At 42.2% G+C, this 144,179-nt stretch overlaps 2 protein-coding genes across 3 annotated transcripts in view; both read right to left on the bottom strand.

Moving 5' to 3' along the window:
• Positions 1–7,038, bottom strand: part of NRN1 (neuritin 1) — an 8,744-nt gene extending 1,706 nt beyond the window's left edge. The window contains exons 1-2 of the mRNA XM_062568070.1: positions 6,810–7,038; positions 2,574–2,718 (exon numbers count right to left, since the gene is read on the bottom strand). Of these exons, the coding sequence (XP_062424054.1) occupies positions 2,574–2,718; positions 6,810–6,864 (200 nt within the window). The 5' untranslated portion in view covers positions 6,865–7,038. The remainder of the gene's footprint in view (positions 1–2,573; positions 2,719–6,809) is intronic.
• Positions 7,039–47,392: 40,354 nt separating this feature from the next.
• F13A1 (coagulation factor XIII A chain) lies at positions 47,393–115,021 on the bottom strand. 2 transcript variants are annotated; one of them, XM_062568069.1, is made up of 15 exons: positions 115,002–115,021; positions 108,236–108,384; positions 102,105–102,293; positions 91,257–91,508; positions 84,254–84,372; positions 78,576–78,683; positions 75,782–75,956; positions 72,051–72,189; positions 65,914–66,017; positions 63,354–63,442; positions 62,257–62,410; positions 61,387–61,674; positions 56,715–56,875; positions 53,572–53,708; positions 47,393–49,475 (listed from the first exon to the last, which is right to left on the bottom strand). In XM_062568069.1, exons 2-15 carry the CDS (start codon positions 108,381–108,383, stop codon positions 49,331–49,333), a joined length of 2,208 nt encoding a protein of 735 aa, XP_062424053.1. In that variant the 5' UTR covers position 108,384; positions 115,002–115,021; the 3' UTR covers positions 47,393–49,330. The 2 variants fall into 2 exon arrangements, with proteins under 2 accessions (XP_062424053.1, XP_062424052.1); XM_062568068.1 differs by lacking the exon at positions 115,002–115,021 and adding an exon at positions 109,383–109,462.
• Between the last annotated feature and the right edge of the window lie 29,158 nt (positions 115,022–144,179).

The raw sequence follows: 144,179 nt of genomic DNA, 5'->3' as shown, positions 1-144,179 counted from the left end.
CAGTGTCATTAGCAAAACCGCCGGCGGAGCCCCGTGGCAGGGCCGGGCCTGGCCCGCAGGGGCAGGAGGAGAGGAGCGGGTGGCGAGGAAGAGGAGGAGGAGGAAAAGGAAAGAACAGCTTCTCGCCTGGGCCCTCCTGGTGCATCGGCCCATTGTGCGGATCTGGGGCAGCTGATCCTTCCCCAGAATAATTTCCATTTCTTTCCGCTCTTTTTTTTTTTTTTTTTTTTTTTAATTCTCCTCCTAACGTGGATCTGACAAGGGGTTGAAACCGGGGCAGGACCTATCTCGCTGCCCTTCGTAATGGGACGGGACAGAAAGACATTTCCTAATCTGGGCTATCTAAAATCATCCCGGGCTCTGGGGTTAGGGATCTGCTCTCTCCCCATCCATACCCCCACCCCCTATCTGCCCGACAGGAGCTTGCGAATTTGGATCTTGATTTTCTTTTTCCTGTTTTTCTCTTCCCTCCTTCTTTTCCTTTTCTTTCTTTTCTTTCTTTTTCTTTCTCTCTCTGTTTTTTTTAAGTATTGCTACGGCCTCTAATTTGTGAGCACTCTAAGATGGTTGTAGACTCTAATGTTTGCTACATTTGTAATAAATAATGAGATACTGAGAAGCCAGGAGTCTGAGAGTGTGCCTCTCCTGCAATATTTCTGCTGTAATTGCATCTCCCAAAGGAAAATTAAATCTTCCCCCATCTTCTTTCAATATACACCCCAGCAGCGGGTGAAGGCAACCAGGGCCATGGGCAGTGGGCAGCAAAAAGGTCTTGCTTGGAAAAGAGGTGCTTTTCCAAGGTCTTGCTTGGAAAAGAGGACCTCGGGACCACCTCTGGTCCAGCATGCCAGGGCCAAAGGTTATCACGTTGGGACTTCATAGTCCCTGCATGTTTATTTATTCCTCATTTGTTCCTCCTGCAGAACACGAAGTAAACCTCAGTCTAGCATTTAAAGTGAGGAGCTAGCCTTAGTAGGAGCTGCAAAAGACGCTTTTGGCTCAGAAATCTCTAGGAAGGAAGAGAACAGAGAAGAGTTCCAGTCTCCCCTTTCCTCTCCCCTTTCCTTTCCTTTCCTTTCCTTTCCTTTCCTTTCCTTTCCTTTCCTTTCCTTTCCTTTCCTTTCCTTTCCTTTCCTTTCCTTTCCTTTCCTTTCCTTTCCTTTCCTTTCCTTTCCTTTCCTTTCCTTTCCTTTCCTTTCCTTTCCTTTCCATCTCCTTCCTTTTCACACGTTTTGTTTTCTGTCTTTGACGGAGCAAAAATAGAAAAACTGTTTCAAATATGTTTATGTCGAATGACCTTATCTCGTTTCTAAATATGACTTTATTCTTTTTTTCCTCTTTCGGCGAGGTGAGTTTGTGGTGGAAAACAGCAAACGGGAGAAAGGGAGACAACCATGTTCAGACGGATTTCTTTGGAACGGAACGAAAATGCCTGTTTCTGCCTGCTTGCGCCCAAAGGAGACCCCGACGCGGGGCCGGCGGAGGCCGAAGCTGGCGGCTCCCCGTCTCTGCCGACAGCTGCCCCAGCTTTCCCTCCAGCAGTAAAAACAGCAGCCCCGAGTTCTGGGGAAAAGAAAATCACCTCAAATTTAGGGCTCATCCAGCAGCCCCAGGGTCCTCCAGTTTCTCAGAGGAATTGAAGAGGGGGACCAGCTGCTGATTTTGCAAGGCGAATTCTTCGTCTTTTTTAATTTTAATTTTATTTAATTTTATTATATTTCATTTCGTTTCATTTAATTTCATTTGTTAATTTTTCTTGTTGTCCTCTTTCCCCTTCCTCCTCTGCTGCCAGGAGCGGAGCCATGGCTTTACTGCAACGTTTGCTGGGCGAAAGTCTGGCGAAAAGGGCTTTCCCGGGGCCAGGAAGCGGGGATCCGTACGGAAAGGGCGGCCCCGGCAGAGGGACATTTGGGGAGATGGGGGTGGAGTGAGGTGGCGCTGAGTATATAGACATCGGCTGGGCGTCCCTGCGCCGCCGGACGATCACTACTGCGGCCGCGATTCTTTTCTTTTCAGTGTAAGTTTGTTTTCCAGGGAACGGGCTCTCGAACCTCGAGGAGGTCCCGGACGGGGTGAGCCGGCCCGCCCGGCCCGGGACAGCCCTGCGGTGCCCCGCAGGACGGGGCGCCCCCCGGTCTGGTCTCCATCCCCCGAGCATCCCCAGCAACATGGGACCAAACAGCCGCAATAAGAGTAGTAACAACCCCCAAGCAGCCGCTACCGAGATCCCAGGTGCAAAGCAGGAGAGAGGAAGGACTGAAAAGGGAGAGCTAGAGAGAGAGAGAGAGAGAGAGAGGGAGGGAGGGAATTCACCGAGGGGAAAAGAAAAAAAAAAAGGCACTGAAAAACTCCCTCTAGACTTCACTGTTGCCCGGATTTGGCCTTTCCCCATAGCAGGGCGTTTGGAGGGAGCTCGGAGCAGAGAAACCAACCCCTAAGCAGCAAACCCTGCGTTATTTACTTTCCTTCCCTGCCCACCGCCGTCACCCACCTTGCTCCCTCCCGGCCCCGGGTGGTGACCACCTCCCCCACACACACTCCCCCACCCCAAGAAGGAAAAAGGCAAGACCTACGCGCAGATCGTTTGGAGATTTCTCTTGTCGTCCAGGTCCTGCGGGTAGTTGGCCATGTTATCGCCCAGCCGCAGCAAACAGTCCGAGAAGCCCCTAAAGACCGCATCGCACCGCCCCGCCGCTCTCACCACCTGCACCAGGTGCGCTGCGGGGCAGGGCACAGGGCACAGGTCAGCGCCGCCGCCGCCGCCGCGATGTCGGGGGCGGTGGGGCCCTATGCTTTTTTTGTTTGTTTGTTTGTTTTTTCCTCCTCCCTACGGTTTTCTGTACCTCTGGATTAAAGATTTTTTTTTTTTTTTTTTTTTTTTTTTTTTTTTTTTAGGAAGGAAGAGGAGGAGGGGAGGGTATTTCGAAATGCGGTGCCTGCTTCTCTCTGCACTTGCTCCTTTGTTAGAAAATTCCACCTCGAAGCAGCAGGCACGTTTCAGAGTACAAGCGCGCACACACACTCACGCACACGCACGCTGCTTTTTTTTTTTTTTTTTTTTTTTTTTTTCAGAGGTCGTTTGGCAAATGTCGTGCAAGATGCCGGGGCTGGGGAGGGGGGGGAGACCCAAAACACTACAAAAAAGGCGCGATATAGAAAAGCAAAGCAGCATCTCCCAAAGCCACGCAAGCAGGTAGCACCGCACGGCTTCTTCGGCTGGGGGCAGCGGGGTGGGAAGGGACGAGGAAGGTGGCAAGGACAGAGCAAAGGAGTGAATCGGGCCCCTTTCAAACCTGCTGCCTCTGGGACCCTGCGGGACTGTGCTAGGAAACGGCGCTCGATTGACAACAATAATAATAAAAACAACAACAAAAACCCGCAAATGCCGGGGGGCAGTGGAGAGAGGACGGCGTGCGTGAGACGGCTGCTGCAGGGTGCAGGGAGTGGGGGGAGGGGGGCCGCGCCGTGGGGCCGGCTGTGCCCCCCCCTGCTGTGGCCGCCCACGAGGCCCCCCGGCCCCCTGAACTCTTCCAGGGTATGCATGCACGGAAATACAGCCATCCACTCAGCAACTCCCCCCACCCCGACACACCCGCCCTAACGGCCCTGCTGCAGGGGACAGGGAATTAGGGGTGGGGGTCACTGATGCCGGGCTTGACCCCGGCGGTCCCTGCGGCTGTCGGGGAGGGGGCTGCCCTCCTCCCCCAGGGTGTCCCCGTCCGCCCACAGCGCCGGGTGGATTGTGGGGTCGGGCACCATTCCCGGGGTAAATGGCTGACTCCAAAAGACGCTGTTTCAGCCCAGATCCCCCTCTTTCCATTTAATTCATTGCAAACATGACTTACTGGCCACTCCCCTCTACACACGCACCAGCACCAGCCGTCACATCAAAACCCCAGCAGGCTACAGACGTTGGCTACGATAGCAAAAAAACCCCAGACAAATAAATAGAGAAGAATTGAGGACCATCCCGAGGGTGAAACCATGTCCTATAAAATCAGCGAGATCCCATTCTGGCAGCTAAAAGGGAAAGGGGGAGGAGAAGTATTACGAATTCCTCTCCAAAATGCTACGAGCTGCGTTGAAAACATGAGATCCGAAGCGGAGCTCTGTCCGGGTCCCGGGTCGGAAAAGTGCTAGAGGGCCACATTTGGGATCACCGGGGGTCCGAGCATCCCCCTCCTCCCTGCGGGGCGGCCTGACCCTGGGTGCCCGCCCCGCTCCCTCGCCGCAGGATACCCTCTCCAAGGCCACCCCCAAACCCTGGGGAAAAAAAAAAAAAAAAAAAAAAAAAAAAAAAAAAAAAAAGCGGAGAGACGAGGGTCTTGCCCGCTTAAACGAGAACGGGATTTCTCTTGAACCAGGTCGCTTGTGCCTTGTCGTGCCTCTGTCCTTCCTCCTCCCGCCCTCCCCGCCGCCTCTCCCTTCAAATATAAAAACAAGCAGCAATTTGCAATGCAGAAGGACCGCAGGAGCCATCCCTAGCTGAGCTTGTCCCTTCCTGAAACCGGCTTCTGTCCTCTAAGTTTGCATGCCCTTTAACTACGCCTGGTCCCCTCGTCCTCTCTCCGATCACCTTCCACTTAGGCTCACCACCAGCTCCCTCCCCTCTGTCACCTTCCAAAATGTCACTGATTTCGGAAAGCTCCCAATCCCCACTGCCCAAATATATATATATATATATATATATATATATATGTGTATACATATGAATGTATTAAAGCCGCGGTACCGGTGCAGAGGAGCAAACAAACACATTTTGGGAACAAGCCGAACACCCATTTCACACGAGCCGCTACTGGGGCCGGGGCAAAACGCAGCCCCTTTGCAAAACCCGCACCGACAACCAGAAGGGGCAGCTGACTTCGGAAGTGGTGGTGGTGGGGGGAAGTTTACCCGAAATACTGAAGGAGGAGCAGAGGAAAGTGAAGCCCTCCGAAAGCTTAAAATCCGTCCTCTCTTGGGGCACCGCAAAGCGACCGCACCGTCACCATCTCCGCGGTGGGCAGCAATATTTGGGGGTAACTTTCCAAATGACTGCTCATGCTCACACCAGCCTGGGGACGGCGATTCCCAGCGACTCTAGATGCCTTTGAAATTTCACCATGAATAAAATCCTCCCTCGGTCGAATCAAATAAACACGAATGAGGTAATATCCTCCTCCTCCAAATGAACAAACAAACAAAAATGCAAGGGCTAAAATTAACGGTAACATCCAAATAATGCCTTCCTCTTCCTTTCTTTGACAGCACAAAAAAATGGCCTTCCGAAGAGTTCAGCATCATTTAAAATGGAATGATAATATGAATAGAGGGGTTTGCATCGTATATCCACATTTTCCAGAGGTCAATATTTCATCGTAATATTTCGTATGTTTTTTTTCTTTTACTGATGAGGGATTGTTCAAAGCATTTTGCCTCCTTCCTTCCTCTCTTTCTTGTTCTCCCTCCCTCCTCTCTCTCTCTCTCTCTCTCTTTTTTTCTCCTTTGGTACCCACAAAACGCTGCAGAGATTGTCTGGCGAAGAGGGCGACCCAGCGAAAGGATCTCTAAATAGCAATGCTGAGCATTTTTTTTTTTTTTTTTGTAGCAGAATTCCTTTGCAGGAAAATATTTTCAAGGGTCTCTTCACACCTGCCAATTTGGATAATAAAAGACGTGCTTTAATTGCCCTTTCATCGAACCCCAGTTTTGGATCATGATCAAGAATATATGCAATATGTGATCTTTAAAATTTGCCTGCACAGGACGAAGGTGGTCATTAACTTGGAGACTGCTTAATATCTATAACTCAAAAAAAAAAAAATACTTCAGCAAGAAATGTTGAATAAAATGAGCGTAAGAGCAAGCCAATAAAAAGAACTAGAAAAAAAACTAGACATTGAACAGAAACAGCAACGAACACACAAAAACACATAACAGAGTGGAGGGAAACCTGCACTATTTTAAGTAACTTAACATATTTAGGCATTTTGGAACATATATAGACAAATTTGGACGTTTTTGACAGTGATTCTCTTTGCACAAAATTAACGATCAGGCAGTGGGATTTCGCGATTCTTTTTGGGTTTTATTTGCTCAATCTCCGCATTCGGGCTTTTTTTTTTTTTTTTTTTTTTTTTTTTTTTTTAAGTTTGTGCTGGGTTTTGTTTGTTTTTAGGCTGCTGCTCGGCAAAAAGGAGAACCTCCAAGTTACTAAACGGAACCCTTCGCTTGTCCCTGATCTTCTGCAAAAAAAAAACTTTCCACTAGATCTCTCACTAGCCATTTTGTGCCAGTTCGTATGTCTCTGTCCCTTGGGGCCGCGGGAGGAGGGGATTTCTTAGCACTGGAGTCCCTAAATTGTCACTGGTATGGGATGCACTGTATATCCAAAAAACCAAATATAAATTCAATCATTCATGGGGACGGAATAGAGAGAACAGGGAGAAAGGGAAAAGAGGAAGAAGGGAAAATGGAACTGTGAATAAGCATGCATTAGTTTAGGAAAACGAATAACAAAAGTGATTCAAGAGGAATAAGGAATTATTTCTCTTTCTTTCAGAACCGCCTGAATTGGCATCTTGAAAAATAACGAAAATGCGAAAATGACAGCAAAAAGGAAAAAAAAAAAAAAAAAAAAAAAAAAAAAAAGCAGAGAGCGAACAGAGAGCGCACAGAGCAGAGAGCCAGCGAGCGAGAGTACATTCCTCAGCCCCATCGCCACAAATTACGGCAGTAATTTGAGGTTATTTAGACATTCCCTTTCTGCATGCATCAATTGGGGTTTGGTGCATAAAACTTGATACATAATTTGGCAGTCCACTTACCTATCTGTACAGCAAGGATCAGAGAAATATATCTGCCGTTCAACTTAAGTCCCATCCTACATTTAGTAAAACCATTTGCGGCTGCAGATCTTTAAATAGTTACTTTGGAGAACGTGGGGGAAAGCTGAAAAATAGGCATTGCCAACAAGTTCCGAGCAGCGGAGGACTTTGCAGACAAGGGGGGAGACAGAGAAGAAGGAGAGAAAGAGGGAGAAATAGAGAGAGGGAGAGGAGGGATAGCTGGGAATGGTTCACTCCATTAGGAGGGGGCGGAGGAAGTACAGCCTCACGCCCACGACTAGCCCTGACGTGGGGGGATGACACTGACTGTTTTTTTTTTTTTTTTTTTTTTTAATGCACCTTGGAAGAGAAACGCCATTTATAGGCATCGCAGCCTGCATTCATCCAGCTCCCGCTTTCCCTGTGCCCCACCGGCCCCGCTAATGGCCGTGAAACCTCCGCGCCGCCACGGGGTCCCCCCCGACCTGCCCCGCAGCCGGGACCGTCCCCTCGAGGCGGCGGGCAGGAGCGCGCACACACGCGCGTGCACACGCGCGCGTGCACACGCGCGCACACACACACGGGAGCCGCCCCCCGAGGGTGGGGATAGCACCGCAGAAATCCCCCTCCCGCCCCCGGGCCGCCCCGTCGGGGCTGGCCCGGCCCCCGCGCTGCAGAGGAGGGGGGAAAGGGGTGCCCTCCCCCCGCCCCTCCCCCACCATGACGTCACCCCCAGGCTAGGGGGAGACGGCGGAGGCTGGGCTCTCCCGGCCCCGCAGCCTGTGCCGGCTCCCCGACAGCGCGGGGCCGCCGCCCCCTGGAGCCCCTCTGCTCGTGATGCGGGGCTGGGGCACCCGGGGGCCCTCGCTCGCCCGCCACTCCCACAGCTGGTCCGCTACTGCTGGGCCTCAGGGAGCCCTCGGGTGCTGGGGCCCGCAGAGGGGCTGGCCTGGGCATGGGGTGCCACTGCTGCACATCCTCCTGGGATGAAGCACCAAGGGGGACTGCAGATTGCACATGTGGTGAGGTGGGATGAAGGTGCTGGAGGCAAGAGGGGCCATCAGCCAAACCTACGTGTGGTGCTGCCCATGCCCAGGAATTTGGGGTTCACGTGTAGTCTGACATCCTGCCAGGGTGCTCCTCAAGGCCACCTTACTTGGAGAGCAGCATAGGAGGAGGCTAAGGTCCCCCACGTGGCCTATTCACAGGCCAGCCAAAAATGCCGTTCTCCCCTTCTTCCCCTTGGCTCTTCTGTCACGCAGTTATTACCCCCTAGTACAGCTCTGACCTTCACCAAGCCATCTATAACAGCACGAAAGGGAAGCTGCCTGGAGCAGGAACTACCATGCACTTTCGCTCCTCAACATCCTGTGCCCACCTAAGCAGCTGTGTGCTGGCAGCACTGCAGTACCCTGGCCCAGCTGTGCTACTAGTTGCATCCTCTTCTACAAACTGCCTGTGACAATCCTGAAGCCTGAAAAGGAGAGGGGCAGCAGCGACCAGCGTGGATCCCCATAACCACTATGGGCTACAAGTGCCTGAAGATTGACATGCCAGGAGAGGGCTTGCACAGGATTAATGAATCAGAGCAGCTAGAAGGAGGTAAACCGGAGGGCAAGATGAAAAACTTCCTTGCTGAGAGCACCATTCACAAAATAAAGCTAGTAAATGCCATTGCCTCTTTATGTCAACATAATGCGTGCAGTGACAGCCTGCACATACATCCACTTAAACCAACCATGAAACCCCAACCTCTTTCTTCAACTGGAAAGCAGGGATAATGTTGAGTACTTACTCTAATAGTCAGCTGGAGACCTAGAGATGAAAAACGCTGGCTCGGCTCAGCTCCTCTACCTCTTCCACCACCTTTCTCAGCTTCACTTTTTCTCCATGTTTATATATCTCCACTGTGAATGGTGAACTGGATTAGAAGATAGATCTGACTGAAAACCAACCCGAGGAATTAAAAATAAGATTTGTTTTCAATGTGCTTGGTTCCCTGAGCCAGCTCATCGTGTATAGACACATTAGCAAGTGCAGCATAAGCATGGCCAGTGGATGCCTCTTCCCATGGCAGCTTGCACTTCAATTCAGTCCAAGCAACCATGAAGATGCAGCCCAGAGTAGAGATGGTGAATTGTTTTTCACATATTCTTAAAGATATTGGTGGCAGAAAGGCAGCTAAAACTAAGCCTTTGGGTTCTGTGCTGACGTTATTTTCAGCAGAAGAAAATATGCAAATTTAAGCTGGAGTTAAGGTGAAACACTTTTACCTAGCTCCATGCTGTTGTGGCAATGGGTGCTTTTGCAATGCAGCAGAGATGGAGGCAAGTGTCTAAAGGTGGAGCTCTGTCCTCGTTCCTGGGGGGAGCAATTAGACAACTCAACAGTTGTTGCATGTCTCACAGTTGGTGTATTATCAGCACATATGAGGAAGAGGATGAATGGAGTATAGGTTGAGGTACAAAAAAGAAACATTGAACCTACTAGCTCTCGGCAGCTCAGTCACTTGTGGCTACATTTGCTGGTAAGAAAGAACAGGCATGCTTATAGAAGCAGTAGGGGTGGAGGCTCATTTTATACCTCTGCCCTACTGATGATTGTATTGGTTCATTTATGTATTTTTATCTGTTACTTTTTTCTAAGGGTAGACAAGTTCTTTGGAATGAACTTTAGGGCAGTTCCGATGCAGAGTCATAAAGGGTTTAATATCTGTCTTAATCTCGTAAGAACAGACATTTCTGGGGAATTTCTGGCCACCTCACCCCCCCCCCCCAAAAAAAACCAAAAACAAACAAACAAACAAAAAAAACAACTAACAGCTAGAGGCATCAATTATGGTGGCACAACAGTCAAAATGGGCTTAGGGCAAATTTCTTTAAGTGTTCTTGATCCTTTGGGAAGTCCAGTTCTGTCTGAAATTGAAGCTTGGCTGCAGTCTTAGAAATTTGCCTACTCCAGGAGTAGACCTGTCTCTCTACAGATTCTGAAAAAAAAAAACCAGTGGTTTCAAAAATATCAGAGCTCTCAGCATTGCTGGGGACCTGGGAGCAGGATGAAAATTAACAAACTATTTTTTTTTCAAAATGGTGTTTGAAGATGTGTGACTATCAGCCCCTCTCTAAAAGACATCTTTATATATTTTAGAAGAGGAGCTTCTGACAGTGTCTCAGTTCTGTTAGGACAATTTGCTAATCAGCACGATTTTGCCCTTTTTCTCAAGGAAAAGGTTCAGCACCGGTCCTGTTCTTACTGCGGTCTCATACTCGCGTGTTAAGGCTGACAGCAGTGTCATCCCGCCTGTGTGCGTGCGATCGCTGCTGTGGCTGGGGCACATGGGCAGAGCCCACGACTGCTGTCCAGATATAGTGCCACCAGATATAGCTAAACTGCCTGGCTCAGCACGGCGAAGCACGTAGCCAGAGCAGAGGTGAACGCCGTGTGGGCTGCACCATGTGCCTGCATAGCTGGGTAAGTATTTGGGTGGTTAGGCTTGTGCTGTCACAGCCAGGCAGATAGCAGCATGCTGGACAGCTAATTTAAAGGTAGCTCAGCTCTCTCTAAACCATCTACCACAAGGGGACCCACTGTGTTTAGTAGATGTGTTTCTCATCTAGCTTCAGGCTGACTGTCATGGCTGAATCTCAAAAGAGGCAGCATGCTCCAGGTAGCAGAGGACCTGCAAAGAAATCTGCTTTTCCTTGCAAGCTGGCTGCATCTCTGCGTTTTTCTTTTCTCCTTACATCTTTTATTTTTTTTTTTTTTTATGCGAACTGTCTCTTCACACAGAGTTCACACTATTGGCTCCTGAATTCAGGGCTGTGGGCAGGTAATACAGAAACAAACTGAATCTCTGGTGCTTTCTGTCAGATGCTGGTCTATTCTAAGCATTCGTTTAGGTTTGGGGAGGGGATGTTAAGTGATCACAACGATATTTAAAATGCTCTCCTACGGGTGTGTGAGAACTGCATTTGTTCTTTGTTTATCCTGCAGTATCACCCCCACCAGAGAAGCGAAAATTTTATTTTAGTTTCTCTCACCACTGGTTTGAGATCCAGCCCTAGTGAAACTGAAATGAAACAGGAGCCAGTAACTCTGTCCCCATAATTTCCCTGTCTGACAGGTCCCCCAAGAAGGGAAACAGAGTGACAGCTTTACAACAGCACAGAGGTTTCTTTCATACTCATGCTGTGGCTCCTATTCCTCAGCTGCTACTTTTCCTAGAGAAAGGTAGTCAGCCAGAAAATGCATGCAAATATCAAATTAGCTGATAAACAGATAGCTCTCCATGGTACAATCCTCCAAGCTTTTATTTAAGTAAAAAAAATTAACAAGGATACACAGACTGTGTGACAGGCAGGGTTTGGGAAGTACTCTTTGACCAGTCTCTGAAAGCTTCTTTGGGTGACCTTGATCTTTAGATATCTGGCTTCATATTGGCTAATGTGTCTGACTCTAGTCAAACAGGAAGGACTCAGATCAGTGTTATGCGTCTGAGACCAGAATTTGCCCCACATCTGCCTAGAAATTAGTACTAAAATACTGTCTGTGGTTCACCATAAAAATCATTGTTATTTGATGTCAGCAAAAAAGTATTTCTAAAAATATAAACTTTTGCAATGATTTGAAATAAAAAACTGGGAAAGTGAATAGAGAGCTATGTGGATTTGAGTGCTTGATACCAAATCTTTAAAAATGGTAAGTGCTGGGTAAGGTATTTGTAAACTATCTGGCATAGAAAATAGTGATATGATCCAAATGTAAAAGATGATCAGAAAAAGACAATATTCAATCTCAGCTTCTGGGATTTTCAGAGGCAAGAAAAAAAAAGAGAAATGGCAAACTTCCGTAGGTCCTTTTGAAAATCTCAACCTATGTATTTGTCCTCCATAATTTTCTTTTTCAAAAAGCAGCGTTAAAAAAACCCAGAATGTCACTTGACCATGATCAGCTCACGCCAGCCGATCCAGTAAGGAAAGCACTATTACAGAAATAGTAACATTTGAGTTTAGCTGCACTCTTCAGTGATATATTTTTAGGAGGATGCCTGTGTGTGCACTTGAAATTCTGCATCTTATTCTGCATGACCCCTTTATATTGGATTGTGGCAGTAGCTTTGCGACTGAGCCCAGGCAAGCTCAGGGGAGGTATGTGAGTCTGCAGTGCTCGATCCAGATGGAGTTCACACCCACTACAATTATGTTTGTAACACGTGATTTGCTTAAGGTGCCTGTGGATGTTTCAAACTGTAGGATGGTTTCAGTAAAGCAGTCCCAAAAGGAAGCAGTATCAATCCATAGCATCTTTGCTGCTGAAATTTTCCTGTAAGAAACGTAAATCTTCCTCATAAGGGCAGTCTATATACTTTTCATTATAGGCAGGAGGGAAGTAGGTGGACCTGGGAAATAGCTGTGAAAAGGCTGATATCGTTGGATATCTTGGCATCTAAGCTTGTGAAATGCAGATGGCATAAGGAATTGGAAATTTTGTGATGAGGTGATGAGCTGTATGCATCATACCAGAGCTGTTAATCACTTTCTAACATTCTTAATAGGTTCCTTGGTCTGGATATCAATCTTGAGTGTAGGAAAGTAAACTTGAATGCACTCTGTTGTTATTAGAATAATTTTACTTTCTCTGATTACAAACACAAGTAACCAAGTTCAGAATCTTGGTTTAGAAGTAAGCTCTGAATCTGGAATGTCAATGCTATTACCGGAGCATAAACTGGATTCACAGCCTTCGCCTTCAGTGTGTATCAATACATAGTTCCAAAAGCCGATGGCATACAGATATTTCCTGCTTACATAGAAGTCATCACCACAACTTCTTTTGACCACAGTGAGATGGGACATCCCTCAGTGGGGTAGTACTCTGTTTTGTGTATTTCTTCTATAGATTTATAGAGTATCCACTGCCACAGTGGCTATTAACCTTCAGGTAAAGTAGGACTTCAATAACTGAAAATACCACTCAGAGTTTTCTTTATAACAATCAATATGATTCCTTCCAGAAAAATATAAATATATATTTAAAAAACTAGTCATATCAGATTGCCAGCTATTGCAAAAGACCCTGTTTGTATTCCTCTACATTTCAATTTTATCTTCATCGGTCCTTAGCCAACAAAACCAAAGTTTCAGGGGAACTTCAAGGCTGAGGTAGAGGGAAAATGATGTGTTAATTAGTTGTGATGAGTCTGGTGAGTCTGATGAAAACATTGGCAGGACAGAATTACATGTGCATTGCAAGAACTTCAAGTGAGATTTCACTTGCCTAGGAAGGATGAAATCTGGGTGGAGATATGTACATAAGAGTGAAAGTTTTCCCTAAGATACCATCAGATGTTTTGATAAAAGTGAGTAAAGAATTTGCAACTTGAGCTACTCTTAATCAGCTTTGGGGCTTGATGACAAAGAAAACAAGGGTGGATCTGTAAATGAACTTGATTTGCGCAGATGCTGAACATGTGCAACTTCCTTGCCTCTTCCCTTTCCTCTTCCACCATTAATGTTAGGAATGTGTTTATGACACTGAGTGTTGGGAAAGGCCAGAGCAAAGTCCCGTGGAACTCAGGGGAAAGCCTTTTCTGATTGTAAGCTGGGAATTGGTTTCACACAGATGTGACTTGAGCAGAAGCGGGCATTCATTAAATTTTTTCCTTCTTCAGAACCTGCATTTGGGCCAAATGTCCTCTATGTGCCATAATTGGTGCAATTAACTCAAATATCATTGTCTCATGTCAGCTGCAATGCAGATGACTGCAGCTAGAAAGATCAAGAGCAGTACCACGACCTCCTCTTCTTAGATGAATGGAGCAACTGAATTGCTGGGCAGACTCCTCAAGGACCTGTCTTGTTCCTCACCACAACCTAGCAGTGCAATAAAGAAGCTGGAAATAGATATAGATAGCTGTGGACTAAGAGATGTTTTGTGCCTCACATATCCATCTGCATGAGCTAACATACATCCAGGATCGAAAACCTCCTTTGTGATCATCAAAGGTCTTTACCTAGCAACATTGAGAAGTTGTGTCTCTTTCTCACGTTGCTCTTTACCTGTGCCATTCCTGCCTTAGGCTTTTGAAAGGAACCATTTGCTCCACTCCACCCTAGTAATTTGGAATTGAACCCTGTGGGCCCTCAGCAAGCTACATCCACCTGAAGAGCAGGAAGCAGCCATTAAAGATAGATAAGAAAGGGGCAGGTCATTGTAATTTGTCTGTCCTGTCACTAGAGTGAGACACACTTTCGAGCATCCTGGGCTCTTGTTTTGGGAGGCGCTGAGCAGCCCTATAGGGTGCTACCGCTGGGGCTGAGGGAGTACCATGCACCCTGGTAGTGCTTGGCATCTTCAGCAAGCTGACCCTGGGGTTTGGAAAGTCTCCAGGCTACTCCATTATACTACAATTGCATAATTTTTTGCCATGGACTAGTTAAAGGACAAAGGGTATGGAGAGGGGATGAAAAAAATCCATTGCTGTGAACTCCTGATAGCTATGACTACTGACCCCTACTTCCTGGGCATATGGGTGTCTGATCAATAGTCCTGTAGAGTCTATCAGCATCTTTCTAATGACTTCCAAAAGACTTTGAATCAAACGGTCACACTGCTGAGCCCGAAAGAGACCAAGCAGCAGAATATGTATTGCAGATATTTCTTGGTGAGGCAGCAAGGAGAGTGAACTTTTTACTGAAGGGTAAAAAGACAGCAGTAGTTCTGACATGTAAATAAAATGACTCATTCTGGAAACTGCCTTGCACCCTCTCCCCTGTGTCTGTGACATCCCCACATGAAGATCCATGATTTATGACAATATATTTCAGAGGGTCCCATAAGGAAGGATTTTTTTTCCTTCCTTTCCTTTCCTTTTTTTTCCTTTTTCTTTTTTTTTTTTTTTTTTTTTTTTTTCTCAGAGCAAAGTGTGATGCCCTGCCAGTGAGCGGCTTGTGCAGGTCCAGACGGAGAAAGCAAGCTGCTAAAAGGTAGTGATTGCAGCACTGATCTCTTGCAGACTCTGCAGTGTGAGGAGGTGGTTCTGAATCACAATGAACTTAATTGAACAAGAAATGGCATTGATTTTTCCTTTTCAGCCCTCCCCATTGCTCACAGCAACAGTGCACCGAACCCTCTGCCCATGCCAAGTAGCAAAATTGCACAGCACAGTAGAATGGAGATTTTTATTTTTGTCCTATAATTAGCATGTATTTATTTTTAAATGGGGCAAAAAACAAAGCTCTCCAGGCTTTAAATTATCATCAGGGAAAAACATTGCTTGTGCAGTATGAGTTTCAGGAGCAAAAGGAAGCAGGTTATGGGAGAAACTGTAACTTGCTTTATACTTGCCTGGTCAGGAAATAAAATTGTTCTTGGATTTATCTAATTGCTGAAAGAATCGGGATGACACAATTGCCAAGCAACTGAAGGGCTCCTAAAAGGTCATTTTATTTTTTCAACTTATACAGATAAAGGTGCCTATGGGTCTTTAGGAAAGCAAGGAAGAAAAGCACTCCATGCTCTGATTACTGAACCGTTGGTTTTTTTTTGCTCTGTTAGGCAGGCATGTTAACACATAATTACGTGTTTGAACAGCTAGTGATTTCCTATACAACTTGTTGAACATTACCACTGAACATATCTGAGTGTTCACGCTTACATAGAACTATATGGAGTGCGTATCTTCTAGCGTCTCTTCCCCTTACTCCCCTCAAAATGTCAAGAAAATAAATTATGAAACTATCCAGGAAATTCTCCAGCAAATTCATGTGAGCAGTCGTAGTCGGTGCCCAGATCCCAATCCTAGTGTCATAATTTAGTTCCCTGCAATGCACAGCTTGTTTTGCTCTTAGGAAGAATCCTTGAAGTGAGATTGCAAAGTGGGAGGCTGCAGGCTAACCAGGCAAGAAGAGGATGGCTAAGGGAAATTTAGGTGTATAGCTCTAGCCAGAGCAGTGCATGCTGTATAGCATGGTAAGATCAGCTTCTACATGTAAAAAACATCTTCTCCTGACAGCAGGTACTGAGCACCAGGGGCTGAGTGGGTGATGTAAGAAGAGAAATTCAAGCAAATGGCAGTACTTTGGGTCAGCATGCCTGTGACCTGCTTGGGTGAACCTGTGACACGCCTTTCCTACAAACTGTCCACACTTTGCAAACTCGCCTCTGCATTCACATGGGAAGCCTGTGAATTTCACCTCCTCCAAGTCAGCACCAGAATAATAAGAAGCTCATTTTGACACTGGAAAGGACCGAGTCATATTTCCTGCCATTCTGATAAAGGGAAGCCTCTTACTGATTTAAAGGGTTGGAGATGCCAGCCAGAACCAGAAGCACCAGAGCAATGCTCACAAACTGCTGGGAAGAACTGGGTAGGACTGGGTTTCTCATTGTGAAATTAAAAGCAAATTGTGAAATGCTTTGTCACAGCTTATAGCTATGGCTGTAGCTTAGTGTATCTTTTGCTATCAAGACCCTAGGGCCAGCAGATGAATGTGTGCAGGCTCTCTAGTCCAGCTCCACAGGTAATGCATTTGACCTTCGAGGAGGAAGCTACCATGAAACTGGTAGTTTGGTATGAACATCTGGAGACTTTTCTGCATCGGTCAGCACTGTGTGTGTTAGAGAATAATCACACTGTAGACCTCAAAAGTGAGACAGCTTTTCACCCATTAGAGTGCTAACGGTTTGGGATTCTGTTGTTTGTCAAAAGATGATCTCAAAATAGAAAAAATATCAGGAAGAACAATAAAAAGTCTAGCAGTCTGACAGTCTATAAATACAATACAGTGAAACTATGAGGTATAGAACTTAAAAGCAAAAATATATCATATATTATGGAGCCTCTAGGGATTCCACCGTTAAGTCTAGCTTTTCATGATAAGCCTCATTTTTCTAACTTTTTACAAAAAAATCCTGCTTTCTCCCAGCAATTTTTCAATTATTTTCTCTAGCCAAAGGAGGATTTGTGTGTGTGTAAAGTCTGAGGTAAATCTGACAAAGAATCTTAGAGATAAGAGCTTGAAAATTGAGACTAGGATTTCCTGCTGTTTCAGGGTTTTCAAATTTTTTACTTTAAAGTACACTATCTCAAAACTAGTTAGAGATGGAAATCTTTAATGTGATTATTTATTAGTTTTCTTCCCTGAAAAATTATTCTCCTATAAATATTTTAACAAGGGCATTTAATTTTAAGAATTCTGCAGTGTAATCATTTTATCTGTAAACATTCCTGTTTTTAATCTGCTGCATGTAAGCAAGAACTTGTGCTCTTATTTAAAACCAAAGTCTACCTGGGATAAGGTACCGTTCCACTAAAAATAAGGCTGACTGAGAAATGCTCTTCTGTCTATACTGAAAGATTATGAACAAGAAGAAAAACTTAGTCAAATTAAGGAAAGATGGGTAAGCAGCTTGAAGCTTCCTAAAGGAATTACATTTGTTTCATTTTCCTGTTTCTTTCTGTAGTTTATTGTGAATTAAACAGGTTGTTAGATGTTGTTAGGTGTCCTTGTATGGCCCCTTTCACCAGGTGTGGCAGTAAGGGTAGCTGATGGATGGCTTGGAGCTGTAGCAGTTTATGACTGGTCTGGAGGAGTTTCTTGTGCTGGGACTATGTTAGATGAGAGGCACAGGGGAGATGCTGATGTTGTCAGTATTGCTGATGGTGGGGATTATCTCTGTGGACAATTAAGAAAAGTGTACCTACTTGCAAACTGCTAAGGAATATGGGGTGTGTATTCGTGCTTCTGGGACACAGATTTTTTATACATCGCTTAGAAGGAAAGTTGACCTTCCTGGGTCTTTTGGTTCATACACATGTTGGAGTTCCTAGTCCATGGTTAATATTTAATTATATTGTTTAAACAATAAGTTATAAAGTTTATATAATAATTATACAGTTTATAAAATTGTATAGTTTATCTATTACTTATATTTACTATATAACTACACACATATTATATATATATTTGTATTACTTATACTACTTATACTTACTATGTAGTTTAATTATATAGTTTATTACTATACCTGTGTATGAGACTCAAACAAACTTTCTAGAAGCCTTTGATGCAGGCACATTGCTGGATTAAGGATAGCTTAGCACAATCAGCACTAGCATGCCCTCATGGCTTGTTTCATCTCAGCACCTGCCCCTAAGTGCTCTGGTGTGACTCAACTCATAGCAGGTAGATTTGGACTTAAGAGTTCTAAATGACTGAGGGTTTGCAGGTGCTATTCAAGAGGAAAAATCTCAAATAAAATGAAATCTAAGTGTCCTTTGCCTCTCAGTGCTCAGCTAGTGTCTGATCGGCAGCTTCCAAAGACTACCAACAGGTGATTTCAGATTCGGGTTTTTAGTGGAGGTTTTTTTGGAGATCTTGGAGAAAAAACCAAGTTTCTTGAGATTTGTCAGTTCTGTGGTGCCCTCACTCTGGTGACAACTTTGGAAACTAGCTGCTCTGTGACTACAAGAGGAAAGCAGGGCAAAAGTTTTGTCCCAATTCACAAGCCACATAATTTCTTGTGCTGTTCATTTGCCTAAGTGCTGGATTATTAGCACTGTGCTAATTTAGATGTAGGTCAGCTCCACAGTCTTCTAAGAGTCAAATGAACCACCAGAAAGGAATGAGTAGTTAGGTATTTGTTACCCATCTGACCAATAGCCAACCACACCAATATAATCATGGTGAGGAAATACTTTATTTCTCATTACTTACTCTGATAGGTAGGGAAGAGCTCTGTTTCACAGAGGTAGGATTAAAACACAGCATTGTGAAGTGGAAGATAAATCTGAAGTGCTTTCAGATTTCTTAAACTCTACCCATGCTCTGCTCATTGGGGATTCCTCCAGCTCTGCATATGGCCTACATTTAACCTTGTATTTCTTGTCCTTGCAGTTCTTGGGCTTTAGAATCAACAAAACACTGTGGTTCTTTCTCTTAAAAACCTACAGTTACCTTATTCCTCCCAAGCAGTTTGCCATGCAGGTTTTGTTCTGTTAAGAGAAGCTGATGAGGAAGCTGATCACGTAATTCAATATATTTCCACTGTAGAAATACATGATGTTTCTCCTGAACAGTAAGAATCCACCAATGGGAAATAATGTCTTTATTAACTGGCATGAGTTTTTTTTTCCAGCCAAAATTTACTTTAAAAACCTGCTCTTTGCTTCCTCATAGCCCTTTCTTTCCTGTGCTCCTCTTGCTTCATGTGTGCTATTTTCTTCCTCCACTCTTTCTGTTTTCTTACAGCTTCTGCTCACAGATATATTCTTCATTAAAACACACTTTTAAAAACACTTCCAGCCATATCATCTAGCTTTTAACTGGCCACAGCGTATAGTCTGTGTTGTAGGTGGTGGCCCAGGTTGTCTCAGCCCTGTCTCTCAAAGAGAGAGCAAAACACTGCTCACCTACATGTATTGTGACTTTCAGGCCAAGAGACTTCAATATCATCTCAGTCTCAGGATTTTTAAAAAATTAGTGGGGCTAAAAATAGTGTCTATAAATGATTTATTCATTGTTTTTTAACACTTGAAGGTTATCAAGGAACTGTCTTGAACTTCACCCATGGTTTTATGCTACTTATTGCAGCAGCTACTACCGATCAGTTTGCTTATGTCCTTTCACATGGACCAGACTGGACCAGAACAGGGCATCTGCTACCATCCAGAGGGCCATGTGGGATTTTTATCTACCCTGGACTCCAGGGATTGCATTTAGATTCCTACCACTTGATTCAATAGCTCCCCCAAAGCCCTTTCAACAGGCTCTGTTTTCCCTCCACATATCTCAAAGTATTTTGCAAAAAGATCAGTAGTGTGAGCAGCAGAACATTCACTTCTTTGTAGGAAAGGTCAAACAATTAATGTAATGAGCACTGAAAAGTGCATAGAGGGTGAAGATACCGTAGATATACAGACTTAAGAGAGCAATGCAACAAACCCCAGAAACAGTTTCACAAAAAAGAAAATTCTGTGGTTTTGAAGGCACTTATTGCAAATGGCAAAAAACAACAAACAAACAAACAAACAAACAAACAAACCCACAAAACATCTCTTTCTTGTATATCCTATTCTAGATCCTCGAATGCAGATGACTGTGTGGAATTGCTAGGCACAGAACTGCTAGTATTATCAGTTTGAGATTGCTTCCTGAGAAAGTGAGTGAACTTGGAAAGCTGGAGAAAAGAATTCCACTGAGGAGTTACAGAGCTGATGGGGGATGTAACACTGTTCACTATTCTTTGGGTCTGAGGAAAAGTAGGCAGAAGTAAAGGATTCAATTTGAAAAACATTCCAGATATTTTAGACACTAAGTGATATTTGTAGCGGATAAATTGTTAACATACTGATTCTTCTTAAAGGGAAGAACATTATGTAAAATATGGTGGAGTGATTTTTTTAAGGGAGATCTAAATTAGTGAGATCTAAATTAGTCAGATAAGCTTAGGAGAAAACTAGTCTCTACTTTTGGAACTGGGAGATATTTCACTTTACAACATAGTAGACAACACACACACACACAAATACATACCACTTCAAAGGAACTGTGATTAAGGACTTTGTTAGTGGCTCATTCCTGCCCCAAAGCTGAGCCCATCAGGAGCGCTGAGAGTTAGGAAGGAAACCTTGATCCTGGTTTTCCAACAAGCTGATCTCATCCCTTGAGCAGAGAATAGCTCTAACTTTGTCTCTAATTTCTTCAGGATATTCTGCCTGGCCTTGGGGAATAGAAAAGTGATATTTGCTGGGGAAGATCGTAAAAGAAGACCTATTCCAGGCTAAATTTTGCCTTTTGATGCATACGTGTTGATGATAAAGGAGCGTCTTGGGCTCAAGAAGGAATAAGATTTACATCTCATGTAAAGGCTTGGGTTTACTGCTACAAGATTAAACAGCTTTGATTCAGGGTTTTTATGGTAAGTGGTTGCTGACTTGCTCCTGTAGTAACAGCCACCATTAAATTTTTTTTCAACTTCATATTAAAGATTCAAAAAAAGGGGCAAGTGGTTAAAGCACACTTGAAATAAAAAGCAATAGGTAAGATGTTATTGTATCGACATCTATTTTCCTGCTCCCTTCAGCAACTAGAAGGAAAAGAAATAATTTAAATTTTAATAAGTTGCTGATTTTAAGGGTAGTCTTGTGCTTTCTGCTTTTGATAGGAGGTCATTGGAATCTGAATTTGCAGCTACAGATTAGATTGTTTCACCTCTCTATGAGAAGACTGGCCGGTGGCCACTTCAGCAGTGCATCCAGTAGGCTTCATTGCAGTGCTTTACAACCACAGCTTGGCTAAGACCTAAAACTTCTTTTCCGCAAGGAGTGCTAAACAGCCTCCCCATCATAACATCTTTCAATCACTGCTCTGTGAATACGGGAAGTGTGTGAAGTGTGAATATGGGACAGGAAGACCCAGGAGAGCTGCAGGCACCATTACAAAGGGCAGGGCATTTCTGAAGGAAATTACAATTCCTTGAAATAATTTTACAATAGATAAAAGTTTTGATTGAAACATTGTCTTAAACATCTGTCAAAGGTCTGCTTCAATAAAGATATCCATCTGAGAATTAGTCTCCTTGTTCATCTTACAGAAAATAATTTCCCAGAGTTTCAAATTCTAGCTTTCCAAAGTGTCTTCAGAAGGTGAGGAGCCATTGCTGCTTATTACAAGCTGTGGGCGAGCATTTGGTGTTTCTCTGCACACAGGTGTCTTTATGTCTCCAGCTGGGACCCATCAGAGTCCTTCCACTTGGCTGTGCCTTGCTGTCTTCCTCATGCAAGCAGCAAGACATCTATTTCCACTCTTTTATCCAGTCCAAATGATCTTGTAATCTAATAAAAAAGGCTAGTGTGGGGATTGAAAATCAAAAAAGTGGCGTTTTCTCCCCCTCCTGACATTCCTGACATTGCCCTTCACTCAAACTGCCAGAAAACAGCATCTGCTTCCCTTGCTCCCTTGCCATTTCCTTTGTGTGCTTAAGGAGGCCCCTCTTCCTCGTTACTAGATACAGTTCCCCTCCTCCTTTTCACCTGCATCTTGCTTCTTTCAATTATTTTCTTCACTTTGCTTTACAAGGCCTAATTTAGAAAGGAGTGAGCAAGCATTAACTCTTTCCTGACACCGTTCCTCTCCTGCTTACTGATCCACTGAAATGACATAATAACTGGCTCGTGTCCTTCCTTATTCCTTATTCCTTTCCTTTCTCATCTCTTTTTCACTCTGATCATGTTCACTTGCTTTCCTAGCCTAGCCTGCACAGGTTCACCCCTCCTTTTCCTCACCTCCCTCCTCTCCTTAAGGCTTGTGGCATCTTCAGATTAGCCATGGGATGATCAGCCTTGTTTCATGGGCCAGGCAGGGCTCGATCCAGAAGCTCTGCTCCACACTGGGGGCCTGGGGTGCTGAAAGTGACAGCCAGTGTTGCTGGCCCACTCCTGGATGGTGTTTGGCATCTCAGCTGGTGGCCATTATGGGACCAGCTTCCACACGCCCTGGAAATAGTGCACCAGTGACAGCTCAGAAAAGGAACCTGTACCCTGACATGTCATTTCTAAACCCAAAGACAAAACAGTCTGTTTCTCTTAATTCTGCTCCCTTCCCTCAACCCCCTCAACTTGTGATGGCCTGATGCAGTAAAAACAGTTAAAAAAAAAAACATTAGCCGAAGACAATTTTGGCACAGATCCAGCAAGATCTAGGTAAATTCCTGGGTTGTGGCTTGGTGGCAGTGGTGGTGGGGCAGTGCAGATGACTTGTTCCATATTTAATTCCTAAAATATGGAGGAAAAGAATATCATAGAGATTTCCTCTGGGTCACCAGGAAAAAGCTGTATATTCTGTGTGTGTCTCAGCAATCTTGAATGTCTTCACTCCTTCATCCCTTCTAGCTTTTCATTACACCCCTGTAACACACAGTTACCTTGGGATGACAGTCCCTTCTATGAGATAGCTTGTCCAGACCCTAATAACTGAGCTTAAACTGGCTCAGAGCCTAAGGCAAATGTTTTCTGCAGCATATACCAGTGTAACTTAATACAAATAAGCTGCCTGTAAAAAGCATAACCTCAAAGGAGCTGATGTTTCTAACTAAATTTCCCTTCAGTTTGTGAGAACAGCTACTGTCAATCAGGCATATCCTGCTAGCCTAGCTCCCTCTCTGCCCAGTCTATTTTTCAAGCAGGCCCACTGCAATTTATGGCTGTGTTTGAGGAACAGGCATGAGTGGAGGTGATAGGATTTGACTTAGGGCTTCTACTGAGAACTATTGGTCTCCACAGTCACTGGCCCCTAAGTATACAGTGCTGTGATGCAACTGTAATTTAGCCCTGGCAAGTATTGAATGCAAATGTGCCTTCCTATCAATTAAACAGGAGGAAACATTCATTTGGCTGCAAATATCCCGACTGTTAAAGAACGCAGTTTAATTATTGAATCTTGGTGAAATTCAGCTTCATTGAGAAATGAAGTCTAGTTCTCTTCCTGCAGGGGTAACTGCGCTACTGCTCCCTCAAGGAGTGTGGTCATTTCTTTCTGTGGTCCTCATGGTTGGTTAAAAATCAATTATTTTTCTCTTAATTCTATCTACTTAAAATCCTGCTGTTCGTTAACTACAGCCATCTCCTTGAGCCAAGATGGCTGCAAGTGTTTACTCATCTTAGGTGAACTTTACCTCATAAGCGTTCTGTCACTACTCAATGTGGTCAAAACCTATTACAATGGATCCATGCAATTAAGGTAATAAATTTAGCTAACTACCCTTTTTTATATATAAAGAAAACAGCTGTGTGTAATAAAGCAGTGCTTTCATCTTAATCTTCCATCCTCTTTCTATACATATTCAGCCTCCTGAATGTTGACCTTTTTTCTCATTTAGTAAAAATAGAATAAAGCAGTTTAACTGAATATAGAAATTCTCCAGGACAGGTAATCAAAGGCCTGGTCTGTTTGTCTGCTTAGCTCTCATAATCTGCCAAATATGCTTATATTGCTATTTCACATCTAAAAGTTGAGGATATGCTATATGAGAAGGTCTGTCTAAGACTGTGCCCCTTTCAGAATAGAACACACTGAAATGTCTCATGTGCAAATATTTGAGATTTTGACAATGCCAAACAATGACGGAGGTACAAATATTTAGAAATATAGAAATATGTGTATAGAAATAAGAAAAAATAGCCCACTTGTTTTTTGTTATCCACCCTACCCCTTGCCCCAGCCAGCTTAAATCCTGATGTTTTGACATCAAACTTCCGATATCAACCTGTGGTTGCACAGTTAGTGCATTTTTTAGCTATTTAGGAACAATATGTTGTCAGGTCCTCATATGCTGCAACCTAGCATGTCTTTACTGAAGGTAGCTGTACTCTACTGACTTCACGCTAAATTAATAGGTGGTCCATTGTACACCGAGACTTCATCCAATTCCCATTAAAATCAAAGGAAACACTTGCCAGCTTCCTAATGTTAGTTCACACCGGGAAACAACAGGCAAAACTGTAATTTGGATAATTTTTAAATATCCTGTCTAAGAAAGGTATTTATTCAACTGTTCTTGGCTAAATCCAACAGGCAGAACTGTTGGATTCAAATGACCTTCATTTACCCATCTTGAGGGTCCCATAACCAACACAAAGAACTCTATAAAATATTTAAATGTCAGGTCTGAGGCCACTAACACCAAACAGCACTATTCAGTTCCAAATGCCAGCCAGCTGACCAGAGGGGAAAATTTAATGATGCTCTTGATCTCTGATAGGATAAAAAAAAATCTTAAAGATTAAAATTCGTCCTTTCATCTTCTCAGCAACCTGCAATTGATGAAAGTAACGTGCTACACGATTCGACTTCAGTGAGAAGAGGGAAAAGAAGTGTGACAATGAGTCATCTCATACAAAGCACCAGAATTCAATAAATAAAGCAATTTTCTTTCTTTTTTCCTTTCTTTTTCTTTTTTCTTTTTTTTCCTTTCTTTTTTTCTTTTTTTTTCTTTCTTTTTTTTTTTCAGGCAAACTGCCTTTTATCTGATAAGGTCTACATGACAGCTGTATATTTCCCAGAGTGTCACTCTCCAGGGGCAAGAGAGCATAAGAATACCAGTAACTTGTAGGCAACCTAGTTCTCTTGTGTATTAGCTCGCATGCTCTTTTTATCAGAGCTTCTATCACAGTAAACCAGGGGAATCACAGGAAGTGCACATACTTATAAAGCCGTTCTCCTCTGAGACTGACCCCTGGACTCTAACTCAAGTCCTTAGATTGCTCACTTACAGATTTACAGTGCCCTCAATCAGTCCTACAAATAAAAACAAGGAACAGGGACTGTTGTTAATAAGAGGTTCTGAATTAGAAACCTTGTGATTTTGCTGCTAGCACAGACAGAACGGCACAACCTTGTCAGCCCTGTTAATAAACTTCAGTCACAATGCTGACCTGCTGACAGGCTCCACTAGCTGATGATATCTTGCAGCTTTTGAGCAAGGATTGTTTAGCATGTCAATGTGGAAGGCTTCTTTATTATATTATTTTTGTATTAATACTTTTATTAGGAAGCTAGAGCAGTAACAGAACCTAAGAAAGAGGGGAAGGCTGTGATCTATCAACACTTTCAAATGCTTCTTTCATCCCCTTGCCCCTTAATCTGTGCTGAGTCACCATTTGGTGATGGAGCTTTGCAACTCCATTTGTCACCCAACTCGAAGTCACAGTCCACAACATGGCAGTGCCAGATGTTGAACAAAACACAGCATATGGAGGCAGTCCCAGTCCCAGGAACCTGCAGGTTCATGGGCTTAGGGAGTCAGAGAGTAGTGAACTAAATAGCTACTTTGGGGAGCAAGCCATCCTCGTGCTGCTCTCCCATGGGCTGCCCACTGAGACAACTCTGTCTTCACCCTCACTGAAGACACATGAGAAACCTACCCTGTGGGCATCTACATGGCACATCATGTGATATGCTTGCCCCCAAAGACCCCTGCCCCACACTCTAGCACTTCCAGAAATCTCCCCAATTTGCTGTGATGCGGATGGGTTTTCCTGATGTAAAGGCCAATATCAAAAGAGAGAGAATCTGCTGGAAGTCACTAAAACACATTCAAGTGTTATTATGATCTTCTACCTCAAGCCAATATAATCAAGTCATGACTGAGCTTTTGGCCTGGTCAATGATGAATAGGGTGAGGGAAAGGACTAGCCCTGCACCAGTATAATGCACAATAAATGCTCGCCTAACTTACCTCCCAAATTTGGAGGCCTGCACAAAGGCCCTGGTTAACATGCTTTTCTACTTTCTTCCTCCCCTGGATATCATCTAGAAGCATTGGGAAGACTGTTGCCATCAGGTCGAGGGAGGTGATCCTGCCCCTCTACTCAGCCCTGGGGAGGCCTCATCTCGAGTCCTGTGTCCAGTTCTGGGCTCCCCAGGACAAGAGAGACATGGAGCTACTGCAGAGAGTCCAGCGTAGGGCTACGAGGATGATCCGAGGGCTGGAGCATCTGCCCTGTGAGGAACGGCTGCAAGAGCTGGGCCTGTTTAGCCTGGGGAAGAGAAGACTGAGGGGGGATCTTATCAATGTGTACAAGTACCTGAAGGGAGGGTGTCAAGGGGACAGGGACAAACTCTTTTCATTTGTCCCATGTGACAGGACAAGAGGCAATGGGCAGAAATTGAAGCACAGGAAGTTCCTCCTGACCGTGAGGGGGAATTTCTTCACCGTGAGAGTGACAGAGCACTGGACCAGGTTGCTCAGAGAGGCTGTGGAGTCTCCTCCTCTGGAGATCTTCAAGGCCCACCTGGATGCAACCCTTTCTAACATGCTCTAGGTGATCCTGCTGAGCAGGGACTTTGGATTAGATGATCTCCAGAGGACACTTCCAACCTTCCTGATTCTATGATTCTACAGATTGTAGCAGAGTCTTCATGGTTGAACTCAAGTAGCACCATTGTAAACATCATGTAAACATCAAATCCATCACAAACTGACTATTGTACAGTCAGAGGGCCTCAAAGTTGCTTGATCTTGCCATGGTCCAATAATACTCACAAAATAGGCCATTATGCTACACAGCATTGGTCGTGCCTAGTACATAGCAGATATTTTTCTGTGTATCCATGGCTCTCTTGTTGAACCAGACATAGACAGACATTCTCATAGCTGTGCTCAATGCTTTGCAGAACACACTGGAATTCGTGCAAAGGGTGTGACAAATTCCTTTCCCATGAATTAGCTCGCTTGTTATCAGTGCATGCATGGACACTATGTTAAGGGAGGAAAGGCACATTTTGCTAAAGGAGGTGGGACATTTCTAAAGATCTCTGTATTTTCCAGAGAAGGGAGTTCTCTCTGGAAGTTGTAAGCTACAAAAGAAATATTAGCCGATAACTTTCTTGTCACTACTCTTGCTCTGCCAAGGGTAGGGGGTCACACACTACGTTGCCTTTAAAAAACTCTTAATGTTGACTGACTTGGATGCCCAAGGTGCCTTTGCCCAGCCAACACTTCTGAATGTGTGTTTGGTCTGCCTCATGCATATACTCCAGCATAAAGATGAGGAGAAAGTGGAGTCACATGGCCATGACTTTCCGTACACATCATTATACGGATGCTTCTGAAAAGATAGCTAGTTTTTCACAAGTATGCTCTCATAAACCTTTGTTCAAGCCTTCCCCACATTGCTCCAAGCTCATGTCATGGGAGGAGTGCTTGCAGGGCCACCCCATTCTTCAGTGCACAAATATCTCCTTCAAACAGACCCTCTGCAGGCCAACATGCCTATACGTTGTCCAGCCTTCAGGCAGCTGGTGGACAGGCTATGCTTAGCAATCCCTGAAAGAAGCTGGATGGTGGGCGTAGCTAGAATGGCTGGGCACTGCCAGCTCAGAGATGGTGAAGTATCCATTTCATTATGTTTTAATCCTGGTATGACTAATTAGGCTTTGTGCTCAGAAAACCTCGCTCATCCTGCAGAGCCTGAAAACTATTCTGGTCAAAAGACTGGTGACTTGCTAAGGTTGACCAACAATGCCAGACTGAAGCCTGACCAACAGCAACAGCCAAGCTCTCCCATTTGTTTAAAACAGTGAAACAGAGAGTGATGGCTTTGATGGTGCTAGGCTGGCATTCGCCAGAGGTGGAGACAGCCCTGCAGATTTTCACAGGTATAACAAGACCAGCTGTTGTGCTGCTAATATCGTGGGGAAGGCTGAAAAGAAATACTTACCTGGCAGCATCCTGCACATGACTCATCGTCACAAGTGCATTTCTGATTCTCTTCTCATTCATGTCTCATTAACCATCAGCTCACTTAATGACAATTTAGGCAGTTGCTTTTCTGCCTGGTGTTACAAACTCTTTCTAATGGATGTGGGTAGTATAGGCAATTTTATTTGTTATGAATGAACAGTGCTCTGTTCAGGAAGTCAGTGCACTTTCTCTAGCTCTGGTCATCACGAGAATCCATGAGGCTGCGTGTGGGTCCATTACAGGGAGCCTGACACACAGCCAGGACTTTAATATCCGAATTGGAGCTGTGATGGGAAGAACTGCTGTTTCATCTGTTTATCAGCCATAGCCCCAGTAGCAGAAACAGCCTGGTGTTCAGGGCTCTAGTTTAGAGAGAGGATTCTTTGAATCAAAGTGCAGATCTAATTTTAATACAAGGTCTCATCCCATATTATTGCATCGATTATTGTAATTATGCCCTTTCAGGACTTTTTCCAAGTTACACTATATCCAATTATAGCTATTTTAAATATCATTGTACTGTACATCACGTGGTATGGGAGAGAGGAGGTAGCAGAGGTAAAGGAGATTTATTTTATTTAGCTTCCTGTTATTACAGTAAGGCCTTTTATGTAAAAGAGATCTGGCATTATTAACATTACTTATTTCACTGGTGGATATATCTGAAGCTGTCTTCCTGAGCACCATGCCAAAAATGTGCTCATCTGTGTTTCTGCAGGGCAGGGCATCCAGTTTTAAAGAGGGATGAGGAATAAGATCTTCCTCTTCTTGCCCCATTCTTTGGTGGTGGGATTTTTACACTGAATTTTCAGGCACTGCACAGGCAACAGAAAACAGGAAATCCTGGTATCACTGAGGGAACAGGTTTTCTCCTGGAGTATGTCCTTATGGTGATCATTATTGCTTGGGGAAGCTAAACCTCCTGGGCTTCCTATGCAAGGGAAAGGCCGTCCTGGGAGAGTGATCCTAGATTTCTCTCCCTCTTCCTTGTTTTACTTCTCCACATTAACTTTTTCTTTTTTTAAAAAAAACTGAGCCCATCTTTAGCCTGTTGGGGCTTCAAGGCAAACTGGATGTAGACTTTATTTTCTCTGACTACACATTGCCTGCTTCCTCTCTACAGAAGGTAAATGCAGTACTGATGCGTGGCTTAACTCCACCACCAGTAATGGATTTAAACCATGTGCTGTACTTGTATTGCTTCCCTCATGGGAAATGATCTCAGACTGGTAGCACTTCCACCAAAACCACTCTCAGACAAAATTCCCATTGTTTCCATTTCTCAAAACTGCTTTTTTTTTTCCATTCACCTCAGGAGATCTTTTTTTCTTTTCTTTTTTTTTCTTTGTTCTTTTTTACGTCAGCAGGCACCTAGCAGAGTCATTAATGGCAATGTCAAGTTTTCCACCTAGGAGGCCTTGTCTCTTAAATATATGCCTAGCATGGTAAGCATGCTTCACTCTGTTGGCATGCAAAAGGTGATTGCTTCCACATCTAGAGATCAGCAAGTACTTTCATGCCTTGCTTAGTTAGGACCAGGAGATGTTTTACAATCAAAGTATCAAGTACCCCTATGAGATGTAGCTTTCCCTCTGGCAGAGTACCATTAAGCTGATTCTGGGTGCTACAGATTACTCTCCCCTTGCCCTGATTCATTGTTCATAGACTGAGAACTTCTGCCCCTTTTGCTCCAATCCTACTTGTCCCTGGCAGCTCTGCCAACCTCTCTGAATCAGGCCCATTGGTTGCAAAAGCCTGAAACTTCCAATCTGCTGAGCAGTGGACTTGCCAGACAGGACTCCCACCACTGCGCAGTTTGAGGTATTGATGGCTCCTGCTGAGGTGGAGAGAGAAGAGGAAAAGCAGGCCTGAACTGTTCGGCAGCCTGCTGGGCTAAGCCTGCTGGTATAAAAAGGAAAAGAAAGGGAATGGGTTTATTATCCTTTTTTTTTTTTTTTTTTTTTTTTTTTTTTTTTTTTTTTTCCCAGTTCTCCCTCTGTGATTTTAGATGGTGAAGGTCAAACCTGAACTCTGCTGTTTCCTGTGTGCATTATCAAGTGCTGCAGGTGAAAGGAACCCCAGGCTGAGAGTCTGCAGACCTCCCATGCACCCTACTGGTCCCACTGCTCAACACTCAGCGGTGCTGGCTTTCCGAAGCTAATCTATGTAACAAACCCCCTGGCCATCCCAGTCTTCAGACTGCATTCTGGAGCATCAGGCTCATGTTCTGCGTTACTGTGAGTTAATATTTCCCACTCTGTGAGTTACTGCTGATGAATATTTTGATGTTTGGAGCCCCATCCCCTAGCATGCAAGAGCATTTTCCCAGAAATGTTAATGAGCTTCACAATGAGCCCTTGTTGACTAGGGCATTCCAAGGGCCCTGCAGTGCAAACAGAGCGGAAGCAGAGTAGTGTGCTGCCGTAAACCAAATGCCCTGTTAGCCAAATTCTGACCTGCTCCAACACAAGCACTTCAGAATTACTGGTGCATTTGCTTTGTCTTGTTCCAAAATACTCATTTCCAGTCAAAAGCAGAAAAAAAGTACCAAATTCAAAAATGATCTCTGTAACGTATCTGAACAATGCTGACTTGAGTTAGGACTTCTCAAATAGCACGAATACACAGTTTCAGTAATTCAAAGATGGATATTTGATACCAAAATGTTCTGATCCTGGAGTATATATATTCCAGAAACAAAAAAGTGACCAGAATCGTGATAGGTTTTTATGTCTGTGCTCATGTAGACCTACTAGTCTCTACAGTTGCTCCTCTTATAGTAGCAGGCACTGAGATGCCTTCATGTAAATTGTGCTGCAGACTCATTAGTGTTACTGCTGCTTGGTTGCTAGCTGAGGCACCAGTTCTGATTTAGGGTATTTTGACACTTAGCAACAAACTAAGCTTTAGTGAGCAGGTGGCTGAGCCAAAATAGTAGCAGAGTTCGCAGTTAGCTGAAATAATAACAAGGAATTGCTGGTCAGAATATGCTTTCTTTCTTGATTTATTAAAACAGCCCAGGAAAAGCTCATCTGTGAAGCATCCACTCCCACGAGACACCTGCTTCAAAGCCACTGTGGTGCAGGTGTGTTTCTCTGCATGCACAGGAACAGTTCCCATGCTAGAGCTGTATCAAGGTCAGCTTATTGACCTGTCTGCCTGTGGTGACCAAAGTTTTCAACAGTGTGCAGCTTGCCTTTCAGCAGATCTTTAACAAGTTAGGTCTCAGCTCTCCTATCAGCCTATGTTTGCCTCCTGCACCTGTAATTCTGTATCCACCTCCTTTCCAGGCCTGTGTTGATGTGCTCTCATTGACTGCAGGAGAAAGTGATGGCTCAGCTGGTCTGTAGGATAGTCTCCCAGATCTGGTGTTGCATTTTCCATTCTCTCACTTTGCTGTGAGGCTGAGGATGTTCATCCTTCTTTTGAGGGCCTCTATGATGCCTGCACTGAGGATCTCCTTGCACCAGTTTCCAGCCTGGCTGTGAAAGCTGACCATCATCTGCTTAACTTCTCACACGGAATAGCTTTCCAGGCTGTGCAGTGCCAAAAATCTTTCCCTCCTGACAAGGAAGGAGAGCACTACTCCTGTCAGCAAGTCCCTCTCAATTTGTCAAAGAGCTGAGGCTGAATTAAAACAAAAGAAGAGCCACAATCTAGGAGAAGTGCTCAGATTTCTGCTTCAAGCCACACACACTCAGTTGTACGCTCTGCTCACTTCTTCTTTATTTCTTTATGTTCTGTGTTTGTGGTCTAATGCAAGGATATGAAACTTGGGGCTGAAGGTCAGAGATAGTCTGCAAATCCATTTCAAATGGCCTGTGGTCATTTTTTAAAGCATGACCACTGGCTTACTCAAAGTCCTGCATTCCCACGGTGGCCTGGTAATGGTGGTTTAAAGATTGGCAGGGCTCTCGACAAGAAGGCAGGTCCCCACCATGGTCTCAAGGCCTAAAGAAGGTGCTTGGAAGGCCAGAAGATCTGGCTATTAGCTGCTCTGTGATTTCATTGTGTGGCCGTGAGCAAGCCTCTTCCAGAGCTTTTGGTGTTCTGTAAAGTGGGACTAGAAATAGAGATTTTTTGTCATGTGTGAGACTTACCATCTGCTTGGGAACCTTGCTGGCAGGTTCATCGGCTGAAAGTTAAGTGTTAAAGGCTCTGTATGGGAGGATGAGGAGATGGAAGAGGGGAAGGCTGGTTCGGTACCTCACAAAGCCTTACACTGACTCCAGTAGCAACCATACCAGGAGTGGAGAGAACTGCGGGCATCTCCTTGGTAAAGACTGCTACATGTATTTTCCGCGTGCTGAGTTGGACACAGGACACCATGTTTAGGCCTGTAGGACAGTGACTAGCAGTTGCCTGGTTATTTTGTAAGAGGCATCTGTTTTCTTGGTTACTTCTCTGTGGACATCCAACCTGAACTACTTTGGAAGGGCCAAAATGCTTTTTCCAGAGAACAGAAGAACACTCTTTGGAAAGGTAAGCCTTCTTGCAGTGCTTCAGTTGGTTCTCACAAAAATCACTAGTCAATTTTGAAAATCTCAACAGTTTACATTTACAGATCGCTGTGTGTAAAGAAATAAGTTTTATTAACATTTCCAGAAGAAATCAATGAAGATACTGCAGAGAATTATGGTCTCAATGAGGAAATAAGCTGCAGGAGATGGGGTATGGTTAATATGCAAGGAGCTGGGTTTTTTTCAAAAAAGTACCATTGCCATTATTAGGAAAACATGAGGAAAAGCAATATGTAACTCAGAACATGAGTGAATTGTCTGGCTTAGGGGAGAAGGCAAAGGAGCATATTTTTTAAAAAGTTATTATTAAGATGTAAGCAAGTCTTTAAAATACAGGCAAACATTCTGCATATTATATTCACCAGCACAGGGAATTCAGCAAATAAGCACTGAACCCAAAGGGCTCCATCCCAGATGATAATTCTCATGTAAAGGGTATTTAAGTGTACCCCTGGGGCTGCATGGAGAGATTGGACTGGGATTTCTGTGACAATTGCACTGCAGTAAAAGAGAAGGAATGATCAGGAAAGCCTACAGTGTGGGCTGGAGTTAACAGAGTAAATTCAGCCCTGCTATAAGTGGATAGATCCTGGTATTGCTTATACTCTCATTCAGCCTGATTACTGCCATGTGTTAGATTAGATTAATTCTTAGCTACCTGAGTAGCCCTTCACAGGTTCATGAAGAGATACAAAAAAACTGTATTTTGCTTTCTCAGCACTGCTGTGAAATAAAGGGATGGTCATTCCCTCTCCATAACATAGGTGAAGACAGTTGATGCCCTCAACAAGTAAGACTCATCCTGTCAAAAGTTGTCTTAAACGGTATACATCCTCATTTTTGTGGGATCAGCTTCAGACACTATAAAGCCAGTGGGCCAATGCTCACTCTCTCCCGGGAGCTGAGTGCTTCTGAGAGGCATGGAGATGGATATACTTGTGTGCTTGTGTTTCTGGAGACCTGGGCATGATGGTAGATGGTGTCCAAACATATAACCAGAATGACTTGAAAGACAGCTTAAGATGAAGGTGAATGCAGGGGAACAGTTTTGGCAACGGGCAAATGGTGAGCCAGCAGCATTGACCTTGGTGCTGCTTGTGCTCTTACACTAGCATCTCAGTGCCTGATTTTTGATTTTTTCAGTAATGTACTCAAGGCTACTGAGTAAGTCAAGCAAAGTCAAGCTCAGTGCTGAAAAGCATTACAAATCTTCCTGTCAAACCTCCAGGGGACCAGGCTAACATTCAAGCTACAGAATATATAATATACCCTACCGCAAAGTTGATTTATTTTCACGTCAACAATTTGTATATATATTAATATTTCAAAATCAGTAAATCAGTTTAAAGAAAAAACAATCAGTAATGCTTCAGAATCAATATTGACTAAACTGACTGACTCAAAGGCAGTAGAAGACCATCAAGGCTGGTAGGAATAGAATGAAATAAGCATTTACAGAGGTATAGACATGGCTAATTTTGAACGAAAGGCATGAAAATATTACTGGATTTTATTCCAAGGTGCCAAAATAGAATCACAGAATCACAGAATGGTTGAAGTGGGAAGAGACCTCTGGAGATCATCTAGTCCAAACTCCCTGCTCAGCAGGGTCGCCTAGAGCATATTAGACAGGGTTGCATCCAGGAGGGCCTTGAATATCTCCAGAGAAGGAGACTCCACAGCCTCTCTGGGCAACCTGTTCTAGTGCTCTGTCACCCTTACAGTAAAGAAGTTTATCCTCCTATTCAGATTGCACTTCCTGTGTTTCAGTTTGTGCCTGTTGCCTCATGTCCTATCGATGGGCACCACTGAAAAGAGTCTGGCCCATCTTTTTGACACCCTCCCTTAAGATATTTTTAAACATTGATAAGATCTTCTTCAGGCTAAACAGGCCCAGCTCTTGCAGCCTTTTCCCATAAGAGAGATGCTCCAGTCCTTTAATTATCTTCGTAGCCCTACACTGGACTCTCTCCAGTAGCTCCATTTCTCTCCTGATGAACCCAGAAGTGGACATAACACTCCAGATGAGGCCTCACCAGAGCTGAGTAGAGGAGGGTGATCACCTCCCTCAACCTGTTGACAACAGTCTTCCTAATGCGCCCTAGGATACCATTGCCCTTCTTGACCACCAGGGCACATTGTTGGCTCATAGAATCATAGAACTGGTAAGGTCGGAAGGGACCTCTAGCAATCCTCTAGTCCAATGCCCCTGCTCAAGCAGGGTCACCTAAAGCATGTTAGATAGGGTTGCATCCAGGCGGATGGTCGACTTGTCATCCACTAGCTCCTTCTCCAATGAGCTGCTTTCCAGCAGGTTAGCCCCCTGCCTGTACTGGTGCATGGGGTTATTCTTCCCTAGGTGCAGGACCCTGCAACTGCTTTTGTTGAACTTCATGAGGTTTCTCTCTGCCCAATTCTCCAGGCTGCTCAGGTTTCTCTGAATGACAGCACAGCCCTCAGCTGTATCAGCCACTCCTCCCAGCTTGGTATCATCAGCAAACTTGCTGAGGAGGCACTCCATCCCCTCATCCAGGTTATTGATGAAAAAGTTGTACAGGATGGGACACAGTACTGAGCCCTGGGGGTCACTGCTAGCTACAGGCCTCCAGCTAGACTGTGCGCCACTGAGCACAACCCTCTGAGCTCTGCCTTTCAGCCAGTTCTCAATCCACCTCACTGTCCAATCATCTGACCCATACTTCCTGAGCTTGACTAGGAGGATGTTATGGGAGATAGTGTCAAAAGCCTTGCTGAAGTCAAGGTACACAATGTCCACAGCTCTCCCATCATCTACCCAGCCAGTCATTCCATCAGAGATGGCTACCAGATTGGTCAAGCAGGATTTCCCCTTGGTGAATCCATGCTGACTACTCCTGATCACCTCCTTTTCCTCCATATGTCTGGAGATGACATACAGAATGAGCTAGCTGTTCCATCACCTTACCAGGGATGGAGGTGAGGCTGACTGGCCTAGAGTTGCCTGGGTCCTCCTTCTTGCCTTTTTTGAAGACTGGAGTGACTTTAGCTTTCTTCCAGTTCTCAGGCACCTCTCCTGTTCTCCATGACCTTTCAAAGATGATGGAGTGCGGCCTAGCAATAACATCTGCCTGCTCCCTCAGCACTCATGGGTGCAGAAGTATCAGTATGTTATTCCAGATCATTCTGGGCCACTCTGGCCAAATTTTCAGTGCAACACTTCTTAGACAGACAAGTTGACTTGGACAAGGATGCTCCAAAAAATCAGCTGCAGAGCTAATTTATACTGAATCACCTTCCAGCTCTCCATCTGTTTGGTCTCACCAGCTCCGTTAGTGAGTGATTTACCAACAAAACTTTTCCCCCATTTTATGGCTTCAGCAGAGGGTTCAGTTCTTTCCTACAGTACCAAGCTACGGTTTTTGTTCAGATTATTTAATTTTCCTCCCATTAATTTCCCAGATTTTCCTGCAAACTTCTGGAAATCCCCTATACCGTCCCCCATCTATGTGACAAGAGAACAACAACCAGACTTGTGAAGAAGAAACATTTACCAGACACAGCAAATTTTAAATTCAGGCTTCAATTCCAGCACCCTGAATTTATGTTTTGTCTCACCCTAAGGTGGTGCACTCAGCACTGGCCTGAGGGATTGGCAATCTCTGGACTGTCTCATGCATGCTTATTCAGCTTGGGTGAGTTCACTTGCCTTGTCATTAGTGACTTTCCCTAGGGATGCTCACCAGGTTGGGATTTGCCTTAAAGCCTGCATCCTACTGGAAGATCAAAATGTTCAAATCGTGTGTCCTGACTGTCTGGATACATAATACCAATGACCATAATAAATCATTCAAAAAAATAAAAACTGACAAGAATTGTATGGTGAAGTCCTTGTGAAGTTGATTATCACAATTGCCCACAGTTTTAGCTACTTTATCACACTGAAAGCTGAATCAGCTGCTAGTGCAGCTAGCCTATCCCAAGAGCATGCTGCTGTAGATGTTGAGGGCTGAAAGAGGGAAATCCCACCTGTAGCAAAATACCAAAGATACCTTGCAGCTTGGCTAGTACTTCTGCCCTGTGTCCTTCTACACCATGACACCCTCTCCTTTTGCTTTTTGCAGGCACTGCAACATCTGAAGTTTCCACCCTAAATTCAGAATCAGTAGCACAAAGGAAGGAGAGAGGGAATCTCAGTTGTGGCTGGGGGAAGGGGATAGAGAGTACCAAAAGCCCAGGGCTGGAGCACGACAAAGAAGGCTATATTTTGTGGTCTATATGCAGAGAGCTAAATGATGGTCCTACTGACCCCACACAAATCTGATACAGCACAGTGGGGTTCACGAACTGCCCAGCAATGGGTGCCCACACCTCAGCTGATGTAAGCCAGGGTCCAAAGTAAAAATGTCTTTTTTTGTTTTGTTTTTGTTTTGTGGCCATTAATGTCATGTTTGAGGTCAGAGTGAAGATCATGCTCGCAGCCTCTTCTGGGCTGCAGCGTGAGGTCATTTGGGCTGACTCTCTGTCTGTGATCTATCAACAGCTGTTGCAGGATGAAGCATTGGGAATGTGACAACTGGCTACTCTACCTGCTTTTGAGGGACCGGTCCCAGACTGAAGACTCTTTTGCTCCATCTAGTGGCAACAGGGCTTTGAAACACCCTCCAAGGTTTCAGGGGACCAGTCAACAGAAGACTCAATCCCACCTCAGGCAGGATCTCAGGCAGGAAGCAGCCTGCTTTTAGATTCCTGGGGCAACCGAATGGCCTTCCTCCTCCAAAACAGAGGACAGGCCCAGCAAGGGACTGCACATCTTCAGTTTGTGCTGGAATGAAGCAGGGTCAGGAGAGCTTGGAATCTGCAGACTGGACTTCATAGCTCTGCTTGAGATATGATAACCAGGACAACGGTCCCAAAGGACTTACAGCAAGGAGGGAGCAAACGTATCTGGCTTGAGCACTTTGCCATTGTGTAGAGGGCACAAAATTGATGAGAGTGGATGGCCTTTGGGTGTTATTAGCCCTTGCTTAGGCTGATATGGATCATTCATACAGGATTTTTTCCCCCAGGCAGTTTCATGGGAGACTAATATGCCTGCTGAAATAGCCTTTTCCTCACACCTGCCTGTGTTCTGCTGTGTGGCACTAGGTAGTTACACACACGAAGACACTAACAAACAACAAACTTTATTCAGATGGCAGCATGAAAGCTCTTACTAAGTAGGAAATTACAGAATAAAGGTGGCCAGGGAAATCTTAATTTAGTATTAGTTTAGAAATCTGTATTTGGTTATGCTACAGTTACTATGAGTTACTGATCTCATAGTGTTTTAATCACAGTATTGTCCTGTTTTAGTGGACAACATGGACAGGACTCTCCAAGAGGGGAACTATCAGTACATCCTCTCATTTCTCAGTCTGTGGGCCCAGTTCTTCCTCCCTGCCATCTATTGAAGCCCTACTCAGAAGGCAGTTACTCCTCCTTCACAGCCTTTGTGGTGTACTACTCCTGAAAGTGTCTAAATACTTCACAAATCTTCTTGACTGTATTTTCTGAACAGGCCTCATGAGGCACTGGCCATCCTGGCAGATGGAGGGACTATTTTTTGGGGGGAAATAGTGTGATTGATGTATGTCCTCAATGGTGAGAACAGAGAATGACAAATGGACTGCTTTAGATCACCCATGCACTTTTGTTTCTGAGTGAGTGCTTTGGTTGTCACACAGCTCAGTTAATGTCTTCTGTATAGATGCAGCGAGAATAGGGGAAGATAAGCTCCCAGGAAAGGCAAATTTCCCAGGCTCTCTTTGCAGGTGTGGATCCATCAGCTCAGAATTGCAAATTGTGTGCAGAACAGATGATACAACTAAGAGGAACACAGCTACTAAAATCTTGGAAAGATTGCAGCTATAAACTGAGGCTGAATTGGCTGCATGTTGCCCTCTAGCACTACAATTTCAGGCCATGATATGTTTCTAAGTGCCCCCTTTCCAAGGACAAGTTTGGTGCAAAAGAGAAGACCTGTAAGCTGAACAAACAGTAGCAGCAGTAACTCTCTTCTAAATACCATCTTTTTCAAGATCCTTCAGTTTTGCCCTGAGCTCATGAGAAGTACCTCTGAGGCAGTAAAGAGCATAGGAGGTTGTTGGGTGATGTGGAAAGGAGGAATCCACTAAGTAAACAGCCCTCCTCTGGCACTGCAAGAAGATGCATGGCCTTACCAGCTGGGAAACTCAGCTGTCACTGCTCTATGTCAGTACAAGCACATTCAAGGAGAGTACTTTTTACAGAGCTTGCAGTCCAGCTATGTTTAATCACATTAACAGAGCAAGGCAAAGAGCACATGCTTGTCATGAAGAGCACACTTCTGCTAACTCCTAAGTTCCTGCTCCAGAGACGGTTTCCAAAATATAGCTTGCTCAAACAGCTGAACCCCACTCGCTTACATTCAGCCTGGAGTGTATTTCCACCCTGGGACTTCCCAGTCCAAACCATTCACATCAGATAAGACAGTCTCGAGGAACAAACTAAGTCTTGGCTGTAAAAAACGCAATGGGATATGGTGTGCTCATGTACATGGCAGTGTTTTCATACATGACCCTTTGTATCACTAAATCCTTCAGAAATATTGCCAGTGTATGGATCAGCTTGGTAAACTAATATTAACTATGCATCTGTTATGTGTTCACAGAATCAAGCCCTTTGGGGCAGTTTTGCAGACACCAACAATGTCACTACAGTAGGGAAGTGAATTTTCTTCTATGAGGCCTTAGCTCATTTTTTCTGCAAATCCCATTAAGTGCTGCTTTTCATAATTGCATAAGGCCTAGTTCAAGATCTGATTAGGCAGCATCCTGTTTGGCAAATCAACCCACTAAGCAAATTGTCAGCAGCATCTGATCATCAGGAACAAAGCTAGGCTCTGATCAGTTGCTTTGACTTAGTGGCAAAAACAAAGTAGAAGCAGAAACACTAGTATAATCCCTTGCAGGAGTTCCCAGATGCAGGCTTGCAAACAGCCATGAAAAGCAGCTGAAGAAATACTACGTGATATGATTGTTGTCAAGGAGAAGCATTCACACAGACAAAGGAACAAAAAATATCACATTTTCTTTTAAATTCAGATTTGCCTACTAAGATCTGACGCTGTAAGTACTGCTGTGTTGCTTCTCATTAATTGTGTAAGTTGCACTTGCTCTAAAAGTAGGAGCTGCCTCTCTCTTGCTAGTCTTTGCCTATAGGGCTGGTAGTATCCATTCACTTTTCAATACAGAAGATGTGATAGAGCAAGTTTACACTGCTCTAACATGTCAAAGTACTCAAGCTATCAGTAATGGCATCCAGCCAAAAGCCTGCAGCTGATCTGCTTGAAAGCAAAGCAAGTGCCTTTCCATGAGTTTTCCTACTCTGCTACAATGTCATTGTTATGACAGTGCTTCTGCCAAAAGTGAAAGAAACCTGAAATAAAATGAAACAGCTTTCACCTTGACACCATCCTCCCTCAAACAGCTTGTTTGGGCAGAGAAAAACATTCTTAAAAGGTTTGTATTTGATTTTGGAGGGTCAGAATGCTTCTTCTGCATAGGGTGAAATAGGATTCCTGCAGTTGTTCCAAATACTGCTTTCTTGTCATCTTGGATGCCTGATCTGGGACTTCCCAAAGCATAGCTTGCTTCTGTCTGCAAAGAACCTAAACCAGTCCTTCTCAGGAGAGGAAAAGGTCTCTGTGGAGGAATCCGGGCAATCTCAGTGACTTTAGAGCCATTGGAGGTAATCCTCACAGATCTCCAGAAATCCAAATCCAATAAATTCCTGCTGTCAGAGTTTTTTTTCCTGGCAGCTGCCTAGTATGTGCTCCTTAGAGGGGAATTCCGGCTCTGATGGAGGAGAATAATAAAAGTGCCAGGATGGATTATTTCCTAGACATTTCCATAAGGCTTCTGTGAAAGATTGAATTTCTCATCAGTCTCAGTTCTATGCCATAATGTCATGTTCGTAAAGCCCTTTCTATAGTATTTTGGAGATAGGAGCAGGGAGTGAATGGGGCAGAGGGAAAGAGCAGAGATGTTCCTGCAAGGCAGGGTATGATCCATAAATAAAATTCCTTTTCTGCTCCCAGGACAGAGATACTCAACCAATGCTTAGTCTTTGAGCGGTGGCATAAAAGAACCAAGATTCAGCTGGTGACAGGAATTACAGAAGTCAGGAAACTGCATAACTGGTTTTCCTGTTGATGTTTCTACATTGTTTTTGGTACCATCTCTTCTGCCTCACCCTCTCCTCTTTTGTTGTTTGTTCTCTCACAATGAATGGCTAATACTTAAAATCACATGCATGAATTTTCAGCATTCAGTGTGCTATGGGGTACAACACGCAAACCACTGAACATAAAATACAAGGCATGTTAATGACTAGCCCACAGTGCATGCTAATTTGTTGAGACCTTAGAAGTTGACTGATAATGGAGAGTTCTGGTTGGGATTATGGCTGATACAGGGTGACAGTCAAGAACTGGTTATGACAGGTAGGCAGTGCTAAGGACCTCTTTCTCCTTCACTGAACCATTGAGGTCATGTTTCCTTAAGAACTGTTGTGAGGAAATAGAGGTGCATTAGGACCTAAGACACCCACTAGCATGCACAGTCCACCTTGCTCCAGGGCAGACACCACAAGAAGTGGCTGATATTGGAGTGATCTGAGGGCCATCCTGAAGAAACATTTTAGGAATGGAGAGATCTGCCAGAAACATGATGATGGAGAGAGGAGAAACTGCTATTTTTGCTATGTACAATAAGGAACTGAAGTGCTGCAAGGATGATGTAGTGTCTTTACCTGGTTCATCAGCTCAGTAGGGTTTTAGAAGTCTGAATAAAGAAAAGTTGGAGGAACTAAATGCTCTTTCCCTGCAAGTTGATATCTTATAACAACATCCTGGCGTAACACGGCATTGCTAGAAAGACAACAATAACACACATATAATGTTTATTTTACTTTCTTATATTCCTGTCCCTCATAGTGTGAAAATCTTGGGAGTTTTTTATGATAGCTTTTCCCATTTGCCTAACCTCATACCTTCAGTTGTAACCACAGTTGGAAGCAAGACAATTTACAGTCTGATGATGACACTTTCCTCATGCTAAGTGTCTCTGAACACAAAGACATTTTTTCTTGTGTGCCAGTAATGTTGATGAGGTCATGAGAGCTTTGGGAGTAGAGTTTATTAGTTAAAAATTGTTCCAGAACTAGCTGATTGGAGCACAAAGTATTGTTTTATAATGCAAACACTGTAGCTACCTTACTTAGATCAGCCGAAAGGCAGAAAATAATTCAGTAGCATGTTGCACTGGGGCTTATGATGGCCCTGTGCAAAGCTTATCTCAGTATATGAAAATGTTTTAGTATAAACTAAACTGTTTAGACAGCAGAGGCTTTGCAACATCACCTTTATAACAGTCCCTAAATTAGCTTGAGCTGTTTGCTTTATAGAGGACAACAAACACAGTAAACTTATCATTATTTTAAGCAAACAGTAGGGTAGATTTTTACAGCTGCAAATGGGATTTGGGGCTGGTTTACATCATTGTTGATGTATACTGTATTTGGTTAAAAGGACCTGCATTCCCAAAACATGGATCTTGGTACAAATCATGGACAAAGCATGGACACAGCTAGACTAGTGTAATGGTGCCTTCAATGGTCAAATGGGGTTAGGTGTGTCATGCTATAGCTGCTGATAAGTAACAAGAGGCTTGTGGTGGACTAGAGCTTTTTTCCCCCTTTTCTTATACTAGCACTGCTAAAAGTTCATACTATTACTTCTGAGAGTTCATTTTGATTGTTGCTTACAGCAATATAGTTTATTCTTACCTCTTACAGGAATGAGCAGTACTAGTGTAAGTACTTTTAAGTAGATACAGTTACATCCACACAGGAAAATAGCTAATACTTTCTCAGGTGGTGACATCTGGGCAGATATTTGCCATGCAGCTATCCTGCATCACGAGTACCCAACCATCCTTCGCATCTTCTGGTTGCTCCCTGCAGGCTTACACTGCTCAGGGTGCATCTACAGCAGTGGCTCAGAGCAGACCAGAACTGTGCTTCAGCAACTACTGCTTACAGCGCTCTGGTTCACAGCACAATCTTGTAGCATGCACTTTTTCAGCTCAATTTCACCTTAAAGAGATGCTTAACAAATATACCAAAGCTCCTCCAAGTACTAACGGCCTTTCAGACTAGACTGGGGCTAGTCCAATACAAATCCTCTGAAATATAGTGTGGCTACTGGGTACTCAGTTCCAGCTGTTTTACTCTACTGATCTGCTTCTATTGCACCCTACTAATGCAAATATGGCCTAAGTGCACTAAAATTGAGCTACAGTTTACTAGACCTACCCTTCACACAGTTGTCTGAAGTTCTTGCAACATTTTATTATTATCTACAGTCTATTTCCAAACAGAGGAATTTTATAAACAGATAAGACATCATGAAGGGCATCACATAGCAATTACAGTACTGAAATATATTCACTTTGAAGAAGGGCAGAATGTGGGTAATATTTTTTACAGTGTCTCAGAACACTATAAATCTACATAGTAATGAAAAATCAGTTGATTTTTGTTTGTTAGTACCTTACTCCTTATCCATAATTTGTTCTAGAAAGCTTACCTTGGTTTTCTCACACTGGTTATTATATGAGACAGTAAGAGATTTCTTGAAACAACACATGAAGAAGAATAAAATTGAGCTCAGCCTTGAGACTATATGAAGCTTGTAACCCGGGCAAGTTTTGAATCTATTTCGGCGATGGACTGGGTCCAGTTTCAACCTAATGCAACTGGATCCCAACAGACCCACATTCCCCCTGCCCAGATAGGCCATTCACTAACTAGCTCTGTCCTTTCAAAGTACAGATGCTTGACACTGTATTGTTTTGAAATGGTACTTAAAATGACATAATGATACTTAGAAAAATTTAGAGAAAAGCAGTAAGGATGATCACAGGCATAGAACAATTCCCATGCAAAAATGACTGAGCTAGAAGTCTTCAGCCTGAAAAAGAGGCAATTTAGGGCGAAATACAATACAGAGATCTACAAAATTATATACAACATGTTGAAAAGGGAAGGAACGGTCCTTGACTCTTCCAGTACAGAGCTATATGCCAAAGGAAGTTAACAGGAAAGCCAAATTCAAAGCAAATAAGAGGTGGTTCTTTGTACCTGATGATTGTGGACCAGGCATTGTGGACTCCTTGCCAAAGCATGCAGTGGATGCTAAGAGCTAATAAAGCTGTCAAAGCTCACAGAAGCGAAAGCCAAAGATACAGAGTAAATAGAAACTCCATCCAGATCAGACAGTCTCTAGGCTGGAGCCTAGGGAGGTATTAGAGGGAAGTATCACATACCCTTTCCTTGTCCTGATGTCTTTCCTAAGCATCCACATATCACCATTGTTGAGACAAGTCACTGAGCTAGCTGAGATTCTGGTCTGAATCATTCTGGTTTTATGCTAAATGAAGGCCTTCCTCCCACCTTTCTCACATTTGTGCCCAATGAGTAGGTCACCACAGCATAAGCAAAAAGCCTATATCTGCAGTGCTTCTCATTACTGTTGCAGTTTTCTCTAGATCAGGCATTTCCTACCTCCCTTGCTCAAGAATCACTTCTATTTTCACCCTAGCATGGTAGAAGCCAGATGAACACAACTACATTTGGGCAGGCTGCGGGCGACTTAGAAACTGCCCAGCCTTTTCTGGATCTTCTCGCAATGCATGTGCAGCCATATGTGCAGCCACATGTGGGTTGCCCTGTTGACTGCCTTGCATTCCCCAGGTTTCCAGCCACCTTCTGACCATCCCTTCCCCATATGATCTGCCACCTTTGTGGAGGGTGAGCATAGCCAGGAAATGCAATGTGGGTTTCCAGCTCTACCTGCAGAGGTGTGGCATCCTGGTGCTGCTAGCCAGCTCCAGTAACCACCAGGCAGGTCTGCTACCACTGCTAGCGTCCTGTGGATTACCTGCCTTAGGGGACACAACCTGCTGGTCTTTCTCTCTTACAGATTTCTCTGTTTTTGCCATTAAAATATTCCTTTTGCATCATTTTGGCCATATTTCCCTCTTTAGCATGTAGTAATAATTTTCCTTTTTCAATATTGATTTCAATGTTTTCAACTTTGCCTTTATATGTTTAGTAAAACTCTCTCTCCTGCGTGCCATAGCTTCCTAGTTTCTCTCAGACACTCACTTCCCTTACAGACGCTGCTCAGCTATTTCTCCAATGTACATTTCATGCCCTTGCTTGGTACCATCTACCAGACCAGCTTGGTACCGTCTACCAGACCAGCTCCAAGATCCGGGACAGTCTCTCTCCTATCAATAATCACTGTATAATTTGACTTCTGTTTTTTTAGAATGAAGCTATTCATTTTGGGTTGAACAATCTTAGACATTTTCACCTCCCTGTCTGGTCTTCTCCCTCCGTTGCACCATCAGCAGAGTGTAGAGGCTGGTACCCAGCAGTCTCCTCCTTGGGGAAAGTAAGGACAAACATGAAGAGAATATGCATAAGAAAGGGTGGTATATTAAGTCCCCTGCAGGAGGGGAGGGCCACCTGCTTGGCAGAGCATTTATTATTAGTTTCAGTTTGAATCAATTATTGCTGGCAGAACCAGTCATTAGAAAAGACAATGCTCAGTCAGTTCTCTGATCCTGTTCCACAAAGCACTCAAAGCCTTGTAAATACTTGTCACTATTACTCTTAACGGGTCACAGGCTTGATGATTAGCTAGCAACACAAGCCTCAGGACTTGTCAGGCCTTGGCTTGCCTGGAGCTTTCCTTAGTTGTAACAACAGTTATCTAATGACCAGGTGTCTATTACATACTTTATTCTGGCTTTTGCTTTGTTTTATACAATTGAGTGCTGAAATGTTTATTGTTATACAATTTTTTCAAAACTAATAGACAATAAAAGAACATAGTCATTCTTTGTCAAATGGACTATCTATGACCTTAGAATAAAATGCAGCATAAAGGAATACTGGCATGGAATGATAGCAGGGGCCTTGAAAGTACAGGTGTAGCATGATACCAGAGGCCCCAGGGTATAAACAACTCACCAGTGGTCAATTGCTGGACATCAAAGAAGTGTAACCTTGGCAGCTGGGTAAGACAAATGTTAGGAATAAGAAAAAACAAGTATCCGATGTGTGCAAAACACATCATAAATAGTAAGCTTGGATGTACTGTGGAACTTTGAATCAGTGAAGAAAGAGTAAGATGTAGAGTATTTAGCTAGCATGTAAAAATGACCTCAGGTGGATCCTAGGATGTGAAGGAAGAAATTCTCATTGTTGTGCTCATCTCTGTAAAGAGGAAGAAAAACTCTCCCCATAAACATCATACTCCTCTTGATGAAGGATCTGGGACACCAATGATTTCCTGTTACCCCTGCTGCTGATCTGAGACTGCAGCTCTCAGCCTTAGGACCCAGAGGGCCAGTGTAGGGGCTGAGAAAGAGCAGAGAAAGAGAAGGATACTAAAGGGTTTATGTACATCAATTTTACCTGTATATAACACTGTAACAACAAACCAAGAATATAATTCCATCATCTAGTTATCCACACTAATAATAACTTTCATTAGACTATTAATATTTTAATAAGACTAAAAATAAATTATTCTTCTTGGCTTTGCATATAAGATACATTTCCTTGCCAGTAACAAGATTTTGAGTGAGACAGATTATTGGGAATTCAAACAACCTACTCCATAATTAGGTCACTGCAAACTGGTAACAACACATGCCTTCAGGAACACAGAAACTTCTGCTTGTGCCTAGCTTCTCTGAGATGCTTGAGTGTGGAACTATGGAGGCAGGGATTTGATTTGGGACTTTTTTCTCCCCCATCCGAAGGTATGTCTGAGGGATGATGTTTGGGACAAGGACATAAATTCACCCTACTCAAAACAGATTCTTAGCTGAAGAGTGTAAACTTCAACCTGACTCTCTTCAGGTTCAAAGATCCTCCAGACCTGGGGTTCCCATTCTGACCTTATTGATCAATAATTTCCTATGCACAGACAGGATACTATCAGAATACTCATACCACCCTCAATCAGAATTTACCCATGATTCACACAGCAGACCATGCACAGGGTAATGAGTGGTTGAAATCCTAGGGTCTATCCTTTTGCCTGAGGTTGCTACAAGCAGCCCTCTGCATGGAGCAAGCTGGAAGATGATGCTGAGAGCTGTTGACATCCCTGGCTTATATTCCCAGACCTCCTTCACAATCATCACTGAACTTCCCTTTGCTTCAATCTACCCCTCAATATAAAAATACTTTATATCTCCCAGGGAACACTGTTCAACCTAACAACTGTTTGTTAAATGGTTTGAAATACTTAGCTGAGAGGAGTACACTTCAGAAGTGGGATGAAGGTAAGGTCTCATGAGGAGCATATTGGCCATTTAATAGGCTCTGACATGTTAAAGCAATTCCCAGAGGAATCTGTGGATTTTCTTCTCTGGCACTATTATGTGCTCTGGAAATTGCCACCTCCTCCAGAACATTAGGTAGTCAATTGTTAAAACAGAAAGAAAAACAAAGGCTAAAATAGTTAAACTGAAAACAAAATATTATTATTTTTTAAATAAAGAGTGTTGTTTCTCCCCAGCACCCAAAAGTCACTTTTATCAGCATGGCTCAGAAGCAAACTTTTTAATTTACTCTTACAAATAAGAGATGCAGCAACTGGTGTCTATAGTGCTACCACTCAGAAGTAGTGGTTGATCAAAACACAGACCACAAGCTATAAGAGCAATCAGATATGCTTTATTTTAAATTCCTGTTACACTGTAGCTACTAAAAATCTAGAATGGAAAACAGGATTATATGCAAGAGCAAAATATGGATAATCTTATTAGATGTTATAGACTCTAGTAGAACTGCATAAGCACTTAATAGAGGTTGTCATTGCAGCACAGGTTGTTCAGTCCCATGTGTCTCAGAGGACTTCTTTGAGAGACTTTGTTATTGCAGAGTTTCTAATGGGTCACATAAGCTGCACAAAACAAGTGTGTACCCATGCCTGAAATGAAAGCCCTGCAGAAATCTGCTTGGTATTCCTGGCTCCAGGGTTACTCATTCACTTCATGAGGTGGTGCGAATCTCTACTTTATTCCATATACTGGAGTGAAAGAGTAGCCTGTATTTCTCCCCTTTCTCGGTTTACTTAACAACTGGCCAAAGGTTACTTAGGAGGTAGCGTGTGGCAAAAAGAGGAGCAGAAGACAAGTCATCACCATTGCCCTCTCACTAATAAGACCACAGAATGACTTTGCCATATGCTGCACAATAAAGTCACAGCATTTAATAAGCCAGAGGTTCTTTTCAGCTTCTTTGGAAGCTCAGTTAGCTCACCTTTGTTGTTTGTTACTGTGGGATATGCTTTTACACACCATGGCTGGTGGGTGGTCACTGCAGCTGGAAATTTGAATTTAACACATGCATCTTTGCCTCGTGCAGAAAAAGATCCTGGGAAGAATTACAGGAGAGAAAAAATGAAAAACGCTTCACCTAATTGGGTGCATACCTTGGCATGGAGGAGGAACCTGCATGGAAGACTAATAGAAACAATACATTTGGAACAGCTCTGGGCCAGAGGGGCCTCTGGAGAAAAGCAGGTATCCCCTTTGCACCCTACAGACTGAAATGTTCTAAGTGAGACAGGAAGCAGATCCAGCTTGTGGAGTTTCTGGTTCTCAAGGTATATGCTTTTTTTCCTTATCCAGTTGAGCTTCTGTCCTCCTGAGATATTTTCACACATAATATAATCTGATTTTGCAGTAGCTGTGATTCCAGGGGCACTTTCTGATGTGGTTAAATCCAGATTTATCCTCTAAATAGCAGTGTCAATGCAGGACATTTGTTAGGATTGTGGAGCTGGGAGGAGAAGAATCCCAACCTGCCCCACTGAACTCTAGTTCACAACACACTGTGACCACAAAATGCAAGTTTGGTGCCATGAACTCTGAGCAGGGGAATGAAAAATTCCAGATTTTCATCAAGAAAAGAGAGGAACAGCATATTAACAGCATCAAAAATGGTGGGATGAGGTCATGAAATAAAGGAATATGTGTGGGTGCAGATACACATGAAAGAGCAAGAGAGAAAGCATATTGAAGTGGCAAGTGGGAACAGAGAGCTGGGAATATTCTGGAGATAACAAATCCTGAGAGAGGCTTCCAGCAAAGTGAGTTCTCCATGAACTGGAAAATTCTAACACTTAAGATAAAGCAGACCCTGTAGCTAGAAATACCAGTTTTTAATTGCAGCCTGAATGATCTATCGTAAGATAGTATAATTCACTCTAAGAATATATAACACTGGTTTCTTCTTCTCCTTTCTTTCTTTCTTTTTTTTTCTTATCAGTGAAATATCAGACCTTAATTAAAACTAAAGTTCAGACTGCTTTAGTGAATGGAGCCTTTCAGATTCCCTCCCAGCACTAGTGCAAAGGGCCATAAATACAAGTGAACTGTAGGAATAATATGACCTAGAATTACCTTTAATTACTTATATCTAATTTTGAATCATTCATGATCCAGATGCATTTTTCCAGCTCTCCCCAGCATTTACAGTTAGTTTTCTTTATCACATTTTAGTAGGCATGAGGTTAACCAAAATAATAACATTTTTACTTCTCTCTTTTTTTTCCATCTAATGAGATATTTTGAAATACAGCTAATTAAAGGATGAAGACAGCACCTTTGTTCATAGTTTCTGAATCTGGACGTTCAGCTCACCGTACACATGCCTCAAAGCATCACAATTCAGGCTTGCAATCAACTTTCGTAACCCTGGTCGTTTCGGGGTGCATTTTACTTCCCAGGTCAATGTAGAATTTGCTGGGATTTGTCTGTAGGAAAAAAAGGAAAGTAACAATATTGTAATCATTCAGCCAGTGTTCTCAGCCTGACCCAGAACCGGAAAAACTGAAGATTGATGGTATAATACATCTTTTCTTTTCTTTTTTTTTTTTTTTTTAAAAAAAGTTTCACTCATCCTGGTAAGTGTCCTATAAATTATTCCCTCCATCTTCCAGTCCTCTCAGAACTGACTCTGTCAAAGTCTTTTCTAGACATTCCTCCAGGCTAATTTTAAATTTCTAAAATGAATCAGGTTTTCTCTGCTGCCTGTCACTTCCTCTCACTGTCACTTTCAGGATCATCTTTATGGATAACATATCTTTCTACTTTTTAATTCAATTTTACTAGCATATTATCCAATAGTTTGCTGGTTGCTTAAATGGTTAAGCAAATCCTGGCTCAGAAGTGCTAGCCAGGTGCAGTGCTGATAAGGAACTGAGCCCCTACGCCATCTTCTACCCTGAGCAACTCTGCCACAATTGTAATATGAGGATACCTCCTCACCGACCACTTCAGAGATGACTTCTTCATGCCTATGCAAATAAGCCAAAGTATTCTTGGGAGTCCTGCAGTTAACAGTTACTCTTTTACATAATCTATGACTCTTAATAACACATAGTATAAACCACCTGTATTCTGCACTGCTCTTGATTTTCAATTTTTGCAACAATTAAGATGCACACAGAGCCTCAAGTATTGGGTTTCTGTGTTTTCTCAGTGCTTTCACTACCTTTCCTGTGCAGATTTTGAAGAGTGATATTGATCGATTGGTCGTGTTTGAGGGATGTCAGGAAGGGAACCAATGGAGGAGGTAGCATAGTGGGGAGCTATTTATAAAAATGAATGTTCTTTTCTCACATTAAGTAGGAGGATCATGAAGTGAGCCAGTGGTCTTATCAGCATCACATGGTTATGGTAATCTGTAAACACCTGAATAAATGGGGAGCAAAGTTATTGTAAACTTTGGTCACTGTTGTCAATTCTCATCTGATAGGATTTGTCTCTCAGATGTCATGTCCTCTGCTACAGTCAAGACAGAAATGACTGCCTAGGTTTAGCAAAATTTGCCACAAGATAGAGAAACCTTAATTAGCTGGAAATTATCTAGTTTTGGTTCCTCCTACCTGCATAATTGTTTTAGTGCAAGTCTGCCCAGGCTAATTTAACCTGCTAAAAGGAGCAGCATTCTAGCTCCTTAGAGTCCAGCTCAGGTATTGCTGCATGGCACTACACTGTGTTTTGCATATACAGTCATAGATACCCTGGGGCATGTACCTTGTTTTAAAAAAGAAAAAGAACAAGAGGAAGCTCATATTTTTAGTGTAAACGTACGCAGACTGCTTTCAGCAAGTGCCTTCTCTCTTTTTATCTTTGTTCTTAATGAGAAATATGCTGTTCTCCTCAGCTGGCCTGCACCATCAAATACCCACTAAAATGGCAGCATAATAAAGCAATGATTTCAATTGCTGCACAAGGTTAAGTATCTTTTTTAATTTATAGTTTATGGGAATGATCTGCAAGGGATTATCTGTATGGAAAGTGAGGAAGATATTGTACAAGTCTCTTGTGCAGCAAGGTTTAGTCTATATTCTGAAGCATCTGGGCCAGATTCTCTAGGAATGAAAGTTTGCAGGCTGCATCCTCATGGTGCCCCAGAGAGAGAGCAGTGTGTTCATCTCTAATTGATAGACGGGATATATTTACATGCAGGAAGAGAACAGCTGTGCTGGGATATAAAACCCACCTTTTCCTATTTCTCCACTGTCCTACTTCTAATCCAACTTGCTTCTTACTACAAACAGTAATGCTAGCTGGATATGCAGAACACCTGAAGTGACTTATGGGTTAGTGTGAATGCACACTTGGCTAAAATCCTTTTAACAATATCCATCACTGCCTGATTAATTCTCAGGTGTCATGCAAAGACTATACTCTAGATAGGGATTGTGGCTGCCAAAGGCTTTTCCATGTCATACTCTTCACCTGTCTCAGGCTAATAACTAAATATCACTACAGAGCCCTTCTGAATAGTCAAGGCAGAAACCTTCAAGTCACTTCATTCCCAGAATAACATTGTATCTGCTGGATCACTCAGTGCACATACCTGTTTCGTGGAGTCATTCATGTGATACAGAAAAGCTACCTTAAAAATACAGATAATTCTAGAGTCTCATCCCCGCAAACAATTGCAAAAGACACATCCCATGTGTGACAGTTCCTGATGGACAATGGAAGGAGGGAGAAAGCCTAGAATAGGTTTAATTCTTTTTTTGCAAATGGAGTAAAGCCACCTTAATCTGATTTGCCTGGGAGAGAACTTAATGATGAATGGCTCTGCATAATATGCTGAGCCATCACCACACAGGAGCCATTTATCACTCTGAATGCATGGAGGCAAATGTGATTTTTATTTAAATAAACTACAACTGCCCCCTGCTCTGTCCTCTGTGAGTATAACCTGCAGCCTTCATTCATCTCAGAGAAGTTAAGTCAAAAATGTTAAAATGACTAAGCCAATCCGTTCCCATTTTAAATCACACTAAGAGCATTATTGTGAAGGGAAAAATACGGTGACTTGAAGGAAAGTGACGTCCGTTCCATGAGTCACATTTCTCCGTAACTCCTATGCCTTTGATGCCCCTGACAACTCTTGCTTCCTTGAAGGTGAGAAGAGCTGACAGGAGCTTTTGGAACAAGAAGGCTGCAGAACACCAGGGGAGTCCGGCATGGCTGTGCAGCACTGAGGGCTGTTACTGGGACCTGTGCAATGAGTGTGGATCATGCTGAGTCATGTTCAGCAGCGTCTGTGACGTATCAGGTGCACAAAGCAAACAAAACGTGATGCCCTTTCAAGTCATTTTTTTCTATCGGCTTCAATTTGGAGCCTGGTTTTGATCTTTTTTTTCCCCTGGCTCAGGTGCAGTCAGACTCAGACCTTCCCTACTGGCTGCAGGTATTGCTGACATTTTATGCAGCTACTGAAGCACAGGCAATTTTTCAGACTTCTTTTGCACACACCTGGGAACCATCAGCACAGGTAATGATAGATAACATCACTTCAGCTGCCCAAGGCTCAGCAACTGCTGCAAAATCTTCGAAGTATCCCGGCTATATATCCTGGAATTGGCTAACATGAAGCTCTGTGCTGGGACAGCAACAGTATCACCAATACATGTCCACAGCAGCTCAACTTTGGGAGTCTCTATCACAAGTTCTTGTCATAGTAGTGACTGCAGGGTATGTTTCTGTCCTACCCGTGGTTTATTTCTTACCACCTGTAACACTGAACTCTAAATGGAAAAAGTGTCTAGAAAACTACCTACTTATTATACAGATACGACTGTACCAGAATTAAGTGCAACTCCTAGAATAGTGAAGACTGCTGAAGGGCTTTCCTTGCTTTCAGGCCTGGGATCATCTTGCTCCCTGCATGCCCCTCCAGGCATGCCCTGGAAAGCGATGCTACTGGAGGGAAGCTCTATGCTTGCACATTCGTTGTGGCTATCTGGCATGATACACTCCATCAGCCACTCAAAGAGCCAGGTTCTATAGGGCCCAAATGATTTTGTGCCTTGACTTGCAAAAATCATCTGAGTTATCTGAATGTATTGCATAGTCATGATTAATATGAATGGAGAAAAGCCTTTTTAGAAAAGCTGCACAAGACTTGATTTACGCATAATGAGCACAAGGCAGTAAACACTTCATGTGCAGGATAAATCTATCTTTCTTTCTATGATAGCAGCTCACAAGTGCTATTGTCAAGCAATAAAAATAATGTAATACTGTGGAAAAGAAAATTCCAGTTGTGTTAGCAGCTACTCACAACCACTATCCCTTTCTCCAACGCATTTCTTCCATCCAATACTGAATGGATGAAATGCTCTTACAGTTTCTCTTTGCACTGCAAGGGACAGCATGACTCCTTCTGTCTGTTGAGACCTATAGTTTCTCCGTGTATTGAATTTTAAAATACGGAGACAGGGTCTGAATTATTCACCACTGCATTAGTTACGTGTCTCCCATGAGCTGCCCCCTGTGAGCAAGAAGGGACAACCTCTCAGTTAGTTCTGCTTCCTTCCTTACCTGAAGTCCTTTTTCATCAGTCTCAGCACACCAGGTCCCTCAAGGCGAAGCGTGACATTCTCCAGGGTTTGCTTCAGAGGGTTGGTGAATTCCACAATCACAGACATTTCTCTACCAACTACTGTCTCACCTTGAGTCTGCAAAACAAGGAAAGGACAAAGCTCCACCAGCTGATAGTAGTAAAATGGACCAAAGTGAAATCTGTAGGGTTAAATACACAGCACTGGCAAGGAAAGAAAGGAGGAGGAGGCCTGGAGTATGTAGCAAAATAACACAAGGCAGTGTAAGTCTAGTCAGAAGAAAATTGTTGGATGCCCATAGGCTCTGCTTCTGCCTGTTTTCCTGTCCATGCAGTTCTCTCAAGCCATGTGGCAAATCATAAGGCAGGCACTCATTTCCATAGAAAATACAGAAATCTGCCTGCACAGTCCTGGAGCTGAGTGCCCAGCTGAGGGGCAACCAGCTTGAGTAAGGTCTTCCTCCCTGATATGTTCCTCTTCTCCAGGCTCCCTGCCAGGACAGATGTGTACAGCCTGTTCATGATGCGGAGCTCCAAAACAGAGGGGCACATCTTAATACTCTGAACTTGAAACACTAGGTTGTGCTCCTTGCACCTCTCAGCACTGCTGTGCCTTTCTTCCCACCACCTTACGATCATCTTTCATAGTCCAAAGGGATTCTGACTGCGTGTTTGCGCTAGACAAACTTGATAGCTGGTTGTCCTCCATAACCCCTACATAGAATAAACCTAAACATTGTACACTGGCAAATACAAAACTGCATGACTAATGAACAGAGATCACACTGACATCCACATATATTACAGTACACAGATGAAGGGAGCTGTCTGTCCCTTCAGATCAGTGTCAGTAATACAGATGCCCAGAAAACATCTCCATACTTTTATTTTAAACAAAGAACAGATGCAAGGACTTCTTTTTACCCTAGGAAAAATTTTTCTTAGAATGAAAATTTCTCACAGAATGAAAGAAATGGACAGAGATTTGCAACCTCTGGCTGGCACAGCCCATCTGAGCCATGGACTACTTCAAAGGGATTTGGGAAAGGTGACTAAGAAAAACAAGTATCTTATTAGTAAATTTAAAGTGCTATGCTGGGGCCTGCAGCACTACTGCAATTTTTTAAGGAGTCTGACAGTTGCAAAAAGCTAGAAAGACCCTAGTCTTAGGGATCTCCCTGAGCCAAATACCAATATATTGACTGGAGTAAAGGATGAGACACTCACAGCCATGTTTCAAAAGCATTTAGCCACCTGAATTTGCAAATAGACATTAATGGCCTTTTCAGAAGCCCTGTCTGAATTAGAGGCCTTATGGTCTCCTGATTTCAATTACACATTTAGATATTTGAAGATCACTGGTTGGAATTGAAAAGCATCCCAAATTCCCACACATGCAACTGAAAGTATGATCTGTGTTTTTTGTAATCTAGTCTCAAGATACATTAGAATAAGATATAATTTTCTCAACTATTAACTCTGATGATCTTAGACCAACAGAGAAAGATCAAAGGAGTATCCAGAGACACGAAAGAAAATACATTTTTCATTCTTCTCCCTTACTTTCAGATTGAGAAGTTCAGTTTGCCCATCAAATTCAGGGAAGAAGCTGGACAAGGAAAGTAGGGAAATGAGCTTTCACAGATTTCAAAGAAAACACTAAAACTGAGTTCCCTGTATAAATACAGATGTATGTACACCTGCATATACCTACACATGCTTAAAAATGCAACTATTAAAATTTCAGGTTATTTTTACACATCACAAGCAGAGAAGACAAACTCAGTTCTGCTAGAAGACATGGTTATTGGACAACAGTCTATCCCATACACTAAGCCTCCTTTCTGCATAACAACTAGGGAAGATAAACTATTTTGAAGCTGAAATTGGGGATTTTGGATAAGATGTTCGGTTCAAGTATTGAATTGAAAGAACTCTGTATTTTTTAAATTTGGTTATTGAAGAAGGCGTTTGAAGCAGAGTTTATTTATCTTGTTTACCTCCTCTCCAAAAAGCTCAGTATAACAAAAAACTTTTATTTGAAAATGCCAATAACTGGATTAGGCCTTAGTGACATTTCTGTAGTCCAAGAAATCGAGTGGAATTTTTTGCAAGCTTCATGGTAGTTTTGATCTACATTTTTAAAAAGCTTTTTCTACAGAAGGTTGCTGTTTCAGATTACCATATGTATTATTATATGGAAACCTGAGCATTGGTTCAAATAAATATATGGGAAGAAGGAAGATCTATAAACTCAGATTTCTTCCAATATCCTGAATTTTAGGGTGCTTCATTCATGATTATATAAAGCTTCCTGACCATTTTTTTTAATATTATGTAAAAAGCAGATGCAAGTGACATCATTCAAAGTAGATGAAGGCTCACTACTTTTGAAAATAAGGCATTTTATCTGGATGCCCAAGTCTCAGCCCTGAAATTTTAAAGTCTTTGCCATACAACATAGGGTCTTATCCTATCAGACTCACTACGCTATCGCATTTTTGTAGATACGATACCACCATCCGCAGAAATGCTTGAACCTTCATGAAACTACACTGAAAGCGCATTCACAGAGTGGCAGCAAAGCAGTATCCTAAAAGCATCATCCCAGACAAATGTCGCCTGTCCACATTTGGAGGAACTTTTCACAAAATCTGTAGAAGCTTTTCAAGCAAATTCACCATAACATTATTGCCCTTTATTCCTCTGTGAGAAGTCTGTGCGCTGTGTTACTTTAATTATAATTTCTGAAGACTTTTGAAGTAGTTAGAGACTTGAGTGACATAATTTCTTTTACCCTGAAAGTTTCTCCAGCTTTCTCAAATCCTTTCCCCTTCATCTCCATAGAGATCATTTAGCTCCCTACAACTACAGGTGATGCCATCAGCTTCAGTCTTTCAATGTCGGGATACTCAGTACACTGTATAACATACGCACACACGCTCACAGGCTTTGGCTAGCTGCTGCTTATAAGTTCCATGTTAGGCTGAAGGTCTAACACGCAAAAGCACGTGCACACCTGTCCCAGAAGTCAACGTGGCAGCCTGATAGTGGCCAGTCTGTGCAAGGTATAGTTGTGCACCAACCCCCGCCCCCGCAACAACCACCCTGGTCCCTGCAGTACCTTGATATGCAGTGTGGGAATTTCCAGTACCACAGCTTTCTGCACAGCCAGAATCTTTCCGGTTTCCTTGATCCGTGCCGTGACAAAGAAATGAAAGGAGGCTTGGTCCAGAAGCTCACTCAGGTACTCGCTTGATTTGATCACAACATCAAAACTACTAGCTGATTGGAGAAACAAAGAAGAAAAAAGGTGTCTGAAGCAATCTGAAGGCTAGTGATTCCTTCCCTCATGACTGCCTCTGCAGGCAGCAGTTACATGAGTGAACTGAAAAAGGTGACCAGGCACCAAAGGATGACTGCTAAACTATCTTTTTTCTTCTTTTTTTTTTTTTCTTTTTTTTTTTTTCTTTTTCACCTCACAGTTCTCCCTCATACTTTGTCCTCTTTTCATTCAGGCTGAGTTCCCTGGGGCAAGGGTTATGTCTGCGTATATCCTCTGTCCAGCACCTGTCACAGTGGGCCCAGGTTGTTGTTTAAGGTTCATAGGCACTACCACAAAATAAGTAAGGATGGCAATAAATAGTCTTGGGGCACAGTGGTCCAAACCAGCCTTTGAATATCTCGCTTGTAAATATTTACTCATTTATTTCACCTGTGTGCTTTCTCTGTCTCTCTTCCCTGCAGAGTGATGCCACTGGGGATGCTGCCAGAGCAGCTGTTTCAGCGTGTGAGTCCATGCTGGCTACCTGGAAGGTCACCTGCTCTCCAGAGCAGTGCTAGCACTGCTGGGTATCCGCCTCTGCCCTACTGCCTGAAAATTTAGCAAGCGGGTTCTCCTGTCTTCAGCATCCCCTCGAAAGAGCTTTCATATGCTCCCAGATGATAATTATTGGAAGGAACAAGTCCCCCTTGGCTAGACGGCTGAGATGCAGGGAATCATTAATTTTAACCATATTGAATTGCAATTCCCAGCACAGCAATGGTGTGAGAATTTAATGTACAGAGGCAGACGTACTAACTAGGTGACCAGGAAGAACGTATAGATCTGAAGCTCTTGCCTCAATAAACATTCATTACAACCCTAGTAAACATATCAAGATCTCCCATCTGTTAACTATGATTATTACTGCTATCCATTATTTGTATTGTATTTATGACATACACTGTGCACACTGAGATAATTGAAGTTAATTGAGTAAATCATATTCATCCCTTTTCACTCTTTTGATCCACTTGCATCAAAACTAGTTCCTTGATTTGGTTTCAGAGCTGTTCCCTTGATGATCACCTGACCTGGATTTACCAGGCCAGCCTTAAATTTGTTTGATATTTTCCCTTTCCCTTCCCCTCACTCTGTATCTCTTATAAAAGAATTTCCCATAATGCCACAAATCATAAATTATAAAGAAGGTAAGGTATTCTTCATCTGTGCGAAAAGTAAATAAATAAATAAGTAAGATGCATTCTAAGTGAAATTTACTTTACAGGGGAAGGAAAGAAGAACTTTTCTGTTTAAATTTAATCACTACAGGAAAAAAAGAATAATTGACTTTCATTTCTGTAGCACTGGCTGTGCTGGTAAGTTGCCAGTACCACTTAGTGCACCTGGGAAAGCTAAGGGAGACACAAAACTGAGCTGCCTTACAGCCTTTCAAAAAAAAGGACAAAACTAAATATAACTGAGTAGATGTGAGAGCATCTTTGAAGACACTAGAAGGTTTAAGATATTCAAATCCTCAAAGATGTTTTCAACCCCCACAATTCCTTTAATTGGTATTCTGCAAATCATGCATTTGGTTCCCGTTTGAAAACTTTGTTTGCTTCATTCTTTCAATAGCATGGTCTGGAAGAATGCCTTTGACACATCTTCATTATATTGTAAAATTTCGTTACTTCCATACGTATATATATACACACTTCCTGCCATGAACTAAGGCTACAAATTCTGCTTGAGTTCCTGAGAGGGTATCCTACTATCGCACCTTTGACAGAGTATTCTCATGCAGTTGCAAATGATCACACCACCTTCCTTCACACTGCCTATCCACAAAGACACGATTCCTGATTGAATACACATTCCTTCCCAAGGCAAAGGCAAAAGAATTCATGACATAACTGGCATGTTTTATTTTGTCCTATCATGGGATAATGTGAACTGAAAGTCAGTCACTGTAGCCAGAAGCAGTCATTTCCAACTTGAAAGGTGGTAACATCTTAAAACATGTCACTTTTGTCAGGTGTTGCAATAGGGACACACTTTTGGTACACATACAAAAAAGATTATTCTTTGTGCTCTGCTGTCCAGTTCCTGTCTACGTTCCTTCACCTTTGGTCACTATAATTTAGAATTTCCATCACAATTTCAGGAAGCTTTTTTTTCAAACCATTTACTGAACTCAAAAAAGAAAGAATGATGTAGCTCCATGAAGCTTAAAACCTCACCTATTTATTTTATCCCTTGCACAGAGGAGATAGATAGATGAACCTCAAAGCATTGCAGAAGCTGCCTGTTAAGTGATACTATCTTACATAGACCTTTAGTGCAAGAGTGGACGTAACCCCTGGAACTAAGCACAGAACACAGACGAAAGGTGAAGTAGATATTTGCACATCTCCTAAAATACTTCCAAATTCTCCTCCTGTCATATAAGCAAAGGAAGAAAGTAGTATAGTATTTAGACCAAGCAGCTGAAATTGATCTCTTTACTGTGACTAACCAAGTTTCCAAAGTTTTGCAGCATTTTAGATCAAATACTTAACAACTGATGCAAGCCAATAAAGTAACACTGCTTTTTGATAGAATGAATTGGAACAACCCATTACAAGCCAGAGAGAGTGCATTTCCAAACTCCTCCCAAAAGAGCTGGGAGAGTTTGAAAGAACAGATGAGCAGCTATTGGGGCTTTGCTGTAGATGGAAGGCAGAATTTTCATTAACCTTCGTCTGTAGCTCCCCGTAAGCGGACTCCTCCTTTATTGAGATTAATCTCCAAAGCAAAATATATGGTTTCAAACAGTGCTCAAAGTGAAGGAGAAAACTGAGGGGTTGTTTACAGACACAGTTAGAACTGGGATTCCACAGAGGGTGGGACAAAAAGCAGCCTCTTTGAGAAGTGAGGACTCACATTGCCTCATGAGCTGGGAATGCAGCAGAAGCCGTGGGCTACAAATTGATCTCTCACAGGAGCAAGACCCAACCTCTGTGAGGGTCAGAAGCTCTCCCTGAGCTCTCAGTTCAGAAGGAGCCAGCAGCTACTGGCAAGAGCCTCTCACAGAAGCAAGATGCTGCCTGAGATAGGTCAGGCCCATCTGAGGGGGCTGCAAGTCACTGCTACTCAGAAAGCAAAACCTACACTCCCTGGGAGAAAATGGATCAGCAAGCCCCCAGCACCTTGTGGGGACATCCTTGCTTTTTCTTCTGCTAGCATCTGGTTCACACCCCTTACCTCATACCGCTTTTCTGACAGATGAGAAAATTCAGAGGTCAGCCAGGGAGGTTACGACCTGGAACCAGACTCGGATCTGGGGAACGCATCGTCTGGTACCCCACAGTCCTGCAACTCCCTCTGTACTCAGTAGAGATTGCTTTTGCTCTGTAGCAGCATTGAGAAGGTAAAATCATGGCTCCTGACTTGCTCAGTGGGGAATTCCAGTGGAGGATCCTCTGACTTAGGCAGGAGGGAAGGCCTTGATCCCTTAAAAGCATGTTATCATCTTTGCTGAGCTGAAGGCTCTGATCCAAGAACCCAGGCTTGTCAGGGAAACAAGTGTTTGACAGTCACCTGTTGCTGGGAGAAGCCAGGCTCTGCAATCAGTAGCACCTTGGATACTAGCAGGTCCCTGACACATACAGAAGACCTTCTGAAAGGGACTGCCATGAATGACAGGAAACAGCTTGGTTACATCCAAAGTAAAAAAGAAGAACATCCCTTTTCCCTGTTGTGAGCAGTGCAAAATCCAGCCTTCAGTTATGTGTGCTAAGCTACAAAAAACTATTTTTCTCATGAGAAGAGGGAGGCAGTATCTTCCCACCGCAGTCCAGAGGGCACCAGGAAATGTACATGTTACATCTGTAAAGATAACTCATCTTAATGGTATATGTCCACCTGACAAACTCCTGTACTATAGGTAGCAGCACGTTCTAGTTGCAGCTGAACGTTTTAGATCACTGTAAATGTACAAACTCTGAACCACCCAGTTCTCCAAAACCAGCTGTACACCTGGAACCACTCTGAGACTCTCCCTTTTCAGGTTCTTCCCAGTGAGACAAGACAGTCAACTCTTTTTGTCCCTGTAAATTGCATGCGTGGAACTAGACCTTTTTTCTTCTGGAAACTGTTCTTTCAGGAACAGTTCCTTCCTGAGCTATTGGAAGGAGATTAAAAGTATGAAAGATGATACCTTGCAGCTTAATAACTGTGCCTCTTCTTTTTCTTGTGTACTAAATGAGAATAATCAACAGTTCCCAGACATGCAGGTCTGTATAAGAAAGCATTATACAGGGAGAAGCAGCCTGAAGAAAACAGCCTCAGCTTTAAATGACATTGGTAGCACAGCCAGAACTGGAAGCATGGCCTCCTGATAACCAATATAGTATCCTATCCTTGATACCCAATATAGTATCCAATCCCTAACTACTAGATTTGGGTACACCATGCAAAAAAAACTTTGGTGATGGCTAATGACACAGGGAAAAAAAGTTAACATATTTGGAAACAAGTATGCCAGTCTTACATGAGGAGGGTTCCAGTGTCACACTGAAAGAGTGTTTCTTGAATTCACTTTTCTTGACTCCTGTATAAAACACTATATTTCCTGAAAAGTATGCAATAGCATTGTAATAGTTGTGGCTTTTGTTCTTGAAAGTTATAGTGACTTTAAAGTCACTGCCAAGGATTGCCTTTTGCACTTGGAAATCCATGTCAACATCTGTCTGTGGATGATACACAGTATCCTGGGTAATTTGCTTTTTAACACCATACATCACAGCAGTCTCAAGAGCCAGTCTCTCCTCGTGTGAGCCTAGAAATGAATAAAAATCATATTAAAAGAGAAACAGGAGTACTGCACTAGCCCAGTCATCAGTCACAAGGGTGCACAACCACAAGGTGTTTGAAATGAACAGATGAGGAGAGTCACACTTCCTGTGAAAATGTTAAGTATTAGTAGAACTTCAGAACATCCAAGTGAGTTGCTTTTAAAGGTTCAAGTCATATCAGGTAAACTGACATAGTTTCATTGATGTTAGTGGAGCTAAAAATGATGTATTCTGTGTGAACATCTAGCCTTCTGTGTCTCAGGCCTAAGTAAGAAATGCCTAAGCAGCTGTTTAGAAAGCCTATAACTGTTTTGAATGCTTCATGTTACTCCATGACTACCCTTTGTTTGCATTATAGCTCATTCAGTCTGAAGCATTTCTGAGCAGCAAACAAAGAACCACTATTCTGCAATGGATTTGGGTGGAAATAGAAATAAAGAGTTTTAGAGGGCACTTTGGAAGCTTTTCATGCAGTGCCTTCAGTGCCAGAAGTCTGTAAATATACGGTGTAGGATCTGTTTGTGGTAAATCTACCTCAGTGAGGTCTCCATACCACTTCGGGTTACCTTCTTGGAACTTGTACTCCTCAGTGATGTCCAACATTCCATCACCCCCAATTTCCTTGGTCACAATCAACTTCCCAACATGAGTCATGTCAACTTTTTCAATCACTTGGGCTCCATTTTTTTCCCTTTTTGAGTAAACAATATCACTATTCACCTATAAAATTAAATAAAAAGGGACTGAGTTAGGAGAGAGAGAGCGGAAGGAAAGCCAGCGTATCTCCCCTGAAAACAATGATATCTTGACCCAAAGTCCTACTAATTTCTCCCATTGAAATCCCATGTTTAAAAATAGACACATGCTAAGATAAGGACTAGATACATTTTGCTATTTACAAGCTCAGAACACCAGCCAGTGTAAACATGGGTAGGCAAGAGAAATGTTGTTCAGACTGCTAGATTCCCTGCACCAAAGAGCTTCAGGTCATACAGAGGGGAATGCTTTATAGAGTAAATATCTAGTTTTTGTCTCTTATATCCTAAGCATATACAATTCAATTTGAGAGAGACTTGTTCCACACCTACTGCAGTTCTGGGCACATCAACTCTGGTGGTGCAAAAGGTTAACAACCCCAGACTGGGCCCTCTCTCTTCTTGTGGAGGTCTTTTGCTATGAGATCTGCCAGTTAAACTGCTCACAATAGCACTTCCTGACCCACTGCAGCCAAAATGAATGTAGTGAGCAAAGATGTCTTTAAAATCACCTCATCCATTTTGACTGAAACAAGCAGGGGACCTAACGTGCCCAGCCTAGCGGCAAGCCTGAGAAGGAAGTAACAACCAACAAGGGGTGAAGTTGAGCAGCTACAGGTAGTGACTCTACTACCAGCATAGCTGAAATTTGGGAAGGATAGATAGCCTGAAGCTTGATATGAGGCAGAACAGTTTTTCCTGCTTATTGCATTGGTGAGCAGAGATTAGAGAAACCTCTGTCACACCTTCTGGCCTGCACATCACAATATGATTGTGAGATTTGTCTCTGACATAGTGGACACAGGATATAACACGGCAATTCGTAAACTGCAGTGGAGTCCTTTCTTCTGTCTCACCTATATTCCCACTGATGTCATTCAATGAACTAAAATTTTTTAGTTGTGTACCTCAGCAAAGACAAAAGGAGCATCAAACTGGAAGCAAACGTGACCATGTTTAACAGCTTGAACTGAAGTAGGGCCACATCTGTACATACCTGTGTGGAGAAGAGAGGGAAAGTAAGAGAATGAGTAATTTTTGTAATTGAAAACTATATAAAAATATTATACTTTCTCTTAGAAAAAAAATATTGGGTGTTGGTGAGCCCTTTCAAAAGTTTACAGGAACTCGACCAAGAAGTTATAAGCTTAATTTCCCTTGACAGTCTGCTAAACCACTTAGCCTCAAGTCTAATGCTACCTAACAGGTTGGTACTTAATGACACTGCAAATTCTGGTGTAAGCCTCAAGTGCTTGATATGCAGTTAAAGCTGGTTTTGGTTAAAGCTGATCATTTTAGGAGGGCTCATTTAGACCATGGATATATAAACATCTTACTGTAAATCTGCTAAAACCATAGAATCAGTAAGGTTGGAAGGGACCTCTGGAGATCATCTAGTCCAACCTCCACAATCAGCAGGGTCACCTAGAGCATGTTAGGCAAGGCTGCATCCAGGTGGGCCTTGAAGATCTCCAGAGAAGGAGACTCCACAACCTCTCTGGGCAACCTGTTCCGGTGCTCCATCACTCTCACAGGGAAGAAATTCCCCCTCACGGTCAGGCAGAACTTCCTGTGCTTCAATTTCTACCCATTGCCTCTTGTCCTGTCACATGGGACAAATGAAAAGAGTTTGTCCCTGTCCCCTTGACACCCTCCCTTCAGGTACTTGTACACATTGGTAAGATCCCCCCTCAGTCTTCTCTTCCCCAGGCTGAAGAGGCCCAGCTCTCACAGACATTCCTCACAAGGCAGATGTGCAGCCCTCGGATCATCCTCGTAGCCCTACACTGGACTCTCTGCAGTAGCTCCATGTCTCTCTTGTACTGGGGAGCACAGAACTGGACACAGGACTCGAGATGAGGCCTCCCCAGGGCTGAGTAGAGGGGCAGGATCACCTCCCTCGACCTGATAGCAACAGTCTTCCCAATGCACCTCAGGAGACCATTGTCCTTCTTGGTCACAAGGGCACATTGCTGGCTCATGGTCAACTTGTCATCCACCAGCACTCCCAGATCCTTCTCCAATGAGCTGCTCTCCACAAGGTCAGCCCCCAGCTTGTACTGGTGCCTAGAGTTATTTTTCCCTAGGTGCAGGACTCTGCACTTGCCCTTGTTGAACCTCAGGAGGTTCCTCTCTGCCCAACTCTCCAGCCTGTCTGGGTCTCTCTGAATGGCAGCACAGCCCTCAGGTGTGTCAGCCATTCCTCCCAGCTTGGTATCATCAGCAAACTTGCTGAGGAGGCACTCTGTCTCCTCATCCAGGTCATTGATGAAGAAGCTGAACAGGATGGGACCCAGTACTGAGCCCTGGGGGACACCACTAGCCACAGGCCTCCAACTAGACTCCATGCCACTGATGACGACCCTCTGAGCTCCGCCTTTCAGCCAGTTCTCAATCCACCTCACTGTCCACTCATCTAACTTCCTGAGTTTATCTAGGAGGATGTTATGGGAGACAGTGTCAAAAGCCTTGCTGAAGTCAAGGTACACAATGTCCACGGCTCTCCCTTCATCTGTCCAGCAAGTCATTCCATCATAGAAGGCTATCAGCTTGGTTAATCAGGATTTCCTCTTGGCGAATCCATGCTGACTACTCCTGATCACCTCCTTTTCCTCCATATGTCTGGAGATGACATCCAGAATGAGCTGTTCCACCACCTTTCCAGGGATGGAGGTGAGGCTAACTGGCCTAGAGTTGCCTGGGTCCTCCTTCTTGCCCTTCTTGAAGACTGGAGTGACATTGGCTTTCTTCCAGTCCTCAGGCACCTCTCCAGTTCTCCAGGACCTTCCAAAGATGATGGAGAGCAGCTTGGCAATAACCTCTGCCAGCTCCCTCAGTACTTGTGGGTGCATCCCATCCGGGCCCTTGGATTTGTGGATGTCTAGCCTGCCCAGAACGTCTCTAATCCTTTCCTCCTCAACCAAAGGAAAGTCTTCCCTTCTCTGGACTTTCTCCTTCACATCCAGGCTGCAAGATTCCTGAGGGCTGCCCTTAGCAGTGAAGACTGAAGAACTTCCTATAAGAACTGGAAAACTAAGGACTGGGAAGAAACAGCAGTGGATTTTCACTTTTTCTCTCTTATCTAGAGACTACTGAGACAATTTAACGAAGGCTCCAAAAACTGGCTAACATATAATGGAAGAGAAATCCTTTGATCACGCTCATGTACAGGTTCTCTAAAAAATGTGCAAGCCATCTTTTGGCAAAGAAACTACATTTCTGCAACCAACCGGACCCTCCTCATGCAGAATCTTGTGTTTATGCCTTGTGATCAGTGGCATAATAAGAACAGATCTATTTTATATTTCAGACCAACTCAGGAGGAGGCCCACAGGACAATGTGGTTATCTGGTACAAGAGGTTGTCACAGGCCCTGTACTGGCCCTGGCTCACCTATCATCAACTCTTCATTTGCCACAAAGAACTAAAGCATTGGAAAGGGAGATAAGGAACATCAAGCAATGTTACCGTCACTGGTTTCTTGGGGTGTCCCATCAACAGCCTGCCATCCTCCAAAACCAACAGGAAGATCAGGTCTGGACATCCAAGCTTCATTCCAACAATGATAGTTCCTTATCAAGAGATGAGAGCATAAAATTAAATTCTTGGAAAGTAGCATAAAAACTAAAACAAACCTGTGTCTTTATGGATCACTATTGCTTCAATAAACACATTTGCTAATTTGGGGGTGAAGAAGTCTCTTCTTTGTAAAGAATAGACTTGCAGATCTAACAGTTTTATTTCTGTTAAAACCTGAAGGCCCAAATCCATCATTGTAGTTCCTTGATTGCAAGTTGAAGAAGCTTTATGAATTCTCTACTGTGTGATGGAGCAAATACCTCTGAGAAGAAATTCCAGTGCTTGGAGATTGCTGGGGCATGTAAAGAGATACAAAATCCCTCTTAGGACAGCCAGGTCCCTAACAGTGGCATATGGCAAGAAGGCCACAGTCTTTTCTATATCGGTAGAGGACCCCTAAAACTCAGTGTGCCCACTAAGGCAAGCTTTGAATCTTTTTCAAGACATTGAAGATTGGTTTGCTTCATACCTAGTACAACTGAAGCTTTGGCAGCTTTAGTATCTTTGCTTTGCCTCTAAACAAACATGCTTACCTGGTTTTTATTGAAAGAGGCATATCCTGATTGATAGAATGAGCCTACATAAGCTTTATAAAAATATCCTCATTGTAGATTCCTTACAAAGACTTTCCAGTTTGCCATACCAGCAATGAGGTCAGATCTTCTAGAACACATATAGCTTTCCATAAAACCGACCCCTGAGACAACTGTGGGTCAAGTGCTGCCTTTGGGACCCAGAACAGTATGGTGAAAGGTGTACTTATGAGTGGTTAACCTATGCACTCAGGCTTACAATGCCATCACCTGGCTGTATGCTCAGGAAAAAGAAAAAAAACAAACAAAACCCCACTTCAGGGTCATCTCATTTACAATCTGCCCAGAAAGTTTCAGAGCATTTCTGAGACGAGCAGAAAAGATGGATTTTGTAACTTCTTGCAATATCATCAGCACTCAAGAGAAAGCATAAACATGGAAGAAAGATCGTCTAGGAAGAGGGTCTTGCAGCAAAATCAGCAAAGTGTTTGAATTTCATTACTGCAAAAAAGAAAAGAAGGAAGGTGTAGAGAGAGCACCAATTTTGCTTGCAAATTATATATATCCCACAGCAGATGTGAATAAAAATACATCTGCGTAGACACTGATACAGTCCTTAGTACATGCAATGATATTAACAACCAAAATGGAGATTGTTAAACTCTGACCATTTCATTAATAATAGGTGAAAAACAGTAATGGAGCAGAATTGGAAGGATCTGAGGCTTGTCTAACAAGACATTTCAAAGTGGAAATGAAAGCTTGGATCAGGGAAAAACTTGTCAGTTAGAAGAGTTAATGAAGCAGCACTACAGAAAAGGAATTATTCAAGGAAAATGACGCACATTCAGAGAATTTTTTATGCTGCTGAGAGTAGTCAGTGCTGAATCATGCTCACAGAGCTTTGCTGAGGGCTACCAGAGAACGGGGACACACTTTATGGCAGGTGGGTTTTTGAAAGCTGTTATGCCGACATGTGAGAGAGACAATCCCTGCCTTGAAGCGCTCACTAGTTCACTTTGAATCAAACTCAGATGTGTCATTGGCTTTGTGTTCTGCAGAAGAGCAACCTGAAGAGCAGGCAGGAGGGAAGGATGATAAAATTAAGGAGGGGGATAACAATGACACAAATGACAGCTCTGCTTCAATCCTGTAATTAGATAATGTAATATCTTATTTTTCTATATTCTCTCCAGGAGACAGAGCCTTTCTCCCTAGTTTATATTTGTACAGTGTTGGGTGCAATGGAATAGGTATTTCTTTAGATCTGCTGCCATGCAAACAATAAATATGTCTACTAGATAGGGAGATATTGCAAGCGAATGGGCAAAAAGATAGAGATTGTTCTGTGATGTGGTCTTTGGAGAGAGGAGGATGAGAGGAACGTTTCCCTCTCCAAAATGTAGCAGAAATTTCTCTCTGATAGAAGTGAGCACAGCTGAGGACCTGGCTCTGTAGCCATAATTTGTTAAACTGAATTGTGTAGTTCTTGTATTCTACAGCAAGCCTGAGCCATTAAAGAAAGCAAGAATGGCTATACCGATCAATGTAGTGACCATTAAATATTTACAGAGATAATTACGAAGAGACTAAACAAAGTGATGGGGAAATTAATAAAAGATGAACAGGTGGGGTTTATGCCTGGAAAACAATTTAAGAAGGGTACTTCATATTGCTTATGAGACAGGCACATGCTGGAACTAGCTGCTGCCCTTTCATTAGCTAATGAGCTCAGGCATGGGATTGGGAGAGATCCTGATAGCAGGAGGAGAAATGGGAGTTGAAAGTGAGTGGGAGTGCAGAGGGCTCAGAAGGGCTCATGGTGCAGGCCTGGACATGGATGAACCCACTTGGGGCCTGCTGACTTCAAGCAAGTTTCTGCTGAGTTACTGACGTCGGTCTGCTCAGCCCTCACAGTAGGAGCTAGTCTTGATTTCCAGCCAAGAGAAATATTCCTTAAGTGTCTTTATATCACCATTAAGAAAGACAAGGAGGACAAAGTAAGGGGACAGAGTAGTACTGATGGGCTCAAATCTGGCCAGCTTTATAAAAATAACTTTTTGCAAAGTCTGTGTAATTTTGTATGTCTGTTTTGTTGTTGTCATTGTTTCCTATCCTGAGGGAGAAAATGCTCGTTAATAAAAATAAATAAATGTCAGATAGCATTCAGAGGGAGCCCCACAGTCAGAGATTGATTGGACTAAAAATCCTGGCTCCAAGTATCCCTGAAGTCTGAGGGTATTTAAAATCTGACGACTGAACAGCTCCAGCAGTTCAAGGCAATAGAAATGACATACCAATAAAGAAAAGGAGCTCTGCTTCCAGTTTGCAGGAGATTATAAACAAAAGTGAGAAATACATTTAAAAAATCATTATAAATACTTTGAACTTGTCCTCTTGAAAAAAAAGAAAGCCAAGCTAAGCAGCATTAAAAATAAAATCAAGGTTAAGACACAAGCCATTTAAGGTCTGCAGGTAGGCTACCATGCAGTGTTACAGAGAAATGTTGAATAAGGACACAGAGGAGAAATGAAAAGAGGTGTAGGATATATTAACTTATGCCCAAAGGGTTATGTGCACCATGTATTAATAAATACAGCAGGAGGATAAAAGGATGAACAAGAGACTTCAAAAAGTAATTAAGCCAAAGAAGAGTGCACATAGCATGGGAGGGTGAGATGTTGGTTTTTCAGCTGACGTGAAGTTGCAAATGGATTTCAGTGGAGCAAGGACCATCCGGAAGTCTGTCCCTGTCCCAGACAAATGGAAAAATACAGGATTGAATTGAGAAGCATTGGGAAATAGCTGGGAAATGGAGAAGTAAAATAAAAACGAAATACAAAATATTAAAACAAAATATCAAAAGTGCTTGTTTACTGGTTACAGGTTCACAAGTTAGGTGAAGGGGAAGGGAAGAAATGATGAGACAGTGGGAAGTCTGAAGTACTGTAGTGATCCATTACTGGGCATATATGGTCTGAACAATGAAGTATCCATTAGTTAAATCGTGATTCACATCAGTGATAGGCAGAGGTTGTTTCAGCAGAACAATCATTTATTTACATCTGAGTCACAGATGGATCAGCCCCATGAAGTTAAGCTCTTGTCCTGCTGTCACATAGACCAGATGCAGCTTAGCAAGCTGGGCACCCTCAAGGATCCTGAGGGGAGGTAAGAAGGCAAATCCAAGGCACAACCTCAGATTTCAGAAGAGCAGGTTTTGGCACATTCACGGACCTGCTTACAAGAGTCCCATAGGATATGGTCCTGGAGAGAAGAGGGGCTCAGGAAAGCTGGTCAGTTTTCAACGATCACCTTTCTCCAAGATCAAGAAGGGACCATCCCAACAATCAAGAAATCAAGTAGAAGCAGCATGAGGACTACACGGATCAACAAGGAGCTCTTAACTAATCTCAAACATAAAAAGAAAGTGTACAAGAGGTAGAAGCAGGGACAAGTGACTCCAGAGGAATATAGAGACTTCAGTATGCAGGGATGGGGTTAAGAAACCCAGAGCTCACCTGGAGTTGAGTATGATGAAGCATGAAAGTGGCAACAAGAAAGGCTTCAACATGTTTATCAGCAGCAAAAAGAAGATCAGCTATAATATGGGCCTGCTGCTGAATGGAGCAGGGAACATACTGACACAGGACATGGAAAAGTCTGAAGTACTTGATGTCTTCTTCAGCTTGTTTTTTTCTACAGAAAGCAGTGGATATTGTTTATCTTCAACACCATCTCCTATAACATTGTTATCAGCAGACTAATGAGAATGGACAAGCCAAGTAGACAGTGAGATGGACTGAAAACTGGCTAAATTGCAGGACTTTAAAGGTTCTGATCAGTGGCATGGTCCAGCTGGAGGCCAGTTACTAATGGTGCACCACACGGGTCGATACTAGGGCCAAAGCTATTTAATCTCTTCATTAAAGACATGGATGGCAGGACAGAGTGCACCCTCAGCAAGTACGCAAGTTTTGGAAAACTGGGAGGAGTGGCTGATACACCAGAAGGTTGTGCTGCCATTCAAAGGGACCTTGACAGGCAGGAGAAATGGGCAGAGAGGAAATTTATGAATTTCAATAAAGGGAAATGCCAAGTCCTGCCCCTGGGAAGGCATATGTCCATACACCAGTGCAGGCTGGGGGACAACCAGCTGGAAAACAGACTTGCAGAGAAGGACTTGGGGGTCCTGGTGGGCAAGAAGTTTGCCATGAGCTAACAATGGGCCTTGATGGTAAAGAAGGCCGACAGCCTCTTGGGCTGTGTTCGGAATGGCATCGCCAGCATGTGGAGGGAGGTGGTCTTTCCCCTCTGCTTAGCCCTGGTGAGCTCAAATCTGGAGTGTTGTGTTCGGTTCTGGGCTCCCCAGTACAGAAGACATGGACTTACTGGAGTGGGTCCAGCAAGAGGCCACCAAGATGATGAAAGGGATGGAGCATCTGTCATTTGAGGAAAGGGTGAGAGGGTTGGGACTGTTCATCCTGGAAAAGAAAAGGCCCAGGGGAGATCTTATCCATGTGTATAAATACCTCATGGTAGAGGCAATGAAGACAGAGCCAGACTCTTCTCTGTGGTTTCCAGTAACAGGACAAGAGACAATGGCACAAATTGAAATACAGGAAATTCCATTTAAATGTAAGAAGAAACATCTTTATTGTGAGGGTGGTCAAACGCTGGTACAGGTTGCCCAGGGAAGCTGTATAGTCTTCACCCCCAGAGATACTCAAAATCTGATTAGGCACAACCCAGAACAATCTATTCTCATCAACTCTACTTTGATTAGGGTGGGTAGGACTGAATAATCTCCAGAGGCCTCTTCCCATCTAAACTGTTCTGTGACCTTGTGATTCAGGTTTCAAAAAATGTAAATTAACCCGGTTGTTTTTTCTTAGAAACTCCCATAGACTCCAGAGTTTGACCCCTTTCCCTTTGTTAATAAGTTATAGAAATCACAGAGGTTACAGCAACAGGTTTGGTCATTTCATCCACCATAGGATTGATTTATTCTAGTTTTAATATAAAGACTTATAGAGATTAAATTGTTAATGAAACACATTGATGAGCAGGTATGCTGATGAGGTGAAGGTATTATTGACACAAAACACTGAATATCACAAATATCTCCTAAATATGGGAGGTCAGGTCCAGAGGTCACATTCAATGCTTCACCTTGAAGAGGAGAAGCTTGAAGCCTAATAAGCCACAGATAATTTCTGCTTAACAGAGCATGAAATCAATATATGTGCTACACTTCTCATGCCAGACAGGAGACTGTAAAGGTTTGAGGAGAAAGCTGCAGAATTGTCTTCTCCAAAATAATACATAGAGTCCATTTCTTGCTTCTTAGAGGGGGTTATTTTTACAAATCTGATTATAGTATTTCATTAATTTGTATGATACCTTGGCTTTTTTATTTTCAGCTGAATTGGAATATTTTGAAATGAATTATTTTGAAAAGTAAACTGACAAAGGAAATCTAGGAAAACTCACCAGATAGAGTCTTTTGTAGTTTTGGTATCTATTTTCCCTTCTTCATCCAGAAAGAAGTCTAACTGTAAATTGGCATTGTTATCATGGGCAGAAGAATAGTTGGTAATGACTCTTGCAGGTATCCCCAAGCACCTCAGAACTGTGGCAAAGAGAAAAGTGTAATGAGAGGGACAAATATTAGGAGATTGTGGTCACTCATAGAAAACAGAATGAGTAGAGAAAAATTAACTAATTAGAAAAAAAACAGGCAAAAACTCAGTCACTTCAACCCCCAAAATTCCTCCTATCTGCCTCTAATATACCCTATCTGGTCCCAAAATGGTCAGCTTTCAAGATATGTGATAGTACAATAGCTTAACCTATGTATTCATCCTCTAGCTTGCTGGAAGTAACAGGTTACCAATAATTTTAGAGTAATCTTTCACAGTGACAATACTGTAGCTTTTAAGGCAAGTCTAGGGTCCAATACATGATCAAGCATGGTATAAAGAAAAATAACTTCGGTCTTCCAAGAAATGTGAAATACATTAGGTCTCCTAGTACCAGTAAACCAGGACTGTGCTAAAATGAAGATGATTAGAAAGGGTCTTCCTTTGGTTGGTTTGGATGTTTCCTGCTTAACAGTTGCCATCAGAAGGGATCTGACCAACACAAAGAACAAAGCAGAAACTGACTTATAACAGAGGAGGAAACTGCATTATTTGCAAGTGAAAAGTCTGTGTCAGAGTGTCCGAACAAATGCACTACATAATTTGTATTGATTGCTAAGTAATAGTGCTTTGGAGTCAATAGTTTCTTCCAATAAAGGATCTTAAGCGGAGAATCCAACCTCCCAGTGTCGCTGATGACTCTTCTCTCCATACAACAGGTGGTAAAGTTGAGAAGTGTGGAAAAGCTATGGCTACTTCTGAAGTAAAGTGGTAGATCTTCGGCCTTCTGCACTTGTGGTGCACTCTGATAGAAACAGACATGGAGCATGGCCCCAAGGGGAGAGAGCTGCAGGGTGAGACATCAGCTCAGTTTGTCCAGATGAAATATTTTCTCTCTCAGCCAAAAAAGCTCCTCCTTTTTGCTTTAAGAGTCAACAAGTTTCTGCTGAAAGCAGAAGGCTTGGAGGAAGAAGAAGGTATTCTAGTTGAAAATCCTATTTAAAAATAATTCTGATGCTGCACTGTTGAGCAGCCCTTCCTGGTACTGCTGGGTTTTGTATATTCATTAGTGTCACTACTGTGACTTCCAATAAAGAGTATTCATTCATTCATTCCAAGTTACTGGATGACAAATTACCTGGATGCATCCAATACCATATGTACCTATTGATTAAACTTAATTCAAACATCCTCCCAGGCTTCCAGCACATGAGCCATCAGGGCTCATTGAAAATAATTCGCCTGACAATTTCAAGATTAATGATCATTTTTCAGAATGCTTTAGCATTTTTAACAGATGACCATCCAAAGTGCACCACGTAGTAACCTTGGAAAGCTGAACTGGTCACAATGATAAAACACTGCCAGCTGCAAAAGACTCAAAGTACAACGCAAAACAATTCTTTTAGTACAGTGTACCTATTCAGACCTTTGCTGTTCTCTCTTTGGAGTAGACAGAAGTCAGACATGGAAGAGGCTATGTACTAAATTAGCCACTAGATAGTATTTTAATTTCATAATGTTCAGCAAACATCATATTTCAACAGACCTTGCCGAATCTCTTACTTGACTAAATTAGTCAACAAACTAAGCCTAATTCTGCCCCAGATAAATATGCCTTTCTATTTAATACAATAGACCCCAAAGCTCTGCTGCATTGCTCCAGTTTCATAGTGGCCTACAGGCAAAATAATGCATGGTAGTGAGTCAGGGCCAGTGATGGGGGAAGGTAGGAGAACTGAAATGTGTATTTGCAATCTAGAAAAAGCAGGATGAAGCCACTAATAGAGAAAATCTAGTGGCTGGTGGAAGCCAGTATGAATCTAAGAGACATTTGCAAGGATCTTTTCAAACCTGTTGCATTTTGAAGAGACTTCAGAAGGTCAAGTATAGACCATATGACTTCAGAGAGTGAAGAAATTAGATATCTCTCTAGATGCTTGGATGTGGGTTATTGCTGATTATCTGAAGGCCGAGAACAGAGTGAACTGTTTAATGGGTGGAAGGATAGAACTCTTACCAGCTCTTCCTAAAGAAAAGCATGAACCTCTCCTATGAAAGGAAAGCAGAGAAACCTGAAAACAGAATAATCTGTAGCTGTGAGAAGTCTGTGCCATAAGAAGGCTAGATAGTCAGACTAGAGCTTTGTTTCTGAAGTTCTTTCTGTTTTGAATAGCTTTTGAACCATCTCAGGTAGCCAAAATTGGTTACAAAATTCTATTATCCAAATTGGAAGAAAATCATGCATAGAATGAAATATGTGTGTGCAGAATGGCCAAAAATAAAGTGAAAATGTAGATGTGTCCAAGGTAGCCTGAGGGTGAAGAACAAGCCTTGTAACATGGCGTTGATTATGCAATTTCCATGTTTGCTGCAGGAGATGAGTGATTAACATTCTTCAGTTTTGTTAGATGTATAATGCTATTCCTCGAGAGGGTAATACGTGTGACAATGCTGAGCAAGATGGAAAGGGGAAGGGGTTTATGGAGAGATTTTCTGTAATTTTCTCCTGATGGCTTAAATACAAGGACGAAAGCTTAGACCTTCAGCTGTGTCTGAAAAGTACCTAATGTGAAGCAGGCGCCAAGTCTGCAGAAATGTCTACTGTGCCACCCTGGTCCTAGTTTGATCTGCAACCTCCCCCCACAGCCCAGTTTTGATGAATTTTAAGTATCCATAGGGAGATCGTTTAGGCATAAGACAGACTTTTTTTAGTGTCAGTTCTGCTATTGGCCACTGTCATAAGCACAGGAACTTCTTGACTAACTCTGCATTGACAAAGGATGCTTGACACAAGCATTGCTTCCAATGCCTGGTCCTTGCCATCTGTATAATGCACAACTTTTACACTACCAGTATCTTCCTTGACTGTTAATACTCTGTGGTATGTCCTGGTATATAAGTAGTGTTTATTTGGGATGATGCTGTTAGCAAGCACTGGATAATAAAAATTTAAGACCCATCAAACAGTGCTCTCCCTACAGGGTTTTCAAACCTGCAATACCTCTTCTGCTGCAGCATTGGAACACACTTTGAACAAGTGTGTTTAGACCTAATCTTGCAGTGCTACACAATTCATCCACCAAGCTAGCATTTTTGTCATTGTTCTGACTCATAAATTCCATAGAAGATGTACATAGTGCTCAGTAGGTAGTGCCAGGAACAACCTTGATATGTGAGTTTTCAACCTCTCTGGAGCAGAAACACCAACACATATGTCATTGGGCAATAGTTTCATGTTGCAGATTTGGATAACAAGCCCCCTGTTCATCTCAGGTTGCCTAAGAGAAATGTGGAGCCTGCTGCAAGACTAGCTTTCTCTCTCCCAACTCCAAACTTACCCTCTGTGACTCACTGAATACATTTTGCTGAATAAATAGTTAACAAATTCATGTGGAAGAGCAGCCAAACTGAAGGAGATGCCAAAAGTTTATTGAAAGCATGCCTGTTATAGCCATACATCTGTACTATTTACTCCTGAACATCACAGAGCCAGGAAGTATTTTAGTTAGTTTACCTGAAAGCTCCCTCTATTACGTAAGAATTGCATAGCAGGGTGGAGCTTTTCTCATTAATACTTACATGTGTTGAAGACACCAGCAAAGACCCAGCACTGACCATATCTCACTGGTTGTTTAGAACTGTAATATTCCAAGAGAATGTCCACACTTCCCGTCCAGACTGAAGGTGCGACCCCGTAAGTGTAGGTATTGTCCCAGGATCCAGCAATCACACCACTGTCATCCCTGGAATTGATCTAAAGGCAAAGGAAATGACATTAGGGATGTCAGAGCCTGAATAATGAAGAGCTCTTTAACCTAGCAGACAAAGATATGGTGGGAGAGACCAAATATAACCAAGTTTGGGTTAAAAATAAGACAGAAATGTTTAATTATGAAGATAAGAGATGAATAGAACAGTCTTGCTAATGTCCTTGGTGGATTCACACTGAGTATCCATGTGGCCAGTTTAGTAAGTTTTATTAATCCTAAACATTTTTACTGTTAAGTATTTTAAATAAACATGATCACTTCTACACTGAAAAGCAAGCCTCAGAAAAGTTAAACTGGATTCTTTCCCAGCATTGTTTTTCTATCAGCACCCATCCAGACAGATGCAAAATCACTCCTGATTTACAGTGGATTTACAGTGATTAGAGGCCACTGTTATTTTTAGAGTACAATCCAATTCCTTCAGTCTAGGACATATGAAAACGAGGAGGAGTTTGCTGTGTAAGTTTTCCCTTCGTAAGATTATACAAAGTGTGGAGTTTTGCTGACTAATGGCTAAACTGATAGGCATTAACGAGTAATACATCTCCTAGCTGCAATTTTAACCAAACCAGTTGAGGCTGTGCAAAAAGCTCATTCACTCTGCACCTTTTAATTATGTTAAAGTGGAACAGCTACATGCCAGCCAAATAAATCACAATTCTCATTTAAAAGCTTTTGCTGGATTAACTACTGTTTTGTAATTAGAAAATCGACTTCCTGTGAACCCTAGGAGTGAATAAAGATAGGTATTCAGAGACATAACCAAAGGGTTAAGGGGTTGTGCCCATCTCACTGCTGTAGGAAGCATTCCAAGAAAAGAGGCGCTTCAAGGACAGAACAGCATTTGATCTTTAATCCGTGCTACAAACCATTGCCCAAAGGCTCTCTGACTGCAAAGAGAAGACAAATGGGACAACTCTACCTGCCACACAATGTCCGAAAGCCTCAGATGGATCCCAGCATGGGGACACTGGCCCCCTCTGGGAGTGTGTGCTCCTTCTTGACAAGCTCAGCTGCACTTGAGGGAGAAAGAGAGCCTCAGTCCTTGCTTCTTGAGATACCCTGTGCTGCTGGCCATCCACACACCAGCTTCCCACAAGCCAAAACACTGATGGTGGACCCAAGGAGGAATGTGGACAGAATGTAGGCACCTCTTCATCTCTTGTTCCTGAGGTCCAGATTTCAGATGGACAAAACTCCCACCCTCCTACAGCCTAACCTTCCGGATTCCTAAAGTCACCTACTCCTAGATTTCCAATGGTGAACTTGTCCATCTCCCTAAAGCACCTGAGTGGCTCAAAGTCTAATTAGTATCTAAGTCTCTTTAGGGCTCATAAAGTGTGTTCTTCTGCCTATGGGGCTTTGATGGTCCCTTCTGGTAGGTGTTTTCTGTCCAAAACTACCACATGTCCAACATAGAAATGCTTGAAGGGACCTTTTCTGTCTACTGGCCCAGTGATCAATGCAGCCATCCAGGTTGTAAAAGAACCACATTCAGTTCTTGCCTCTGTCTCAGTGGATCTGCAGCCACATTTCTAATGTCTAGGATGAAAGAACTAACCAGAAAGTTACAGAACTTTCTGGGGGGGGGGAGGGACTCTCAATCTTTCTTGCTGAAGCTGTTCTATTTAAAATGGTGTTGTACAAAAATCAGCGTGTGACACTGTCTGAAAGGAGGGGGATCCAGCTTCAGTATTATCTAAGACATGGGGCTCCTTCTCTTACAGCCTGGGCAAGTGCTGCAACAGGCAAGTTAAAGGCTTATTTTGTGGAAATAGTTTCAGTAACTGTACTCAGAGGACAGCTAATGACACTAGCTCAATGTCTAGTGTACTCTTCTGGGAAGCAAACAGCATGAGCTGAAACCTCCATAAGGCAGAGGAGAGCAATGAACCTCTGCAGTCCACAGTCTGAATGAGTCCTCTAGCCTGAATAATAAGGATGGAGCTGCTGTGGTATCCATTACATGACATCTGGTTTCTAATACCTGGAAAGAATGGAGGTTTGGGAAGATGTTTCCTTACTCTTTGCTTGTGGTTATTTTAGGTGCTTCCATATTGAGTGCAGTGAGTTTTGAGGTTCCCAATTTTAAGAGCAGAACTCTCCCAATGCCTTGTTCTGTGAGTCAATGTGTCTTAGGTAGATGTCTCCGAGCTTGACCAGGCCATCAGAGGCCTATAAATCAGACACAGTGACACCTAGCCTTGCAATGTCTTAAGATCTCTTTGGGGCTGGTGCTGGATTCCGTGTTAAGACTCTCAACTCCCAGTCCCAGGTTGTATTTATCATGCTATCTCATTAGTGATGGAAGAATAGCTTTATCAGTTATCTCAGCTCAGACCACAGTGTCACACAGAATGCTATCATGGCTGGAAGTACAGTGTCTAAAAGTGGCCTTTCTACCAGTGAGGTACCACTCTCAGAAGAAGGCAGTGGGCTGACATTAGGATTTAATCTTTAGTGAAATGAGACCTAAGAGCTCAGAATGGACAACTGATTTGGCAGATGTTAGTGTGAGCATATCAGGCCATGAAGGCTCTTTAAACCAGCTTGGTTTTAAATCAAGTGTCCCTTCTGACACATCTTAGGCATCTATAACATACCACTGCAGAGGCAACACGGCAAATTTTGATTGGGTTTCCACGCCCAGAGAGCTCCAGTTCTGCCTTGTCCATCAAGAACAGGCAAGCATCCAGAATGTTTTCTTCAAACTAGATAAAAGGAAAGAGAGAGAAAGAGAAACACAGGGAAAGATGAGTCACTTTTATTCTGGAAAGCAAAGACAAAATATTTGTTCATTGTTGTTATAGTAACTGATCAGCTTCAAAATTAGCTGATCTAGTCAAGTTAAATTTCTTTGTTTAAAAATGCATTTTTCTTATAGAATATTCATTTCTATTTGTCAAAAAAAGTGAGGTATTGTGTGAGAAAAGAAAGTATCATTTTCAATTCAGTCTCCATCTGGTTTTGAGAAGGTGAAAATGGCAACATAGCCTTTCTGACAGGACATAAAATTTTACGTGATAACAAGAATATAATAGGAAGATACTATAATAATAACTATAAGAAGCTAGTCTGCTTGCTAAGGACTTAATGTCCTTCACAGATTCCCAACCCACTAACTTCAGAGGACTTCTCTGACAGAGCTAGTGCAATGCTGAGATGTTGACCAACAAATGGTTTGCCAAAGTTAATTTAAAGAGTCTGTATTTTAAAATAAATTTTAATCATGTTTAAAATTGACAAGCCAAAAGCTGATTGTATGGATTAATCCTGGTCTAGGAAACACAGACATCAAAAAATGCCAAGTGACCTAAAGTAGTTGTCTTCAAAAATAGAGTAAAAAGGTACAGTTTCTTCGATCCAGCATGAACAAGCACAGGAATGAATTGAGGGCAGAGGTGCCTAAATAGACCAGAAAACATTGTCATAGAATTTGCTCTGTGATGTATTTCATTTTCCTTACGAGAAATTGCATAGCAAAGGAAAATTCCTCTGTCCTCTGAAAAATGGTAGGAGATAGGGAAATGCACATTAATAAAACAAATGTCTTCTAAATACACTGAAAACACAATGTTATGTTAACTTTCTAGGCTGTGATGGAAACTCTGCTGAGCTCTTCCCCTTACTATGTTACCATAGAAAGGCTTTACGTTGTACTTATGATACATAAGATATGATTCATACTAACAGGAGTTTTGCTCTCATGCTGAGCTGAAGCTAAAGCTGGGTTGATTTTGTAACTGTCTCCTGTCTAGCTCAAGGCTTCTCAGTAGCTGAGGGTCATTCAAATTTTGCCTCCTGAAGAAAGATGCTGAGAGACCAGACCATGGCTGCTGCTTCTCCAGCCCAGGGAAAGGCTGCGGAGGAGGAAAGGTAAGGCCTGGGAGTCAAAAGGAGAATCCTGAAGAGCTGGGACCATGGCTGCTGCTGTGGGGAAGCCAGGAGGGTCTGGGTAACTTTCTGGGGAGCCCACAGATCCCTCAGCCTCTCTCTTATAGGCAGCAGCCAAGCTCTGGCAAAAGCAAGGATGGCAGAGGAGTCACTGTTGTTTCATCACTCTTAGCCATTCCTGCCCAAGGAAAGCACACTTTTTTGCCTCTGCCTAGAGCCGCTCCTCTACCGCACACTGATTAGAGATTGCCATGCAATGGATGCAAGCATCCTCGCAGGCAGCACACCTTATCATCATCCTGCTCCTTGGCTCTGTCATCCACACATGCATTACATTGACTTCTCTGGAGCAGAAGTTCACTGGTAAGTAACATCTTATTGTCTCATTGAGCAAAATTTAACTCCTGCTGTTTGGGCAAGTAGGGAAAAAAGGGTCAGTATTTCCTAGGGAAACGACTCCTAGTTTTGTATCATCCCTGTGAAGCTGAATAATTGCACAGTGGACGCTCTAGTCCACTCCAGTGGTATGTGATTCAAATAATCTTGGAAGAATGACTGTATTGTGGAGATCCTGCCTCCTATGGAAAAGCTTCACATCAAATTATGTAAACCTTGGCCCGCCATACCCACCCATCCTGCTTCCAATTTACCTTTCTTCAGGCCTGGTCCTGTGATTTATCACTTTCACCAGGATCAAAATCTGCTTCCTGCACTTCAAGTCATCAGCAATGTCTAACATCTGAGTTAAATCAATAAGAAGTTTACCCTACAAATTAGATCTTTCTCATCTACGGTTTATAAGACACTGTCAATCTGGTCAGAATGTACAGAAAGAAAAGAAAGGAAGAAATTGCTATCAGTATTTTTGCCTTCTACCTTAACATTTACAGAATGACATGAATACCTGTGAAATAAATGGATTAAAAGAAGAGGTATAGGACAAGCTGCTAATCCTAGATGCCCTACAGTACCATAGTAGTGTAGAGGACAGAGTAGCGTAATGCAACCTAAAACCAGTTTGGCCCTTCTTCAATATCTGGTGTTTCAGTTTCTAGGTCTCAATCCTGATGTGAAAATACTATCTCTAAGGAGGTGGACTAGAAACATAGCACATATAAGGCTAAACATCCTTGAAAAGTAAGAGAAATCAGAGTAGGGAGTAGCCAGGATATATGAGTGAACTTGAGAAAGGCAGTGTAAAGTAGGCACTGTCTCCTTGACATAGCTAAAATGAAAATAAATAAATTGGATTCAAGACCAAGAAACTTTGGCAGAGCCACCTGGAAAAGACTGCTAATGGAAAAAAAGGCATAAGAAAATACATAGGCAAAGAGGTTCTGTCTGCACACAAATTTGCATTGGTTATATAGCAATAGTCAGACTCGTTCTCAGTGAACATTCTCCTTTCACACTAACCTTTTCCTAACAGGTGACCTTTAAAACCATTTAAATCAAAATAAGAGGGGCTGTGTCACCTTTTGCAGCAGCTGAATTAATGCCATATTTCGTGCACTCAGTTGCAAGCAGATGTGATCTCACTCTGCCTGTGGTCTGATCTGACCAAATGCACATGCCATAAAATTACATTTGCACTGCAGGCTATGAAGCTAACACAGCTCAGCATGTGGATATGAGTCAACTCAAGATGACAATAGGAACTCTACTGCCCATTTAATTTTATTTTTCTCAAAAAATAAAAAAATATGAAATGATCAATATAACATCCAACTTGTGACATTTCTCAAGTAGAGAATTCCTCTGTGCCTAGATTTCTTCCAAAGCCAAATTTTCCCTGAATCCCCTTTGGGCTTTCCTCAGTGACTGGCAATCTGCACATTCTAGAAAGAAAGGTATCACAGGCATGTTACAAGGAGCACTTCCAGCCTATTCTTCTTGCCTTCTCTCCTTCTCAAATTGACGCCACTCACTGAAGATGGCAGTTGTAAGATACATGTCCCACCAGTAACCCAGTTTTGAACTGTACTTCCTTTTTTAATTTACAGTCTGAGTTAAAGCTTTCAGCTCTCATTCTTCTGAGCATTTTTTTAACTTAAGAATATTATTGTGCATTAGGAAAAAAATGGTGTAATTTCCCCCAACCTATCTGTATTTCTACATATAACTACATACCTTAAACCTGTATGACTATGAGTGGCCTAATACATTTTACTTATAATATTGTACAGGGTTGGGCTATAAGCATACATACAATAAACATATATGTATGATATACCATAATACAGGCTTAGCTGCTAGCCCTTACATCCCTTCACACAAATGATCCTATTATTTAACATCCAAGATTGCTCACTTCCCTCCGAAAGTAAGTTAGACGCATGTTTTTAATGGTTGGGAATTGGCTGGGTAAGATCATGAAGCATGAAGTCCTCCATCTAATTGAAAGTGAGGGAACTAGAAGGAGTCTTGTTTCTCCTTTGCTCTGCACTTTGAAGCGTCTGTTGCACCCATAAAAAACGAATGATTTCATTAAAACTCTTGGCTTGTGGTCCCCTTAGATATACCTGCCACACTCAGTTTGCACACAGGCAAGTGATAACAAAGGGTGCACAACAGCATGGGGGGAAATTAGGGCCTCCAAGTGCAGACAAAATTGGAAGGAAAACACATAATAAAGGGATATGGAACAGCCCTAACATCCCAGATAGAACTGTCTCCTAGTAATAAAAGCAAATAGGTAATGCAGTTTCTCAAGGGAAGGTGGGTTTTTGTGTCAAGAAAGTGCCAGATTCGCAGAATACAAGCACCTCAGTCCACACCACCATAGGCACATAAATTTAGTGTCATGGGTCATAAATCCATTAGCTGATTTAAGCAGTACCTTCCACCTCCAGCCACTCATTCGCTCTTTCTCTCTCTGCCACTTACATCTGTCACAGAGTGAATCCCAAATGAAGAAACTGAGCAAGCTGAAAAAAAACCTAGTGAGAAAAAAATTAAGGAGATATTTATTCAGCTAGGTTGGTTCTCCGGTGTGATTCACCGTATGGCTCCACAAACTCTTGCAGGTGGAAGGAAGGGCCAGGAGGGGGCATTTTTGATCAACTTAAATGCACACCTGGCTTGGGCCTCAGGATGTGATTCTACACCCCTTTATCTCAGAGGCACCTCCGACTTATGGAATTGCCCCCTGCACACCTACCTTATTTAAGGGTTATTTTTAGCTCCGACAGGTTCACAGTCAGAGCCCACAAACAACTGTACTGACATAACCAAAGGAAGAGTACAGGAGTGGGAACTCCCTAAGGCAGTGCTGCTGCAGGGAAAAAGATGAAATTGTATCCTTAATTAAGGAAACAAGAGAGATGAGAGTTCAAAGAACTCTCCAGGGCAAGTACACCAGCAATCCATCCAGCACAAGCTTTGAGATTGTCTTTAGCTGAGGGACAGAAAGCAAAGCAAGAAGCCTGCTCTGAGAGGCCAAGTCTGAGACATACAGGGAAAATTGGGTGGATCCACTACCATAGCATTAAGAAAATACCTCGACACTTTCTTAATTACTCTGTTAAGGAAAAACAGCAGGTGAGATGAACTGAGTCCAATGGCTGTCCATTGGCACTCCCTAAACGATGAGTGACCTTAGTTTGTTTTGATATTGCCTATTTGCTTCCCATTCCCATACAACAGCTTAACTCTTTCATCCTGCAGGGATTTTCAAGCTGTTTAGTGCTTAAAGATAGATTGTGGTAAAATAGGCCAGCAGCAAGTGTGTGATGCTGTTGTAGGCAGCAGACCTAAGCACATCAATACCATGTGTTAGCCTGATGGGGTGAGTTCCTCACTGGGCAGCAGAAGGCCCCTGGAGCCTGAGGGTATCAAGTCCAGACAGCACAAGGAAAAAATCCATCCTCGGTCACTGTGGTGAAGAATTTCAAAGTGTGGCACTAAATCACAGTTTGTCCCAGGAACTCTGTGGCAAGCTGATCCACAAGAAGATAAGAATTATTTCTGCCGACTTGCTAGAACTAAAAAGAAGAGTCAAAAAGGAAAACAACCTATTGCTGAGGAAAAAAAAAAAAACTCTCCCCTTTCACAAAATAGGTTTGATCCTGAAGAAGCAATAATATGGCAGTAGATATGCTTCTGCAGTGTGGAAACATCAGCCAGTGATCATAACTTTCAACAAGCAGCCTTTTAGTGTCTCAAATGAGCCCCTAAAACAAGATCTTTAAATGTTAGATATTATGAAATTACTTTTCTGGATTATATATATACCCACCTTATAAAATTTTAAAATTATGCCCCTTGTGTTTCTCAAGTAGACACCAATAATGCACTCCAGAGCCCACAGTCTCGACCACAGTCTGATGTCAATTAAATTTACTGGCTGTCCTACTAGGACCAACCAGTGAAATTCTAAATAGCTCACCTGACCATAACTCCAGCTTCTTAATTTTATATCGTTGATGTCTCCATGGAAAATCACACCAACATCATTCAGGACATATTCTTCCCTTTCCTTCTCATCATCCAGAAATACGGCATCCTCTGTGTCAGTTTACCCAAAACAAACATTAACACAGCCGCTTAGTTTTTATATAGGACAGATTAAAAAAACTTAGCATATCATACAGTTACCTTTAATGAAAAGTGCCCCTCATCCAGGAGACAAAGTATTTTTTGATTCAACACAGTACAAATACAGAGACATAATGACCCCAGTTAGAAATACGATACATGGCTTAAAGGCACGCAAGATGCAAAAATGCTGACAAGTCCTGACTATTTTATCAGGATCTGTAAAGCATGATTAAAATGTCACATCTTATCAAGGATTTTATGATTATTGTGTACCACTGATTCAAAAGTTGAAGCACTATGACGCAATTCTGCATCCATACAAGCAGATCAAAGAACAATTTCAAGACTATTAATGCTGATGGAAAACAACTCAAGACAAGAGATTTAAAGAAAAATCTGCAGTGCATTAAAAAATGGAATATAGTTTTTATAAGGTATTAACAAGGGTTTGACTGCTTTTCATATATGTAAATTATTGAATATACCTCCCTTCCTCCATATAGCTTTACTGTCTAGCTAATATAAGGTGATATTTGATGTCCAAGTGAAAATAGGAATAAAGAGATTATCAAAATATATGCAAAGAATGTATCCTATATTTGTTTTGTATCAGTTAAGGCGTTCACAAGTAAGCATGAAGCAGATTGTGATTTTGTGACACTAAAATAGTTGGGGATTTCTTTCCTGTGCCATTACTAATATTCTGAGACTAAGAGATACAGCTTAACATGTAATAATTTGTGAGTTAATTACTTTGGGGAAATCAGTAGTGTGGCAGCAGACAGCAAATTAAAAAGTGAAGCAATAATCTATGATAGCATGATACAGGTAAGTATAAAACTACCACTCACCATTACCGTAGTGGTTTTCTTCAGCACCCCACTACAAATCACTAGAGGGTCATTTCCCTTTTAAAAGCCTATTGATTTGCTTTGTTTTGTTTAAATGCAAATCAGATTTGTGCTTCCTTGTAAACCTCATCTTTAAAAAAAGATTCTTTGTGCGTCAGGAGAACTGCAGTTTGGATGGAAATAAGGATAAAATCTGCACCCTCTGAAAAATCAGTGACCAAACTCACACTGATTTCAGCTAAGTTAGGGTTTTTCTAGCCTATACACCAGACTATGCCAGAAATTTTATTTTCTCTGAAGATATATTAATATCAATATACCTATACATACAGTAGGGATTATGAATCGATGTATAATACGCAGCCTTTACAGTGGAGTGCAAGGGGATGATACGGAGGAAGTGAGAGGCTTACATTGCATTTAAGATCAGGACTTTCCCTTGTACTTTTGCTAGTGTTGCTGTGTGGTCTAAACCAATTTTTTCCGTTAGCGTGACTGATTTGCTGACTCGAATACGCCAAGTTTTCTCCTCTCCTCCTTTTTTCTCCCAGTGCTCCTGGGACAGCCATATTCAACTTTATGTAATCCATTTGCTAATGGGCCGCTACTTCAGTGCTTTCTGGTTCTCTTTCTCCCTTCCCCATAGGTCAGCAGCCAGGCAGATACCACGGCAGAGCCTGGTTCCTGCAAGTAGATGGAGTAAGGCAGGCAGGGAAAATTGACATCTCTATTGTCCTGACATTTTGGGGAAAAAAAATGTTTGTTTGTTTATTTTCATCTTCAGAAAGTTTTGTGTAGTTCCAACTACCGGGAAAGTGCTTAGGCAGGGACACAAGACTACATCAGCATCAGAGCAAATGTATAAGCAGCAGGTTTTATTTGCTTTTTGCTAAGGAGTGCGGGTTTGAGACCAATTATTGCATTCTACAGAGCAGTGGTATTCACTCTGCTTCTAACAGCTGGGTCATAAAGACGTTTATAAATCTATTACTACCTATGACCTTGTCGGCCTGCATCCAGTCTCAAAGTGGAGGATAATGGGTTTATCAGAGGCTACCAGGTGACAGAGAGAAGTGATAAAACCCAAGAGTGAATCAAAAGTGGCAGTAATTTATGCCAGCAGGGCATAATCCCATACTTATGTTAACAGTGGCTTTTCTGAGGTCTGAAGTTTCATCTCTGAACAAATTCTGCATAACACTTGGCCAAAAATGTTGCAGCTTTTACAGATCATGTAGGTTCTGTTTGGTAAGGATGGATATCCACAATCTGATGCTTGAGCAATTATGAATATTTACTTACTGAGTTTTGGATTTTGTTAAAGCACATCTCTTCCACTAGGTACAGAGAGTACTTTCAAAGGAAGAGAACTAACATCTCCTGTATGGTTATGCATTCAGTGGAGTGTGTGCACATGCTTTCTTGACAACTGTTGTTCTCTTTCAGGGATTAAAAATATCAATATTGATCTGGTTGATATCAATTGAGATGTTAATGCTATTTCAAGACCACGTGATGATCTTTGCTAAATCAGACGAAAATTGATCAAGTTCTCTGTCAATTATTTTTAAATATTAGGGTTTTTTTGATAACACAAAAAGGGCCTCAGTGTTTCACAAAGAAGCCAGCTGCTTTGATTTTTGACAGCTTTCACTACCCCTGAGACTGTTTGGAAGAAAACGCAAGGCGTTTGTGACTACTTTGATGCTAAGCATGCTGTACGTAGTACAACTCCTAATTATTTTGTGCAAGCGTCTGACAAACAGAAGAATTCCATGGAAATATGCTGGGTTGGTTTGTTCTTTTTCTCTAGCAGTATAAGGTTTTTTACTCACTTGTTTTATCCTGGGAGATTACTAAGACACTAGCAATGCTACAAATTAGCCTCTATGTTTCTCTGTTTGAAGATGGGTAAGGTAAAAATACATTTCATTAGAAGAGAGTACTGCAGGCAAGGAAACCCACTGCAGGCAGGCTCCTTGTAAAAGAAGTAAGATGTGCAGAGAAGCCCCTTCCCTCTGGGGAAGTGAGCATGGAACAGGAAGAGCATAAGGGTCCTTGCTATGTATGGGGTGAACTGAAGAACCCCCTTCCCCAGTACAGTCACTATCTAGAGCTGGAAACATTTCCTTGTGCACACAGTGACTGCTGAGTGTGGCACCACCAATGGATGGGAAAGTGGAGGTGGCAGGCTTATCCAGCACACCTAGGCTCTCCTGACTCTGCTCCCTGGACTTTGCTGGAGCAAGAGAGCTTCCAGCACTCTTGGTGGGAGGGTGCAGTGCTGTGGCAAACATGGAGCTGCAATGGTTAAGTAGAGATATCTACAAAATCCACTCCACTCAGGATCAAGCTCAGCATGCTTCTCTGCAACTGTTAGCACTATCTATATTAATCTAGCAAGGATATGAGGCTCTGTGTGAATGTTACCTGCATTAAATCTATGACATAAGGACCTAAATTTAAGCTTTTGCTACAAATGCCAGAAAACGTTATTGGGCCATAATTGGATTCCTGATATCTCATAGGAGTAGGCCAAAGTCAACCCCATGCTAATAATCATCAAACCAGATTAGCACATTTGAAGGACGTAAGCAAGAGAAATGTGCAGGTAGGTCTATAAAGCAATATATTTAATGGCTTAAATATAATGCACTTCACAGAAGGCTTGGGTGAATGAAATTCATGCCTTCTTAGCCCATGGAGTCTGCAACTTGTCAGATACAACCTGCAGCTCCACCTGTGAGAAAACCACAAAAGGCAATACAAGGTCTTGTCATGATAGACACAGTGCATTCCCAAGTAGAAAGCTACTGAGGCACAGCACCTCTTTGGAAAAAGCTCACAGTATTCAGATCAAAGGAGACATCCTCTTCTTTCATGTGGTCTTACACCACTGAAAGTTCAGTTAAATTTCAAGAACTTATCCTCAAACACATGCAGTTTATATCTTCTCTTTCAGAACTGAAGAGGGCTCTGCATGCCCAAAAGCACATCTGTTTTTCCCCACTATATCAGATGGCTGAAGAAAGGATGCTTACACACTTTATCTTGCACATTAACAAATGCAGATTTCACTGGAATATCTGAAATCTCAATCCACTAGCATACTGAATTCTGCTGTACCCAAATGGGAAGGGCAGATGCATATCTCTTTGCAGGATCAGGTCCTGCAGCTGAATCTGTAAAGTCTTCCAGGTGATGAACCTTAAATGTAGCTAAGGGGGTTAAATTAAATAAAAAAGAAATCCAATGAATTTGGAAACAAATTACAGAAACTAGTCAATTTAACCTGACTAGTAAATTATGCAGACTTTTATCAAACAGCAGGAAAAAAAATGCATATGTGACTGGGAAAATATGTCAGAACAGAACTACTGTATGAAAAGGAGTAATAAGAAAGGGCACAAATGCCTCTGTCTTAAAGAAAAGCTCATGCAGACACATTGATGTTTCTCTAAAATGATGAGTTGAAAAGATGCAGAATACACTGACAGAGCCAGTACTCCGCTCACTGCTATAACAATCCCCATTCATTCCTGGCATCAGTCTTCTCTCTTTTTAATGAGGCATTTCACTCAGACATTTCTGCTTAGCTATTAACCCAGCAAACAAGTCCAGGAGATTTTCAAACTATTCCTTTCTGTGCACTTTAATTGCCTGAATTTTTATACTCTTTTGCCATTCCACTGAACACTTTTCCAGCCAGAGGATAAGGTGTGAAGAAACACTGCCCTTGGTTTTCTAACACAAAAGGGAAAGGCAGATATAGGAAATAATTAGTCCAAACTACCTAGGAGTAAAAGCAGGGGCAAGAAGTAAATCCAAATGAAACTATGTCGTGGGATGCGCAGATAATGAAAATTGTGGCAGTCAGCAAGGGACAGGATTAGAAATCATTGAGACACATCTGAACACACAAGCTGGATACAAAACCAGAATCATCTAGGGGTGACCCAGAATGGCCTCCCCTAGGCTTGGGGCTACACAGTGGATCTTTGCTTCCCACAGACTCTCTTTTGCTTTCTTGTCACAGAGTCTTTCTGGCAGCCTTGTTGATGGCTGCTGCTGAAGCAAGTGCAGCATACCTTGCACCCTGCTGGTTTGCTCCCAAATTGTGACTTTAACTTTGTTCACTTTTGGCCATATTCAACACAGGTACGAAGGAGGGAGTGCATATGAGAGCAAGGCACTCATGTGCTGTGGGCAGCTGTATATCAGTACAGAAAACAGTATTAGTGGAGGAAGGAGATGGGAAGTAGAGATTGATTTTCCCCTTTCCATCTTCTGGCTATTCCCTTGAATCAATCCTTTCAGTTCCATGGTGGAGAAGCCAACCCCCTCTATAACCACTTCCCTACAACCCCATATCTTTACTCCAGATCTGATTATGGTTGCATGCAGCCCTGGTTGTTTGTACACTAGTTATGAGGCAACTTGAGTCAACTGAGTTCTTTCACTGGGACTTCCCTCAGTGTATGCCTCTGCAAAGCCACTGTGTTGGCTAACAAACTGCCTGTTAAATATCCAGGACTAAAAATAAGGGATGCAATAACATGAAGGAGCTGGAAAAAAGAAAACTGTTGAATAGTTTTGTTCTGCTCAACAGTAGGTCACATGCAGTCACTTTCCTGTGGTCATGACTCCTTTCTTCCTATTTCTCACCATTTCCTTCTCCCAGAACAAACTCTCGGCTTATTTTTCTAAGGTGCTTTCTGAAGGATCTCATAATGCTTTAGAGCTCTGGACCTGCTCTTCCCTTCTGTTCCCACTTAACTAACTCTGCTTTACTCAGCATTAACATATATCTTCTTAAATAATGCATAAGCTAATCATTGCTCATATTCCCTTGGACCAGGGGCAAGTAATGAAGTCAGCACAAATCATTCTATGTACTGACAGGAGTATAGCAGAATAATGGACTCTATTAATAATGCTAAATTTACTGATCACATGGTAAGATGGCTCTTGTTTGGTATGGGATTATTTTATACAAATATTCTGGGGAAAACACTGTAGCTCCCATGAAGGAAGGGTGACAGGAAAATATTAAAGATTGTTGGTGACCTAAATATATAGCAATGTATATGCCAGGCTTGGAGTCTTACAAGTACCAGAGACCGAGACGTAGTGCTACAGCCTGCATCAGAAGGCTGGTGAGCTGAACCTTACCAGTCGTCCTTGTCTTCTTAAAGCTGTATGTTGAATTCATTGGGTAGAATGCATTTCTGTCAGCATAGGCCTGATTTTACTTGGGATCCAGGGAGATTAAAAATAACCCTTTTTTAACCCATTGGATTATAAAAAGGTACATTTGCAAAATGTTCTGTTCCTTGCAGAAGATGGGAGAGCTGGTAATTAGTCAGTCCTAAAGAGAAAGTCTCACAGACAAAGTACTGCAAATCATGCTGCACTAAATTGACTGTATCTAACTCGTGCAGAAGCAGCAGCTTCCACTGAATTCCTGCAGGCGTTTAGGCTGCAGCTGTTTGATCCTAAAGTGTGGCAATCAGTGATGTAACTCAATAGAAAATCTGTCAGTATGGGACACTGCCACATCCTGCCCTGCATTGAATCCTAGAAAAAAATACATGCCTATATTGATTTGTCAGTTTAAGTAAGGCACACATAGGCAGGCAGAAGGCTCAAACTGTTGCCTGTTAAAGTTAGAGCAAAGCTTTGGGGTATTTTTACAATGAGAAATGGAGCAGTGCCACACTGTCTAACTGGCAAACACAAACTTGGATTTACAAAACCACTGAGTGCAACTATAGCATAGGCCTGCAGAATGGAGCCCCACTCACAGGACTATTCCCAAGCCTATAAAACTTGCCTCCTGTCAGATTAAGGTAGACATAATTATATCATTTCCAGAAACAAACTGTCTCTCTTCCAATCACATCAGTACCAGCTCTGCTTCTTGGACTACCCCGTGTCTCCCAAAACCCTGTGAGCCTGGCAGCAGAAATTGTGAACCTTTGACTCTCATAAGCTACTTACGCTGGCACCAGGGATTGAAGAGTATATAAGTATCAGTTTCTGAGTTTCTACGTGTTCGGAAGATACCAAAGGGAGTCCACACAGCAACATACAGGCGAAACTTTCCAGCAATGCAGCTGGCAGAGGACATGATAGACAGGCGAATGGAGTTGTTCTCCTTGTGGGTAATCTTGGCTCCCCACTCTCCAGGTTTCAGCTCATCACCTACCAGAACTGGGATGTAAGTGCCTTTGTTTTGCTGTGGATAGCGGCCTGGAAAAAGAAAGTGATAATTCCATGAGTAGATTCACCTTAACTGTCTCCTTATTTCCTGTTAGCCCTCTGTTCCTTTGTCTGTTTTCAACTGAGGCAGCAAGTTCTAGTGGGCAGAGACCAGCTCCCTTAGAGTTTCACATACTGCCTGGTTACTTCGCAATACTGCTCACAAATACTGCTCACAAATATCTCTTAGCGTGCGGCCTGTGCAGACAGCCCACATCCACCTTGCTCCAGTAAGCTTTAAAGCTCAGGCACTGCTAGGATTGTAGCTATGGCAGTGCGAGTGTGAGCTGTCCTTGGCTTTCCTTGGCTCAGACCTGTTCATCCATCAAGCTGCACTCCAATTCTCTCTTTATCTTTGGGTATAGCTACACTGTTGGTAAGTGTGACTAAGAGCCCCTTCTCAAGTTCAGATTCATCAACCACCCTCTTTGTTAGCATGCAAGCACCTGCTGAGGCATGGACGTTGGCTGAGGGCTTTGGAGCTCTCTAGCGGAGGAGAGTAATGCTCTTCTTGTTGTGCTATTGAGTTGACAAGCAGAGACCAAGCTCTCCTTCACACTAGTCTGCACAGATGGAGCTGAGAAAATACAAGTAAGCCTGCCAGCAGATACCCAAAGCTTAGTTCTTCCCAAACACCTCACAGACTGAGTTGGAATCAACTCGAGACACCTGGAGTATAAATGAGCGCATCTGGGCTAGATGGCCAAACTCTTTGTAAGCAATGCATCATAAAGTACGACATCAACAAAGTACCAAACACGATATTCTATCTCACAGTAACACAAGCCACACTCTACAAAAGTTTACTTTTCTCTGCCAACTGTAAAAAGCATCTAAATGGATAGGCTACATGTAAACATGTATACTGCCAGGATTTATAGTTATGTGAAAACTATTCCACCCTTTCAGCCTGAGGTAGGGCCAAATTCTATCTGGAACCCAAGCAGTAGTGTAGACAAAACATACACTTGTGAGAAGGCTGAGTTCCTTGCATCATTCTTAAACTTACTCTTCATTTTGTATTTTAGGCTGAAAGTCAGACCCTTTCATCCTCAGAGAGGGAAATGAAAAGCATAGAGGCAGAGAGATAGACCTCTATATTTTTCATTTCTGCTATTTAAGAACTTCAAAATTAAACGTGCAAGGTCATTCATTTTCCTACTTGCCTATTTTTATACAGCTGATGCAGAGATAATTCCAGATTTGAACTTTGCTACATTTTGGGAAAGGACAGCTCTAGTTTTGAATCTGAAGGTTGTAAACTGCCATGACCTCTGTGTTTCTATGAAACCTGGGACTACTGCGCTTCATCCAGCAGATTATCCAGTGCACGTAAACAGTCCATTGTGCTCTGAAGGCCAGGGATGCTGTAACTCATGAAATCTATTCAGATTAGTGAGGCATGCAACAGCAGGAAAAGACCTACAGAAGAAAAAAGGACTAGAAAGAGGGAGCAAAATCAATAGCAAACACTAGAAGATAAAGCACTGGACACTTCAAAAATAAGCCATTGAAGAAAAGATAGTCTAGAGAGAAGAGCCTATAGAGGTAACAGAGACAAGAGTCTCGTATCTGCTAACAATTGGGATCTGAGCACTGAACATAGTCTTACACTTTGTAGTGAAACTGGGTATGACCCAGCTTGCCTCTACAGTTGATATTTTGCTTCTGGTTTTGGTATAATTGTTTTTCTTTAGGAAAAAAAAAGTCAACACAAACAAAGTAGTAGAACAAACAGAACAAACCAAGTAATTGAACCAATACCCTTGAAAACTGTTGACAAGTGCTACTTTTTAAAATAGACTCCTTACCTCTCTCAGAAAGGGGTGAGGGAGGGAGAGATTAGTATCTTAATACGGTTCTGATTCTATTATCATCATTGGAAGCTACACATTAGTGCAGGAGACCATCAAAGATGGTAGGAGCTATACTTTGAAGAGGGACCCTGCACCAGTATGCAAAACCATGCAAACAGACCTTGCAAACAGAAGCACCTGCACTGGTAACAGGAAGGCTACAGAATCACTCCCCAGTAAAACTACTTATAGGAACTAAATAGAATTTCAAAGAGACCATGGGGTCTTTGTAAATCATCTTTATTAAAACACCCTCACCTGCACTTCTCAGCTGGCTCAGCAAAGAATCACACATATGGTATTCTCGCCTTTCTGAGGCCCCAGCATGCAAAACCTCATTTGCCTTTCCAAACAGTGAAAGTCCCTCTTGCATGCAAGGCTACAGGACACCCTAATCTATCAGTCACATGATAAAGGAGTGCCTGGAGCTGTCACTGAGAAGTATACAAAGACCTCTTGACTGAGAGCCCTTGCAGGCCCTCCACAGCTGCCCTCATGCAGAAAGAGAGAGGCCACAGCACTACCCTGCCTACCCAGGAAGTGAAGATGCTGCAGTGTGATGGGAAGCATGCTGCAACAATCTCATATCCAAAGCAAGAAGCTTGGCAGATCTGCAGATTTGATCAACCATGACAGTAGCCCACATGTCAGCCTTTGGTGATGAGATGTTTTCCAAAGTACTTCAGCTGTGCTGAGGTGAGTAACTCCTCAGCTGTGAATAAGGAAGCTTAATAAACAGATGACTCTGGGATATTGCTTCAGTATGGATTTAGAAGGGCTATCAGAGAATGGCTATACCAGAAATCAGAATAATTTGAAGATGCTATAAAGAGTAAATACAAGTCAATACTATTGGCTCCTAACAGGCAAAGAGGGTTCTGGCTGCTCTGTCAGCCTTTCACTAACAGTCCCGTAAATCCTGAGCCCAAAGGGAAGGCTGGGAAAACAGGCAGAGTCCTCAAGAACACAGGGAGTAATTTCCAACATTTTATCTGAAGAGAGGACAGGTTTCCTAATCTTCTAAAATGAAAGCAGAAATACAAATGAAGGAGCAAGGAAATAGTTACTTCTGACAGAAGCTTGTAGAGCTGATTTATAATCACACATCTGACACCTGACAGCACCAGCCACACTAGTCTCATATACACACAGCTGTTGTCTTGATACTAGAGCACTACAAAGCTGAGTAACTCTGGCATTACTTACTAAGGTTGCTGGCAAAAGAATCCTTATGTAGGTTCAGTACTAAGTTATCAACATTGTAGGATAGTTCTTTCAAGATGGCTTGGCCATTTGCCTTATTAATTTCATTTATACCTTGAGCACATATTTCTGGCTGCAGTGGAAAAGGAGGACCAATTTTGGCTCATAGCTGGGATCTCTAGTGTCAGCCCTTTCTCCAAAGGGATTATGTGTAGTGCAGATTGATTTTCTGGGTGAGATTCTCTAAGGAAGAAGATTCAATACTATCTGAAGACTCACTATCAAAATCTGTGAATGTCTGGCAGAGCACTTTCTACAGGCTCTCTGGTGCTACTCCAACCTGCCAAAAGAGGCAAGAGGGTGTAGTTGGGTGCATGCGAAGACCAGGAGTCATATAGTAAAGGTGAACTCTTTCTTTGCTGATAAGAGGGCTCTTCTGCCAGCATTATCAATTGGCTCGGGATCCTTGGTCTGATTTGTTCCAGTAGTTGGCAGCCTGAACCACGGTCTGCAGCCAGTTCTTTCTGGTTGCCTCACTCCTTGAAGCTCAGGTGTGTTTTGGGTGTGGGAGGTCTTGGCCCTCCATCTTGGGGTAAGATTATACATGAGGACATTTCACAAGAAATTTCTCTGTGAAAGAAAATGTTGTCGCATGCTACCATGCTGTTGGGATGTCCCTGTCCAACTCTGCAAAGTACCTGCTACTGCTACTCTTTCCAAGTTACTAATAGGAGACCAGACCTTACTCAAATGACACTCTTCCTCTTCCCTACTTAGTCATCTTCAAGCTGATGTCTCCATTTAGTTTAGTTTTTCCCTTGTTCCTTAGTGGACATACACATTGCTGTATATGCAAGTGTGTATTAAATATTATTCAGTCATTGCTGAATTAACTGCTGTGCTACTACTACAGGCAGTAGAGGGAACCATGAGTGTTTTTGGATAGGTCCTACATAAGCCAGTAGCTGTTTTACTTTTCCCTTTTGCAGGGAAAAGGGGGAAATTTGCTAGAGCAGAGATAAGATGTAGTTAACTTCAGAGCACATTTTCTTCCTGACGGAAGTAGGAAACTTCAAAAGAGAGGCAGATGAACAAAGCTTTTTCTCAGTACTCTCATTAGGAAACTTCATTAGATGATTTTTTTTTAAGGAGTCTAGTCTAATCTGGGTCCCTTTGGGATGTGCATTACGTAGAGTTAAGTTAATAACTTTTCTGATGGGTTCTCTCTCTCTCTCTCTCTCTTTTTTTTTTTTTTTTTTTTTAACCTAGATAGACTCTTTCATACACAGGGTAAAGAATTCATTTCCAGGTCAGCCCTAGAAATATAATAGCTGTGACAAGTTGATAAATAAGTTGTAGGCAGAGGCCACAGTACAGTTAGCACTGTGCCACAGAGGTACAGTAGCAGTGTAGCAGAGGTAAGTCTTATTGTAGCAAACATCCTGGGGATGAGTATTAGTATACTGGAACTATGCCTTATTAATGACTATGAATAACTTCATCAAACATCTGGAAAGGAAGGAAAAGGAAGGGAAGGAAACTGTAATAAAATCCCAAACAATCAAAGCAAACAAGAAAGAAACAAAGTTTTGTAAAAAATAGTAGCATCTTTAAGCCACTGCTTTAATTTATCATCTGGTTCCTTCCCACTTTCAAATTTCTTTGCCCTCAGAAGTGCTGTATACAAACATGGAAGTGTGTGAAACACAAATGTCTTCAAACGACTTTTGCTCATGGCTCCAGTTAGGAATCCTTAACATCTGTCCACACTGTCTAGGGCGTGAATGTTACTAGTACTTTACAGCTGTAAAACACACATTGGCATCACACATTTTAGCTGTTAAAAAAATGAAAAGATACAACTAGATTTTAAATGCCACTTGATGCTGCTGCAGAAATGAAAAAGGAGAGCAGATTCAAGACTCCTTTGCATAAAATACTGAATTCATGGAACATCTCATGACATTTGCCTCTCTCAGCTTTTCTAGGTCCTGACTGGGTATTCCAGAGGGGCAGAAAATACACACTAACACTGTCATTCAGAAAGTGAAGAGTTTTGTTGTTCTTTGCTAACACTTGCCATATACCTCTTTTCTCTGTCTGTGATCAACTTCTAAGAAATGTGTTCTGCTGCTAATAAATTATTCTTTCTTCCAGATGAGATCTTCTTTGGAAAATGGAATGATTGGGATGAGTATGGGATTGAGTATGGCCTCCATGTTTAGACCGTCACATGTTTCTGCATCTTTGTTCGATTTCTGTAGTTTATTGTTAAACAGAGAAATACTGATTTAATAAACTCAGGCTATGTTGACAGGCCTTGCTCTTGTAAATACTAGGAAGGCTCTTAAGATATCAAGATGCCATCAGCAACTTTCTCCAAGGTGAGAACAACATCCCATCAACATCCCTATCCTGTCTCAACATCCCATCTGGGAGCTGGGGGAAAACCTCACATCCTTGCCACTTCATTAGCTAGCCACCTATCCCCATCCCAATGCAGCTGAGGAGTGAGGGTGACAGCAGGGGGTAGCAATACTTCCCACAAAGGCTGCCTCACCAAAGGAGCAACACCCCAGACCCACTGGAATAACTCAGAGTCCCAGCACTGCCTTTAAAACAGGGGAAGGCCATGGGCACTGTAGGATGGCATAAAGAACCCCAGTGATTCTGAGGTCCTGAATCAGACCCCTGTTTCTTCATTTCTACTCAAATGGCCCTACTGACTTTAGCTAGTCCTCTTAATAAGCCATATGGGACCAGATCCAACATCCTCCTAATTTTAGCTGCTTTCATATGTATGCATAGGTGTAATTTCATAGCTATTCCTTTGGATCATTCCTGGAAAGATCATAAAAAAAGGAGGAGTAACTTTTTGCTCTCATCTCAGGCCAGAAGCGTATGATTTATAGAACCCTGAGCATTATATATGGGTGGGTATGTGGGTATACGTGCATGCACACGTGTGGAGAGGTGATAGTAGCCTAAAGGATGGGGATTTATGATCATTCCAGAAGCATACCAATGAGTAAAAGGTTTATAATAATATTTAGAGCTAGACCAATATATATGGATTTATTAGACTATTTAAGGAAAGTATCAATAAACAATAATTTACAAGGGCGTGTGAAAATATATCATTAGAGTAAGGATGCACCATATAAATGCATCAGTTGCTTTAGGATTTACAGCCATGTACAGGAAGCTACTGTTAAAAACATGATGAAAGGCTACATAAGCCCATCTAATCATGCATCCCCTTTTCTAGAAAAATCCTTGCTAGAAGAGCAGTGACTGGGCAAACTTTGTGGCACTCATGCCAACTGTCTGCCAGCTGTGAGAAACACACTTGGACAGGCTCACCACAGAGCCCCAGCTAATAAAAAGCCATGAGCAGCATAAATATCCCCTTCACCAAGAGGCTGAAGGAAATCTTGCCCCACATTGTCCTGTGACAGTCAGGAGAGATCAGGATGGCTGAAGGATTCACTAATTTGTCCATGTTTCTTGGAGCTCAAAAAAACCTGCAGTTGTTCCACCCCTGGTTAGCCTTGTGGGGAACTAGAACATCATCTACACTTCTCTGGTGGCTCTTTTATCTCATCCCCAAACCAACAGAAATATAAGTATGCCCCAAGGGGTAACATTCACATTTCCTTTCATTTAAACCCAAGATGTGGGCTGCAAGAAAGGAAATATGTGGTGATGGAACAAGTCCCAAACCACAGGTACTGAGGCAGGGCTGCAGTTTAGCACAAGAACTGGAATAGTATCTCATTGTTCCTTATGATTGGAGATTTTTCTATGCAGATTTTTAATACATTCATTGTTTTTCATACCTCGGCAGACAAGAACAGTTCTAATTTAATGAAACATTATGTGCAAAACTTAATTATAATAATTTACATGTTAGCATTTCAGACAGTTTCATTGCTAATTAATCCACAGAAAAGTCTGTTAAAACAAAAATGACTTTAGTCACAAGGCACCTTCTTGGGAGAGTGTCCATAAAAGTGAATTTCATGAGATTGATTGGGGTGAATTAATTGTTTTAAACAATTATTTCATGAATTCTACTTTTCGTGTGAATGGTATCTGAACGGACTGTGTTTTTTTAAAACACAATTGTTACCTAAACGTATTTCACGAGTGTCCGAGACCAAATTTCACATGACATGTTGGTTACAAGAAGCATTTGTCCTAGGTACCTTGATTTATTATCAATAAGAGGGATTAAGCAATCTTGACTTGCTTCATTAATCATCTTTTTAATGATGCAAAAGAAGCAAAAATAGGAGCAAAAAAAAAGAAGTAAAACTAAATTTTAGGGAATAAAGGAAATAGAATAGCTCTGAACACATACAGGATCAAGTCATTACCGTTGCCACATTTTCAGGAGCAGAATTAGTCTTTAATAGATAAAAAGTCTGTGATGGATTAACATCAATGCTGGGAAATTTCCAGTGCTGGGAACTAATTATTTCTGAATAGCTTCATACTCTGCCGCTGTATAAACAGCCTTCACTATAGGCATGGCCCTGCAAAAAAAAGATGTTGAGTTTTCTTAGCTTCAGCTGAACTCCCTGGGAGCTAAGGCCAACTGAACCTGCCAAAAGATTCTTCATACCTTATGAGGAAAACACCGTGAAATATCAAGAAGTTTCACCCCAAAAGAGTCTACATCTCATGTACAGCATGTCAATATTATTTGGGGTAATCTCTGCACCCTTGGAGATAATCAAAACTTGCCATCAAGTTGCAACCTGCGCTAATTGGAGCTGCTTTGAGCAAGGGTTTAGACAAGACACCTCTGGACAACTCTCCAACTTAAATTATTCTATGATTCTATTACAGAGTTTGAAATCCAGTGCTCTAGTGTTCAGAGAATTCCTTGGAAAGGTCATTTTACAAACTCTCACAAATATTTCTCAATGTCCATCACTTTAAACTCTCTAATTCAGCACTTCCCGAGGAGGTACTCTTTATTTCAGGACAAAAATATTCTCTGATACTGTGAGACAAGCTGCATCTGCTGTACTGCTGTTGTCCAAACCGTTCCTCTGTGTATAGCATCTATGTGATAACACCAAAGAGTAGGATTCATCTCCACAGTCTTTAGTGATCTTTAGTGACAGAGCCTGCTCTATGGGAGAGAGTCAGGGGATGAAGACAAACACCCCCAGAAGAGAAATCATCCTATTTTAAGATAGCAGGACTAACCTGCCCTTCGGAGCTGCTGCTTCCTTCCTCTGCTTAGGGAGGCAGCCTACACAACAGCTTTTACACTGGACTCTGATTTTTAGGCAATTGGCATTATGGGGGCTGAATGACCACTCTTCAGGCATAAACACAGAAAATATTGGACATAACTTGGCCACTTTTCCCTGTGACAAAGGTTTGAAAGCACTGAAACCCTCAGCACTCAGAGTCTGTTCCTAAGTATGACAGAGAAATCTTCTCCCTTTTGGGGCATTAAACATTGGACATGCCACTAAAAAGAGAAATAGCAAGACTTAAGCAGATCATCTCTGAACGATTTGATCACAGCTCCCTAAATGGTTTCCTTTTCCTTTGTGGACTGGTTTTGTTTTGCTTTCTGTTGGTAGCCTCTGAGAACAGATGTATTGTGTTTTTACCACTTGCTTGAAAAGAAATATTTGTGCAGCACTGAGTATTAAACAAGTCCTAGAACAGGAGCCTGAACATCTCAGCTCCCAGTTCAATCTCTGTGAGCTAAATTCCTTGCAGGAAGGTGACAGTGGTGCTCACAGAAGCAGACCTTTAAAAAGCAAGAGAGCGCAATAATACTGTATAATAGCCCATATATGTAGCACTTCCCATCAGTTGATTCCCAAGCACCACACATAAGACATCAGCATTAATGTTCCCATTTCACAGAAAGGGCAGTAACAATGAAGAACAGGGAGGGAAAGAGAAGTCTGCCACAGTCTCAGGGCTCACTACAAAATCATTACGCAGAACTGAGTTTGTTGCAGAACCTCTCCTGGCTTAGTTTAACCTCATTCCTACTGTGGCTGAGGAGGAAGGGATTTTTATCTACTCTTAGGGATTCAAGGAACATTGGATAGGGTGTGTGTTAGGAAAGAGCAGAAAGAGAGTAAATGTATCGATTGTCTAAGTGGACTGTGCAATGTCAAAAGGAGTGTTAAGTTTCTTTTTCCAGTACAGAGTATCTGATTAAAACAAATGCAAACATCACACAATGCAATAAAAAAAAAAGTTCCATTTGCCATTGCTTGCTACAGCTGTTTGTTTTAAACATATAAAGATTAAGGGAACAGTCTTGAATTTAATTAAATCCCCAAAGAACTAATGATATCTATGCATATTAAATTTTCAAAAGCCCTTGTGCCTGTTCAGCCAATCAGTCATTGGACTGTCATAACATGCCTCCCAACCTTAATTTAAATTAGAAAGAAGAGATCCGTGAAAAAAAATGTGCAGACAGTAACCTTTTCATTGCGCATATGTTTGAGATAAACGCCCATCTAGCTTTAAAAGGCAACAAATCTAATAAATGGCCACATCATCATAATTCAACAGTGGAAAAAAATCAATGTTACAAATTTTGGAAATGCATCTCTCAGGAAAGTAAATTAAAACATCAATTCAAATCTATTCTAAAGAGCTTATAACAGGAACACTGATGTCTTAACACAGAAACTCTGAGATCACTCCAGATAAAACTAGGACTTTCCCAGAAGTGTTGTATATGGAGCAGTGTTCACTGGGGCTGCCTTTGGAGCACAACAGAAAGCAATAGGAAAATTTTTTTTACAAGAAATTTTGCCTTTTTCTTTTCCCCTTCTCTAGTAAAGTCATGCCCGTCTCTGGTCCTATACCTTCAGTAAGCTAACAAGTACACTAGGATGTGGGTCTCTGATGAAGATCTCTCAGTGAGATGGAAAATGTTTTCTTGCTCTGTCTGAAGTAGTTCAGGAAACCCTCTGATATCACCCTGAGTACATTTCCAGTCCAAAACTACAATCTCTGAATCTTTTTTCTTGTTACCAGGCTGATCGTACATGCAGGCTGCAGAGTTGCAAGGCCTTGCATTCCTGCACTCAGAGAGATTTTTTCTGCTGGTGTATATGATGTTTTGTTCTCCCAGTTCATACATAGTCGTTTCTCCTGCCTCACATAAGATTCCTCCTCGCTACATCTCCTAAACACTGATGATTAGGTGTTTCCCATTCTACCTACCTTTCACATTGTCATTCAACATTAAACAGAAATAACTTTGGCAGCCCAGCAAAGTACAGCTTCTTGTGAAATAAAAAGCCTCAATACTGCTCCTTCATCTCTCACAAGTAATTCTGTTGATTCTCTTGAATAAGGACTCAGACCATGTTTAGGAAAGTACTTCTGCCTATGTTTAAGCGTGTTTTTATGAATTATCAGTCGTAATAGGAAAAGATGCAGCTGTTAAGTACTAATGTCTTCCTGTTTATGAGAGATTCTTAAACTTTACTTTGCTAGTATGACGGAGCCTTTCTCAGGCACTTACCTATCAAATACTCCAGCCAGAATTGGTCTGTTTCTGGCTTGTAGGGTCGGTTGAAATCAATCTGGATTTGGAAAGGCTGCCCCCGACGCACTATCAGCTTAGGGCTGTAGTACCTGTCGGTGTGGTGCTGTTGCTTGTTAATCTCATGGGGTTCCTTGAACACACGGATATTCACAACATGCAGGTAATCTGTAGAGGCACACAAATAAAGAGGGAAAGAGGTAACATGTCTGAATGTCAACGTTGATATCACAGTCATTAGAGGCCCATTTCTCCCCTTCCCCAGCACTCTATCATCAAGAAAAGCACCAATGAATGGACCATTTTGGATCTGTTGGGGTTTATACCTTCCTGGCTGTGCAGCAGTTTATGGACTTTAACTTCTCTGTTCACCTGCTGTTGTCTCAGAGAGTATAAGGCACGTAGTGAATGGCATAAGCAATTGGCAAGGGGGCAGGGACCTACAGGTAAAAAGTGGAATATTCCCTAGGAGAGCTGTGCTCTGTCTTTCCTTTGGCATCAGCTTTCTACAAGTCTGGGCCTTGCTGTCACAAATTTGCCAATAAAATCAGTGAATGTTTGACAGCTGCGGCTTCATGTCTCCCTTCCTGCAGCTCTCTATTTGTAAAATGCAAATCTGCAGGGGTTTTGTGATGGCAAATACATTAACACAATTACCACCAAATGCTGATAAGCCTGTGAGGCAGTTAATGATCTTGCACTCAGATGAGAGCTTGGATCATTTGTATTAAATAAGACTTTTGTCTACTGTGTGTTTCGATAGAGTTTCCCAGTGCACCTCCACTGCTATTAGCATCTTTCACAAACACTAAATATAATATCACAGTATATAAGTACAGTATACAGTCAACACATGCAGATAGCAGTAAATATCTGTAACATGCATGGGTAAAGTACATGTCTCACAGCCTTCAAATGTGGGCTACATAAAGGATTATAGTCTACCACTGCTAGATGTTGGTCCACTCTGCTAATGACCGGTGTGGGGTAGCATCGTGATAAACAAAAGGCACCTGCAGTCACCACTAGCTGAATGACTATACTGTGCTGAGAATCTTCACAATGGGAGTTCTGTCCAAAAATATTCCTTTCATGTGCACATTTAAGCAGTAGCCATTGGCTTCAAAGTGAAGCTAACACCCAGCAATCATATGAAAATAAACTGGACATCATTCTCATACATGCTTAGGCAGATAATCATTAAATCTCTGCCTGTAGGGTCATTACTGCTCACCATGAGGAGAGAGACAGAAGAATAAAGCTTGATTTGCAGCTCTCAGCTTTCATCTCCAGATGCTGACAGTTAGAAACTAGCTAATTTCTGTATTTTATACCAAAGATTACAAAAGCAAGCTCGTACCTGGAAAAAAAGAGGTACATGTTTACAGCAGCTGGTGGAGCTCTGTGCACTCATGATGGTGGTTCTCAGTGGGGCATTCAGGTCACTGAAGGCTAAAAATGACCTATGTCACAGAACTTCCTATAACAGCTTTGCACATGTTTTCTGTGAAAGTAGGAAGACACTCTATACAGCCAGGCTCTGGACAGGTAGCAGATCCATTCTGTAGCTGGCAAAAAGTCTCAAGGCAGAGTGTATAGACTAGCCCTGCCCTTCTGCAGAGACGTATGCAGGAAATCAGTGGAGTTGTGCAAGCAGCAACCACCTGGGCATCAAATGGCCCTTCTCCTGCCCCAGCCAAGATAGCCAGCCCTGGGCTTGGGCAACAGCTAGAGAAGAGGCAGCAGGAGGAGATTCTTGTGCATTGTCACTATCATCTGCTGTGTATCACCATCCTGCTCAAAACAGAATTAGAAGAAACTGCAGACTTGGTAAGAGAGGATCCTTTCCCGGAAAAGCCTTGTAGAACTGAAGAGAAAACCACCAGCTTCCTGACAAACCTAATCTACCGAGAGGCTGCAATATCCCATTCAATCATACAGCAGGCTTAAGTCTTAGTGCAATGTTAGTGTTATTCTCTGCCCAACTCTCTTGGCTTCTAGAGTAACTTCCATAAATTCTGTAGATCCCTACTGGCTTTAGTGCTGTCTGAAGTTAGGAAGATGATTTTTGTGTGAAATATTGAATACATTTGGCTCAGTAATCACATTCTTGCTGTCTCTGCATGAGGTGGGGCATATCTTCAACTTCTTCCCTCAAAAACTTACAAAAGCTTACTCACAATAATGCTGACAAAGCTCCTAATTAAATTACGTGAGGCAGGAGTTTCCTGAAGAAGTGTAAAGTGTATGTAGGGGGGTCCTCTCCTGTTGTCTCCCCTGCTCCTTCCAAAGCTGAAAACACTCAATCAAAAACTGAGTATCTTGGGGCTCTGTGAGGGGGGAAGCAGTCAGCAGGTTCAGCACAGCTTCTCTCTCCTTCCAAGAGGACATAAAAATCAGTTAAGGGTTTGTTTCCTTTCATCTTGTGTTCTGAAACAACAGAAGATAGTAAGCTAGTCCTTCATTTCCAAGTTAGCCCCTTCAAGGAATGGTCAAAGCTGAGCCCCTCCACCAGGATGTCACTTCTGCCTTTGCTTCCTTTTATCACAGAATTTTACAAAGCTCCCATCAAAACACAGCTGCATACATTTGCAGAAAAAAAGTCTCACTTTCAGTATTAGCTTTAAAATGAAACACTTGGAGGTCACTAGGCAAAGATGACCTATGAATGAGCCTGTGCTAATTACAGTGATGAAAATTACGGAGGGCAGAACATGACTAGGGGAACTGGATGCTCTAACATCATCACCAGGGTGTGTTTGAAGGAGGGGGGGGGGCCTCAGGGCACTGCACATGATGCTTCCTCTCCATGTCTGTGATGGAGAGCTAGTCATTGAGGGCTTTGCAAAGGAGGATGAGTGGGGAGTTCGTGGGTGTGGCCACAAGGCTAAGAGCCACCCACCAAGCGGCAGTAGGTGTCAAAGCCCACTAATAACATGTTCTGGCTAGGAAAAGCCGGGGGGAGGATGCAGAGCAAACATATGCACAGAGACACAGGCTTCTTGTTAAAGCAGCACTCAGCCACACATTCTCCTCACTAAACTCTTCCTCCCTCAAATAAGCAGAGCTCACGTAGCAAGCAGGGGAAGTGGCAGGCAGCCCACCGGCCAGGGGCTTGGGAAGCAGATGGCCCCGGCAGCCCTCAGCAAGTCACTCGGGGTGTGATTCAGCTGAGGAGAAGTGGGTGTCAGCAGAGAGCTAGTCAAACATGCGTTTTACCTCATCCTAGAGTAGTAGCTAAAATAGGTCAAATGAATCACACCCTAAAAATGCCTGTTTCTCTCTGTTGGCTGTCAAGGGAAATGAGGGTGACTAGCTCAGCTGTAGACACCTACACTGTACAGATCAAGGGCAGGATTCAGCCCATGACTGAGTCCTTTAAATTTAGGTATCGAAATGATGTGAGTATGATATGTAAACTCTTATTATAGCCAGTGAGATCTAGTTGATGCAGTCAGTGCGGTTGAGAGAAGCATACAGATCACCCTGAAAGAGACACCCACTGCCCAGCCAGCCAAACTGTGCCCTCACCTCCACTGAGTGCCTCGGTCTGTGTTGAGTATGATCTGATGCGAGTGCAGACACCTACACTTAAGTGCTTATAGCAAGTGTCTGAGTCCTACCCCAAAGGTTAGCAAACACCTCATCATAAAAGCAGGGATAAAAGCATTTGACTGCTTTTTTTCCAGGGTGCTGTGAAAATGAAATCTGGGAGCCATTGCAAAAGACTTAGGTAACTGAGAATTGTAGAAGTGTGCAGGAGACAGGGAAGGAGAGCAGCACAAGCAGTCCTCTGCAAGAGTGTGCTCACTGTACTAGAGTCCTGCCATCCCCTGCTGCTCCTTTTCTGCCCGCAGACTCTCACTTTGTCTCTCAAGTACAACGCCGTATGTGCTATGGGCAGGCTCGGTTCCCAAAATTAAGTCCCAGCCCGAACTGTGTGTAGAAAGCATCAAGCTAGAAATCTTTATGTGCTTTGACAGATGGCTTAAAATCCTACACCAAAACTGTGTGTCCAGGGACCACACTTAATGTCAGCTGATGTCACCGTCTTAGATTGCAGCTGATGTGCACTGAAATGGGAAGGCTGCTGTACTTCTCTCTCTTCCCTTCCTTTCTCTATTCCTCCCCTCCCCTGCTCCTTCCCCCTGCCACTCTCTCCCTGCTCCATGTCACCTCTTGCATGTTTTTTGCCACAAGTACTGTATAGCTGAACTAGATAACAGAGCTGATCCATCTGTATAATAAAGGTCTTGCTGTTGTGTGCAAATTTATTTTTCAGCCGTATCAGTCCCATTACCAGGTTTATCCTATGGCCACACAAACTCTTGTGTTGGACAAAGGCTGTTTTGCTCACCAACAGCATCACCTTAAGCACATGTCAAGCTCCTGCCTTAACAACCTTGACCTGATATTTTCCAGTGGATTTCAGAAACGCATGAAACTCTTGCCCACCAGCATTATACTTCATTCAGAGCTTCAGGTATGAAGCGTGAAAAAAACAATAGTAATTTCTCCCCAGACAGACTTTAGCTACAGACTGCATTCCTTCCAGATAACCCACATCCTTACCCATCTTTGTCTTTTGTGGGCAAACTTAGTTTGAAATGCTATCTAGGCAGGACCTGTACTACATTGTATTCAACAATTTAAATGCTCACCCTTGCCCCAAAGTTACAGAGTTGTTTGAAAAGGTACAAACGAAGTTTCTACAGCCTTCAGATGCCAGTTGGCTTGATAAGGCATTTTTTAAAGAAATGTTTTTTAAAGAGAAGAGTGTGCAATAAAATGGCATGGCATGTGGTGAAGGATTACGAATTAGGATTACAGAAATAATGGTTCCCAGTAAAACTAAGCCTGTCACTTAAATTCTCTTTGCCTATTTGCCAGTGTGTAAAACTCAGCAATTCATGCTTGTTCACATTTATTAAGCACTCTTTGAACCCAGGATGAAAAGTTCCATATGAGCACGGAGTGTTTTTATGTCTGGCTGTCCTGAGTTGCCACATTCAACAAGTTCTGCTATTAATTTCAAATAGGCTAAAAAATTAACAGTATTTGGTTGGTAACTCACTCAGGGGCTTATCCCCATTTCTTCTAACACAACTCTTATCTATTATTTTCAAGTTCACTCCAAAGAGCTGCTACTGAGAATGTGGGCTGATTTGCCTTGTCCCTTATATGATAATGCTTTGTCTCCCCAACCAAACGACTGAAACACTTTTCACAAAAAAAAGAGATAAAAAACATGGGGATTCATCTTAGTTTCTCAGTCATTTTTCTTGCAATGGTTTTCCCTGCCAGCCACCATCTGCAGAAGCTTTGCATTGAATTTAGGCTGCACACACCAGAAGGGCCATTAAAGGGGAGGCTCCTCCTTACCCTCCACTTTACCCCAGTCACTGGCACTCCTGAATCAGGCTGACCTAGAACCAGACTCTAATAAAATTTTTCTGGACTGTTTTTTTCAGGACATATCAGTGTCCTGACCTGATCTGCTTAACCACCAGCTACATGGATTTTCGCCAATAGGAAAGGGCCAATACAGAGTAGGGAAAAAGTGGCCAGTGGCAGGACCACCTCTCCTGGTGGCAGTGAAAGATTATGACAACTTTGGTTGTGAAACTATATCCCTCTTTCTATGTTCTCTCACCCTAGATGTTCGATGACCAACACTATCAATTATACAAAATGGAGCCTTCATCCAATCTGGCCCTGAAACTGTTGTTACCTTCAATTTAAAATACTTGAGGAACTCATCCTAAAGTGACCCTGTGACTGTAATAAAATTGGGAAAACCTGCTCTTACGTTTTGACTGCTCTCAAAGTTCAACCTGAGAACTGGTCACTCAGCTTCCCTACCTCTCACTTTCCCAGTTCATAAGCTGAGGTCATATCTCCACTCACACAGGTGTTTTTACTTTTTTGTATTTTTATTTTTTTAAGTAGCAGTAAAAGCCATTTGACATCATTGCATGTAACAAACTCTAGAAGTATGTAGGACACAGATTAGAAAATTAAGCCAGAAGTGTTCTGCTTTTAACTCATAGACCTAGACAGAGGTGAGTATGGAAGGAGTAAAAATATACTTATATAATTGTACACTGTACCTTTTGGATTAAATCCTCTAGGTGTCAACCCAAAAGCCTCCATTTCAGGGACCTCATTTTCTTCAGCATTGGAGTTGTTTGATGGAAGAGCTCTTCTCCCATTCAGAGGGGGTTTCTTTTCTTTTTTGGCGCTTGTTGTTTCAGACATCCTGTATTAAAAATGTTGTAATACCATGAAAGAAATACAGAGTGCAAGGAAAAAGGAACATGAGCCAGCACAGCACATGTAAGATGAGAGAAACCAAAAACAGTGTGGGGTGCCAGCGAGCCACACATTTTTAGACTCACATAAATAAAAACTGAGAGGCAGAAAACATCAGTCTAATGATGGAGTACAGCTCCCTCAGGCTTGGAAGACATTTTATGTTTGCTAAAACACATTAATAAGAGAAGAAGCAGGCAGGTGGGAGAAGGAAAAGGAAGCCTAACACACAAAAGTATTTGTCTGGGAGAAGCAGGGGCATTCAAAACATTTAACAGTTTCTACAGGCCAGGATAAAAAGTGGAAATTTATTCACTCCTCCACCCTTAAAAACAGCAGTATGGTCTCCTAAATAGTGAATTATATTCCCAGAAAGCGCATCACATTCAATCTCCCCCAATAAAAATGACATTCTATGTTATGCTGCAATCATCCCAAATACCACAGCCTATGACAGTTTTTGAATGATTACTGGAATATTATATTTTTTGGGTCTATGCACACATACACCTAAAGAGCTATCCCAACACCCAGACAATCAGCTTGTGAGGAGAGCAGGAGAGAAAGAAAGAGAGAGGAAGAGAAAGAGAGCGAGAGAGAGAAAGAGAGAAAGTGAGAAAGAAAGAAAGAAAAATAAGGAAAGAAAGAAAGAAAAAAAAGAAGAAAGAAAAGCACTTATCCACTTATTTCTCTATCGCTAACAACCTCAAGGGAAATCTCATCTGTAGGCTGCTCAGAGACTGTTCTTTGAGGTAGTCAAAAACTGGTTTCATGTCTATTTAGTGTAAGCATGTAGCAATGAAAGAGCCATGCCATCCTTACAAGAGAATATTTATGGCTGAGGACACAGCTTCTTCCCAAAGCTCCTGAAAATATCAATACAAAAAATAGCAATTATTGTATAGTAGCAAGCGCTTAAAGGAAGTTTTCTGTTAGTAAGGGTACCTTCTTTTCAGATAGTCTTTTTTTTCCTTCTCTCTCTCAGATTTTCTTAAGTACAGTACAACTCTGGAAAAAGTTGGGGGCTTTTAAGTAACCTCAGTATATCCTCCTCCCTCCTGTTGCAATAGGGAAGTACTGAAAGAGTTGCCAAGCCCACCCCACATCACCTCAAAGGATCTGTCACCACTGCTGGCACTTCTTGTGGGACATCCACTTACTCCCTCCCTCTCCCTGCCTGTCTTACCCCCATCCTGCTGACCAGAAATATTTCAGAGCACTTGGTCTAGGGACACAGCTTGGGCACAGAAGTTTCGGTTTTTGATGAGACTGAGTAGTGCTGCTCATGGCAAGAGGGTATACAAACTAGGAGATTGAAGGGGATTTTCTGAGGCCACCACCCAAGAAGCAGTTCATCATGTTGCCAGTCTTTAATGGTGTCTTTATCTCAGTGTCCCTGCAATGCAATTTAAAGTGCTCATTTCAGAATATTGCTGGGTGGACACAGTGGCTATTCCTATGTCCAGTGCCCCTTGGCAGTCCTTTCAGAGGTCTATGGGGCACACAGAAATGGAAAGCTTGTTGGTGGTCCAATGGAGAGGGTCTTTTCCTTGCTTAGACCCTGTGCAGTTCAGGAGTGTTTTGCCCTAAACAACTACATTCAGGGCAAATGATCTTCAGCTCCTGCCCATGATAAAGTGTTTATAACCTAACAAACACTGTTTGGGCAGTAATTCAGTATCTAGTGTGTTAGCTCTCAAATTTCCAGTCATCCTCTAGGTTTACAGTCCCAATGAGGGTCTCTTCGCAGCCTGTCCCTGTCTTTATCTGCACCCTCTCTCTGGGTGCACTCTGGTAGTTTTTGACTGTGTCTGATCTCTGCCTAAGGGCAGCCAGGCCCTTGCTCAAACACTGGGGAGGAGATGGGCTACCCCATTGTATCCAGAATTTCTCAGTCATGGAAAAGTCTTCCTGACCTATTTACGGATCACAGAAGTTGAGTCTTAAGGGACTTACCTTAAATAGGCAGGTGTTACTGCCTTGTGTCTTTCAGACAGATGTAGGCTCTGGAAGGCTATGGGGAAGTAGTGTGGAAATGTCCAGACCCCGATCCTCGTTCCTCCCTTTCGTCCCATACCAGCCTGCTTGATGGGGTCATAGACTGTACATAGTGTCAGTGATTGAGGGCAGATTCTGCACTGGCCTTTTTTAAAATGCCATAAGGGGCCTTGGGACAAGTGGCCCATCTGAGGGCACTCCATCCACTGCTCTGTGGACACCTGATGGAGGCATCCTAAGGATTGGCAGTGTAGATGCAGCCCTTCAACTTGAAGCCCACTGGGCAGTCTGTGGGAAGGACCTAAAAGAGTAGTGTTGACATAGTACTGGAGATCTGAGGATTTTCACTTCTCTCCTCCACCTCCAAAATAATGGTAGAAAGTGTCTTAAACAGTGTCATGTCTCATCCCTATGCCACATCAACTTTGTCCAGTCCCACCAAGCTTTAACATAACTAGGGATTAAGCTCATTGACATTTACTCTATCAGAAATAACTCCATAAACAAACCAGGCAGTGGAGGTCCTCTTACAGATACAGGAACATCCATGATCATTTATTCTGTTAAGTTCCTTGGTGGGTGAGGGAGTGAGAAGACAAAATGTGGGACTCCACAGCCTCCACAGCTATAGCTTCCGGGTCAATAACATCATCAAAGCCTCAAACCTCTGCTGACTTAGCACCATTGAAATCAAGTCAAGGCAGAGCAGGAGAGGATCTGGCCACATTCCTGCAATGGTCAAGCATGTGGGGGGAAAAAAGAAAAAGAAAGAAAAAAAAGAAAAAAAAAAGAAAAGGAATTCTCATCTCAGCTCTCTGGGATTTTCCTAATAAAGATCACAACCACAGCAAGATAGCTCTACACAAGCCAGTAAACCTGTACAGCACAGCGTGGGTTAGAGACGCTAGCTGGGGTCTTGAAAGCAGCATCAGCATAGCATTGTAGCCAGGCTAATTAGCTTGCTAGGGATAATTACCTAGGTACAGCACTAGCCTGAAGTGGTTTTGGAGCCAGCCTAGCTATTTCCACAGGTACTGCACTGCACTGTCTCATAGCCAACAGGCTCAAATTCCCTCCTCTCTTCCTCAGCATGTTGTTACGCACGTAGCATAGAAAGCCATGTAGCCAGCGTATTCCACTTCTCAGGCAGTGCTCCTTCAGGAGTGCAGGCACCCATTAGGGAGAGAGCTGATCCTACTGCTCATCCTGAATTTCACTCTGAATTGTGATTTCCATTAAGTCACTTTTACACAGACGGACCTTGTGGAGGACAAGCCATACTCCTGACACCTAGGAACACAAAGAGCTTTCTGGGAAAGGAGGCTGGTTGCTGATTTTTTTTTTCACTCTTTGATTTCTATATGCTATGGTTTGTTTGTGCCTCTCTCCATTTCCAGCCTGCCTTTCAGTTCCCAAAATTGCAGCTGCTGTGATGATGTTACAAAAACCGATATAAACATTGCCTCAGTGCCATGCGTGCTGGAGGCCTGCAACACAAGTAAGAAACACCGTCTCCTGAGGAAGTCATGTGCTTCCCCAAGCAGCAGTGGTGCTGTCAGAGCTGTGAGGAAAACTTTCAGTCAGAGAGAGAAAGAGAGCGAGAGGATGCAGCCAAACAATCCCATTCCAGCCATTGTGCCTTAACAGCCAGCAGTTGCAGATACCTCCCCATGCCCATTCAGATCTCTTCAGAGCTTTCAGTAGAAGCTGACAGTGACTCAGAAAGCAGGGAGACCACAGTTTTTGGCAATGGCAGCAACAGTATGGCTTTACATACAGGGAGAGTAATGTTTCATAGAATGTAATTTATTTATTTTGTGGAGAACGATGTAAACTCATGCTTATGACAGCTCCAGATGGCAGGTATTTTCTCATTACCTTGACTTGCTATTTGTTCTCCCTTGCCTACTAGACTGCACAGGCCTTAATTTAACTTCCATGGTTCAAAACTACTGACGTCAGGGCTGATGCAGGAGGTGGCATGGAGAACATGAAGCCCTGATTTTCCAGTAATGCCTTATATTTAATTAATGATGCACTGGAATGACCGGTGAAAGTCTTCTTTCTCTGTGAAGCTGCTACTGCACTGCACACTGTTGGGAACTATGAGTCCATGGCCATTTCTCAGGGACAGCCTCCAAATGTTCATGGTCTTTGCTAAAAACCTTTGCAATCATGGATGCACTTTTCACTGGCTCCGATAGACTTTGAATGATAGACAGCTCTTCTTCCTAATCCCCACAGAAAAGTCCCTAAAATACTGGAAAGCTTGCTCAGCAAAGAGGTATCCACAGTTTAGCTTCCTGTTGTCTTCACAACCAGCGTCACTTTGTTCCAATTTCTCTCCTGCCAGACAAGAGTTTTGGGGGAAAAAAGAACCCCAAACCCACAAGGGTCAATAAAGCTTTATAGTCAGAGAGGAGGGCATGCCAAGATCTGTCACAAGCAAACCGATCAGTGGCATGAACCAGGTGCTCATATGAATGGGTTGCTCTGCCAAGGGCTGGGTAGGAAACACATTTTTCCTGCCATTTCTTTAGCTATACCAACCACTACCCAGCAGGAGCTGGGCATTGTAATGCCGTGGTATGGGGTGACTTTTTTTAAAATTTTTTAAAAAATTTTACCCTAATGCCACTTACAGGCTAGATTGGTGTTCAGACTCACTGGGTCATTGTATTATAGCATATGCACAAGGGCACCTGCAAGGACATCATCCCTAATTCCCCGTAAACCAGCCTCTTCTTCTATACATACCATTCCTATGCCCCCTTATCTTCTCAGAGCTTCACCCAGGAACTTGCATCCTTTCTTAGATGATCTAGTATCTCTGCCTCCTCCCTCCACATCACCACTTGTCTTCCAGAATCTCATTTTGCTCTTCCAATGACGAACTGCTTCACTAGGAGAGCAGGCAGAGTGGAGTAGACTCCAGTAGAAAATACGATTAAAAATGATATTTTTTTGACCAAGCACATTTCAGATATGTTCACTTAGTGTTTTTGTTTGCATATTTGGCTTTGGATTTTTTAAAAACACAAACCAAAAGCAACTAATGTATCTGTCCATGTGTAACAGCTCTGGCTATCATACACAGAGAAGTATATCTTTGTGTTAATGCTGAAAATTCAGAAGGCCTCCCCCTGAAACATAGCATGTGTACACACGTCTGTAGGTGTGAAAGAGGGGCAGAAGCAGAGAGAGATAAAATGGCAGCTCCTCAGATGGCAGAACATTTGGAGAGGGGATATAGGGCTAGTTTTCAAAAGACATTGTTGCAAATGTTTCTGTTGCAGGCAAAATAATATATATATATATATATATATATATATATACACATATGTACATGCACATACATTTTTACTAAGAAAATGTGGCTTAGGAAATTTAACTCTTCCTTGAAAAATTGTTGTTCCAAATTGCTGATCTAAATTCAAACATTAGAACTGTGTAAGCATCTATATCTCAGCTGGCCATTTTAGGCTTCATTTATCCTCTGCAGAGATCTAGTCTAGGCAGTGATTCATCTCCTCCTACAGTAGACATGTAAATAGGTCAGATGAATCATGGCCTAAAAGTGCCTGTTCCCTATATTGACTGCAAAGGAAGCCTGGGGTGGCAGGTCCTGCTGCATGTGTCTACACTGCCAATGTCTACAGTGAGGTGAGATGAATCTCATCCTAGATGTGGAAAAAGAAAAGGATTTTATTGTTTTTGAGGCCTGGCTTTCAAGTGGTAAATTATGCTTTTCTTTAATGGGAGATACTGCTCAAAATCATTATTAGTAATACACAATAAAATAAACTTTTTCTCTCAGTATTTGTGGTTGCCACTGCCAATTACGTAAAATATATTTCCTACAATAAGCATCAGATTACACTAAAATACATACCAGCACATAGGTTCAGGGTTGGGGAAAGACATGTATCTTTTTGTACTCATTTGTGAAAGCATTTCTTTGTTGCAGACAGAAACATAATCGTATATGTACTAACTGAAATAAAATAAGAAAACGGTAGTATTATCTGTTATGAAAATATAATCCAGGTTCCCACTCCTACTCATACTGACATTCAAAGCCAAAGTATTTAGATGGTTTAGTGCTGGGTGTTGCCCGGTGTGGAAAACAAAGACTAAGAGAGAAGTCCAGCTAGGACAAAAAGGCCATTCCCAGGAGATGATACTCCTAGACTCCAGCTAAATTAAATGGTTTATGTCTTGCTGAAGCTGAGACCCTTAACGGACCGAGGAATGTCATTCTCTGAAAGGCGGGAGTGGGGAACTTCTCTGTGCAGCCAGCTGATGCAGAAGCTGACAGAGACACAAAGGCTGCAGCCCTTGGAGTTTAATTTCAATCCCAAAAGAGAGGACAGGACATCAAAACAATGTGGTGTCTACCCAGAGACTTGAGCAGGGAAAGCCATTTTAGGTAAAATGTTTGTCTGAATAAATTCCATCATGCATGTGGTATGTTCGGGGCAAAAAAAAAGAGATTCATCTAAAGCAGCTACTTTGTCTTATCACTTCCCACATTCCCAAAGAGAAACTCTTGGTTTAGAGACCAACCTTCTGGATCCATTAGGCAACGAGACTGAGAAGAGAAACTGTAACTTGGAAGGCAGGAGAATAGTTGAGTTGTGTGATCCCGTTTCAGAGATTGTTGACTGATACATACTCTCCTCCAAATAGCCATTGTATCTAAAGATGGAGAACAAACAGTACATTCAGTTTTGAAAGATTTTATGTATCCTTCCTGCTATATCCTTATAGAGCTGCTTGAATTTTTTCCAGTGATTAGTCTCCTTATAGTGAAGGTTGATTCCACAAGACTGAAACATTTTGCAAGAAAATGACCATTGATTATGGCAAAACAGTTAGTGGGAAACTACCAGAATACGTTTAGTTTTGATTTGGTTGCTTTAATTTTGCAACTGGGCTGTGATCTCCTAGATACTTGATGCTAGCGTGTGTATGGCAGGACAGGCTTGGGGAGCTCAGAGAAGGGAGTGTCAAAGTTTCTACAAACATCCAGCTTGATTTTAGTAGCTCCAGCTCAGTCTTGCACCCACACTGACTCCTGCAGCTATAACCTTCAGCACTGGAGGAGCTCACCTGTCATATACAGCACCAGATGCACATGAGACACATGCCTTTTTGTGCTGTGCCCAACCAAGTCCTCACACAACACACCTGAGATGTGCCTACATGGAGCCAGTTGGGTACAGCAGGGCTTAGTAGTTCCAGCTCTACATCATGCACAGTTAAATATTCTTGTTTTAGCACTAGGCTGAAGAACAGTATTCATGCAGCGCTGCACCTCAGCTACCAAGCTGTATCAGAACAGAGATCTTCCTACATACAGGGGATGGATAATGCACAACCCAGACAATCCAGGCATGCTAAATTGACAGTTGGTTCTGATTAATTTAGTACCATATGTGGACAAGCAATGTTTTAATCTTAATGTCACAGAGTGTTTCAACATTACTGAAACAAAATGTTTCAAGCACATTCAATTACGTGATTTCTGAAGTTAAAGATTTCCTAAACCTCATTTAAGGGTAAAACTTCCAGTTCAGAACAAAGATACATTTTTAAAATGCGTGAATGTCTTATAGAACAGTTTTTCCTATTAATACAAACACAGATGTAGTGTGTAGGCCCATACACAACAAGGCACTTAAGCACATCTTAACTTCAAGCATGTAAGGAATCCCATCTTTAGGCATATTCTTAAATCCTGTGATGTGCTCAGCTCAACCAAATCAAGGCTGTAATATATCTGTTTGTATAGAAACTCTTAAACTGCCTGTTACTGCATTTCTACCCACTTCAACAAGTCTCTAGTGCAATTGCTTCTTGACTTCTTTTGAAGATGGTTGCCAAAGTGGGTTGTTGATCCATCTTTCAGTCCCAAGATTGACCTTATCTTTGTGCAAATGAGCTGAGTAATTGCTTATTTAAGGAAGTGTGCAATGTTTTGAGAAGTAAGTTCAAATGTGGACTGTAAAACATCACAACTGGTTGGGTTGTTAATGGCGGATGTTTTGGAGGGAGAAAGGAAATTGAAAGGATGAATCATTATCCAGATGAATTTCAAAAGCAATTTAAAAGTCATTTCATAATCACAGATGTGTGCCAAATATACCCACCCAGCACAAGCTGTAGGGTTTGATTTTTGTGAAGTCTGCAAGTTCTTTCTTTTGCTATTCCCACTGTAACCTTTTGCAGTGTGGTTTGCGAATGGAGAATGTAAGAAGAAATTAATGCCTTCCAAACTCTCCACATATACCTTTTGCTTTCTATAGTGCTGTGCTGCATCCACAAAATTACTGTCAACATGCACAGTGGAATACAAAATTTGTGCTCTTAGTGGGTTAAAGACTGGAGTAAACATAAAATTCAGAGCAGCAGCGAGACTCTGCATCAGGAAAGGCACCCACAGCAAGGTCCCAAGTAGCCTGGCTAATTCTACTCTGTGTTATAAAGGGTGGCTGTGCACAATATTTTGATGATACCAACTTTCTCTCATCCACCCAGAAGCTGTGCAAATTCTGCCAGAGCAGTGCAAAGGTTAAGATAATAACCACAGCTGATAGGCAGGGGCTGTGAGCTGGAGCTTAGCTCCACTATAGTCACATTTGTTTAATATATGGCCACTTCTAAAACCAGGCAAAGCTCTCCTGTGGGTGTCTGCATGAAGTGTGCAGCTTCCCTTAGAGGCTCCTTCATTAGAAGCTTGCTCGGACACAGCTCTGCATGCACATGTCTTCTCCTTCACTTTCTTCCCACAGCTACAGATTTCCCTCTGCATATCTCTTTCCCAGCTGTAGTCTTCACAAACTTTCTCAGCTACCATAGCAATAGTACAATCTTTTGCTGTTTTCCTTTCAAGCCACTTTCTTCAACAGCCTTACATTGCTTTAGATTTCCTTTCAAAACATCAATGGTTAGTTGCTGGGAGAGTGTTTATTGCTTTACAAATGGACTGGAAATTCATCCAGAGAACAAGACTGCAAACAAAATGGAAATTGATCTATCTGTTGTATATTAACCAAAAATTTTCACAGAAAGGCCCCTTGAATCCTTAATCTTTGGACCTGTGAACAATTATGCATAGCTTGACTCATATGAAAAAAGGGGGGGACTTACTGGGTGTGGCCCAGATATCTTGACCCACATGCCTTTTTTTCATGGAATTCTTCCTGAAGCACCACAGTCCTTGTGACTCACTTGGATAGTTTCTTGGAGATTGGCAGGAAAAGGGAGCACAAGCAGCATATTAGGAAATGATAAGAAAAGTGGTGGTAACAGTAAGTTGAGGCATTATCCAAAGTAATTTCAAGTAAGATGCACAAACATGCTTGAGAGGTGTCCACCAGAACACACAGATGAAAATGAGTTCCTGCAAAGTCCTATCCTAAGATCGTCAAAACACCATCTTGCAGTCTGATTTCCCACCTCTCACTTGCAAGAAGACAGCTAATCAGTGAACAGAAATAACATTTTGACATCATGATAAGCAGTCAGCTACTAATTAAGGATAAGGAGAAGCAAATAACCTGAATAAATGGCTTTGGAGCAACCAATAAGCTGAATTTGTTCACAGCATTCCACAATGAATTTTAATCAAGAACATACATTCATAAAAAGCAAAGCTGATATGTACACCTCTGAAGGAAAAAATTGGGGCAGGTAAGCAAATTGTTAGGAACTGCTTGCTTAACTTCTGCCACTGATAGGGGCAGTGGCTGATAAATATTTCTGTTCTGTTCCTGCTGAGAATCAGTGGTCAAATGTTGAAACGATAGCTGTTTATTACCGCTGTTGGCCAGATTTTCTTTTTCATTCAATAGTGAATATAATTTTTTGTGGCTGTTACATACTAATGTTTTATAGCACTCTAATAAATGTGGCCCAAAATAAAATGTGTGATTTGCAGGCATAAAAAATAACAAACCCTTGGAATGTCTACAGAGGTCATTGTTACAAGTCTTATCTAATTAATACTACTTTAAGTCTTGTGTTTATTCTCATGAAAACACAGCCTTTCAAAACTAAGCCTTTAAATATACATGGAGAACTTCAGGAATAATGCAAATTATGGTCTAAATTCACTGTCGCCATGATATCTTTCAGAATGATCTCCCATGAGAAATCTTCAACTTCTTCACATCTCTGAATGCTGAAAACATTACACCTTTTCAAGACTCTAACTATTCCAAAAAAAGAAGTGAAATCTCACTGTAATAATGTTGTCTTAATTATATACAATACTTAACACTAGTTTTACACCAGATGAGTCATAGTACAAGCTTGTACTTTGCTGTTTGACTAAATCCCATGATACTCCAAACTCTCTGGAGAGAATGCTTAGCAATTTGTGCTCAGCTCTTCCCCCAGACCATGCCTGCTGGAGCCTTTAGAAGAGGTTGGTTTTAAGTGTGCTGCAATAGAATGAGCCACTATTGCATTTGGAAGTAAGGGTTCAGCATCAGTAAAAACATGCTGGAAAACAGTCTTGAAAGGTGACCAGGTGTTTATTCTTCTACAGTCATGTTCATTTCAGTTAACTTGGATCCTAGATGTCAGAGAGCTTGGTTTTCTTCCGTTCTGTTCACAGGCAGCTTATCTCCTAGACAGAAAGGAGTTAATTTTCTGTAATGTTTGTATTTTGTGCTATTTGTTGTAACATTTAAGGAAATGACAAACAAGCAACTGAGCATTCACTTGAAACTCTCATAGTCATTTAAGGAATACCATTTACTTGCTTATCCCATTGCACCTTGTCTTCATTTGTACTGACGTTTCCTGCATCCTATGTTTCAGTGCTTGTTGTGCTCAGCAAAGTCACTGATGAGCACTGGATCTTCTCCCAGCTCCCTTCACATGCTCATCTCTTGGAGAAAGCCAGCCATTCTCAAATCAGTTGTTACCTTGTTGTTTCAGCTCTTTTAGCTGTAGCACATGAGTAAGTGCATTCAAGCCTTCATAAATGGCATTGGAAACAGTATCGGACAGATCTTTTAAAAGCTATTTATAAAGTTCAGAGCAGATGGACTTGCAGTGGAGTATACTATAGTCTTCATTCACAGTCAGTGAGAGAGGAAGGCTCCAGCCTCACGTTTTTTGAATCTCTGTCTGGAAGATTGGACAGCAAATTTAAAGTTAGATGCTGTGAAAAGTTGTTCCCGTCTGCCTCTCTCCCCTCCTGCCTGACAGATATACAGAGAGCCTAAGCACAGAGCTATCATGGATCATCAGGAGAAATTTGCTGAAAGCCTCCTTTTCTGTGAATGATAAATATTCTAGGCATTAAACATCTTTGTAATGAATATCCTACTATGGCATTTTCCAAGACACTCCTGATTAATTGAAAGAAATAAAACACTTCATGTTGAAATAACAGCTGGTTATGATACTTATCAATATCAGCTGACAGTCTAGAGATGTACACTTCACCGGGAAGCTTTCACTCCTACACATTATTTAAATAGAAGTTGATTTTCACAAACTTAGTACTTCTAACCTAATGTTTATTAGATTTGGCATGCAGTCTTTTTAATTAACAGTTAGTGTGTTTTAATATGCAACAATTGCCCTATCAAAAGCATTACCCAGAAGAAACCATGAGGAGTGACATGTGCACCACACTATTATTACTGAAGAGAATGCATCCAAGTAAAAGAACAAACCAATCATTCTGCTTGCAAAATCATTTCATTTCCATTTTAGCCTGGAATGCACTAAATAATGCATCATTCCAAACTACTCAAAAGGTCACTGTTTGGTCTACAAACAGCAACAACAGCTGTGTTCCCCCAAGACCCTGCAGTGAGCATAGAACAAAGTGTCTGAGAGTAGAGGACAGGCTCAGGGGATGTAGAAATTGGACAGGCTTTGGAGGCTCCAGGAAAATCCAGTTTTAAACCATTTCCAAGCTTCCAAGTCCTGTCTCTCCCTTTCTATTTCAACCTTGGAGAGCCTCCTCCTTTTTCCTCCCCTTCCTAAGTAAATTAGTCATATGTAAAAGATGAGAAAAAACAACCAACTAAGATTTTGACACCAAGCAGGGAGAAGTATCCATGGAGATTAGGGACCTCCTAACCATGACTGATTTTCCATCACATTTGACAGAAAGATACAGTAGAGAGAATAAAATACTCTCCCAGGAAGGCAATCTGTGAGGCAGAGTTCAGCTTAGAGACTGCTGAATCTCTTGTTCCCAAGCTGAAACACAAGTGAAATGATTTTGTGAAACAAAAATATACACTCAGTAGAAGCAAAACCATCTGATCCACAGCTGGGCTAGATATAGCCCTAATATTTGAGTCTTTCATCCAGGGAAATCGGATGAAAGAAACTGATGGCTTCTTGGCTATTATCTCATTATCAGATTTAAGTTTTGGAACTGGGAATATGTTCAACTTTCTCAGGATAATGGCTGTAATATATGAATTTCAGGGATGACTTGAGGGAAGGACTTTTAAGAGGAAATAAAATCACCCTGGCTTATTATCTAGTTCAGAATCTGTCTCCTAACAGGTAAGTCAAGATGGTATAGCGGACACATCCTGCCCAGACCTCACTGTGACAGCATGGTGGATGAAGCAGTGTGCTATTCCTGTAGGATTTCCTCAGTGATCTTTGCCACAGATCTAATCATGTTCCATTTCCTGAACACCTAAATCAAAATCACCTATAACCAGAACGTCTTTTGTTTCAAAACAATGCAAATAAACAAGGAGAGAAATAACAACCACACAAGAGAGAAGCTAGCATGTAAGTCACTAAATGGGCCGTCTTGAATTGATGCATAGCAATCCCTCCCAAACAACAGCCTGGGGAGTACATCATTTTAAAAGGTCCAGGACACAATAACCGAATCATAGTATGCATTCATCTAACTATATGCACTACTCATATTTTTCTTTACCCAGAAGAACAAGTGAATCTTAAAAAACAGTAGAGGAAGAAAAAAAATCAATGTGGAAACATTGAGTTGAATATAATGCAAAAAAGTTCTAGCACATCTGTATTCCACAGTCCATCCAGATGTGCTTTCCTCTCTTCCAGTCACTGACACATTGAGACTGCACCAGGCCTCTTTGAAAACACTTCAAGCTCTGGGATTCCTGTCTCCCAGGGCAATAGGTGATGTGGGTTTAATTAACTCCAGCTGCTGCTGTTCGCTTTCCTCCGTGACACAAGAGTTCAGCGTCATTGCAAGCTAGCACAAAATCATGCCAAAAAGTATGTTCTGTATGGCAAGGCTCTGCAGTTTAACAGTCTGGCAGCACTGGAGCCACAATGGGCATAGGAAGGTGGCAGATATCAAAGGGTAGAAAAGAGGGCAAGAGGTGGATGGGCCCACACAGTTCTTCAAATGAATTCGTGTGCTTTTAAAAAAAATGCAAACCAGAATATTGCAGGGTACCCAACTTTACCTTGAAAAGCTCTTCACGGCTAGCTGGAAGGAACAACAGTGAAAGCCAGAGAGGCTCTGCAGCTGTGATAGAACTGAACAGCATGTTCTGCAGGTCGGAGAATATCCTGCACTCTTGTAACAGCAGCTGTCTTAACCATCTTCTAGTTGCACTACCATTAGGCTTCAGTGGTTACTGGAATTGAGTCTGCACATATGTTAGAATACACACTGGATCTATTGTTCATTAGGTACTCCAAATGGGGCCAGGACACAGCTGCTACTGCTTAGCTCATTCCGCCAGCCCAAGTCTGCATCTCTATGAAAGAATATTAAGAAAAGCAAGTCTGTTATCAGCAGGCTTAATTTTTGTTCAGTAGGAGCAGGCATCTCTGTAAAACATCTGGTAAGGTTAAAAAAATGTGAAAAGGCTAATGGCACAGGCCAAACTCAGTCATAAATCTTTTCATGTGATCCTGGAAAAACTGAAGGGAAATTCTAGCTAGAACCCAAAGCTGGAAAATGATGACAGGCTACTGGCTGACAGACAATCCAGGGTTTATTATGGCACCAACAAACAGCTAAAGAAATGCTTATCCAAATGCCAGGAGAAACAGAAAATGGAAACACACAGCCTTTGTGCTCCAGACCTAACCCTATCTTTATGTACTTGAAAGCCACATGCTATTGGGCTTCCCTAGAGCTATTTTGGCATATTTGATGCATCTTGGATTTGCCAAAGATGATTACCTCACTACTGATGTCCTAAGTCAGGCCTGCTCCAAACTGTCTCTGGAATATCCATCCTCTCTCCATTGACTACACTGGCAGCCTGGTAAGATGAACTTTCCAGTTGAGACTCCTACACAAGGTGCATAAAGTCAAGTAGCGAGAATATTGCTCCTGCCTCCTGTCCTTCCACTCCTGTTTTTCCCTCACTGGCTAATAAGATAGTTTACTTTGGCAAAGCCAACCGTGCTCAACACATAAAAACAACTGCAAGGCTAAAGTGAGAGTTCCCCTGCACTCCCAAATCAGAGTGAGTAAACTATCCATGTCCCAGTTTCACAATGGAGCAACACCAAGACAGTACCCCTGTCCTGCATCCCATCTCCAGGCTACACAGGCAGGACAGCAAGGCCTAGTGGTTGGTCTGGAGTCCCACAGCACTTCAGTAAGGACCAGGCTGTACATCACACTTTCTTGTCAGTCGAGATATGATCAAGGTAACTTTTTTCTCTTGAGCACATTTTCAGAGCATTCTCCTTTGACTTACCAATTTAACAGGCTGCAATCCAGTTAACAGATGTGCACACACATGCACATGCACACAGATACACAGCTGACTGCACACAGCTTTCTTTGCAGTTTAGATAATCTGGATAATTTATTCAGATTGGCAAAGTTTGAAAGTGTTTTTTCACTTTGCAGAAGGGGAGCAATGTGATTGTTGCTGTGGTGATCCTTCCCTTAATATTTTTAGCCATGATCTAGCTAAAAGTCATGACTGGATCTGGAAAGTGCCATTTTATTAATGCATAATATTAAAACATTGGTGACTAGCCTCATTGAATAATACATACATATATATATATATATATATATATATATATCCCTTAAAAGTTGCATTTGATTCTAAGAATATTTACAGCTTAAAATATATAGATACTCCTTTATCATAAACAGGGCTGACTTTGGTCTTTCAAGTAGAACTCCACCTGTTTTCCTACATTCCCTTGGAATAAAAATTGCATAGTTGGAAACTCTGCTTACTGGGGTTATGCCTTCAGGATGGTACATGCTAACCCAGAACCATGAATGCTAACATTAGTAGTAGCTGCATGTGTAATTCCCCAGGAATATGTTTTAGACAAGCTCCCTCCCTCACTCCTAGATAGGTTACTGATTGCTCTGCAGAAGGAAAGCAATGTGATTTCTTTCTTTTTTTTTCATTTGTGAGGTTGCAGAGCCAGCATTCCTCTCTCTAAGGAGAGGACAGCAAATGTCAGCTCCCACTTTCATTTATACCTTGATCAATGAAGCTGTTGGCACAGAAAACATGTATGCACAGTAAGAAAAGAAATACAAAACCCTTCCTGCTGACGGAAATGGCTGAAGGCAAGCTGTTCCCAGGTGTTTCAGCCTTGCACGGGGTACTCTAAGGGCAGTACCCCAACACCTCCACTCTGCAATAGTTCTGCCATCGCGTGACAAGTAGCGCACATCACATAAGAAAGTGCCAATGGTGGGTGGAAGTCTAGCCTCTAGCAACCTGCTCTTGCCTCCTTCCCTTCATTCGGAATAATAAATGATAGAGTCCTAGTACTGACTGTATTTTTCAAGTTGCGAAACTCCTTTTCGTTGGACTGCTTTCGCATAGCCTGTTTCACACAGAGGTCTCCTAGGGGAAAGGATACCATGCAGTATAGACAAATGTAAATGAATCTCGGCCAGTGGAAAGCCGTCCTCTCATTCAGTCATGATTTTCTGAAAATGATTTTCTGAAAATGATTACGTTTGAGACAAAATTTTGTTTGCCTAGTTTAAAATCCAGGATTAATCATTTGGGAAAGTTGACTATTCTGTTTTTCCATTCTGTATCTCCTACGGGTGTTTTCCAGCATATAGAACAATTTCCACATTATTATTTTCTGAGATGAGAATGAACAAGGGGCTTGTTTATTCTACATTCAAGCAAATAAAAAGTGACATTCCTAAAGGTTTATAATTTCCATCTCTGCAACCAAATGTGTTTGGCATATCTGAGTAAACCCAATTCAGATATTTGTGACTAAAACTGAAGCACTATCTAGAAGCAATATCCAGTTGAATTAACTGAAACTACCACAAAACTTTTCTTTTGCAATGGGTCTGCAAATACAGGTGATAGGAAACTATACGATCTATCTGTTTTAATAAGTAAAATTCGTAATCATAATTGGAGAGTGAAACCAATAAACAAATATGTATATATTTACACACACAGAAAGAGACAGAAACACACACACACACGTTTCTTTGGAATTGCATTAGACATGTCAGCGTATATAGCATGAATGTGCCTGTCTCTTTTGTTTTTCATTGCTTCTCAAGAAATTTCAGAGATTTTCAGATTTAATCCACAAGTTTTCAATAAGTGCTAGAAACTCATGCATTCTAGAAAAACAATTTGATCCTCTGTAGTCTTAACAGTCTCTGGAAAATCTCTGATAGATTCAGCAGCTTGCTGATACAGTGAATTTCACCAGAAGTGAGAATACCCAACCTGTGTCACACTGGTGAACCTAGGGCACAGCTTTCTGGGATCCCTCCAATCCATCCCAGAGACATCACTTGGACTCTGCCTTCCCAATGGTCCCTATAGTCATTGGCCTGGACCCAGGTGACATATGTGTATGGCTAAACGCCTCTGCATGGTATTTTGGGGACTCCCTGGATCCTAAGCAATGGTTAAACAGAGACATATTTGCTTGTGCTTGTGCAAGTGTGAGCCCAACTGGATAAGAGCTGCGTGCAGCCACACCACAGGAAGGAAGATCAGCAGAACCAGCTGGCAAGAAGGGAAGGCCCTGTTACTCTTTACTATGTGCTGCTGGAAGGCCTTCTGCAGCTGTAGCTAACCTGCTACAGCTCCAAGTTAATTTCATCAGCAGACTGTACAGGACATAATCCAGCCCATGATCTTAATAATGCATGGGCATGCAGAGGACAGGATGTGACAGCTTGTTTGCTTTCATCCTAGCTCTTTCCAGACCATGTTCCATGCAGTAATACCACTACCACCACAGTAATATGCAGGCAGACCTTTATGCTTATTTTGTATATGTGTATTTTTGCCCAAGCTGTGCCTTATAAACTACAGAATTCTGCAAAGAAGTAAAGTGGGAGCTCGGAAAAAGCATACTAAGTCTGCTGAATCCCCTTCTGGGTCTTCTTACAAGAGGTAGATTTCACTCCACAGACCCAATGCTATTTAAACACAGGCCTGTTGTAAGAGAAACAAACCAAAGCAAAACAGACTGTGCTGTTTGGAGCCCAGCCTGCTTAGAGCAGCTTTGGCTCCGCTCATTAGCCATAAATGCCAGGTCCCATTCTCCGTATTCAGCCAGAGGTGCTGTATTTTGGCATTTATTGAGTCTTTATATTTAGCATGCATCAACTCTGACCTAACAGCAACTTCAGAAGACCACACTAAACCATCAAAATCCTGCTCTGCCATGTTCAGATCCATTTCCATGCAAACAGCCTGCATTCAGGCAACCTTCCAACAAAGATGCGAAGCAATCAGAAGTTTTCCGACCTGCTGTAAGGCAGCCCTATTCTGAATATATATTATAACATAACTTTAACATGTTATTCCACATCCAAATTGCTGCCTTTGTTCCAGGGGGCTGAGATACAGTTCCTGTGGGAGCTATGAACTGTGCATTTGCAAGCAGAATGTGGGTTTCTGTTCTATTTCTGAAGCTCTGCAATTCACTTCCTGCCTCACACGTGGACTGGAATTCTGCTTAGATGCAAAGCTTAGATTGAACTGTCAGTCACAATATACTTCTCTTTTTCCTGTTTTAGAAAAGGGATTTATATCTGTAAAGGATGCACACAGCTAAAACCCTGCAGCTTGAACTATGCTGGCTTTGGAGCAAAAATATCTGAGAGAGATGAAAGTATGTGACAGAATTAACTCTGTACCACACACGTCTAACTTATGTCCAAATCCCAGCCTTACTAAACTAAAAAGAGTGGTCTCTGTTGGCTGTACTGGACTTGGAATCAATCCCCATAGAGCTTAATAAGAAGTTGTCTGGGAAAAAAGAGAGTGATTTTTTTTGTGACAGTCTATTTTCTAGTAATTTCAATAATTTCTGCACACCATTTATTTTTTGAGGATAAAATTCTCAGGCCCTAACTCATGACCCAACCTTGAGGTCAAGACTATATTGATCATTTTCCCCATACATTCCTCAGCAGTTTTGAAGAGAAAGATTATTAAAAGAAGGCCACAGCAAGCAGAAAAGAAATAAAAACATTTAGCTAGATATTAAAACCAGATAAAATCAAGTAATAAATCATAGATTTTCAACAGCAATGTTTGCAAACCTATAGAAAGAAGCTTAGCGTCTCCTAAGTCAAGGCAGATAAGAAGTTGGAGGACCATAACTAGTAGCTGCCTTACCACATACCACCTGATGAACTCCACCCCATATGATAGGAAAGCAGAAGTTAACTCAGTGTTAAAACTCCACTGACTACCTTCCATTCTGGCTGCATTTTCCCCTCCTTCCCCAGTACTGAGAAGTATTAAGATGTTTACACATCCTTATTCAAATCAGTATCATAAAAGACAGAGAGAGCTCAATTCTGCAAAGGAAAGCACGACCAGGATATTTATCATCTCACCTTTCTCCAGAGCTTAGTTTTGAATTAGCATTGTGGCTTGGCTAATTAGCTTACAAACTGATATTTTTAAAGGATGATTAATTTTTCCAGCTCCTTAGAATCCAAGCTTAATTCTAGTAATCACAGCTGCTCGTTGCTGTAGCTTGTTAATGCTTATTTAATCTTCAAGGCAACAATTTAGACTCTCCATCTCTTGATACCTTTAAAAGGGGGTTATATACACATCTGTCAGGGATGATGTTGATTTAGTTGCACTTGTCTTCAGGAAAGATGGCTTAGTGACCTCTCAAGGTCCTTTTCAAGCTTAATTTTCTGTGATATAATTCTATCATAATGTAACCTAATTGCATCAGTTCAAGAGAACTTTACCCTATTACAATATGTTCCCCACCCCTGCTTATCTTCTCTTCGTGCTTTAATGTGGATTGGCCATAACAAAAGCATGAAACAGATCTCAGAGAAACTCCTCCTAGGCTAGATAAATAATTTTCACGTGGCAGATATGGAATCTTCTGCTGTGTCTTTCTATTCTACCATCTGTTGCACATGATGTGAAACTTCGATATTCAAAACTAGGAGGAGGAGGATAAAATAGAGTCTTACATCATGGCTTCATACCCACTGCTACTGAGTCTGTCCATCACAAGAGTGTCCAGCAGTATAAGCTTGATCAGGACTAGATATGGGCAGAAGATTGTATTTCTATCAAATTATTCAAAGTACCTAAAATACAGACAACACCTACTCTGGCACAACACTTGTCAACATGTTGGAGTTTTTATCCCCCGACATTATTTGAATGTTTGAATAATATTTTGACACATCCAAAATATATCTGTGGCACCTATGTTTTGCATCATGTGGCCACTATGTCTTTGAAACACTCATATGGGCTTTTCTGCTGTGTTTGTAGTGACTGTGGCCTAAAAAGAAATGAGTGCTTTGGACCCTGATGTTTCTTGAGGTGAATGAGGCTTTTGAAGGCTGGTCCTCTAGCCTTTATGAAGCAGCTTACAAGCCACCTGCTCACATTTTTGAAGAGTAAAATATTACAGAAAATTCCTGATGTATTCTCTGTAATTTCTTACCTCTTCTGCTGCTTTTTTTTCTTTTTTTCCCCTTATTTCCATGCTCTTACCACATTAGTAAAAACTAAAAGTCACTACAGTGTTCTATTTGACAGATCGAATCCCTCTAGACTAATCTCCAAAATGGTGTGGACATATTTTTCCGGAAAAAGTAAAAAAAACCTGTAAGATCGGTATATTATCATATTTTGCCTGTCAGCTGAGGCCCTCTCTATCTTCCCACTTACTCCTGTCTTGTTTAAGACCCAAGTCTACCTACCATGTGCAGCGCTCCTATTGGAGTGGTCTGGACTAAGAACATGAGAAACATTCACCACTTTGGAGCCCACTTTGGAGACCAGCACAGAAACTCTAAAACCTCCCATGCTTAAACCCAACCTTCCCTGTTGGGTTTGGCAAAAATTTTTGACAAGATTTCAGTGGCACTCCTCACAGAATCACAGAATGGTTTAGGTTGGAAGGGTCCTCTGGAGATCATCTAGTCCAACCTCCCTGCTCAAGCAGAGTCACCTAGAGCATGTTAGACAGGATTGCATCCAGGCGGGCCTTGAAGATCTCCAGAGGTACCTCTCTGGGCAACCTGTTCCAGTGCTCCGTCACTCTCACAGGGAAGAAATTCCTCCTCATATTCAGGTGGAACTTACTGTGGTTCAGTTTGTGCCCATTGCCTCTTGTCCTGTCAGAAGGGACAACTGAAAAGAGTTTGTCCCTGTCCCCTTGCCACCCTCCCTTCAGGTACTTATACACATTGATAAGATCCCCCCTCAGTCTTCTCTTCCCCAGGCTGAAGAGGCCCAGCTCTCACATCACAGCATAGGGCAGGTGCTCCAGCCCTCTAATCATCTTTGTAGCCCTACGCTGGACTCTCTGCAGTAGCTCCATGTCTCTCTTGTACTGGGGAGCCCAGAACTGGACACAGTACTTGAGATGAGGCCTCCCCAGGGCTGAGTAAAGGGGCAGGACCACCTGCCTCCACCTGCAGGCAACACTCTTCCTAAGGCACTCAGGAGACCATTGTACTTCTTGGTCACAAGGGCACATTGCTGGCTCATGGTCAACTTGTCATCCACCAGCACTCCCAGGTCCTTCTCTGCAGAGCTGCTCTCCACAGCGTCAGCCCCCAGCCTGTGCTGGTGCATGGAGTTATTCCTCCCTAAGTGCAGGACCCTGCACTTGCCCTTGTTGAACCTCATGAGGTTCCTCTCTGCCCAGCTCTCCAGCCTGTCTGGGTCTCTCTGAATGGCAGCACAGCCCTCAGCTGTATCAGCCACTCCTCCCAGCTCGGTATCATCAGCAAACTTGCTGAGGAGGCACTCTGTCTCCTCATCTATGTCATTGATGAATAAGCTGAACAAGGCTTGACCCAGTACAGATCCCTGGGGAACTCCACTAGCCACAGGCCTCCAACTAGACTGTTCTCCACTGACGACAACCCTCTGAGCTCTGCCTTTCAGCCAGTTCTCAATCCACCTCACTGTCTACTCATCTAACCCACAGTTCCTGAGCTTGCCTAGGAGGATGTTACAGGAGACAGTGTCAAAAGCCTTGCTGAGGTCAAGGTAGACAATGTCCACTGCTCTTCCCTCATCTACTAGCCAGTCATGCCATCATAGAAGGCTAGCAGTTTGGTTAAGCATGCTGACTACTCCTGACCACCCTCTTTTCCTCCATATGCTTGAAGATGACATGCAGAATGAGCTGTTCCATCACCTTTCCAGAGATGGAGGTGAGGCTGACCAGCCTATAGTTGCCTGGGTCCTCCTTCTTGCCCTTTTTGAAGACTGGAGTGACATGTGCTTTCTTCCAGTCCTCAGGCACCTCTCCTGTTCTCCATGACCTTTCAAAAATGATGGAAAGTGGCCTAGCAACAACATCTGCCAACTCCCTCAGTACTTGTGGGTGCATCCCATCAGGATCCATGGATCTGTGGATGTCGAGTTTGCCTAGAAGATTTCTAACCCAATCAATCCTCCTTGACCAAAGGAAAATCCTCCTTTCACCAGACTTTCTCTCTCATCTCCAGGCTCTGGGATTCTTGAGGGCTGTAAAGACTTAAGCAAAGAAGGCATTCAGTAACTCTGTGTTCTCTACATCCTTCGTCACCAGGACCCCCACCCCCTTCAGCAGCCGGCCCACATTTTCCCCAGTCTTCCTCTTGCTACTGATGTATTTGAAGAATCCCTTCTTGTTGTCCTTGACGTCCACTGCCAGATTTAATTTGTAATGGGTCGTAGCCTTCCTCATCACATCTCTGCTCACTGTGACCTGTCTTCTTTGCTTCCGTCTTTGCTGCTAAAAGCAGCTCTTCAACATCTGGGTGGCAGATGTTGTTTTCTGAGTGAGGCTGTACGACACGGAAATCACAGTAGCAGGTAATTTAAATCTTTTAAGCTCTCATGTTTGTCACTAGAAAGTAGTATGGTGGGGTGAAGGGATAGGGTATGATGAGGTTTACAAACATCTAATCTGAGTGGAAATATTAGAGTTTTGGCAATCACAAAGGGATTGGAAGGGGATGCTTGGAAAGCATGGTTTGTAGTTTGTCAGCTAGCACTGGGAGAGAAGATAAAGGGAGGTGTTACCTGGCCTGGGAGGAGAAAAAGAGTGCTTGGTTATCAAAAGAGTGTGGACACCAGGGAGCCATCTGGATATCTTTCTGCTGTTTGCAGCTAATGTCCAATCATTTAGTAGAACATTGCTCCCCACAGGCATAAATCTCTTCTCATGCTTACAGTGGAAACAGTAACACAAAATTAGAACCATGTTTACTAATACTGTATTGTTTACAAGCATATTGGCTGGGAAAGGATGAAAGTTGATTCTTTTTTAAGTGATTTTATCATGTTTTAATTCTCTAAGATTAACCAGGGTAAACTTCACTACATCTGATGGCCAAATAAAATAAATTCCCCCACCTCTAGCATTGTTTTCAAAGCTCTAATGCCTACCATTAAAAAGAAACCAAGACAAAACAACCCCTTAAACAATCCTCTTAATCTTATTTCAGTTCTCTCCTTTACAACCATTCAGCTGCATTTGTCTCAGATGAAAAGAAATGTCTGATCCTTCACTATCACCTGTATACATATAAGGGATGCTACTGAAGTCTGCAACATTTCTCTGTTTTTGACCAGACCGGCAGCAAAATCTGGCCAGCTAATTTCAGGAAGAGTATTCCCTTTGGTAAGTTTGTGCTGTATCCTTCTACAGAAAGTAGTAAATCTGCTTCCTCTCAGTACTCCACACCCACTGCACTGCCCTGAACAGACACAGATGATAATGCTGCACTAAGATGATCTATTATAGACAAGGTGATGGAGACAGGGAAGATGTAGCAGAGAATAACAAATTTCATTTTCTGATACTCTAAAAGAGCCACTGTCAGCACTGAGCTATCCTTACACACAGAGAAGACCAACAACTTGTACACTGCTGCCCTCTCCAAAAGGTGTTCTCTGGAGCAGAGCATGGCAGCCCATCCCAAACTTGCCTGCCACCCAAGTCCCCTGTCTGGCAACATATCATCTTACCTTTTAATATGTTATGCCCTATATCCCTTAGCAGGGCTCAATGCTATCCACAAGCAGCATTACACCAAATGTTTTTCCATCTATGCTGAGGACACACATGGCACAGTCTGTCTAGGAGTTTTGTTTGGACATGGTGAGATACACCAATGGTGCTGCATTAACACACAGTTCATAATCTCTCAAGAAATCTTTAGTGTTGACAGAAGAAAGCAACTGACTATCTCTTCATTCAGTTCTTAGGTACCACATCATTCTTCTATTTTAAAATATTCTGTGGTTTGTTTGGATTGGGTTCTTATGCAAGTGTTTATCTTCATCTCTTGCCTCTGTTCTGGCCTGAAGAGTTATGTTTTTCCAAGCATAGCAGTGGCTGCACAGCAACAGAACCCCTTATACTCCATGCTGAAGAATGCATTATTTCAATGCTGTGTGAAATTATTGTTATATCTGTAACTTCTTCCCTCTGAGAATCTTATCAAAGGTGCTACATAACTGTATGTCATTTTTTTTAAAAAAAAGCCCACTACATAGGGAGTGTCATTGTTCCGTGAATTGCTTTTATAACATTTAAAGTGAACCAGTGTTGTGATGTAGCTATAGATTCAGATGCTGGTTTCACATGAGATGGAATGCTTGCACTGAACACTGAAAACTGAACCTGGTTATAGAATATCTCCTAATTTTATTCAGGACCGATCAAATAATGGAACATACTTTAGTCAAACAAAAAGTTACTGAGTTTATCGAAGATATAAAGGAAACTGGTGTTATCCAGGTAGCTGGAGCAGATAACTTAATGATGAGTCTCAGCCTAACATCTATGAAGAATCTGATCTCTATTGCAAAAACAAGAGATCAGTCTGGTCAGACTAGGGATGCTGTGCTATGGGCCTATAACATAGATAGCTATTTAGCAGTGCTATTCTGGGAACTACAATGTCACATTCTCCTTGGGATGCTCAAGGCTGGTTGCATCTTGAAGACATCTATGTATTCAAGAAAATGTAGGGGTCATGTTTACAATCCTCTACAAGAAAAAAAAAGAGTAAAACAAATACATTTGGACTGAGATGCAAAATGTTTTGATAGAGAATCAAGCATGGTATAGTTTGGCAGCAAATAAAACCTAACTGTTCTTAACAGCATCCTGCAATGCTACTGAGGACCTTTACATGGACAGGAGGATGAATGTAAGCTAAACTTGCATTTAATAGCTGGAATCAGAGCAACTTCATACTGACAAAACAATAAAACAGCAAAAAAACCCATCCAAATAAAACACGAGATACTCAGACACATGTGTACATTTTCTGAAACCACACATAATGAAGGCTTTAGCAATGCACAACTCAGTCTCCCAGCTCAAAGTTTTATTGACCATTATCTCACTGGATTTGGAGCAACTGCTCTGAATGCAGTAAAAGACATTTATTTTTCACAATGTTTCCCCACGTAACTGACAAATTTACTATTGTTATAAAACAGGACACAGTTTTGAAATCCTCAGAGTGCCTAACTTTTAATAGTGCCAAATATGTTTCTCTTTTCATTAGCATTCAGGGATCACTATGCCCAAACCACCTTCATCTACTTTTTCCACTCAGATGTAACTCACATTGGATCATCTCAATTCTAGTCCAGTGTAATAGCTGAGTAGTCAGATATACTGGGAGATCCTTAACAAAATTGGATGGAAACTGTTAGAAGCGCACAGCATACACTCTCACCTCAAATATATGCTCATGCTCTACTAGCCTATTTCAAGCTAATGTGAACTCTTGAGGCTTCCTGACTGAGAAGCATAGACACTTCTCTTAGTTTGTAGAATGGCTGCAAAGGTTTTCTCCAGTGGGCTTTGTATATCTTCCACCACCAAGAAAAAAAGTGAATGAAATGACAATACTACACTATTCAGGTGATAACTGCCTGAAGAAGTTTCACAGGTAAAAGAAGTTAACAGGCATCAAGGTACTTGGTCAGCCAAATTTTACTTTTCCCAGAGGCAAGTATTTTCCTTCGTCTGTGTTTCAACCCCTGTGCAGAGAGCAGGAACTTACAGCCACAGACCTCCTGGTTTCTTCTGGGAGGACTCAGCTCTTTGGATCTCAGTCCAAGGAACCCAGATCCCAGTACCAGCCATTCTGAGTACATATTTGATAGTCTCCCTCTCCTTCATGAAGTCACTTTGGGGGCCTGACACAAGACATGAAGATGTCACCTTCCTGCTGGAAGAAAGCTTCTTCAGAAAGCCTGAACTCTTTTCCCTTCTCTGACTTCACTGGACATGTCATCGCCCTGCTGTTTCTCATCCTATCCACCCTTCCCTCTATTAGAGACCCAGGTCTACCAGCATGCAATAGCACCAGTGAATGAGATTTGGTACCCATTCAAATCATCCTCTGCTGTCCCCTTGACTAACTTGTGTACAAGCTGTATCCCCACCCCTGGGATAGCCATGATTCAGCAGAAGCATGGAGAAGAGAGGAAATGGTATCGCAGCTAACACCATGAACCCATGAGCCACATCACATTTTGCCTTACGGATCCTGCAGTAAGGACCTGCAGTCTTTGTTCAGCACACAGGTCATAAGCTCAGGCATATATGTTTCTACTTAGCTTCCTCTCACCCACCTTCACTGTATCTGTCACTTATTTTTCTCTTTGTCATACTCAGATCTAGCCCCAGAAAGAGTGTTGGATACTTCTCATCTCACCGTAGTCTCCTAGAAATTTGGCATAGCCAAAACTGGTTGTCTGTGCTTTGCCTGAGGTAAATGGAGAGAGACAGGCAGTTCCAGAGAAATACCCTACTGTATTCACAGGGTATTTCAGAGGGGAAATGCGTCACCTTTTGGAGAGCATGAGACTAGAGAGCAAGCTAAGGTGAAAAGCCTGATGTTCACATTGTTACAGATAAATGGTACTTCCCTTACAGCATAAACAACGAAGAGCTGAAAGACTAACTGACCAATAAAGAACTTCACTCCTCCAGAAACCCTGATGTCCTCTCCTTTTCATTATCACTCCCAAGTCGAGGGGCAAGGTGTCACCAAAGGTTGTGAGGACTGTGAAGGCATATTCTGCACTGGACTGTGGGGCTGACATTAGCTCTGTGCAGTGTCATGCTCAGTGTTAGATTATCCGTTGGGTCAGCTGTCCCACATATATCTTTCAAACTTATTTTCAGACTCTGCTTCAGGGTTAGGCTTAGTTCTCCAGGATCCACATCAGCCTCCATTTAAGTCAAGTAAAACAAAGGAAACGGTTCCTTTGAAACTACTAACGATTGAAGCCTTTAATTCTTTTCCTGTTTGCCATTATTTCTCCCCCCATGAGTCTCAGAGTTTGCTGCTTTATCTTCCAAGCCTTAGAAGCCTTGTTTTCCTCAAGGACACCTTGTATTTATGAATGTTTCATCCTCTGTTCACCATGCCCTTCCAAATTTTTCAGAATCAGAAGTCATTCAGTACCTGTTGGCTTTTTTGCTCTGTCAAGGGAACCTTGAGTTTGGAAAGTAAGTGTTTTCTACACACACGGAATCCTTTCTTGATCAGTTTCCTAGTAATACAGCATGCCTAGTATAAGAAAGAAATCTTCATGTAGGCTTACAAAAACATAATATTAATAAAAAGAGATAAATCTTGATTGATCCTCAATTTCATGACCTCTATCTTCAAAACCAAGAAAATATTATTTTCATTCAATGAAAAGACAGTCTCCTTCATAAGTCAACAAATTCAATTTTTCTCAAGCCTGCTTATCTTGATAGTCTCTCTCATATATACTTTCCTTCTCTCCTTGCTTCTTCTCTCTCCACTCACTATCATTAGGAATCCTATTCTTATAGGCGTATAAATGGCACTCCTAAAAATGTTACTGATGCCCACATCTACAGTCTCATTTTTCTTTTATGCCCTTTCTTCCAAGCACAGGCTGACAGACTTACAACGAAGTCAGAAACTGCACATCTTCATTGATAATGCTTGCTATTTACAAACACTAAAGAATTTCTATTCCTTTCATGATTTCACAAATTTAATGAAAGAGTTGTTATTCCTTCAGATTGGAATGTAAACTGATAATAAAATTGAAAGTCATTTCAGGTCTTTTAATTCTTCTTGCCAGATTATGCAGCTTTTTCACACAGAAATTGTCCAAAATACGGTTCAAAATATTTTTCTGCCCTATTGTTATGACAAACTTCAAACAAATCAATACATTACTAGCCAGCTGAGCAACACGAAAAAGAGTCAGTATGACAGACTACCAAAATATGTTGTCACACAATCTCTAGAAGTGAGGAGAAGGTAACTACTGAAATAATGAAAAATGCCAAGCTGAGTTACCACACCTAGTTGCTAAGAACATCATGCTTTCACTCATAAAGTGAGGAAAAGAAAGGCCACTATCATGCACTTTGCTGCTCTACTGCAGAAGAGAACAAAGGGCATAGACTGGACATTCATATGAGAATTATTAGTAAGAGAGAATTTGGAATTAACCCACTCTCCTGAATCTAACTGCACCAAGTTGCACAGTGAGAAAGTCCATCTCAATCATGCCAAGACTTGTGTTTGTCACAGCTTTCTCTTGATGTTTTTTTCTTTCTTTTACAGAAGTGGTATCTTGAAATAGCTCATAGAGAAACAAAAAAAGATTCTTGAGCATCTAGCAGGTTAAATGTCTCTGTCTCATTTCAAGAAAGAATTGACCATGTGGTCCTTAGAGGTCTCAGTGTATCGTTTGCTTTCTCATGATCCTGACCTTTGTTGGGAGGAAAAGAGAGAAGAGACAAGGTCTTCTCAATGCTGGCATCCAGTCATGAGTGCCAGTGAGCAAGCCAAGTCATTGCTCTCCTGGAGATTTCTGTGAGTAGTCACTGTGCTTATCAGAAGACTTGGAAAGGGACCAACCTTCAGTGGGTTCCTAATGAAGAGCTGCAAGAGGTGGGAGAGAGAGCCTATCTTTTATGAGCCTGTTGGGGGGGGGGAGGAAGAAAAACTAAGAAACTGATAAATAATAATTGAGTTTATCCCTATCACTATCACCCTGCTAAACCATGATGCAGTAGGGGAATATAATCCATGCAAAAGACCATTGCAACAACAAAATCTGTGATAAAAATCAGGAAGGGAAGCAGAGTCCTTTGGTTCATCTTCCAGCAGAGTCCATTTCAGAAGCACTGAAACCCAGTGTGGGGTTTAGCTAGGAAGGTCACAAGTGAAAATTTACCAGTTTGTGACATCGATGACATGCTGGTCATCCTCTAAAAGATGTAAAGCTATTCTTCACTATGAAAGACAAAATCTTTCAAGATTTGCACTCCTCACTGCATAACATCCTGAGTAGTTTCCAGTCCCTTCCATCACATTGCTGGGGTTGTAGAAAGCATCAGTTCTCAGTTTTTTTTCACAGTCAGATTCTCCTCAGTGGCACCCTCCTACCAAGAGGGAACCTCTACAGTTACGCTTCCTCTTTTAGTACAACGCGGAGGGCTGGAGGGTCATCATTACTTCAGCTGGTACTAGTCCCCAAGACCTCAGAAAAATGATATTGGAAATCAGTTCATGATTTATGACTCTGTCAGTAATGTAACACATTAGAAAGGGCAACCCAAATAATTGCCAGCAGAGCTTTTAAACTGCCCAGTTTATGTGTATAGTTCAGACATGTAACCAAAGACCATTTAGGTGAGTTTTCTAGAGCTTGATCTCTGTATTACTGGAACTGTTCTTGCAACATGCTGCTTGACTTACCAATCGTATAGATCTTAGAAGCAGCAAGAAGGTGATACCAAAAGAAGTATCACAAAAAATGATTTAAAATAGTTTTTCATCACAGAATCTTCCAGTGTGAAACAAAAGCTGTACCACATGTTTGTAACTGTAGGTTGTAATCGTAATTGTAATGCTGGGAATCTCTCCTTTTCAGCAGTATTACATGTCCATTTCTAGTTCTAGCTCTGGATATTATCCTTAAACCACTCACTGTTAGGCAATGAAAACTTTTTTTAAGGAGCAGCAGTAAGGAGTGGGAATTCTTGAGAGACTAAGCAAGTTTCAGACTGAGTAGAGAGGAGATATTCAATGGGGCAGGATAAATGTATTTAATTACACAGCTCCACATTTTAGCATATCAATATTATTACTATCTATAGAATACAAATATTTCTGTATCACCACGTAGAATGAATCATTTAAACTTGAATTAAAATGCAACTCTAGGGCAAAACTGCTGTTTGGCTACACATGATTGTAGGTCAAGAAGTGAAGAAGAGCATCACCTTCAATTAATACTTCTTACAGCCTGAAAGCAGCAAAATGGAATTCAGTCACTTAGCTGGAGGAAATGACATTATTCTTACAAAAAAGCACTAGGAAATTTTCTCATTTTGATCAAGACAAAAAATCCTTTTAAAGCAACTTTTTAAAGTCAAAACTTCCAAATATTTTATGAAACTAAGTCCTCTGTAAATATTTCATTTGAATGCTTTTCAGATTGCCTAAGTGGACTGTTTGGTTAAGATCATTACCATTTTGACTTTTACATAATTGAATGGAATATAATATATCTGAAATGAAAATGGACTCAATACATATTTCTGTGAAACATTTTAATCTGTCAGCTGAACAGTTTGTCAAGTAAAGTTTTCCACAAGCAGGCATCTGAAAAAGGGGTTTCCAGTACCGTCATTTGGAGTTTTATTTCATGGAAAAAGTATTACAAACCTAGAATTAGCAGTCAACAGCCACATTTCATGAAAAGGCAGGGAAAACCAGGCCCTGTGTTTGTGCCCTTCAGAATTTCCCCACCGTCTTTCCCCACCTGTATCTCCTCCTGAGTTTTATTTTAGGGGATGAGGAAGTGCAGGAAGGCTACAGGTCTCCAGTCAAGCTGAGGTCAAGCCTAAGAGAGCTGAGGGACTCACAGGCCAAAAAGTCTGCACAGGAAATAAAGGCTAGACAACTCATCTTGCCCTCCCCTGGAGCCTTCATTCCAAGTTACATGTCAATATTAAGTCAAAGCTGTGAGAGACAAATTCACATTGAAGACTCACAGAGAGAAAGGTTATGGAGGAAATTGCCATCCCAGAATAAGCAACAGCCTGGTTGAAATTAAATTTAAAAATGAGAGAGGACAGGGTGTTGATCCCAGCTTTGACAGAATAAAATATTGACCATGAGATCCTTCCCTCACACCAACCACAACCATTATGTTGATAAAAAGAAACAATAATAACAAAATAATCTCACAAAACAAGAGGGAAAATAACTCAGGCAGATCTGGAACGAAATATGCCCCAAATGTTATCTTAAGCACCTTTTAATATTTAAAATGTTTTGCCACAGAAAAAGGGCTTTTCTTAAAGGGCTTTATTTCCTTTTCATGGGCATATGTATGTAAATAACAGTATGAGAATATGGCCAGCAATACAGTCCTTTGCAGATGTGAGTAAACTTTTCCACTGTAAGCTATATGACCCATACTACCATGTAAAGGTGATGTCCATCAGGTTCACAACACAATAAACTGCAAAGACTATTTATGAGTGAATCTCTCCTGCAGTTTGGATAGTCTCCCCTGTCCTCTGCCTAGTTATCCATCTCTCTGGGATTTATATAACACATTCCAATCCTACAAGTAGCTCCAAATACCGGAAGTTTATAAATCAGCCTACCTTATAAAGTTTCCCTCCTTCTTGCTCTAACCCTACAGCTTGAGGCTCAGGACTTTTTCATGGCTTGCCCTTCTCCCATTTTAATAGTTCAGAAATAGCAGCTCTGTGAAAAAGGATATGAGGAATTTTCAGTCTTACCACAGAGCAGGAAGGATTTACTTCAAGCCTTGGAAAGGCCTGAGGCTTCCATTTTGTGTCATCAGGTTATTTAATTTTTTCTGGGATTTTACAGTCACATTTTAACTCCAAAAAGTAGAACTTCTAACTAAAGTAAGCATCTGCCTTTATAAGGAAACAAAAGTAGTTCCAATTTATTTTGCAAAAACTGTCTAAAATATTCCTTGATTACTTCTACTATGTTTTAGGAAGATCCACATGGCTTATATGTAATATTACTTGCAAAGACACAGCTCAGATGATATCTACAATCCTACCTGAGCCATAGCACCATGCAGTCCCTGAATGAATGTGAGTGTGTCCACACACATACATACACAGTGAAAAAGTACTCCTAGAATCACAGAACCACAAAATGGTTGAAGTGGGAAGGGACCTCTGGAAATCATTTAGTCCAACCACCTTGGACTTTGTCTAGGTCTTTGTAGCCCTACGTTGGACTCTCTCCAGTAGCTCCATGTCTCTCTTGTACTGGGGAGCCCAGAACTGGATGCAGCACTCCAGATATAGCTACATCAGGGTGGAGTAGAGCAGCAGGATCACCTCCCTTGACCTGCTGCCAACACTCTTCCTAAGGCACCCCAGGATAACATTGGCCTTCTTGGTCACACGGGCACATTGCTGGCTCACAGTCAACCTGTCCACTAGGACTCACAGGTCCTTCATTGCAGAGCTGCTTTCCAGCAGGTCAGCCCCCATGCTATGCTGGTGGATGGGGTTATTCCTCCCTAGGTGCAGGACCCTGCACTTGCCTTTGTTGAACTTCATAAGGTTCCTCTCTGCTCATCTTTCCAGCCTGTCCAGGTCCCTCTGAATGACAGCACAGCCCTCAGCTGCATCAGCCACTCTGCCCAGCTTGGTATCATCAGCAAACTGACTCTGTATGATTCTGTGATACCCAGATTTATACTGGAAGAAAATTATGATCTGAAACTCTTTACTGTGAGAGTGACAGAGCACTGGATCAGGTTGCCCAGAGAGGTTGTGGAATCTCCTTCTCTGGAGATACTCAAAACCTGCCTAGATGTGATCCTTTCTAATATGTTCTAGGTGACCCTGCTTAAGCAGGGGGGATCGGGCTAAATGATTTCCAGAGGTCCCTTCCCACTTCAACCATTCTGTGGTTCTGTGATTCTAGCAGTATTTTTTCACTGTGTATGCATGTGTGTGGACACACACACACTTTCATTCAGGGACTGCATGGTGCTATGGCTTGTGTAAGGTTATAGATATCATCTGAGCTGTGTTTTTGCCAGTAATATTACATATAAGCCACCTGGATCTTCCTAAACTTTAAAGGAAGGAAGGAAAACCTTATCATAACAGGACAATTTCCTTACTGCTAAAGTATTTAGGAGTCCTCACTGCGTACCGTCTGAGTCATTTGGGAAACCATGACAATCCACAGCATTTCAGGGGGCAATCAGTGCTAAGTTTCTGATTTTGTGTCTAGAAGGAGTTGGCTCATTTCATCCTGAGTAAATGGCTCTTTCACCAACACAGACCAGTAATGACAGTATCAGAAAAGTAACTTCATTTGGATCATGAATTGTTAAGGGACTTGTTTTGGTCTTTGAGCTGCATGGTGGCTTCTGAAGGAAAACTAGCCCATGCTATTTCTTAATGACATGAAGAAATCCATGGCTGCCTGATCAAGCACACTGTTGTACATACTGCTGGGTGCCATCAAAAATGATGGAAGGAAATAGGGAGCAGGAATGTTTGTAAGATCAGGCTCTCCATCTCTATGCACGTCTCTCAGGGTAATGCTCAAACAAAATTTTCTAAGTAGAAATTCTATTAGAATCCTTCTCATTTCTGTGTGTTTCTTCTGCAAGGCTTATTGCTTAAGAGATCAACAAATTCATTCAACAGTCCAGGCTAAACTTGGTTAGCTGCAGAAGAGCCATTCTGAAATAGCTTAAAATTTCAGTGGAAATTCCCATGACATTTCCAAAATCTGTGCAAAAAGCTGCATGCATGTATTTATGATGGTCAGACTTGCATTCAAATGATCCAATTTCCATATTGTGGATTTTCAGCTTGTATCTGCAGATCTCGACTGGGGTTCATACAAGTCACCTTCATTGCTGCCAAGTAGCCAGTCTGCCAGAACTAGAAATGAGAATAGGCTTCAACAATGACACAACAACTGAATCCTGACCTCAGGGCAACAAATTTTTCTGCTACAGCTAGAGAGTTGTGAAATGAGCAATTACACAAGAGTTCTCAGAAGTCAGAGGAGGTTAAAGGAAAAATGCAAGGGTATCTTCCAGGAATACATCAACCCTGTACCCTTGCAGGGATGGCAAAGAAGAACTTCAATGTCAGATAATGTCCTCTTGCACAGATGGGCTAAGACATTTTAATTTCTTCATAGCCCATCAAGAGCTTTGCCTGTTCAAATCTGAAGGAAGGAGACTGAGGGTGGGTGTAAGTGAGTGTGTGATGAAAGCCAGAAGGCAGATGAAGGGGATCATTTCCAAGAAAGTATGAGATTTATTTTCTTCGGCTCATGTGATATTTCCTCTTTCAGATACTACCAGTTATCAAATGAGGAAATATCTATTCCCTCTCCTTTTGTCTGGTCTGTGAAGTGCTGAAACATCACCACTATTGAAATTCTCTTCAGAACAGGGAGGTGATGGTGCATATGTTGTCTCTAATTTCAGTTCATGCCTTTGAATGCTTGTTGTTCCAAGCTCTAACTCCCGTTTATTTTTGAATATTTCTGTTTCCTTTAATCTCCTTCCAGCATGTTTCTGTAAGTATCTGCAAAGGAAGTACCCTCTGTTGTGGCTCAGACAGATCAAGAAAGTTTGCAATGTGTGTAAAGCACAGAGAGCCTCATCAGGTTTTGGTACGTCTAGGTGGCAACTAAGAACAGTAACAAAATCAAAAGTATTCAGCTCTTTTTTCAGCTCATACCCACGATTTTATTGATCTCTATTACTCCATCATTTTCAGGCTGAAGTGTCTGACCGTTCCAAACCCTTAAACAACCTAGTCTCCCTTCCATATTTTTCCTATCCCTCCCCAAAGGCTTTGTAAGCTGCTGCAGAAGTATATCTTTCACCAGTTCCACTGCTTTTCTGGTGTAGTTTCCCGATTCCTAGATCAGTAGTGTCTAGGAATCCCTAACAACTACCATTCAGGCAAGGATACATCTGAAGAATATATCCCTTCAATTACAGTATTTCAGAGCCAGCAGAGAGAGTATTGTATCACAGATCCCCCACATGCAACAAGGTAGATTCACTGACCTGAGCTACTCTTTTTCTTGGCTTCTAGTCAAACTCTGGCTCTGCTTGTTTCGACAATCTTTTGAGCTTCAGCTACCTCAAAAGAAGTCTTGCTGGCACCAAAGTCCTTCTCTCCAGCTTGCACCTGAAGTCTGGTTCTCCATCTCCCGTTCATAGTCTGAAAAGGGGCTTTGAACCATGCATTCTCTTCTGGAGGGTTGCAGGCATACATGTGATTTTCCATCTGCAGAATTTTCTGAATACAGAAATTTCAAAAGAGACACTGAAATAAGAAAACGCTAATTTACAGGTACTCCACAGCAGAAGAAGTTGGAGTATTTCATTAGAACATTGTTGAAACATCTCTCTTTTACTTTAATATGAACATATCATTTTAAAAAAACATATTATAATTCCATGTGTTTGTCACACTCCTTTCTGATATTCAGGGCTGAGGCTACCTGCTCACCCTTCTGTTACACACCACAGAATTTTCCCAAATGCCATTAGTCTCTGGAAAACTGTACTCCCATCCCTGATGCCTGTAATATCAACTCCAGAACCAACTCACACAGTTTCTACAGAGCCTCATCTGGACTAGGACTGGAGAACTGGGTACACAGTTTTGTTAAAGAACCTCTTTTAGGATACTCCATGACCATACAGCAAATATTATTTCTAACTTGCTCTGATTTAAATGTAAATGCATACAGAATAACAAAACAATTGTAAAAAATGGAACTGTTCAGTGCTCTCAAATAAAAATGCTTTCCTTATCTTTGAAACCTTAGCAACTTTTGCTTTTCCATGAAATAAAAAAGAATTGGCTTTTCCTTTAAAGTTCATAAAGATGCAATAGAAAAAAATTGAATTTCCTGCAAACAGAAAATTCTGTTCTTAAGAAACCCAAGTTTAAAATTTTAGTTTTCTGTTTTACTTTGTTTTTAATAAGACCAGACACTATTTAGGTGAGAAACTGGATAAAAAATAATTTTTGCCAGAACAAATAGTTGGTATAATAATGACTGTGACTCTTTTTGAAGGTAAGTAAGTTTTATATATTAATCTTTAAGCAAAAAAATAGTGAGCACTGAAAGATACCATATCTCTTTTTTTTTAAATCAGGTGATTAGTTTTCAAGAAATATTATTAAATTAGTATTATTTGGCTCCTTAGTTGTAAAAACAAGCTTTTGCATAAAACT

The sequence above is a fragment of the Rhea pennata genome, chromosome 2 (genome assembly GCF_028389875.1).
Source record: "Rhea pennata isolate bPtePen1 chromosome 2, bPtePen1.pri, whole genome shotgun sequence".
NCBI classification, from domain to species: domain Eukaryota; kingdom Metazoa; phylum Chordata; class Aves; order Rheiformes; family Rheidae; genus Rhea; species Rhea pennata.
Note: the sequence above shows the minus strand (reverse complement) of the source record. Positions and strands in the feature narration are given on the sequence as shown.

What these genes read in the sequence shown, in the direction of transcription:
- F13A1 (XM_062568069.1), bottom strand. Translation starts at nt 108,383, where the DNA reads ATGTCTGAAACAACAAGCGCCAAAAAAGAAAAGAAACCCCCTCTGAAT. An exon ending in CTTCAATCCCTGGTGCCAGC is followed by an intron (nt 84,373 to 91,256) that starts GTAAGTAGCTTA and finishes AAACTGACACAG; the next exon opens with AGGATGCCGTATTTCTGGAT. An exon ending in GACACTGGAACCCTCCTCAT is followed by an intron (nt 56,876 to 61,386) that starts GTAAGACTGGCA and finishes TTCTCCAATCAG; the next exon opens with CTAGTAGTTTTGATGTTGTG.